The sequence below is a fragment of the Barbus barbus genome, assembly GCF_936440315.1.
Source record: "Barbus barbus genome assembly, chromosome: 13".
Taxonomy (NCBI): domain Eukaryota; kingdom Metazoa; phylum Chordata; class Actinopteri; order Cypriniformes; family Cyprinidae; genus Barbus; species Barbus barbus.
Window position 1 is genome coordinate 4,830,765 of NC_136741.1, and position 143,421 is coordinate 4,974,185.

General features: G+C 37.2%; 8 protein-coding genes across 13 annotated transcripts; 1 reads left to right on the plus strand and 7 right to left on the minus strand.

Moving 5' to 3' along the window:
• Positions 1 to 868: 868 nt before the first annotated feature.
• LOC306879276 (tubulin alpha-1A chain-like) lies at positions 869 to 2,975 on the minus strand. The gene is made up of 3 exons (XM_079432087.1): positions 2,780 to 2,975; positions 2,500 to 2,648; positions 869 to 2,379 (listed from the first exon to the last, which is right to left on the minus strand). Exons 1-3 carry the CDS (start codon positions 2,958 to 2,960, stop codon positions 1,399 to 1,401), a joined length of 1,311 nt encoding a protein of 436 aa, XP_079288213.1. The 5' UTR covers positions 2,961 to 2,975; the 3' UTR covers positions 869 to 1,398.
• Positions 2,976 to 4,392: 1,417 nt separating this feature from the next.
• On the minus strand, positions 4,393 to 29,660 carry LOC306878769 (myc box-dependent-interacting protein 1-like). Of its 2 annotated transcripts, XM_079431292.1 has the most exons (15): positions 29,296 to 29,660; positions 21,213 to 21,293; positions 21,025 to 21,079; positions 19,832 to 19,926; positions 18,318 to 18,413; positions 16,923 to 17,030; positions 15,434 to 15,519; positions 14,323 to 14,398; positions 14,155 to 14,210; positions 13,998 to 14,030; positions 13,404 to 13,467; positions 12,875 to 12,994; positions 10,340 to 10,405; positions 7,361 to 7,462; positions 4,393 to 7,273 (listed from the first exon to the last, which is right to left on the minus strand). In XM_079431292.1, the coding sequence occupies exons 1-15, from the start codon at positions 29,374 to 29,376 to the stop codon at positions 7,172 to 7,174; spliced, it is 1,221 nt and encodes a 406-aa protein (XP_079287418.1). In that variant the 5' UTR covers positions 29,377 to 29,660; the 3' UTR covers positions 4,393 to 7,171. The 2 variants fall into 2 exon arrangements, with proteins under 2 accessions (XP_079287418.1, XP_079287419.1); XM_079431293.1 differs by lacking the exon at positions 13,998 to 14,030 and having other exon boundaries at positions 29,296 to 29,637.
• Positions 29,661 to 36,271: 6,611 nt separating this feature from the next.
• LOC306879207 (indian hedgehog B protein-like) lies at positions 36,272 to 45,360 on the minus strand (the record flags this gene model as incomplete). Its single annotated transcript, XM_079431999.1, has 3 exons — positions 36,272 to 36,957; positions 39,006 to 39,267; positions 45,061 to 45,360. 3 exons carry the CDS (start codon positions 45,358 to 45,360, stop codon positions 36,272 to 36,274), a joined length of 1,248 nt encoding a protein of 415 aa, XP_079288125.1.
• A 4,836-nt stretch (positions 45,361 to 50,196) lies between these two features.
• On the minus strand, positions 50,197 to 58,441 carry LOC306879208 (non-homologous end-joining factor 1-like; the record flags this gene model as incomplete). The annotated part of the gene is made up of 3 exons (XM_079432000.1): positions 50,197 to 50,415; positions 58,135 to 58,193; positions 58,282 to 58,441. 3 exons carry the CDS (start codon positions 58,439 to 58,441, stop codon positions 50,197 to 50,199), a joined length of 438 nt encoding a protein of 145 aa, XP_079288126.1.
• A 5,002-nt stretch (positions 58,442 to 63,443) lies between these two features.
• On the minus strand, positions 63,444 to 69,038 carry LOC306879059 (ubiquitin-like-conjugating enzyme ATG3). The gene is made up of 12 exons (XM_079431746.1): positions 68,822 to 69,038; positions 67,947 to 67,988; positions 67,814 to 67,863; positions 67,272 to 67,342; positions 67,055 to 67,162; positions 66,897 to 66,937; positions 66,039 to 66,129; positions 65,917 to 65,951; positions 65,683 to 65,838; positions 65,424 to 65,551; positions 65,251 to 65,319; positions 63,444 to 64,403 (listed from the first exon to the last, which is right to left on the minus strand). Exons 1-12 carry the CDS (start codon positions 68,891 to 68,893, stop codon positions 64,322 to 64,324), a joined length of 945 nt encoding a protein of 314 aa, XP_079287872.1. The 5' UTR covers positions 68,894 to 69,038; the 3' UTR covers positions 63,444 to 64,321.
• Positions 69,039 to 70,073: 1,035 nt separating this feature from the next.
• Positions 70,074 to 77,060, plus strand: LOC306879656 (G-protein coupled receptor 161-like). 5 transcript variants are annotated; one of them, XM_079432798.1, is made up of 6 exons: positions 70,074 to 70,535; positions 71,837 to 72,282; positions 72,900 to 73,618; positions 75,065 to 75,172; positions 75,570 to 75,692; positions 75,868 to 77,060. In XM_079432798.1, exons 2-6 carry the CDS (start codon positions 71,924 to 71,926, stop codon positions 76,140 to 76,142), a joined length of 1,584 nt encoding a protein of 527 aa, XP_079288924.1. In that variant the 5' UTR covers positions 70,074 to 70,535; positions 71,837 to 71,923; the 3' UTR covers positions 76,143 to 77,060. The 5 variants fall into 5 exon arrangements, with proteins under 5 accessions (XP_079288924.1, XP_079288927.1, XP_079288925.1 ...); XM_079432799.1 differs by having other exon boundaries at positions 70,095 to 70,535; positions 71,735 to 72,282; XM_079432797.1 differs by having other exon boundaries at positions 70,098 to 70,535; positions 75,865 to 76,660.
• LOC306879654 (DDB1- and CUL4-associated factor 6-like) lies at positions 76,608 to 85,299 on the minus strand. The gene is made up of 19 exons (XM_079432795.1): positions 85,094 to 85,299; positions 84,894 to 84,955; positions 84,728 to 84,820; positions 84,459 to 84,641; positions 83,847 to 83,960; positions 83,613 to 83,748; positions 82,901 to 83,112; positions 81,681 to 81,774; positions 80,611 to 80,718; positions 80,422 to 80,517; positions 79,453 to 79,570; positions 79,279 to 79,376; positions 79,095 to 79,206; positions 78,878 to 78,919; positions 78,397 to 78,535; positions 78,051 to 78,207; positions 77,741 to 77,829; positions 77,475 to 77,580; positions 76,608 to 77,388 (listed from the first exon to the last, which is right to left on the minus strand). The coding sequence occupies exons 1-19, from the start codon at positions 85,182 to 85,184 to the stop codon at positions 77,336 to 77,338; spliced, it is 2,103 nt and encodes a 700-aa protein (XP_079288921.1). The 5' UTR covers positions 85,185 to 85,299; the 3' UTR covers positions 76,608 to 77,335.
• Positions 85,300 to 99,305: 14,006 nt separating this feature from the next.
• Positions 99,306 to 129,233, minus strand: LOC306878864 (heparan-sulfate 6-O-sulfotransferase 3-B-like; the record flags this gene model as incomplete). The annotated part of the gene is made up of 2 exons (XM_079431439.1): positions 99,306 to 100,044; positions 128,698 to 129,233. The coding sequence occupies 2 exons, from the start codon at positions 129,231 to 129,233 to the stop codon at positions 99,306 to 99,308; spliced, it is 1,275 nt and encodes a 424-aa protein (XP_079287565.1).
• Between the last annotated feature and the right edge of the window lie 14,188 nt (positions 129,234 to 143,421).

Below are 143,421 nucleotides of genomic sequence, written 5' to 3' on the forward strand. Positions count from 1 at the left end.
CATTTGGTTTTAGAGGAAAAGGGTCTATATTGCTTCTGCGTCAGACAGGGTGGGGGCAGATTTATTTAAAAAAGTTAAATAAAAAGAGCTGCATGTATTATGAGCTGTTAAACGCTTGCTTTGCATCCAGATAGATTATCTTCAATGTAAATTAGACCATTGTTTGTGGAATTTTACTTATCTGGAACTATTTGCAATCTCACCTCGCATTGAAAACACCTTCTTATGAAAGGATTAAGTGCTACAAATATTTAAAATAAATTAAAATCAAAAATTTATCTAGACAGAAAAAAAAAAAAAAAAAAAAAAAGTACCTTTTTACCAATTTCATAATTTTCTATACACTATAAGACCAGGAAGTCATGGCAATTATGTTTTTTACATAAACTTTTTTTGGATGTTATATGAAATACAACTTGAGTTTTAAGTCGGTTTAATGTAATTTACGTTGAAATCACTTGTACAACCAAGCTGATTATACTTAAAAATTTAAGGTAGCAGTTTTTATGTTGAAATTGGTGGATATTTTCACAGCTTAAAGTGTTTCTACTTTAGATTTACTGTTAAACCTATAGCCTTGAAAGACTGTTGTCTAGAAATGATCTTAAAGTGACATTTATTGTCATTTAATTCAACGACTGATATGTTTCAAATTTCAATTTGGTATAACGTGATTTTAAACTTCAAGTCTTTGCAAGGGCTTCTCAGGCATGCTGAAACAGACTTGACTGGCTCATGATCTAAAGGCATGCAAATTGTTATAGAATGTAAAACTTTTGTTGATTGCTTCCATGGCACCCTTTCAGTGTGTTCCCCATTTGCATTCTCTTAGTCTTCAGGCAGTCGAATTACATTACATTACACAAGCCGTCTTCAGGTGGCACAGAACCGCCCAATCTTTTATTCTTACCCCAGGGCACTTAAACCAAGAAAACAAAAGCTGTTAGCGTGGTAACATTTAAACCTTTTAGTCACTATAGTAATTGTTGTTAGCAACTGGTTATCTTATTTGCTGATGAACTGAGTTTTATGACAGCCAACTCAGTTAAATAAACAACTAAAAAGTCAATATGAAGTCTTTAAAAGATATCACCTTAACCTTCATGGTCTGTCACATGCACTTGGAGGTTGGACTTATGAGTCATATGGGTGATTTGCTCATATTCATATACACTGAACACAGACAAACAAAAACAGACTGACAACTATCCAATATGCAATATTCCAATATCAATAACCGATATCAGTAAAATACGAGGAAAAAGAAGCACATAAACTACATAGCAAATACAGCTTTTCAATGAGCATAGGGAGCATAAAACAATCTTTTGTTACAGTGAAAATACTGTTGTAAAAGCTATCGGTGTTGATTCTTGACAAGGTTGTGTAGGGATTCCTTTAATACTCCTCTCCTTCTTCCTCTCCCTCTTCTCCGACGCTGTCTGTTCCCACCTCTTCATAATCCTTCTCCAGGGCAGCCATGTCTTCTCTGGCCTCTGAGAACTCACCCTCTTCCATTCCTTCACCCACATACCAATGAACAAAAGCTCTCTTGGCGTACATCAGATCAAACTTGTGATCCAGACGAGCCCAGGCTTCAGCGATGGCTGTGGTGTTGCTCAGCATACATACAGCTCGCTGCACCTTAGCCAGGTCTCCTCCAGGAACCACGGTTGGGGGCTGGTAGTTGATGCCAACCTTGAATCCAGTGGGACACCAGTCCACAAACTGGATGGTACGTTTGGTCTTGATGGTGGCGATGGCAGAGTTGACGTCTTTGGGAACCACATCTCCACGGTACAGCAGACAGCAGGCCATGTACTTGCCGTGACGAGGGTCGCATTTCACCATTTGATTGGCTGGCTCGAAGCAAGCGTTAGTGATTTCTGCAACAGACAGCTGTTCATGGTAGGCTTTCTCTGCAGAGATCACTGGGGCATAGGTGGCCAGAGGGAAGTGGATACGTGGATACGGCACCAGGTTGGTTTGGAACTCGGTCAGATCTACATTCAGGGCTCCATCGAAACGCAGGGATGCTGTGATGGAGGAAACAATCTGCCCGATCAGCCTGTTGAGGTTTGTGTAGGTGGGGCGCTCGATGTCGAGGTTTCTACGGCAGATGTCGTAGATGGCCTCATTGTCCACCATGAAGGCACAGTCGGAGTGCTCGAGGGTGGTGTGGGTGGTAAGGATGGAGTTGTAGGGCTCCACCACTGCAGTGGACACTTGAGGAGCTGGATAAATGGCAAATTCCAGTTTTGACTTCTTTCCGTAGTCGACAGAGAGTCGTTCCATTAGGAGAGAGGTGAACCCAGAGCCGGTGCCACCACCAAAACTGTGGAAGATCAGGAAGCCCTGGAGCCCAGTGCACTGATCAGCCTGCAGGATTACATGAGTTATTCTACAATCACTGGCCAGGATTGTTCTACTTTAGCTCTGCTGTAGACCCTAATGCAACACCCAAGATAAAGCCAACTTTTGACCCCAAGATTTTCTTACCAGTTTGCGAGTCCTATCCAGCACCAGGTCAATGATCTCCTTGCCAATGGTGTAGTGCCCACGAGCGTAATTGTTGGCTGCATCTTCTTTACCAGTGATCAGTTGTTCAGGGTGGAACAGCTGGCGGTAGGTACCTGTGCGCACCTCATCTGGAAAATCAAATTGTGTCATATATTCACATCAGATTACTCTTGATTCGATGCATGCAAATTGAGGGGAAAAAACTAAGACACTTCTTCACTGTAGAATTGAATTATACAAAGAGAATCAGTTTCATTACCAATGACAGTGGGCTCCAGGTCAACAAAGACTGCTCTAGGAACATGTTTTCCAGCTCCAGTCTCACTGAAGAAGGTGTTAAAGGAATCATCGCCCCCTCCGATCGTTTTATCACTTGGCATCTGACCATCTGGCTGGATCCCATGCTCTAGGCAATACAGCTCCCAGCATGCATTGCCCATTTGCACACCTGCACACCTGCCTGGCCGACATGGACTGAGATGCACTCACGCTAGAGTGTAAATGAGAGGCATGTTTAAACCTACTAAAAATAAAAGTCTCTTGGGAAATGGGAGCTTTCTATTTTAATTTTCATAACACAAACCTAAAACCAAGACAATCAAAATTGAGACAAATTAATTGTTGACAAAAATATACATGAAGACTAAGACCATTCATTAAAAGTCAAGTACGTTTGTTCAGTATTATAAATAATGCATCAGACAAATAAATAATTTAAAACATCCTACCATTGTAGAAGTTTCCTCTGGCCGACGTCAAGAGTCCGGTTGAGAAATGTTGTGTATGTTCTCTGTGACGATATCGTCACTATATAAAGAGCAAGCTGATGCCACGGTAACATGGTTTGTTGTTGGCAACTTAAAGGGTTAAGTGTAATTATGTGAATGTCAATCATAAATGACCGTGGTGCACTGAACAAACAGGCCTAGTCACATCCCAGTGCTTCTTGTTTCCTGTAAAAACACACTCTAACAGGCCAACACTCACCCACAGACGTTAATATTTAACACTGCATTAGTGGATCACATCTTTGGTGTAGTTTATTGTATTACCAACGTAAGAGCCATCTAAAAACTTAAGAGGGGAAAGGAGTGTGAACTTAATCTTTGTTCCAACAGCATTGAACCTTTGTTGTGATCAAACCCTTAACTCTAAAGGCATGTTCACACCAAGAATGAAAACTGTAACGATAACTGATACCGTTTATTCTAAATGCTTAAAAGTTGAATGGATCTTCGTTGGTGATTCCAGCGATATTGAATGTCTGTGTTATTATACTTGTAGTGTGGACTCTATTCTCTTGGAATTAGAGCGATTTTTAAAGCATTGTGGTTATATTTAGTATTCTTGAAATGTGGCATGTAAATGGCCTGCACAGTGTTTGATACGGCATGTTGTTGTTTTTTTGCCCTATAGTCTTCTTCATGTGTTTTAGCATTTTGTGCATTTATCCAGTTACACTCAAAGTAAATAACAGCCAAATCTACTTCTCTAAAAGCTCTTTCTCTCTGTTTCTGTCTCTAGGTAAGTGGTACAAACTGTCCCCAACTCACCCGAAGCACTTGCAATGTCATATCTGTACACTAATTAAGTCTAAACTATTGTTAATTGGCTGGGTGGCCATGGAGCCCAGGAACAAACATTTCTCATCTGTTCCCAGACTGTTCCCATGACAATAAATGCACATGAAACATGTAATCGGATCAGACTGGGGTGGCTGGAGCTTTGTTTAAATTGTTAGTAGCTGTTATAACCTGTGAATTAATAAGGTTATTAAAGTGCTGTCATTATTTTGGTTGGTAATATCACATATATCCCATAACAAACATGGATTTATGATGTGAAATGAACAAGAGGACGCTATATAAGTTCAGTATAATTTTAATTTTAATATGCTTTTTGAAGGCTTCATGACAGGGTATTTTTCTTACAGAGAACTGCATGTTAAGACAGAACATCCTAAGCTATCAAAATGCTGCAGGACATTTTCCCTTTATGATGACATGTATATATAGTTCATGTGAAACATCTCAGTTTTAAATATCAGAACCTTCACCATTCAGGAGTCACTTTCAACATTCACGTGAATAGACTAGACCTCTTGCAGCTGTTTGCTCAAAGACCTGATGAATCCTTCAATATTCAAAAATTATTCAAATATAGAGCTTACCAGGTAAGAAAATTACAGCTCTGCTATGTAAACAGGTCAGGGAGAGATATTATATAAACTAGATTTACACGGTACACACTGACAATGCCAGAGTCGAAAATACATAAGAGTTCACAAAATAGCAGCTAATTTACTCTGCTTGGGAGATTCTACACTGTTTTGGTAAAAGCAGATTCCCTGTGTATTTGATAACAGATTAAGCATTAAAACAGGGGCCCGATTTTGTAGCATTTAAACCAATCCATTTTAACCAGGTGCTAAATGTACCGAATACTGAATATATGTCATTGCCATTTCTCAACAATGCAATTGATCCTGATTTAATTAACATAGAAACAGAGACTAACATAGAAAACTGAATTTTAAAAAGAGACGTTAGTGTACATATTACTATTGAAAAATGGCAGTGGTAATTCATCAAATGACAGAGAAGAGTGTTATAACCAGGCATATAACCATATGCAGGTGCAGATGAGCACAATTTTGGTACAGTTATACTGTACTATCTCAGTAAAGTATGCGAATAAATCTCACGCAGTTCATTCAGTATTTCCACCCTAAGATTGTTTCAGTGCATCACAGGCTACATTTTCCCAGATCAATATGAAAATCAAAAAATCTATATTTTCAACATGATTTTCTATTTTAAATATTAGTATAATCATGAAAATGAGATATGACCGGTCTTCTCCAGGTCTGTAAGAATAAAGCTTTTGTGCACCCGTCTAAAAGGAACTATAAAACATTCATGCAACCATGAAAAATGTTTCAATTGTTTAAAGATTTTAAAATACATTGCAAAATGTGTTTCAAGCAAACAGTTGTTCATACAGTACAACACAGTGGTTTGTCCCATTGTATAATTTTCATAATCTTTGGTGGCATATACCTGAAGACCTTTATAACAGAACAAAGAAAAACATAAATATTATGAAGTTTTTGATCATGTATTGAGATGAACCCCTCGCATGCAGTGCAGTGCTAGAAACCCTATCTAGGGAACAACATGTTAAACTATTGTAAGGGTTGAATGGGCTCTACATGTACAGGAGACTCTAGCGACGATAAAACCAGCAAAAGAGTCTGTTGTCCCTGATTTTAAAGTCAACATGAAATGGAGTTTGCACATTTACAGAATATACTGTATACTGGACTTCAGGACTTGATTGATTTGGGAAGAGATTTGTGACATCAGTAGGCTATGCAGGAAGCCAACCTTTTTGCCCACCAGATATTTGACCTTTAGTACAAATAGTGTATTCCATCTGTGAAGAGCATCTGTCACTGTATTACTTGTATACAAGATGCTATTTGTTTCTATTTATACTTGGTGGAAACAGTCTCTACACATTTTTTTTTTATTTTACAGTATGTGGGACATGCACTGAAGAATTGTGCACAGTAATTTCATGTTGACTTTAAGCAAAAGAGTAAAAGATTTCACTGAAATACATTGATATTCAGTTTAGAGCAAAAAAACTGATGCTTTATGTCTTCCCAAAATGGCCCAATGACAAATACCAATCAAATCGGCCCCAGCTCTATTAGGGATTTTTTAATTGTGTCCATGGCCACGTTCACACTGTAAAGCTTCAGGAGTGACAACCCATTCAAATATGGGACTGAATCTCCTAAATGATCAATTCATGTGTGCACTGAGCAGAACTGAAATCGAGACAGCTGACACCATGGTAATCATAACGTTCTGGAGTCTTGCGTGTTTGGTATCCGCTATTTTTAATACTACTGCAACCAAATACTCATTAAGTTCACCATTGTTTATTTTTGAAAGTCTGTTTCACAGAGCATGTTCTTGCAGTGTTGCCATGTCCACTTATCAGTGCATTTGGGCTTATGGTTTTGCTCATAAAGTGATCCAGTTTATGTAGGCAGGTGCAAGTTGCAATATTTTGTCTTATTTCCAATATAAATCATTTGGATTTATTTAGGTTTATTTTTTTGCTTGTTCTTGTTTGTGTTTTTTTCTAGCAAGACCTGGCATCATATGTAAGTCAAAGCTCGTATCTCCTTCCCTGTGACTTTCTTGCACTGTGCATAAAGCAGAGCAACACATTTAGTTTATCATTAACATAGTTTTTCTCTTCAGTTGTAAACAAACTGCAAAAAAGTTTTGTAAATGTGGTTGTCACTCCCATAAATTACTGAACTGTATGTACAGATCAGGATTCAGCTTTAAAGGATGAACTGACAAGCGAGTTTAGCTGCAGTGTGCATGTGGTCCATATTACTTCATGAAGTTATGTAAAGCATGCTGCTGCAAATATCATCTAATGCCTTTTACTGTTTATTCTTACTGCCAATTCTACATGTGGCCACAGTATATAGATTTGAGCTTTTTTTTTTTTTTTTTTTTGCTTGAGAAGCCCTTGTTTTTGAAGATGTTTTATAAAAAAATGTATCACAGTAAAGTGGTGAGAAAACGAAGTATAAGAACAGGTGATTCTGAGAGGGCTGTTCCGCTCACAGTTTCTGGGTGAAGTTTTCCGGGAAGACTCCTTTAACTAGGAGGTTTTTATTCTGAATCCAGTGTGACTCTTTTACGCCCATTAACCAGCCATCATCCTGCGCACACAAACAAAAAGACAATGAGTCATTGTCCGATTGTATGTGAGTGTGTATGCATGTATAAACATGGGTGCCATGACTGACCTGTTCATCTGGGTTGGCAAAGGGAAGCACAAGCACAATGTCACCAGCCTTCAGATCAAGTTCATCGCTGTCTGTTGCTCCGTAGTCGTGTATCACTTTCACCTACCAAAAATCATGTTAGAAAATTCTCTCTACCTCTCTCTCTCTCTCTCTCTCTCTATATATATATATACACATCAACAATCGCAATTAATCGAATCCAACATAAAAGTTTTTGTTTAGATAATATATATGTGTGTATACTGTGTATATTTATTATGTATATAAATACAAACATGTATATATTTAAGAAAAATATGGTATGTTTTTACAGTAAATATATATATAATATAAGATACAAGAATATGAATATATAAATGTATATACATGTAAATATACAGTATATAAGTATATACTGTATTTGTGTGTATTTATATATACATAATAAATATACACAGTGCATATACATATATTATGTAAACAAAAACATTTATTTTGGATGCGATTAATCGTTTGACAGCAGATAGATAGATAGATAGACAGACAGACAGACAGACAGACAGACAGACAGACAGACAGACAGACAGACAGACAGACAGACAGACAGACAGACAGACAGACAGACAGACAGACAGACAGACAGACAGACAGATAGATAGATAGATAGATAGATAGATAGATAGATAGATAGATAGATAGATAGATAGAGTGGGGAAATTTGTTTTTTGATCCCCTTCTGATTTTGTACGTTTGCCCACTGAGATAGATATGATCAGTCTATAATTTTAATGGTAGGTTTATTTGAACAGTGAGAGACAGAATAACAACAAAAAAAATCAGAAAAATGCATTTCAAAAAAGTTATAAATTGATGTGCATTTTAACAGAAGCAATCAATCCATCAGATTCCAAACTCTCCACCATGGTCAAGACCAAAGAGCTGTCCAAGGATGTCAGGGACAAGATTGTGGAACTACACAAGGCTGGAATGGGCTTCAAGACCATCACCAATCAGCTTGGTGAGAAGGTGACAACATTTGGTGCGATTATTTGCAAATGGAAGAAACACAAAATAACTGTCAATCTCCCTCAGACTGGGGCTCCATGCAAGATCTCAGCTCGTGGAGGAATCAGCCCAGAACTGCACGGGAGGATCTTGGAAATCATCTCAAGGCAGCTGTAACCATAATCACTAAGAAAACAATTGGTAACACACTACGCCGTGAAGGACTGAAATCCTGCAGCGCCCGCAAGGTCCCCCTGCTCAAGAAAGCACATGTACAGCCCGTCTGAAGTTTGCCAATGATTCAGAGGAGAACTGGGTGAAAGTGTTGTGGTCAGATGAGACCAAAATCCAGCTCTTTGGCATCAACTGAACTCGCCGTGTTTGGAGGAGGAGGAATGCTGCCTATGACCCCAAGAACACCATCCGCACCGTCAAACATGGAGGTGGAAACATTAAGCTTTGGGGGTGTTTTTCTGCTAAGGGGACAGGACAACTGCACCGCATCAAAGGGACCATGGACGGGGCCATGAACCGTCAGGGCCAGGGCATTAAAACTGGGTCGTGGAGGGGTATTCCAGCATGAAAATGACCCTAAACACACGGCCAAGGCAACAAAGGAGTGGCTCAAGAAGAAGCACATTAAGGTCCTGGAGTGGCCGAGCCAGTCTCCAGACCTTCATCCCATAGAAAATCTGTGGAGGGAGCTGAAGGTTTCAAGTTACCAAACGTCAGCCTCGAAACCTAAATGACTTGGAGAGGATCTGCAAAGAGGAGTGGGACAAAATCCCTCCAGAGATGTGTGCCAACCTGGAAGAAACATCTGACCTCTGTGATTGCCAACAAGGGTTTTTCCACCAAGAACTAAGTCATGTTTTGCGAAGGGGTCAAATACTTATTTCACTCATTAAAATGAAAATGAATTTCTAACTTTTTGAAATGCGTTTTTCTGGATTTTTATTTATTGATTTTTTTGTTATTCTCTCTCAATGTTAAAATAAACCTACCATTAAAATTATAGACTGATCATTTCTTTGTCAGTGGGCAAACGTACAAAATCAGCAGGGGATCAAATCATTTTTCCCCCCACTGTATATACATGTATACACACACCACCATTCAAAAATGTGCCAAGATTTATCAAGATTTTATAAAAAGAAATGAATACTGCTATTTAGAAAAGATGCTTTAAATTGATTTTTTTTTTAAGTGCCAGTAAAGACTTTTACATTGTTACAAGAAATCAATTTTCAATTTCAAATAAATGTAAAATAAACAAATTTCTAATCAAAGAATCCTGAAAAAATGCAACTTGTTTTCTAAAACATATTAAGCAGAACAGCTGTTTTCAACTGTAATAAGAAATGTTTATTGAGCACCAAATCAGAATTAGAATAATTTCTGAAGGATCACGTGACACTGAAGACTGGAGTAATGATGCCGAAAATTCAGCTTTGCCAACATAGGAATAAAATTATTAATATTCAAATATAGAAATCATTATTATAAATTGCGTGTGTGTGTGTGTGCGTGCATTAGTGCTGTCAAATCGATTAATCGCAAATAATTGGATCCAAAATAAAAGTTTGTTTTTACATAATATATGTGTATACTGTGTATATTTGTTATATGTACATATAACAACCCTTATATATGTTTATAAATACAATATACTGTATACAATTTTTATACAATATTTATATATGATTTATATTATACATAAATATAAATATATATTACATATATTTCTTAAATATATACATGTGTGTGTATTTATATATAGATATAAATATACACAGTACACACACATCTTATGTAAACACAAATTTCTATTTTGGATGTGATTAATTACAATTAATCAATTTGACATTATATATAAAGGTTGCGTTTATTTGATCAAAATACAGTAAAATACAGTGATATTGTATTATAATATAATACAATAAATACTACTTCCATTGTAAACCTATGGGATCTTGGGTTTTCAGTGCATCTCACCTTATAGAGAACAGGTGGAGGAAGCTCTGCATCTGATGAGCCATTAGTCACTGTTGGCGCCTCATTCTAAATACAAAGAATAAAGAGAAACACCTTAATTACACCTGAGCAACTCAACAGAATAAAGCAAACCTGCTATCTATAGAAATGCACACAAAAACGGGCATTTAACATGACCACAGTGGAAACCTGCCACATCCACAGAACAACATGATCTACTTCTGATCCATCCTAACTCTATGACATTACTCCACAATACAACCAAAATTAATCTTGTTCCTCTTACACTTTGAAGCTTCTCCCACTGACTTCGCCTCCCAAGCCTGAGCCGCACCACTGCCCCAGTTTGTATCTGCGTCTTGCTTTTGGCCTACCTGGGACTCTTCCTCGCCCCAGCGCTCCGCACCATCATCCTCCCAGTCTGGCTGCGCAGGCGCAGCTGTTTCACTGCCCCCAGCCTGACTGCGCAGACATGCTGTCCTGCTCATCCCAGCTGGGAGGTTCATACGGCTGTACGACAGGAGCGACCTCATCCTCCCACTGAGGAGCCTCGTATGGCTGCTGGCCGTAAGGCTGAGCAGCAACTTCTTCATCCGAGTCCCACTGCTGGGAGGGGTCTGCAGCAGGGGTCTGATCAGGCTGGGATGGGTAAGAAGGGTCGCCATTGTTTGTTGGATTTTGGGAGGTAAAATAGATGGTGGGGATAAGGCCAGGCAATATGGTAATATGGTAAAAGGCGCAAATAATTTGCAAGAAAAAGGGAATAAATGAAGGAAAATATGAAGGAGACGTGAATTACTGTTCATTCTAAACTCCCAAAATGGTTATTTTTATTTTTTATTAGTATTTTGAATGAGCTTTTATTTTTACATTTTCAATTTAAATTTTAGTTACATTTTTATTAATTTTGTTATGTCATTTTTATTTCAGTTTTAGTTTTTACTTAATTTCCAGTTTTACTGTTTCAACTTAAACTAAACAAAAATGAGAAATGTTTCCTTGCAACTAACTGAAATAAATGTAGGCTTTTCATCTAAATTTATATTTGATTTCAGCTTTATTTCTATTAATTTCTTTATTTCTATTCTATTGTAATAACTTTAGCTTTATTTTTAGTTAGGGTTAAGACCCTGACAAATACAATACATTATTTATTTAATTTAATTTTTTTTTTTACAGTATAAATATTAGTCCAAATATATTAGCTGAAAAGCGAGTGAAATCTGTTATTATATAATTCACCAGATAGCAAGATTCACACACACAAACCTAAATAGAGGTGCATGTAAACCCCTGAGCAAAGCAAACTGCGTAGTATTATTCTTGTCTATATTAAGATATAACTATTTTTTTTTGTTCTTGTTTCTGTAATGAGACGTCTGTTTGCTGTATTGGATACAGCTTAACGTTTGTTAATGGTCTGTTTGTTTGTGTGTGGTTTTCTAATTTCTCAATCCAAAGACTGTAGAAAAATTTCATCCAAAATCCCCATCAAATGGTTCTTTCTGGCTCTTTGAGTGCAACCCACTGCCATGATCAATCAGCCCACAAGAATCACAAAGATTATGTCAAGACTCAAGAGCGATCGGATCCATCACAAGAGTGCCAGCACAGTACAAGGTCTTTCCTCCCATGAATCCCATGAAGCCTCCTTTCATGAGGCAGCACAAAATGAAAGAGTGAGATAAATGAGGGTCATAATAAGAGTGCAAAGTACGTCTATCACCATGACAATAGTAAGATGAGAGCTCTCATAAACCCCCCTGAAAGGAGCTTATGCTCATTATAGTGTTCAGAGCTTTTTATTACAGCAAACATGAGAGAAAAGCATTCGTTATAGGTGAAGTGATCTAATAGGGGATACTGGAACACCATGTATAAGAGTAAGAAAAAAATAATATACAGTAATATTCACAATGAACAAGCCCATACAGAATAGGGTGCATTTTTGCTGAGATTTTAGGGAAAAATCGATGGAATTCTGTGCAGTGAATATAATCATGGTCAAATGTGTCAAACAGAGCTGAGAGTACTACAATACAATTAGTAGCTGACAGTTAACATGCATCACATGCGAGCAGTTAATGTGTTACATGCTAAACCAAAGTGGTATTTCAGTTCGCCAAAACTCAAAGGGGAAACATGCAGAAATTTCATTCCACTTCAAAACTCAAGAGGCCGAGCTGTTGCATGCATCTTAGATGGCATCATGTGCTGAATTCAGAACTGCATATACTAGCATACTACTCATTTACCATATATGTCTAAAGCAGAAATAGTAAGGGTAGTATGTGGTTCCAAATTCAGCAATGGTTTTGGTAATGCTGACAAACTCAAGAGCCAGTAATACTTCAGTTGAGAGTTGATAAAAGATGACAACAGTCAGGTTTAAAATGTGGCACTTTAGGGTGAAGAAGGAGGATGAATGTGCTAATTAAGGATGGAGATGATATATAAATGAAATGGAGATAAAGCCAGGAAGAGACTGGTGAGAGTGCTTAGATGAGCAGGGGAGGGAGTCATTTGACCTCTGACCTGTGGCTGGGTTGAATTGTTAATGTCAGGCACCACTGCATCTTCAAGCAGGTTAATGATGTTGTCCTGTTTCACCTCCTGAGATGAAGAGGGCCGTGACACCGGCGGTCCTTCTCTGGACTGCCACACCAACACACACATGCAAACACACACAAGCAGGAGGAAAATACATAACACACTGACAGTTAAAACACCAAATCAGAACCGCTTATGGTTAGTTTTTTTATCTACTACTAGAACAACACTGTTGTAAGGTTAATTATAAATACTGGTGTAACACTGCCCCTTAAAGAAAACTTTGATCATATCAAGGTAGTCACATGGTTATGTCCAGTTTTTTATGAGAAAACAAAATCAACATTCTCTCCTATCCATCACTTATTTAAAAATGTATTTAAACCCCATTGCAATGTCTGATGTATAAATGTAAAAAAAAGGCTTGGTTTTATTTATGCTTCTTTAGTTTCATTCATACTGTAAGACATAAAAACATATAGCGCACATAAAAACATCAGTTCTCTCACAGTACCTTTGCTGGTGATTTAGGGGCCTCTGACCCGGACTCTGAGAGGTTGTGATTGGCTGCTTCTTCACTGCATGAAAAACACACACTGGTAAATAAATACAGTACTACACTTGTCATGCGTGTCCTGGCTGAAACAGATCACTAGGTGGCAGCAGAGATCAGTGTTAATACTGCAGGCAGATTGGTTTAAATCACAACCATGCACAATTACTGCATTTCAAAGACATTCCAGACATGCAGTTATTTTTTTTGTCAGCATGTACACACAGCCCCAAGCTAGTGGTAATTTTCCACAGCAAACAAGTGTTAGTCAATTTTTAATATTTCAGCAGTAATATGCACCAATTGTTTTTTTTTTCAAATGGAGGAAAAACATGCACCTCTCAAGTGAAAACAAATGTTTCTCAGACATTTCTGAGGCCTGACAGCCAAAACATTGTTTTTTCTTCCATGAATTTCTGAAGTCATTAAAAAGATTTACACACCAAAACAAGATATTATATGAGATGAGAGAACATGGTGTAAATAATCTTGTTGAAGTGAATCTTTAATGCAATAAATGTTGCATAAACACACATAAAACACTGGAGCTGTTACCTCTTCCCAGTGCTTGCTGTCGTGACACCTTTTCTGTGGGTTATTTGGGTTGGTTTAATTTACAAGGAAAACAAGAACTCGCACATCTGTGTGCTAAACTACAGGAAACCAGAAGTGTCTACACAGACAGGAAATATCCCAGGATAAAAGCACTCACTTGGCTAGACGCTGCTCATCCAGTTTGGTCATAATATCACTCAGATTCTGGTTCAGCTGTGAGTGAGAGAGTGCAAAATAACTAACAACATATAACGTAACAACATATTCCTTAACTAACAACAATAATCTCATTTATTTCTTAATACGTCTCTTATTATTGCCTCACTTTGCCCATGTCCCTGTGAAAGTTTTTCTCCAGGCCGGCAACGCTCTGGAATGTGTTAACATAGATGCCAACACGACTGCAGAGAGAGAGAGAGAAAGCAACAAGTCAAAATCAGTTCATTTAAAGGAAAAAAAATGCTTTAGTTTACCAAAAAATGTATATTTTGTTATGTACTTGTCATGATGTTATTCAAATCATGCTGCTGTTTTTTTCTGTGGAACACAAAAGAAGAATATTTGCAGTTTTTCATATAAAGACAGTTCCTTATGATCTCTTAAGCTCAATAAACAATGTCTTAAACCATACAGGTCAACAGTTTAGGGTCAATAAGACACTATTTATTGAAAAAATAAGTTTTCTTTTAATTAGCAAGAATACATTAAATAAAAAAGTGACAGTAAAGACTTTAATAATGTAAATAATATATATATATATATATATATACACACACACACACAAATATATATATATACAGTATATATATATATATATATATATATATATATATATATCATAGAATCTTGAAAAAATATATATAACTGTTTTACATTTACATTTAGTCATTTAGCAGAAATTATAAGAAATTATTATTCATAATAATAAGAAAATAATACAATGATTTCTAAAGGATCATGTGACTCTGAAAACTGGAGTAATGATGCTGAAAATTCAGCTTAAAAATTTCATTTTAAAATATACTAAAAACGAAAACAGTTCATTCAAATTGTAAAAATATTTCACAATATTAAATTTTTTACTATTTTTAATCAAATAAAGTAGCTTTGTGTGAGGAACAGAAATGTAGGACAAAATGTAAGTCTTCCTCTCTGTTGTAGATATTGTATGGCTTTTATATTGCATTTTTGTCCTTTTTGCAGCTTGTCAGACGCGATCACTTCGAATTGTTATTATAAGGAAAAGAGATGTGTGAAAATGCTACAAAATGATCATTTTGTGTTCCACAGAAAATAAATTAGCAGCAGCAAATAAAGTTTAGAACAATGTGATGGTTATACATTTTTAGTGAACTATTCTTTTAAGAAGACAGAAAGAGGGGAAGGAATAAGAGAGATGAACAGAGATCATGGCAGGATGAATAGCTGGTTATTACCTGTCCCACAGGGTGGGAAGTTCCTCCTGGAGATCATAATTGATCTCCTCAAACACCTTCTGAGCTTTGCCCAACTCTTCCTCGGCCTAAACACACACAAACACATCAACACACACGGTCATTAGACTAAACACACTATAATTTATGAAAATGCATATACAAAGAATTACGCGTTCAAATGTATAACGCAAAACAATCAACTCTAGACTATTTCTCCAAACAATGAAAACAAATGGTTAGCAGGGGCTCCAAAAAAAGACCAAACAGCACCAAAAATACCATAAAAGCACTTCACATTGCTTGTGTGCTATAGCCAAAGTCCTTTAAATAATGGCACTGTTGTCTTTGCTAGAGTTAAACTACTGTTTAAAAGTTTAATAATTTTATTTAGCAAAGATTCATTAAATCGATTTAAAGTGAACGTAAAGACTGCAAAATAAATGCTATTGTTTTAAACTTTCTATTCATCAAAGAATCCTGAAACAAAAATCAGTTTCCACAAAACCAGAAAAACTGTTTTTAACACTAACAATAGAAAGAGATGTTTCTTGAGCAGCAAATAAGCATTAGAATGATTTCTGAAGGATCATGTGACACTGAAGACTGGAGTAATGATGCATCACAAGAATAAAATTAGATTAGATTAGATTCAACTTTATTGTCATTTATGCAGAGTACAAGTACAGAGCTAATGAAATGCAGTTAGCATCTAACCAGAAGTGCAAGAATATAGTGTTTTATATACATATAAGTGCAGAGTAAGTGAAGATATGATTTACAGAATATACAGTGGAATTGCTATATACAGTATTGAGCAGAGTATATACAGAATATAGAATAGGAATGCAATGTAGGGATTGTATGTACATTATGAACAGAGCAATGTAGATTATATAGATTACAGATTATATATACACATTATGAACAGCAGAAACGTGAGAACAGTCTGCTTCTACAAATGTAAACTATATTCAAACTATATTGACCCCAAACTTTTGGACAGTGTTGTTTTAAACAAACATACAAAAGCATGAAGTAAATACACCTGAGGAACACAGATGCTACATGAGGAAGCCACGCTGTGAGTGGGTGTGGACTGTGAGTAGGTGGGTGGAGTTATGCAGATTAAGGGAGGGTTTACAGGCTGAGTGACAGATGAGTCACCTGGCTTCTCGAGAGGTTAGTTTGAGCGATTTGATGTGCTGTGATTATTCCCTGAGCCCAGCCAGGAGCAGCCTTCTCCACCAGAGCCAGAGGCTAGTCGTGCAGCAAAGAGAGAGCAGCGACAAACACACTCAAGTGCTGATGTTAGCTCACACAAATCTCATCAAGCAAGATAACAGCTTGTGCAAACGCACACATACACTCACTCAAGCATTGAACTGACTGCGATACATGAATTATGCAGTGTAATAGCAATAGGTTGGTTAGTTAACAAGGTGTAAAGACAAAAAGCCAGACAGTACAGTATCAGTATAGCTTTCGGTACCTTGGCAATTTTGGCCTCGTCCTTTTTCTTGCTTTTCTGTATAGAGGCAAAATGATGTCTGGCACTGTCAAAATCCACCAGCTTCCTTTCGCGCTTAGCGATGCGGGTCTGCAGAGGGAGTCAGAGAGTCACAAGTTCACAGTAACTAACTACTGTAAATAGACAATGGCCTTAATTGGTTCCCAGGGTGTTATAAAGTTGTAAGTGTTGCTAGATGGTTCTTGCTATGTGATGCAACAAATTCTGGTGTCTAGATGTAGCCAGAATCCTACTTCAGTGTAAAGCCCTATTCGGTCAGTAATTGCTTCTCATAGGAACGTCTGTAAAAATACATTTGCATGGCACATTAATGATAAAAAGTCATGCATTCGTATGGCGATTATGCCATGATGCTATGAATGAGCTGCTCACATGGTCAGTCACATGATTGCCATCTATAAACAAAATGTCTGTTATTGCTTTGATTGCTCATATTTAATTTAACGACAGGAAAATAATATCTCTATTTAATTATTTAAATATCCTTTTCAAAAATAGGATAATCAATGCACTTTAGATTAAATGGCTTTCTGTCTTGCATTTTATCTTTCAAATTGATGTTATTTTAAAAATGTGGAAATGAGCAAAAATGAGTTAAAGCAAACTTTTATTTACATAAGGTAAACATTTGATCCAACTACTTGTTTGACTTTTAAAATAATTAGTTGTGCAAGCCCTAATTTATACACTGTAAAAAATTATGATCAGTAAGGCATGACAACTTTTATTTTTACATTAACTCAAAGTAAGTTGAGCAATTTTAGTTTTTATTTTAGCTTGATTTTTTAAGCCAGTTTAATATCATTTAAGTTGAAATGACTTGTACAACCAAGATGATTGCATTTAAGGATTTAAAGCAGCAACTGCGCTGAAGTTTAAATAGTTTTTTTTTTTTTTTTACAGTGTATACATTTATTGCATACCATAACAATGACCCATTTCAAAATTATACATGATTTTGTTCTTTTTTATTTCACTACTTAATGTAGTGGAACTGTGACGAAATAAAATCCTTTTCCAGCATTTCAGTAATAAAAGTGTCCATATTTGAAATGCGTGCACATCAACACGAAACACAACCATTACTGTACGGTGCTTGGCAGTGGTCAAAAGACATTTACAAAACCACTTTTCCATTGAACCCTTATTGTAAACTCAGAGATGTGGATTCACACAGCAATTAAATTACCACACAACCTTGGTGTTAGTCAAAAAACAGTAGGCCATTTAGCTGGGAATTTTTATGCGGTGGAAAAAAAAACAGACATTCTGAATTTGGACAGCAATAAAATCACTGACTAGTTCCTATAAATGTTGAAATGCTTACATGTACCACGTATTAAAGCAAAAACAAACCTTTAAGTCTGGAAATTGAGCCAAATATGTATCCGTGGAAATGAGGGCATTGTCCACAAGCTTCTGGTGGAAATCTTGCCACAGGAGGTCAGTGTCCTGTAAAACAAATGTCATCAGACACGTACAGCAAGACACATACTCTCACAATCTCTGTCACACACACACACACACACACACACGCACGCACGCACGCACACACACACACACACACCACACACATACTGACAAACCACTGATGACGATAGTCTAAATACTGTATATGTGTATAGAACTATTCTAAAATAGAGTTCACTGCAGTAGCACTACTCTAGCATCACCGGCACTAGCTATAGACTAGACCGTCATGTTTACCTCCAGATTATTATCATCTCCTTTACTCACAGAAGGATGGGTGAGTGGAAGAAATCAAAGAAATGTAGAAAACAGAATCAAGTCAACAGAGATCTAAACATAAGTGTGGACAGCATCGATCCTTCACTTGCATACAGTCGTAAAGGAATAGTTCACCCAATTTTTTAGTTTTCTGCTGAATTTACTCACCTTCAAGTCATCCAAGATGTTGATGAGTTTGTTTCTTTATCGAAACAGATTTGGAGAAATGTTCACCAATGGATCCTCTGCAGTGAATGGGTGCCGTCAGAATGAGAGTCTAGACAGCTGATAAAAACAATAATCCACACTTTTGTTGTTTTTATCAGCTGTTTGAACTCTCATTCTGAAGAAACTCATCTACATCTTAGACGGATAGAGGGTGACTACATTTTTAGAACATTTTGGGGATTTAGAATTAAAATATACACTTCTGTTTGGGGTCAGTAAGATTTTAAAAATGTTTTTGAAATCTCTTATGTTAACCGAGGCTGATTTATCTGATCAAAAATAACAGTAGTATTGTGAAATATTATTCGAATTTTAAATAACTGTTTTATATTTTAATACATTTAAAAATGTAATTTATTCTTGAGATGCAAAGCTGAATTTTTAGCATTAATCCAGTCTTCAGTGTCACATGATCCTTCAGAAATCATGCTGATTTGCTGCTAAATAATTATTTTATTTTTATCAGTGTTGGAAACAGTTTTGCTGCTTGATACGTTTGTGGAAACTGTGATAATTATTTTCTCTCCAAAAAATAAATAAATAAAATTACTGGCCCTGACATTTTGAATGGTAGTGTATATTCAAATGCTGGAAGATTTTGGTCTCTTAGCACATCTGAGATAAGTATGAGACTTGATTTAATTGTATCTAGGTTCCTGTGATCATTAACATTTTCCTCTGGTTTGGTATCTGGTTGGTGACATTACTGAGATCTGTTCTGAAACTCTACAAGCGACACATTTGAGGTCACTGTGGCCCTTTTGCAAACAGTATGTAAGAATCAAGAGACTTAAGGAGAAACAACTGACATATTAAAGAGATTTTACTTTCCTATGAGATTTTTCACACTGAAAACACTAATGTCACACAATCCAGACAAAGTGTTTTGCTCTGCCAGTGACATCCTTACACACCTCCGCGATGGAGTCCACCTCCTCTTTGCCAAACCACTCGGGGTCGTACAGTTCTGCCAGACAGTCATGCAGACGCTTCGAACACTCGTGCATGGCTGCGGAAACAAAAAACGGGTCAGCTAAGAGACGGTCATTGGCATAGTCACTCAACCCAAAACACATCTTTTCGAGAAGTGAGAACTGCTGTGGGCACAGGGGAGGAAGCTGAGGCATTAGGGCAGCACGCTAGAGTCTGCTTACTTTGCATTTCTTTAATGCACTACTACTCGCCAATGGTTAAAGTGGTAGTTCATCCATAAATGAAAATGCTGCCTTAAAGATTTGGAATATAGTGTACCGACTGCTTTTATGGTGCTTTTGGTCATTTTAGGAGCTTGACAGATCTAGTCCTCCCCCCAAAAAACTGCACTAACATTTTATCAAACTTACATGTTCCAAGGAAGAAAAAAAACATGGGGTGAGTAAATGATGACAGTGTTTCATTTTTAGGTGAACTATCACTTTAAGAGCAAACCAGTATGGCCAGACCTGAAAACACTTTCCACATGTTTACAACCTAGAAAGAATTTGTGACTCCTTTATCTCTGTTACACATGGAGGCAGGTACAGCTATAGAAGCAGGACTGAGTATGTTCAGTAACAATCATCTGTTTTGCATTTAGAGAAGCTTGTGTATTTTATCTGAGAGAAGGCTGCATTTAAATACAAAGGAGCATGGTAGAGTGATTGAACATTTGGTTCGACTTTTACCTTAGGACCATATTGAACTGATGCTTTTTTGTACTGTTTTTGGACTTGATTGTGTTTGCTTTTTCATTAAAATTGACTAGATTAGCTTCTCTAAATTATGTCCTATTGCACTACATGGGCGTTAAAAGCATAGCTCACCCCACCCCCACCAAAAAAAGAAAACTATGTAATCATTTACTCACCTTCAAGTCGTGTAAGAAAAATGGTATGACTTTTTTTCTTCTTTGGAACATAAAAAACATGTTTTGAATAATGTCAGCGTTTTTGTTCACACTATGAAAGTCAATGTTACCAAAATATATTATTTTGGGTTCCACAGTAGAATGAAAGTCATACAGGTTTGGAACAACATGAGGGTGAGAAAATGATAACTGAATGTTAATTAAACTCTCATTGATCTCTTTTATTAAAATATGTACACAGACAAACAATTAGAGTCTTACTTTTCACTGCCGTCATATATGCCTTCAAGTCTTTCTGCAATTTGGTGCCATCAGCCTGCAGATATAGATCAGAGAGAAGAAACCATCACTAGATATTTAAGAACTATGAAGAAGGTCAGAGGTCAAATGTCAAGGCAAGGAGTATATTAAGGAGGGGTCCGAGAGGGTGAAGGTTTAAGGCCTCTTACCAGCTGCTTGTTGAATTTGGCCACTTCCTCTTCAAATGCTGTGTCTTTTGTTTCATCCGCCTTTCCCAACTTCTGCAACACCTATCAGAGATCAACACAAAACAGCCAACGTCATACAAACACATAAGGTACACAACTTCTGCTTTACTGGTTTGCAGGCCAGTCTTTGTGTTTGTGAGGACCACAAATTATAAATGAAAGCGCTAAAAAATCCCATTCTACATAACTTGAATTAATGTAAAGAAACAGCAAATGACGAACTAAGTATAAAGGTGAGTAAAAAGTATAATGCATTTTGTGAAAAGACTGGTTCAGTTGCATCACGCCCCTCAAATCAACTAATTAATATTGAACTTATCACACTGTACCAGGTTAGAACTGTGTGAAAACCATAAACAGCCTACAGTCAATGTGTCCTAAACGGATGTGACATGACAAAGCGACAAGCAAAGGAAGTTATCTGTACCATGTTTATCTGAATTTCTGTCAAACTAATGAACTTGTTACAGTAATAATAATACATCAAATTATTATTATTATACATTGGTGTCAGGTTTAACCACATCATATAATTGTGATCAAATCATAGGCATGACATTATTGCTTTAATAACATCTTCAGCAGCATTTTAAACAAATGAAAAGTGCAGTCTTAAGAGTGTAGATGTGTATGTAAGAAACAGGGTCTTAGATCGCCGGCCACCACGAATGGTGCTTTCAGTATCGGTTCCATGTTCCTCTTCCCCATGAAGAACGCTGACATACAGTAACTGTTCATAAAAAATTAAACTTATTCAAGGAGGCTTACAATGAGTTCCTGAGAGTGTGTCAATGACTAAACTTTACTTTCTTGCCACACATACCACCAACCACCTGCCAAAGGTTCAAAGCACAATGTCCTTTTATTCCATAGGATGTTGACTTTCCATTAAACAAGACATAACTATTTCCTAGCAGATTTCCTTTAGTTCAGATCGCCCTACTTCCTGTCCAACATGTATGAGGTAGTGCTTGTATCCGGCTCTATTTATTCAGAGGTAATTTCCTTTTCCTTCTGCTCCCCCATATCAACTCCTAGCGGCATATTAAACATGCCATGCCCTTTGTGACCCAAAGAGATTGGTTTCCGTCAGCCTGATATTTACAACGGTATAGCACATCCTATGACGTCCATTTCATAATAAAGTCAAGAGATTCAAGATGAAAGGATGAAGTTTCTCACATTTTTCTATTTTGAAATGCTTTCTAAAAAGTGAAATATGCAAAGATGTAAGTCATCTGAATGCTAATATACTAAACAGTTTGGGATGGGACTGTTTGACTAATGGAAGATGGAGCTTTCACTCCTCTATCAGTTTCAATAAATTGCTACACATAACTTGGTGCATTCTGTTCATTTTTGTAACAATGTCAGATATAACTAAATAGAAAAATACAGTAAGTTCCAGAGAAGTTCCTGGTCTAGTAGAGCAAAGGAATTCAATAAAGCTGGAGGGGAAATCACAGTAACCTCTAATCTCCCACTGGCTTTCTCTTGGCCTATATGAATAAAGGCCGTGTCAGCTGTGCTCTTCTTGAAGAATGTATGAATGTGTATTACTGTGCAGGGAGTGTTTGAAAGCTGATCCTGAATGCACTGCAGCAGGACCCCTCCCTCATGCCCCCTGACATCTTAAAACACAGCGGCCTGGATCTGTGTCATGATGACCTGTGCAGTAGAGCAGATCTGGGATGAAGGCATTCTCTCTGACTCAGAGGTCTTCCAGGAACACTGGATATGACTGTACTCACTGAGCTAGTGGTCGAATGGCATGGATTTTTCAATAGCTGACGACATATCTAGAGAGCAGGTGGTTGGTGAACGGTTTGATAAAATAATACATAATTTATCAAATAAAAGATGGTTTATTTCACTCACTACATAAAATTAACTTTCAATTTTCTAAAATAGAGCAATTTCCACTAATATGACTGTCAGTAAATTTTGTTAATACTGAGTTTTGTTAATGAGTCAAGCAGACAAAAAAGATTATTCATTTAATCAGGCAAACATTTAATTTAAACATTTTTTATTGTTTTTTTTATACTCACCAAGGCCCTATTTATTTGATCAAAATACATTAAAACAGTAATATTGTAAGTAAAGTAATATTGTGAAATATTAATACAATTTACATTTACATGCTTTTATCTAAAGCGACTTACATTTGAGAACAATGGAAGCAATCAAAAAAAACAAAAGAGCAATGATATGCAAGTGCTATAACAAGTCTCAGTTAGCTTAACACAGTACATGCAGCAAGTTTTTTTATTATATAATAAATAAAAATAAAACAAATAGAATACAAAAATAATAGAGAGGCTAGTGTTATTTTATTTTTATTTTTTTAAGAAAACAAGCACTTAGTAAAAGTCTAAAAGGGGTAAGTTTTTTTTTTTTTAAGAATAGAATTAAAATAGAGATTGCTAGAGTTAGAGGGTCAAATAAAACTGGATGAGATGTGTTTTTAGCCGATTCTTGAAGATGGCTAAGGTCTCAGCTGCTTGGATTGAGTTGGGCAGGAGGGAACATTTAATGTAAAAGTCCGTGAAAGTTATTTTGTGCCTCTTTGGGATATTTTGTCATTTAAAATATTCAGTTTTAATATTAAATTCTATATTAATATTGTAAAATAGGCTCTAATTTATTCCTGTGATGCAAAGCTGTATTTTCAGCATCATTAATCCAGTCTTCAGTGTCACATGATCCTTCAGAAATCATTCCAATATGCTGATTTGATGCTCAAAAACATTTCTTATTATTACCAATGTTGAAAACAGTTTTTTAGCAAACCATTTTTTCCAGTATACTTTGATAAATACAATGTCATAAGAACAGAATTTATACACCACAACCACAAAACCAGTCCTAAGGGGCAATTTTTGAAATTGAGATTTATACAATAAATAAGCTTTCCATTGATGTATGGTTTTGTTATGATCGGACAATATTTGGCTGAGATACAGCTATTTGAAAATCTGGAATCTGATGCAAAAAATCTAAACATTGAGAAAATCGCCTTTAAATTTGATCGAATAAAGTTCTTAGCAATGCATATTACTAATCAAAAATTAAGTTTTGATATATTTACGGTAGTAAATTTACAAAATATCTTCATGGAACATGACCTTTACTTAATATCCTAATGATTTTTGGCATAAAAGAAAAATCTATAATTTTGACCCATACGATATTGTTGGCTATTGCTAGAAATATATCCCCATGTGACTTTACGACTGGTTTTGTGTTGTCCAGGGTCACAAATGTCTTTGATGCCACTCTTTTAATCAATTAAATGCAACCTTACTGAATAAAAATATTAATTTTGAACTTGCGATGAGTCGTTAGTGAATGATTTGAATCATGTTTTTTTTATCTGTTTTCTTTCCTAAATTAAAACACGGGTACTGATAATTATGGATGCTATGCAGCTAATTGTACAAAAAAATAAGCTCTGTTTATACGAGTTGTGTTGTGTGCAAATTCTCCCGAACGTAGCACTGATGGGAAGATTGCCTCATTCTGCCAACTTCGTTGTTGAATATCATGCAACTAAATGAACTAATTTGTTCTTTTGAGAGACGGAAAAATATTTATTTTTATTATCCAAATTCCTTGAGCACATCCACGTGCATTCTTTGATCATACTGCGCATTAGGAAATCATTATAATGCAGCCAAAGATAAATTATGAGAAACATAAAAGTCCAGAGTTTTTAATTCATTTGACATGCAACAGACGCACAATGAAAATTGTTGATTGATGACCCGAAGGACAAACGGTTTTAAAAGCACCACAAGTGATACATTATTTAGAAAGTTCTATTCCGAGAGCACTTAATACATTTATAACTGTAAACAAAGGCATTTCCTATGAAAAATACTAAAATATCCTGACTTTCTCAACTTTTGTTCAGTTATACTTCTGCTCTAGCTTCTGTACTCTTCTGATTTACTATCGAAACTAAGTATAGGAGTACTGCTAATTTTATCATCCTGTATGTTTCCTCATTTGGAAGCTGCCTTGCATAATGTGTCCTAAAAATTGCTTAAATTACAGTCTGATCATATGGCTTTAGAAGACTAATATAGTACACAAGTCATATGAACTGCATTTTGTCCTTTTTGGAATCTCTGGACACTATATACTTCAGTTGAATGCGAGCAGCAGGAACGTTGTCTCCTTTTGTGTTTCACAGACAAAAAATCATCCGGGTTTTGAATGACATGAGTAAATGATGACAAAGTTTTCATTTACAGGAGAACTATTTGTGAATCAGCATGTTTAATTCATACAGCTCTGATCAGACCAGCGCCAACCATTTGTCCGGCAGCTGAGAGATTCCTAAGTGTGTGTGAGCGAAACATTCGAGCAACTGAGAGGCAAGTTTATACTAATTGATACAGTTATCCATATTAATACCACCCTTATAATCTGACACCATACAAATGCATTCTCTCTTTCCTCTACAACAGCATAGACTTCAATTGATTTCTATAATGTAAAGGAAGAATTTTTAGCTTCAGAATTCCCAGAAAGGTTTTGTCAGACTGAGCTATATTTCTGGGACAAATCTGTCTAAAGTAAACACACACCCAGACTTCTCATAGGAGTGGCAAGTGGCTTAATTAGTGTGTCTGTGGGTGGAGCCTTAGCTAACAGGTTAAAGGAGCTTACAATGAGAGAGATTTTGCAGTAGCCTGTATGTGCTTGTGCGAATAAGCCAAATGTCACTTCATCTGTATTTTATAAAGGCCCCTGGACTTTACTTCTGGTCGATGTCTGCTGGTGTTCTGTTACAGCCCCAAAAATACCCCAGACCACAGCTGCTGGCATTCACACACACCACGGTTTGTTCGCACAAGGGGTTTCTGGGGATTAGCTCACAGCTACAGCCTGTCTGCTATTCATAGCCCAATCCACACACTGCTCTATAGCTCTATGAGGACGGACAGGTGTGTGGGTGAAGTGCGGAAGAGGGGTGTGGCTCATGCTTGAGCTTTTGATTGACAAGTCGCCTGTCCAATCAGAGCAGAGGTCAGGGTAAGGCTGAGGACACTTCCTTTGGGTTTCTAATCTGACAAAAGGAGGTGGCTGTAACTTTGCACCCATCTCTAGTCCTCCAGGGTCGTTATGTGACTGGACACTTCTGGAATGTTTGTACAAAAAAAAAAAAAATGGATGGGTGACTCAAGAATAACCTGCCTTGATGTTCCAAATTAGTGACAAACATCATCTAATGACAGACAGGTGGATGTGGGAGAAGCGAAGAGTGAGAAAAGATAAAGGAGAGTACAGAGATGTGGGCCATTTGCCACTAGAGGATCATGGTTAACTCTCCTCTACCTGGCTGAGTTTCAGGGGGAAAGAGGAGATCGCGACCTTACCTCAACGCAATCACGCTGATGGCCAGCATATCACTTAGAAGGAGTGTATACACACACACACACGAATACACACATGCAGATACTTTCAGAGTGACTCCAGCTTTTCACACTCTAAAAAGCCAGAGACAGCTGAGGACTTGAGCTACCATAAAGTACACTAAATGCAACTAAAGCAAGTGCTGACAAATAATATTTAGGCCCATTGTAAAGCCTGCAGCCAAAAGCAATCTGTCCAAAAACATATTAAATGGATCGTTCATGCAAAGATTAAAATTCTGTCATAATTAAAGCAACATAACAAACAGTAGTCACTATACTCCAAGTCATCTGAATCTAGATATTAGCTAACTCTTCATGGTGAACAGAGCAAAATTTAAGTTGTAATTCCCTGAAATTGTAAATCTCACTCACACTATCACATTCAAAGCTGGCATGTCAGAGACAAAGTAGCTAAACTGCCGGCAAAATCTATTCTGTGTTCTACCAAAGAAAGAAAGCCAGATAAAACACTGAAGACTGGATTAATGATGCTGTAGTGGAGTAATGAAATTGCATCACAGGAATAAATTACATTTTAAAAAATATTCACATACATTATTTTAAATTGTAATAACAATTCACATTATTACTGTTTTAACTATATTTTGACCAGAATTTGAGAATTCTATCAACAACATTAAAAAATGCTGGAAGTGTATAAGCCTACCTGCACAAAGTTTATTTTAAAGGGCCCCACTTTTTTGTTCCTTCATGACAACAAGGCATCATTTCATACTTTATTGATTGTTACAGATACTGTTTCTTAAATGCAGCACTTGATGATGATGTTGAGAATGATGAGAAACTTCCGAATTACACACAAAGCAACTGAAAATAGCCCCTACTACAGGAAGAGGAACACAGAAACAGACAATGATCCTAAATAACCTCTTAACTCTCCTTGTAAACATCTATATGATTACCAAGTAATGAGCCCGCTTGGTTTATAGGGACAGGAAACGATAAAACTATCTTTCCAAGAAATCTCCTATCCAAGATGTCTAAGTCTCTTATGAAATATGTGTAACAATATTTAGCATGAAACGACCTAAAACAAAAATGACATGTATTCTAAAAGACTAAATATGTATCAATTCTGATGTTTCTGTACTGATTCTAGTGCTGGTTCAGATTATTAACTCATTGAAACAGCGTGCAAGTGTCAGACCCCTAAAATAAACCTAGAGACTGGCTGAATTTATCAAGTAGTTCCTATAACCCTGGTCTTACATCCTAAAATTACTCAAATATAAAGCGTGTCACTTTTGCACAGTGTAAGACTCTGGTGTCCAGCTGTGCGCTCTGGGAGGCCAGCGGTCATTTGGAGCGTTTAGCATGGAAATGACACTTCCTGTGTACCTCCTGCTTTCAGCTGGGGGTTTGTTTTTGTTGATGCACCACTCATACCCTGAGACTTAAACTGTGCCACAACGTCGCCATTTCAAAACTGCTCCGTATGTTCCCGAGAGCCAGGGATTCATTTTGTAGTGGACATACGTTGTTTGTGAATACCTCTGATTGCAGTCCTAGTGCATCTTAGAGAAAACATTCTGGGCTTTTCTCTGATACAAAATGTTACAGGAGAGAGCGAGACTAGTTGGGGCATGAGGATGTTGTTGTAAGGGTTGAGTAATTATAAAGTGACACAAATGCTTGTTTTCTCTAGCAGTGGGTTTTATGAATCCAAACACCTTAAACAAGTGAACCCCCCCACACACACAAAAAAAAAATAATAATAATAATACACTGACACACATTCAGACAAGTGCCAACTATATAATGAGGGGAGATTATAGGCAACACTTTTTATAATAGTTCAGCGAGGAGCAAGTTTTCATATGTGTAATTTAAAAATTATTTATAATTTTGTCTGTTTTATTAATTGTTTCAGAATAATTTTACTGTTTACATATAGCGGAGCCTACAACACATTTTACAGAACAGACACTAAGTGAAGTTTTTTTTTTTTACTTTAAATTGCTTTTTTTTTTTTTTTATCAGTGTTAACAGAAGCTCCCTAATGTGACAACTTACCCCATATGATAACATGCCCATAATTTGTCAATTATATTGAACTGTATTTTTAATTATTTATTTTACTTGGGAAATGACAGTCGAAATGGCATTTATTATTTATTTATTTATTGTACCCGAGTCTTTAAGGTGTGCCTGACATTCAAAATAAATTGAATTTAACCTGCCAAATATTCAGTGGAGTACAAAAGTGAGACAAATAGGCCCCAGTCTCCTTATAGTATAATATAATATAATAAATGGTTGATTCTATGGCAAGGAGAACTCAAATATCAAAAGAGCTTTGGTCACTGCTCTTTAATGCCCTTCATCTCAAATGACCCCATCAATTTCAAACATAACTTTAACAGGAACTGCTCTTGGAATGAGAAATAAAACCATCTTTTCAACTCAGTGGAGCATGAAAAACACATGAGCGAGTGTTGTGTGGTGTTTCAGTGCTGTTCAGCTGTCTCTTCCTACAGTAAACTGATTATTTGATACTTAGAACAGCTGTTCAGCCGGAAGCAGTTGAATGCACAAACTAAATAACAACAAGAAAATACATAACTGTTGCATATACAAAGAGATGCAAGCACGCATACCTTCTCTTGTGCTCGGGTTATCCTCTTCTGTACATTACTGGCCAGTTTCCCGGCGTTGACTCCTTTCCCTACCTCTGCCATGTCTGAGCTTCAAGTTTCCAAAGTGAATAAATAAATAAATAAACCGTTATGAATGAAGTAAAGCGCAGAGAGACTGGCAGGAGACACAGAAGAACGGTAATGTATGGGGAAATACTCAACAGGAGATCGGTGGGTAAACCCTCTTAAAGAGACAGTGCGCGAGTGCTAAATGTGCACACGAAGAGTTATTATTACACTAAACTCCTTCAAAACTACGAGATCAAAAAGTTTAAACTAAAACTGTCAAACAATTTGCGGTCTAACGGGTTCCGTTATTCACCACTAGTGACAAGCAACTGAGAGAGAGAGAGAGAGAGAGAGAGAGAGAGAGAGAGAGAGAGAGAGAGAGAGAGAGAGAGAGAGAGAGAGAGAGAGAGATGGATTATGTTTCCACTTCTTATTATAGACGCTCTCTTAAAGCCACAGGTAAACACGATCGCTATATAAGCATCTTTTTCTTTTTTTTCTTATTGGATAGTTATATCAGGGGGTTTCAAACTGGGGTCCAGGCAGGGCTGGACTGGGACAAAAAATCGGCCCTGGCATTTTGGCCTAGACCGGCCCACTACATACGATCAAAATACTACCCATCTTTGCACGCTCTTGAATATGTATACCAGCTCCTATTCCATAAAAGCACTAAAGTCATATAATAATAGGTAGGAAACAGTGAGAGTTGACACATTAAAAACTTCTAAAAAGTGTAATTTAGTATAATAAAACTATAATCCACACTGATGAATCCTAAAACTATAGGCCTATATAGTTATGACATCCTGTGTGTGCCTGTGTGTTTGAGGGAGAAAGGGAAGAGACATGATAATCAGATGATCACTGTTTCCCATAGTATAGCATTAAATAAACTGTAAACTTACTTAGTCAGATCTGTTAACTTCTTGGATGAACCTTTAAAAGCATAAGAAGGCATCCTGTCTGTGTGTGTGTGTGTGTGTGTGTGTGTGTGTGTGTGTGTGTGTGTGTGTGTGTGCAGTGGTGTATAAAGTACCCGAAAGCCATACTCAAGTAAAAGTACAGGTATGTTACCAAAAAATGACTTTGGTAGAAGTTGAAGCCTTCGTTTTGAGTAAAAGTCTTAAAGTATATGATATTTATTGTACTTAAGTACGAAAAGTATTTTTAAAAATCTTAAACGTACTTAAGTATTGAAAGTAAAAGTACAAGTAAATGCAAAATGGAAAAGAAGCATATATATATATATATATATATATATATATATATATATATATATATATATATATATATATATATAAATATTCATACAGCTTTAGTAGCAAGAGTGTGTTCAGTTTGAACTCTTTCTTCCATTTTGTATTTTTGGGTAAGAATAAGAAGCACTTCATCCGGTACTTAGTGTCTTTCATTCCAACATAAGAAAACATTTCTGGAATCTGCATCTGAAATAGCATTAAGATGTATTTATTTACACAGTTTATGTATCTCAGAGGGGACATGGATGCATTTAAACTGCAGTAACAGATGCATAAATAGGCCTAATGTTGTGTTTTTAACATAAAACATCGAATACTGATATTTGAAATAATTTAAAACATGAAAAAAATAGCCAAAATGTGAAATTAAAACCGCTAGTAGGTGACAGCAATGACTTTGGTGACAGAAAGTGACCATTAATGAGTGAGTCATTGAGATTCAACCGATTCATTCAAACGACTGATTCATTCAGGAACAGAGCATTTGACTGTGTTAATGAGTGAATCACTGAATCATTTATTCAACTGATTCATTCAGGAACAGAGCATTTGACTGTGTTAATGAGTGAATCACTGAATCATTTATTCAACCGATTCATTCAAACGACTGATTCATTCAGGAACAGGGCATTTGACTGTGTTAATGAGTGAATCACTGAATCATTTATTCAACCAATTCATTCAAACGACTGATTCATTCAGGAACAGGGCATTTGACTGTGTTAATGAGTGAATTACTGAATCATTTATTCAACCAATTCATTCAAACGACTGATTCATTCAGGAACAGAGCATTTGACTGTGTTAATGAGTGAATCACTGAATCACTGAATCGACTTGCTCGGGGAAGTCGTGGCCTAATGGTTAGAGAGTCGGACTCGTAATCGAAAGGTTGTGGGTTCGAGTCCCCGGCCGGCAGGGATTGTAGGTGGGGGGAGTGAATGTACAGCGCTCTCTCCACCCTCAATACCACGACTGAGGTGCCCTTGAGCAAGGCACCGAACCCCCAACTGCTCCCCGGGCGCTGCAGCATGGCTGCCCACTGCTCCGGGTGTGTGTTCACGGTGTGTGTGTGTGTGTGTGTGTGTGTGTGTGCATTTGTTCACTACTCACTGCTGTGTGTGTGCACTTGGATGGGTTAAACGCAGAGCACCAATTTCGAGTATGGGTCACCATACTTGACAATACGTCACTTTACTTACTTTACTACTATCATTTATTCAACCGATTCATTCAAACGACTGATTCATTCAGGAACAGAGCAGTGAATCACTGAATCATTTATTCAACCGATTCATTCAAACGACTGATTCATTCAGGAACAGAGCATTTGACTGTGTTAATGAGTGAATCACTGAATCATTTATTCAACCGATTTGTTCAAAAAGCGGATTCATTCAATAAGTACACCGTCCATTGCTCAGAGACGCAAAACAGTGCTGTGATCTTTGTTTGGAATTATTTTCTTTGGCAAAATTGAGCAAAAACAAGCAATAAGTCTAAAATGTAAGTCACTTATTGCTTACTGGACTTGTATGAAATGATTATTAAATGTGTTCATGCTGATATCTGCAGAAAAACGGCACTCTTTGTGTGATATAGATATAGTCCAGGTGATATGTGCAAAATTTAGAAGTTAACTATATTATATAAATATAAAAAGCATACAGAAGCATTTTTGCCGTCTACAATTTAGAATGCCTGGAATTTTTTAATACATTAATAAATCAACGGTGCACTCTGTGTGTGATTTGATGATATAGACTACTTGATAATGTCAGATCACACATCATTACAACAACACTTACCCTATTATTGCAGAAGATATACTGTATGTCACACAACCCAGACTCCACTTTAGTGGAAAATGAATCATCCTCGTTTGTGCGCGCACTTGTTGCACGGTTTGCAGATGAGCAAAGCTGTTCTAAATTACAAACGTAAATGTAAATGGGAAATGTATCGGAGTAAAAGTAAAAGTTGGCTGAAATATAAAAACTCAAGTAGGCTACAGATCCTCCCAAAAAATACTTAAGTACTGTAACAAAGTATTATTACTTCGTTACAATACACCACTGTGTGTGCATGTGTGTGAGAGAGAGAGAGAGCCCAAAAGGGGAGTTGTTTAAAGATGTGATTGGGTCAGCCCAATGTCAATTAAGAAAATAACCAATGGGCTGCTGATTAAATGTCTCATGGGCCGGTCTGTCTAAACCGGCTTTTTTTGACAAAAACATTAAACAGCCGCAAAGACCACAGCGCTGTCAACTATTTAGGCAGAAAAACTATAGGCTGCTAAGAGTTGTATGGGCCGATCAGACAAATATGGTATGAGAAGATGTATAGGCCCGGCCCAAAAAGTACGTCGGCCCAGCGGGAAAATGCCCGGTCTGCCAGATGGCCAGTCCGCCCCTGGGTCCAGGGACCTCCTAGGAGTTGCAAGGAAGTGCTAGGGGTCCTTGAAGGGTTTAGAGAAAAATGGTGAGAAAAAAAGTAAAATAAATAAATAAAAATTTGATTAAACAAAATAAACTGATAAAAGAATACAAAAAGAAAGAAAAAATCTCAAAAATTAAAAGTGGATTTAAATAAGCAATATGTCTAACAGTACAGAACAACAGGCAGCAGTCAACAAAACGTAGTAATGTAAAAACTAAATATTTTATACATTTATTATATTGATTTTTTCACTGTATAGACATGTAAAATATACAGTTGCCTTTAAAATTTTAGGATGGGGAGCCCTTGTAACAGAATTATTATTTTTGGGGGTCCATGGCATCAGAATTCAACCCCCCTGAATTACACAACAGATTTACCATTTACCACAGGTGAAATTCAGTCATTTCTATAAAAAATCAATGCAACCAGAATTTTTTCGTTCCAAAAGTTGGTCACATCAGTGACGTGCTAATTGATATTTATGTTTATTTATTTAGCAGATGCTTTTAATATAACATAAGAAGTTCATGGTGAAAAGTCAATAGCATTAAAGGTGTCGCAATACAATTGTATAAAGCTTCCAAAATGTTATCCTTTTTAACCTAATGTTTTAGTCTCTTGAGAATTTGAAAGATGAGTCTAGTCTAAATGCCATGTTTGCATGGTCTCATTAGTAAGAGGAGAGTTTATCTATTCAGTGGGGTCATATCACATGTTTGGTGGGATTCCTGTTACATTAAACCCATCTGACTCTCTTGAACACTGTACTGACCGTTTTCTGCCAGCAGGGAACAATTACATAGACCAGTGGTTCTAAACCAGTTTTTATTACAACCAGAGGTAAAAATCAGCTTAGACAGGAGGGCCTTCCAATATTGCCTTTGACAAATGGGGGATGTGGAGGGCCATTGACACAAAACATCAAACAGATGACAAAAATAACGAGTGAAAGAAATTGTAATAGCCAGCACAGCAAAGAGCAAATATGAGACAAAATAAATAATTTGTATAAAGTTTAATTTCAAAAATAGATTTTAAATACTTTACCTGAATACCTTATAGTACCTTAATGATATTACAAAGCACTTTTTTTGAAATAAAATTTTTAAAATAGTTTAAGACTAATGACAATCTAATGAGGAAAGAGACTGGATTATGGGAATAGTGAACAAATATAAGGCACAGACAATGTTTGGTCTCTCACAATCTCTGTAAGAAGCAAGACAAGAGGTCAGTTTGTAATCTGTTCTTTTTACAGTTAAAGGTGATGTGTGGAATTTTTTCAATGTGAAATACTTTTTTAATTTTAGCTTATACAGCTATAAGTATGATGATTCTCCCGAAAAGAGTAAACACTGACACCGTTCCATTTGTTTGAGCATCTTGACAAATGCGACACAGCAACACAACCAATTGACGGTGATGATGCTGTTCCCCAGTTATTATCATTGTACGTGTGTAGAGCGCTGCAGTGATGACAGTTTTGTAGGACAACCTTAAAGTTCGCATCACGCTGGTTCCATCAACAAAAAGCCAATAGGATTTTTCCACTGACTTTTGGATTAATGAAGAAAATAAGCTCTGTGACCAACAAATGTTTATGATTCTTACACGTTTTTTTTTCATTATTGCTTTAAACAAACAAAACCATGAGTATTGCATGGTCAAGCATGGTGGCCAACTCTTTCAGTCGTTATATAAAACATTTTACCTGAAAGTTTGTAAGAGATTATAAACACATGGAGGAAAGTTGGCTTGTGAGTAGATGAGTTTTCTTGTTTTTGATGTGATGATGAGTAATATCCTCAACAACCTCTATAGTCCCATTTAGACACTTGTTAGCAACTGCCTTTTCAAGACAAGCAAAAGACAAGCATTACTGATATATTTTATGTCATAGAATATAATGTGAAAATATCTTGAGCTTGTGTTAAATACAGACCTAATTTCAGACATTTAACCAATAAACCATTTTACAAAACCCATTGACTTCTATAAGATGGAACTTTAAGTGTTAAAATACTAGCTTGTTTTCTGGTTTTGGCCTACAAAAACGTCATCCTTGCAGCACTTCATAGAAGTTTACGTTTTCAGCTTCCGAGAACCCTAGAAATTTGAAAAAGAGTCCATGGCATAAGTTTGGGGTTGGAATATCTGGGCATTAAAAAATACTTTTGCAATTTTTCTTGTTGTCACTTGTTGCACAGAAATTACACTCTTCACCTTTAGTCAATAAAAAGTCTGCTTTTGGTACATTTCACCTAACTTAACACTATCCCCTTAAAGGCATAGTTCACCCAAAAATAAAAATTCTGCCTTTAATTTCTCACCCTTATGTCATTCCAAACCTGTAAGACCTTCATTCATCTTTGCAACACAAATTAAGATATTTTTGATGAAATCCGAGAGCTTTCTGACTCTGCATAGACAGCAACGCAACTGACATGTTCAAGGCCCAGAAAGGTAGTGAGGACATTGTTAAAATAGTCCATTTGACATAAGTGGTTCAACCTTAATTTACTGAAGGTACGAGAAAACAAAAATAATGACTTTATTCAACAATTTCTTGTCTTTCGTGTCAGTCTTCGGCGCGTGTTCAGGAGAACACGACGTATTCACGACGCATGCTTGTGATGCTATTGATGTAGAACCCGGATGCGCTGCACCTTGTTTGCAAGCATAGGAAGATGCACGTTAAACATGAAACAGTCTTCATAAACATGTCCGAAGATTTGACAGAGAGGGTGACTTGCAATTTTTTGCACAGCCTTACTTATTCGAACCAGAATATACAGACGATGAACGTTCTACGTCAGAAAGCCGGCTCCTGCGTCAGCAGCACCATATGTATGCATTATTTTTGTTTTCTTTGTGCACAAAAAGTATTCTCGTAGCTTCATAACATTACGGTTGAACGACTGATGGACTACATATGGACTATTTTAACAATGTCCTCCTTACTACCTTTCTGGGCCTTAAATGTGGTAGTTGCATTGCTGTCCATGTAGGGTCAGAAAGCTCTCGGATTTCATCATAAATATCTTAATTTGTGTTCCAAAGATGAACGATGGTCTTACGGGTTTGGAATGACGTGGGTGAGTAATTAATGACAGAATCTTCATTTTTGGGTGATCTATACCTTTAAGTCATAAACCCTGAGCGTTCAATCATTTCCATGTCTGTCTTCCCACCACTCACTCAACTCTGAGTTAGTTTTCAATCAATCAGCTTTCGTGATCTTCTAAGGCCCAAGGGTGGAAGAGTTCTGAGTCTAGCAGTAGTGTTCCCACACTGAGTAGGACCTGAGAGTACCAGTGTAAGCCGTTCTTAAGGATCCGATCCGGTCCGGTCCAGCTGTACAACAGGCGTAGAGGTGCAAATGCCCAGTGAGCTAGCCGTGGTTCATTCACCGCAGCATAGCATGAGGTCATCACTCCATTCACCACCAAAGTCCCATGGGCAGTAAGAGGGGCGTAAGCCCCGCGGTCCTCCCGCACCTCCACTCGAGTGATCCGTGAAACACGCTTCCTGAGATCTCCTTCATCGACGATCAGCAAACACTGCCCTTGCTGGGCATCACTGGCAAATATCGTCCGGAGGGATCCAGGCATTGGCTGGCCCCCGCTGGAGCAGTTTCCAACCCAAAGAAACAGTAAATGACCTGCCGTTAAGGAGACGCTGGCCCCATCCTCAGTGCTGATCACATAAAAGTGCTTCTGGGTAATGGGGCTACGGTCCAGGAAGGTGAGGACTTTGCTGTAGACGAGCTCACCAGTCCCGTCACTTCCCATCGAGGCCAGAACAAAGTCTCCTGCTCGTAGGTCTCGGATTGGTCTATGAGTGCTGTCCTCCATCGTCACCAGAGCCCCTCCAGGAAAACAGCCGCCTGTCTTTGCTGCTACTGAGTGCTCTGAAAAAAAGTGTGAGGAAGGAATGGAAGAGAAGAATGGAAAGAAAGAAAGGAATAGAAATGTTTCATTAAGGAAATAAAGAATGGATTCAACGCCCATGCCCGTTTCTAATCTTCACTTCTGACTAGTTGATATGCCTTTGGCCTTCAACCCCTTGTTCATTGGTTGGTCCTATGGTGTTTCCCTCAGTGATTGGTTGAATTGGTAAATAGGATCATTGTGGCGTCCTCAAAGTGGGACTTTTACTTCTTCTTCATTGGGACGCTGGTGTAGGAGTGCCTCCTAGTGGACTGATTCTGACAGCAATCTCGCCTCTTTAGACTTACATTTTTGTACAAATTGCAATATATACATAACAATACACAATATATATAAGATAGATCCTAAAACTCTGTTTTTCCTTCTGATCACGTCAGGGATAGCTGACTTACATAACGATCTGGGCAGGAAGGACAGGAGAAAAAGGAATAAAGAGAAAGAAAACAGTGGGAAAAACAGAGAAACAGATCATGAATATTAGAGATTGTATTATGAAATTCAATGTATGTAAGGAACAAAATTGTAAATCACATCTCTATAAGAGATGGGCCAAAAAATCTGCAATCTGCAGACTTTTTTCCCCATTTCTCAGTTGTTTTTGGAGAAAAATCTGCAGAATGCATTTAAACATGGTAAAATGCTTTAAACGTACTTATAACTTAATTAATTACTGGCCAAAATATTTAATAAACGAGCATGCAGAAGTGGAAGTTTCTGAATGCCGAATGTTCCAATTCTGCCAAATCTGTGGCATTTTCTGAGAGTTCTGTGCGCACAGATTATATTTACATTTATGCAGACGATTGTTTGCGGGCCTGCTAATGGCTAATGCATTTCACAATATTATGTAGCAATAAAGTCTTAAAGGGTGAATGAGAATGACTTTAGTCTTAACCTTGTTGTTATATTGTTAGCTTACAGCAAAATTACATAATATATAGGAATATTAAATTGTCAAAGTGCTTCCCTGAATATTTCCTCCAGCTTGATTCATTCTTATTACTAGAAAAGATCAAATAGCATGTTGGCTATGGATGCTAAAGCTACATGAAGCCTATGTTGACTTTCATGGAAATAAGGATCAAGGTAAAGCATAGCTGGAAAAGTAAGAAAGGTAAAGTAAATGTTAGAAATGGTGAAAAAAGAAGTGTGCATTCATCAGACGGCCCAGTGCTGCAAGATTGTGCTGTTTTAATATAATCATGTGAAGCAAGGAAATTACATCTGATACCGAAGATGACTCCAACATGGCTCTCTACATTAGATAGCTCATTAATCCACAGTGTGTGTATCTCTTGCCCTTGTCTTCTCACATTACATGTCTGTGGGAAGCTTTGTTAGTTATGGTTAGATTTCAAAATAAAAAAATAAAATAAAATTGCATTTATTGATAAAGTAAAACAGTTTTAAAAAAATTTAAATAAAAAATAATATTGTGAAATGTTATTTCAGTTTAAATAACTCATTTAAATATTTTATTTTTTTAAATGTAATTTATTACTCTAGTCTTCAGTGTCACATGATCCTTCAGATATAACTCTAATATGCTGATTTTGTGCTAAAGAAACATTTATTTTTATTATCAATGCTCAATATTTTTGTTGAAACAGTGATGATCTTTTTAGGGTTCTTTCGGAATATTTTGTAACATCATAAATGTATTTACTGTAACTTTTGATCAATTTAATGCATTCTTGTTGAATAAAAAAAATCTTACTGACACCAAATTTTTGAACAGTAGTTTATGCCATGCCCACTTTTCTCAATTCAATGAATTCCCCCAAAATAAGTCCCATCCTACTGTTTTCTCATTGAATAGCCTGTTTCGCACAGAAATACATCTGATTGCAGAAATAAAATGAGATGCAAAAAGTGTAACTCAAAATGAACTTGCTAATATCCCACCATGTTTGTTTTCCTTTCCTTTCACCCCTTTTATTTGTAAGGACTAGTCTGTTTCTCGCTTGACCTCTTTTCCCCCTGCACAAGCACACACAGCTGCTCTCACCTGATTTGACACTGCAGTGTATGTGGCCTTTGGATTCGTAGTAGACCCAGTCGAACCCGGCCTCCACTGCCAGACGGGCCAGCATGGCATACTTGTTCCGGTCACGGTCCGAGGTAGTGATGTCAACCGCCCTGCCCTCATAATGCAGAGACTCTTCGGAGTGATGGCCATCTTCATCCCAGCCCTCCGTCACACGCAGACGCACGCCAGGCCACAGGTTCATCACTGAGATGGCCAGGGAGTTCAGCTTATCCTTACAGCGCTGCAAAAAATAATGCATGAGAAACACTTACTAGAATGCAGAAATGTGACATGTGTGGCAACAAAATCAGTCATAAGGGTAAATTTTTGAGATTTATACATCATCTGGCAAAATATACATCAAATATGTTATATACTTATACATTTATACACTTATACAGCAAAGCTGAATAAATAAGCTTTCCATTGATGTATGATGGGAAGCCGTGGCCTAATGGTTAGAGAGTCGGACTCGTAATCGAAAGGTTGCGGGTTCGAGTCCCCGGCCGGCAGGGATTGTAGGTGGGGGGAGTGAATGCACAGCGCTCTCTCCACCCTCAATACCACGACTGAGGTGCCCTTGAGCAAGGCACCGAACCCCCAACTGCTCCCCGGGCGCCGCAGCATGGCTGCCCACTGCTCCGGGTGTGTGTTCACGGTGTGTGTGTGTGTGTGCGTGCATTTGTTCACTACTCACTGCTGTGTGTGTGTGCACTTGGATGGGTTAAACGCAGAGCACCAATTTCGAGTATGGGTCACCATACTTGACAATACGTCACGACTTTAAAAAAAAAATAAAAAAATTATTTTTTAGGATAACGATATTTGGCTGAGATACAACTATTTGAAAATCTGAACTCTGAGGGTGCAAAAAAATCTAAATATTGAGAAAATCGCCTTTAAAGTTAATTTTTGGCATAAAAGAAAAATCGATCATTTTGATCCATACAATGTATTGTTGGCTATTGCTACAAATGCTACTTAAGACCGGTTTTGTTGTCCAGGATTACAAATGTGAAAAGTGAATAACAGGTACTAGGGTTATTATTGTTAACTTAAACTAAAACCATAAAAAAAAGCATTGTTAAAAACACAAAGATTATTGGACTATAGGCCTATTTAACGAGAAAATACTTCATGTAAAATCAAAATTGTAAATAAAACAAAGATTATTGGAGTACGTTTTACAAGACAATACTATTTCAGTCTTTCTACTTCAAAATTTCATGTTTAATTAATGTGTTACTTGCTGCTTCTTTGTAATTACTTATGAAATTTACTAGCCATTTCTATATATATATATATAAATAAATACAAACACATGCATGTATATATTTAAGAAAAATATATTGTTTATATGTTAAATATATAATATAAAATATCAATAATGTATGTAAATGTAAATATTTTCAAAATATATACTGTATGTGTGTGTATTTATATATACATAATAAATATACACAGTACACATACATATATTATGTAAACAAAAACTTTTATTTTGGATGCGATTAATCGTTTGACAGCACTAAAAAAACACACAACAAAATTAATACAACTTTAAATAAAATTAAAATTAAATAAAACATCAAAATCAAACTAATGAAAGCTAATAAAAAATATTAATAAAAACTATAATAGCACGTCGATGATTGACTAAAATAACATTGTCAGGTAGCTATAGCAGCAAGAGTCTCAGTATAAGTGTGTTTTATGATCTGTTGTTCTTCCAGGCTAATAATTAACATGCATTCAATGTGAACTAACAAGGAAATTAGTAATGTAAAGTATTACAGTAACCATGATTATAGTTTACATTGAAAGCAAGTTAATGACATGAGTACAAAGTGAGCTCATAGATCAGTCACAATGTCTCACAATGAAATATATAAATATGAACTTCTGGTGGTTTATGTAGCGTAAATGGCCAGTGTGACAGCACTTAAACCCAACTGAATACTGAACTCTGATACATAAGTTACCAATTAAACAAACAGAAGGAGGCTTTGCGTGCCTGAGTGAGAAAGAACACAAGGCCATTGTCTCGACTTTGTGAATTTCCTGCAAGAAATATGGATTTTAGTATGCTCATGTCAAAAAGCCTGTGGCAAGCAGTTGCTAGGTGAGTGACGCGGTGAGCAATGGCAAATATAATCCTGACAGCCATTTGTAGAACTGACGTATTTGTGGTTAGCACAAACACACTCAGCCCATGGGCTGATAAATCCCTGTCTCAACCAGAGGCCACGAGACATGCAAGGTCACTGGATAACCACCAACTAAGTGGTCACAAATTGCTTACTGAGTGACGGCAGAGATTCTTTGATGTTGCCATACTAAGTCCTCAGTACATAGTTGTGCCATCAAACCATCTATTTCTGTTCTCCGAATTGGAGACCCACCTTTCCACTCAATAGCTATAAAGCTCTGCGGACTATCTGTTTGAGTCTAAGCTCAGTTATTCTATGTCTATTAGGATCTATCTCTCAGAGCTGAGCTCGGTCTGTATGGATTCCATCAGTCCAGTCCAGAGGCTGGTATGGGAGAGGAAAGGAGATTTGAAAATACAGTGCCAGTGTGTTTGGTTTCTCTGTTGAGTCTCCAAGGTTCACTGAAACCAAAACATGTACAGCAAATGCTTAGACTACAGTCATAGCGTCAACAATGATAATGCACTCTCCCACACTCAAATATGCTTACGTGTATGCAAACCTATATGTATGCAAACCCTTGGCTTGCTTTTCTCCATGGAACCCAAAAAGAGGTGGTTGCTAATAAGTGGCTAAATGGGACTACAAAGGTTGTTGGGGATATTAAATGTTATCATGCAAAGCACGAACACTCATTTACTCACTAGTCCACTTTTACAGCCTCATTGTGTTCATATTCATGCTCTTGCTTACTTTTATAACTCAAACCTCCCAACTTGTAGATTTTAAATAAAGACTAAAAGAAGTGTTGGAAGCTTAATGGTGGTGCTGTTGAAGTCATGCGACTTTTGTGTGTAATTAAGGTTTTTGCTTCTGGAGATTGTGGTTAGGTTTCAAATTCATAATTTATAAAGGTTATCTTGACGAATAAATGTTGTATAGATTAAAGAGCATATATTATATTGGCTTTTTGTCAAGGGAACCAGGTTGAAGTTAGTATAAGTTCCAGCTTGGCCTACAAAAGTACGTCATCACTGCACAACTCTATAGATTTCATTTGCGTTCACGCATATTTAAACTTGCAGGAGAAGATTTGTTTCAAGTTTGAAATCAGATGCCAAATGCAGGTTCTAACATGCAAGTATTGAATATGCAGACAAGCAAATGAGATTTGAATTCTACGGCAAAGGCCAGAATTTCTAGTGAATGATTCCATTATGGAACAGAGCAGTGGGAACTTTTTCAAATAGATCTCCTTTGAAAATCCTACAGGTTTGGAACACCAGAATGACTGAAGTTTCATTTCTGGGTAAATTTTTCTTTAAAGAACAAAACCCTCACTGTCCCTTGTGAGATTCGGGGGACCGAATCCCATTTTAGATGCATCTTGCCCACTCCGCATCTAAGAGAGTGGAGCTAACTGACATTTTAAAAATGTCAAGTCTTCCCCATTCCAAAAGTTAAAACAACGAACTCCTGAACCTTGAAGAGAGCGAATCTTAAAAAGACCAAGATCGATAAACTCTTCGATCGATAGACTGCAGAACCGGTTTATGGTGACCTGCAGAAGGAAACGGTAGTTTATGGTTAACTAGAAATATGTGCATTTGGCATGATGTCAGAAATTAAATATGAATGGAAAAAAGGTGTTTTAGTTACAAGAATACAAATATAGATATTTATGAAGACGTTTTTCCGAGCACGTCTCCGGATTGGACGATAAGAATAGCGACTTGGCGAGCTGTAATAGATGCCTATTCACATAGCTGTGTGGATTTCAGCTTTTTTCGTTGTGGTTGCAAAAGTGAACTGGACTTCATAAATCAGCCCGTGAACTCTGTTAGTTTTGCTTTCAAAGCAGAGATCGACGGGTTTTCAGGAGGAGAGCCTTCACACTGACCGCGGGCTGCACAAACATTCACCCCGCGCACCGATGGCGTGGGGCCCTGAACACTCGCGCCTGTATGAGAGCGCCGGGGCCACTCGCCGCTGAATCAAAAATAAGGTGGAGAAAAATATGTGTGTAATTAAGGCTTAAATGCATGTGAAGCCGACTATTTTTACACACGTATGCCACAAAAACAAACAAACAAAAATAACACAGAATAAAAAGGAAAAACAGACCAGAGGTTGTCTCCAGCAGTCACCGCAGTTTGGCCCTCATAAATCGCGCGAAGGTCAGGTAAACGAGCGCGGCGCTCGCCGGAGAGGTGACAGGTAAAGACGGGGTGAGATCTACGAGCCCCTCCTCAGTTCCCACGTGGCTCTCCTGGATATTAACATGTGGGCATTCAGGGGAAAAGAGCTGATATAAATACTTTTAGGTGAGGGGGAGATTGGAGTCAAATAAATTCCACTCGGTACCACATCAACGTCGTAAAAAATATCTGACGGTTCGAAAAGGTGGTGTACGCCGTTAATCACGAGCGGTCGTGTTTAAGCATACGGGTAAACATTGAAACAGTCACACAGGTCATGCTCAATCTACAAGGGCCGTTTTAATGTGTTCTTTTCCAATCGCGCTTAAAACAGTGACGGCACTGTTTTAATTAAACGTTTCAGGTTTCCCTTCCCCTCCACTTTATTGACAGTCACCCCTTTTGCGTTCATTCATTCACATAAATTGAGCAAGAGCCCCGTGGGAGAAAGTTCAAATATGTGGTTATAAAATAACCTAACGACTACTGTGTCTTTAATTTGACGAAACCTGCCCCCATACACTTTGTTATGAAGACTGAAAGACCTGAAACCTTGAATGAACTCAAGGATTTTCACTTTTCAGTGAAAAAAAAACAAAAACAAAAAACTGTGGTCTCTATGCCCACATGCATCAGTCTCCACGACCATTTTTCATTTATAAGACAGAATTAAAAAAAGAGACTTGAACAAAGCGACTTGAGGGTTGTAGGTTTGAACCCCACATCAATTGAGCCATAAACTCAACATGCTACTGACACTAAACCACTTGTTATTCCAGGTGGTCTATCTCAAAGTTCATTTTGGATGAAAGTCTCAACTATACAATGAATGATAAATCTGCATATTTTCTTGACCATATTTTTAGAATTAGCTCAAGAACATTCCAAACCAAATCCCTGACATTTATTGATCTCCACTACAATTCTGACAGTATGACAATGCACCCTGATTTATTGGGCAAATACAAAGCACACTATGGTAAATTAAATAACAGCATTGGAAATATAGTAGTACTAACTGTCTATGTTGAAGATCTGGGTTGAAAACTTAGGGTTGCAGGTTCAAACCTCACTCATCCATGAACTATCACCACTCTGCCACTGATAAAGACCCTTCACCACATGTTGACCCAGATGTTATGATTGAAGTCAGTTTGGATTAAATTTTAAACAGACCTTCTTTACCATATTTTCTGAATTATCTCAAGGATGCCTACATTTACTGATGTCCACTACAATTGTTTGTAACCAAACAGTTTTGGTAACAATTGACTTCCACTGAATGGACAAAAAACATCTCTCAAGATATCTTTTTATGTTCACCAGATGAAGGAAAGCCACACTGGTTAGGAATGACATAGGCCGAGTAAAGAACTGGCACTTATGAGTGAACTAACCACATGTTACACTTTCAGAAAGGTACACAAAGGTAATACTAATATGTAAACTTTATGTAGCTACTAATATGTCCTTTTAAAGCACTATTAAATATTATTCAGGGGTAAATACAAAGATGTATTTTTTAGGTTTTGTACATTTGAGTACCGCTGTTGTAGGATACTCTTTTTTCTGAGAGTGTAATGCAAGTCCTTTTGGGTAGAAATCTCAACTAAAAAGAAAAAAATAAATTAACACTTAGCCGACCTAATTACTCTGATGAAACATTTCCGCGTGTGTCTGGCTCACCTGCGTCATCATGCGGTCCGCACCTGTGTTCTCCTCATCCTTGAAGATGATGTCTGGGTTGTAGTTGGGCGTGAGCTCTTTAAAGCGCTCGGAGTTGCGGGTTATCTTCCCCTCGTATCTCCCACTGGCTCCCAGCGTTTTTTCGGCAACGTTCGGACTGAACTGCTTATAGGCAAGAGGCGTGAGTTTCCTTGGAGTCCGTCTTTTGCCGTAACCTCTGCCCGGTCCACAGCTGTCGTACGCCGGCGAGAAAGCCAAGATGAAGCCGGTGAGGAGCGCCGCTGCTGTGTAGAGTCTCATGCCAACCGGTGCCAGCGGGCACTCCAAAAGATGGAGTGTCAAAAATGGTGAAGATGATGGTAAAGCGACCCTCCTCCCCCCAATCTCAGCTTCAGTCCCCGCGCAAGATCACCGGAGGGGGAGGAGGACCAATCTATTAGGACACCTGGCGCTCACCATCCTTTTACGCACGGAAAGACACCCCGGCAAACGTAGGGTTCCTCAGGCGGCGAGGCTGGTGCCAGCTCGTCGGTCCTCCTCTCAGGTCTGTAAAACTCGCTTTCTCTCAGTCCAAGCGGAGACAGGGGGAATAAATAGAGAAGTTCCGTTTATCTTGGCAAGCGCGGTTAGAGTCGCCTGCAGGCGGGTCCTGGTTGCGCAGAGCCGCGGTCAGAGTGCGCGTCCCGAAGCGGTTTCTGGCTCCAGGCTCAGCTGTTTGACTACTGCACTGTGGCGCGCGGCTCTCAGTTGAGATGGAAATGGAAGTGACCCGAGCTCAGATGCTACTGAAGCAGCCGCACCCTGCCAGTCCTGCCCTCTGTCTGTCTCTGCCCTCCTCTCCACCCCTCCGGGCAGACGCGCTTTATCAGCCCTGCCGCTCTCCCCTTGTACCGCACCCGGCGGCTGCCAAGACGCGAGACAAACAGAAGGCGCATTACAGGTCTGGACTCTCGGACCCTGATGTGTCCAGTCCTTTGAACCTCAGCAGCAATGCTCTAGTGCCTGTCAACGGTACGTCAGCACACGTGGAGTACTTAAACAAACACACACACACACACACACACACACACACACACACACACAGACAGCTATCACTTGGAGACAATGAGCCTTTAATATGACTAACTGACAACTTAAACTTTTATTTTTCAAAGATCTATAGGTTTTTATTTAAAATGTATTAATCCATTAAAATTGTATTAATTTGTTTAATGAATCATGCAATTACTATATTAGATTTTCAGTTTATTTAAATTTTTTATTCGTAATTGTATTCGTATTTATATCCAATTTTATTCATATAGCCTACTGATTTGGTTAAGATGGACCATGCAATAGTAATTTGATAATTTGTGACACTTTTTTAGTTAAAGAGGGACAGGTCATCAGCAATAGTGCTATAGTGCAGCACATATATATATATATATTTTTTTTTTAAATAAATTCTATAAACATAATGGATATATTTTTTAATCTTTAAATTATAAGAATCTTTAAATTAATTTTGTGCTATTTAAAAAATAGAATTTTAAAATAAAAATGTTGTATTATTATTGATGCTCATTATTAAACCACTAAACTTTTCATTAACGTTTGTTTTACTTTTGTATTACAGGTATTAACATTTTTATTAATAATGGCATTATTATATTAATTATTCAGCTTATTTAAAACTTTATTTATAAACCTTTACTGTTGAAAGTCAATTGACTGTTTTATTTTTTTTTTATGCATTTACTTTTTATTAACTGCATGTAAACTGGTATGATTAAGGCAGACTGAGAATAGGACAGTTTTGGTTGTAGATGGTGGAACACTTGACTAAGGTGGGACAGATCATCAGCAAAAGTGGGACAATGGTTTATAGTGTTTAGATAATACATTTGCTGTAAGTGAAACTACAAAAATCTATAACAATTTTCTGCAATTTATAAATTAAATTGTCTAATTAATTATATCCGTACTGAAAAAAACTATTAATTTCAGCTTGAGGTGGTCAAGGTGTTTGGAACTTGTAGATGGTTTGTTACTGGTGCAAAGTGGTCTTGATGAAGGTCTACCAGGTCATTTGTGGTCACACAAGCTTGTAGTCTTTCTGATCCATCATCTAAATCAGCTTTGACCAGCTGCTGACCATAAATGACCAGCTTGGTGTAACTAGAAGTCACGTAAAACCAATCACTACAATGTGGCTGTCAGGAAATAGCAAGGCTCTTGTACTGGATGACATGTTTCATTATATGTTAAAAGAGTGGTGATTTATGATCAAAATCCATCAGAAAAATTTTAAAAAGTCCCACTTTTCTGAATGACAAAGGAGATTGTGACAATTATAAACTGACTGTTAACTGCGTATTTACTGCATGTTAGTTAAAGGACAATCAACCTTTAAACTTACTTGTCCCACCTCACATGATGTCCCACTATTTCTGAATCCTTTTTTTTTTCTTCAGTAAAAATTGGATTCAGTAGTAGTGTTCAACAATGTGTTCCAGATTGAGTGCAGTGATTGGTGGTCAGGTTTAGTTTCACTGACAGCCACTGGAGACGAGTCATGAAGTGCCGTCCCTCCCAGGAACTCTAATGTCTTTAAAATAACACTAATGGCTTCTCCACTGAAGACGAATCACCAGTTAAATGCCAGAACTATTACCAAATGATACTGGTAGGAAAATTATGACAGTTCTGTGTCTCCTTCAGTGGCGCAGACATTTTTTCTGGTCCGCTGTGACCGCACTGTTGACAGCTTGAAGACGTTACTGGTATTGCTGAATACATTTTAATTAGAGACTGTTTTGGCCAGGCATCAGAAAATAATCTGTGGACAGCAAAAATACTACAGTAAAAAAGGGATTACCCAGATCCTTCTATCAGTCTACAACTAGATTTAAAGCATTGTGCATTTCATTTTTAATTCAGTAGGTTTTAGAGTAGTTTCACAGAGTCAGACTGTTGACTACTGGCATGCCGTCTGGTCCACTTTAAAGCTTACTCTAGCCTGAATTAGATGAGGAGGCATCTGGCCAACAAGTAAAGCAATTAACCACAATTCACTTTTTATGTTATGTTTACAGATGGATAAATCAACAAGACTAGGATAATAGAATGACGTGAAATAATGTGGTAGCTTATTCTAACAAAGGCAAAGCCAAAACCAAAGAAATTAGTGGAATATGTGTGTTGGGTTTGTGGTCAGAATTTCCGTCCATTCAAGTCTGATGATTTTACGGAACATGAACCGGAATATGAAGCGGAACATACATTTGTGCTCAAGCATATCACATTTACTAAACTCTGGATATCTAATGTCACAAACCTTACAAACTTTGTCAAATTCAGAGACCTTCTTGTCTTGCCTTCTTTCTTAGAAGCACTAGTTGTAGCAGTCCGTACCCTGTAAAACACATTGTTATCCTCCCAAAAGACTAATAAAAACCTGTGCATCTTGACTTCTAAAAAGTACACGCACAGATTTGAATTTGCAACTCATCTTATGCATACTCTGAGCATCTGTACTTTTTTCACATGCTGCCAGTTGGGGTGCATGATGAACCCTACCAATGAGAATATGTATTAATAAATGCAATATTTTATTCATTACTTTTAAAACATTAAGATGGGACTAAAATACAACAATAAAATGTCCATAATCACTTAAAAATCAAACCTAAAAAGAATAAAAATGTTTATAAAGCTTTCAGAAAATAAAAGGGTCCATCTGTGCATTATTCTGTTTCAGAAGCATGAACCGTCACCGAAAAAGCCCCACTGCTTTCTTCTTCTTTGGCCGCGAGGTGGAATGTTCCTCAGAACCAGCAGCAGCAGTTGATGGTAATGGGACAGCCTGAAAGAATCATTCAGAATTGGTTTTTGATCATTTAAACTTTAATCTATAGCATTTCTGTTAATTGTCACAGAAAATGATTTTTACTCATAGCTCGATTTATATCTGCAAGTCTAAAGGCAAGCATACAAAGGTTGCCCCGAGACTTCCATTGTAGGTGAATTTTTGTACATGTTTTGTTTGAGCGTAATTTATATTCAACCCAGAATATTACTTTAATCATATCAAGGTGAGTAACATTTTGTAGCCTGTTTAAATGCATGTTTAAGAAGTCTTTTTGTTGAACTTCCAAAAACAAACATAGAGGTCAAACTCTACCAGCCTAAAGGCCCGTTCACATCAAGGACAATAACTATAAAGATAACGATAAAGATATAGTTCTAAAAATCAACATTAAAGAATAGCAGAGTCCACAACACAACTATAACGATAAAGGCACAGAGAAACAATATTGTTTGAATCACTTTCAGAGCGATTTTTTCCTGCTGATAAACGATACAAACATCCAATCAGAATCCGTCCTGCTATAAGGAGCTGGAGAATTTAAAGCGGCGGACGTGCCTGCGCTTAGAATAAACAGATGATATCGTTCACTGGTGTGGACGCTAATATCGTTCTCTTTATAGTTATCGTCTTTGGTGTGAACCAAGGCCTTAAGGCTCAGCAATGATGGGTTCATGGGATTTGAAAAATTCAGTTGAAAAGATCAGCTAAAACATTGGGTTCATGGCACGACAGTCCTCTGAAAGAATGAATCAAATATTTGTTAAATTCAAATAAAAAATAAAAAGCAAACCTGTTTACTGTCAGCCACCTGACGTCTTCCTGATGAAGCTTTGACATCATTCTGTTCTTGAGAAGCCAGTGAAGAACACAGAGCACAGCAGACAAGACAAACAATGCTCAAAAATGACAAATGTCATCATTTACTCACAATCAAATTGACAAAAAGGCACCATAAAAGCGTTTCCATACAAATTCCGAAGCTATACAATAGCTTTGTGTGCATTGTCATAATTTAAGCAGAATTTAACCACCAAAAATCTGCCATTTATATGCATGTGTTGACATGTGGTGCCTTTATATGCCCATAATGTTTGGTTATGAGACACAGCAACAGCCAATGATGTTTGATACGACCAATGTCAAACCAGGTACATGTATACAGGTGCCATACAGTATAAAAACACCCGTTCCCTTGCTCATTCTATGGAAAAGAGCAGCCAGGACATTCTGCAAAACATTTGCTTTTGAGTTCCCCAGACATACAGGTTTGGAATGATTCCTTTAACTCATGTACTAAGCTCGATGTCAGTGAGGCAGTAACCTGTGGGGACATCAGTGATGTGTTGGTGATGTTCAAAGATGTGGTTGTCTTCTGCTACAGGGCTGCTGTCAGGAAAGTGTTTGCGTTTCTGACCCGTTTTCCCCGAGCTCACGGCCATGTACAGTGCCTGCAACTCGGAGTCAAAACCCAAACTGTCCAGCGTCACACCCATCTGTGGAACAATCTAGTAGACAGAAAAGAGAAAATGACCACACCATAAAGAAAGAGGAGACATTTAATTACTTATTAGTCTCCATAGAGGAACTGTCTTGGACTATTACTTTTCTGAGTACTATTCATTTCGTCAGCAGGAAAAAATTTTACATTTACAGTTTTGGGTATATATGTATGGGTATTGGGTATGTGATGGCAAATATGAATTTTCAGCATCATTACTCCAGTTTTCAGTGTAACATGATCCTTCAGAAATCATTCTAATATGCCGATTTGCTGCTGAGTTATTGATATTTGTTATTTTTATTATCAGTGAAGAAATCAGTTTTTGCTGCTTAATATTTTTGTGGAAACTGTGAAAATGCAATCTATTAAACTTGTCAAATACATAATACAGGGATTTATTTTTATTTAACTTCAAGTATATTTTTATTTCATTTTTTTTTTTATTAATAATATTCATAAAAATGTATATCAAAATGAGCTACATAAGATGAAGATTCCAGTCCTATCAATTCCTTGATAGAATCTTTACTCTATGTAAGAGTGGCCACCATGTTAACATCACAAGACCAGTCAAACACTAATCACTTTATCTCCATAAACCCCTAATATCTGACACTTTAAGCTGCAGAATAAATGAATCATAGTTATGCCTGAGAACAGGCTGTTTCTACAGTGCCACTGGTAACCAGAAACATTTGCATTGCATGATGCAATTTAGAATATGGGAGTGAAATGTTCTTAATGGTAATAAAAAAATGCAACAAAAAGAAGTCTTAATGGCAAAGGTTGGGTGACAGCAAGTTCAACAGGGTAATGGTAAAGATGACTGCATTCACACATTTCCCAAACACATTCTCTTTCACAACAGAGCGGACAAATTCTCAAAATTAACTTGCCAAATATTGACCTGGTGAGATTGGTGACCACTGGATGAATGAAGGGCCCCTAAATATACGTGTAGACATTGGGGGTTTACATTGATTTATTTTTATTATTTGTTTGTTGAAATATCATAAAAATAAATGAATGCTTTGAGTTCCTCTTTGGGGACAGAGAGGGCAATGTGAGGAGAGAAGCCACAGTTCATGAGTGTGCACTTCCTGTCTCCCCTCAAATCATTTTACCATTCCCGATCCTTTCATTTTTTTCCATCTTCTTGTCATATCATTTGAGCAATTAAGTTGTTCTCCTGAAAATGTGTGAGACGTAAAACTGAAATTGATTATATGTGCGCAGTACAATCCCACCAGTACCAGGTCAGATGATCTACACAGATACCACCCATCATCATCGGAGTGCGTCACAGAGGGAAGTGTCAGGAAAAGCGGTTCATGTGTTAGTGCATCATGTTGATACACCCATTCATAGCAGGTAAACAGCATTGGCTGGTTTTTAGTGGTTTGTGGAAGAACTCTAAACCAATGGACTCTAATGGAAGATTCCAGAGAGCGTCCTGATTCTTGTTCTGTGTTTGTTGGTGAAGGGCAAGCATATGCTTCTGAGTATGCACTAAGATATTGAGACATACTACCAAAATTGTGACCAATTCATTAACTTTCAATCTCAAAATTACTTATCCTGTAGATTCATACATTTAATACATTTTGTGGCAGTATCTATTAATATTACTGCATATCAAATATGTGTATATACATTTTATAATATATATGTGTATATATTATATATAATGTATATATACAAATACAGTGTGTGTGTGTGTGTGTGTGTGTATATATATATATATATATAAATTTGGTTGGTACACCCTACAAAGCTAGTGACCAAAGGCAAAACAGTGACATTTTATTTTGAATTTGACATCATAGCAGAATAATTCTTTGTGAAAATTCAATACAATTATTAATACTGTGAAATATTCTTTTTCACTATTTCTTAATTTCAAATAACTGTTTTCTATTTTAATATATTTTAAATTACATAAAAAAATAAATAAAAAAAAAATGTATTCCTATGATGGAAAAAAAAAAGTTTCAGAAGTTTTTTGTGTTTTTTTTCAGTGTTTTTTGTACTTTCTGAATGTCTCTGGTGTTTTGGATCAATTTAATGCATCCTTGTTGAATAAAGGTATTATTTCTTTAAAAAAAAAAAAAAAAAATCTTATTGTTCAAAGAAATTGGGTGATAAAAACAGACTTAATTTTCTGCAAAGTTGCTATCTACACAGATAAAAAAAAAATTGTTTTTGTTTTATTTAGTGGCAAAATATGACCCAGACCCATGTTTAACAGGTTTCATATGATTCAGACTTAGATTCTTATTGCAAATGAAAGTTAGCATAAAAAACAAAACAAAACAAAAAACACTGCCAGCCCCAAAACCACTAACAATAAATATGAATAAACTGCATGTTTTCTTTTATTACCTGAATTGAAACCAAGTACACACACACACACACACACACACACACACACACAAGCTGCAACAGTCTTACACACACAATCTATAGGGAAACAAATAAAGGCAGGTGAAGTCTTAAATGGGCGTCATGGATTAAACTCCAAGAGCAGCTTCATTTTACAGTCCTCTATAAATCTGTCCTCACTCTCATTCAGGCAAACTCCTTCCAAAAAATATCTATTACCTCTTCCTCTCAGTTCAGCCTCTGTCTCACACTCCCTAGATTTCTTATTAGTGGTGCGTACTAAGACAAACATCACATTATTATCATACTTAGGGTTAGGGATTTAAACAAACCTTAGAACAAATTATGTGGCCTGTTGAGGAGATCTGTTTACTTTTCTACTTAACTGGACAATTTTTCCAGCAATAAAACAGGTAAAACCTCCCATAGATGTACAATGAAGGAGGGACTGAGCCATATTTTTGTCTTGGACAAAACTTCTGCACAAGCAAACACCACTATTGCTTTAGAAAGGAAAAAATGTAGTTGTTATCTCATTTTGCTATCTATTTTTACATTTTCTACAATGTTTCCATTCCATCTATTACATTTACGAGAGGGACTGGTGTTTGACGGGATGTTACTCTTGTTCTGGCTGGCAGGGCAGCTCTTCTCAGGGGTTCAAAGTAGGCAGAGTAAACCGCAGCCCAGCTACAGCTAACTAATTACAGATCAGAGCTCACCCTGTGGAAAACTGGACCAGAGCTACGGAGGGAGAGAGAGACAGAAGGAATAACAGAAAGAGAGACATCTGACCTCCAGAAGCGGTCCTGAATGGGTTTCATGGTTATCAGATTGGGGTGATTATAAAGGCCAGGAGCCAAGAGCTTCAGTTACAGGAAGACGTCTTGAGCTTTAGCTGGAATTAAGGCATGGACACCTGACAGATCCTGGTGTCTAACAATAAAACACACACTCACACAGGGGTGTAGCAGTTACGGGACATGCTTTCCCCTACTTTACCCCCTGATATGCTTGTTTGCTGCTTAATATTTTTTGTGGAAACTGCAAACCTTTTTTCAGTATTCTTTGATTAATAGAGAGTTCAAACAAACAGCATTTATTTGAAATCTTTGGTAACATTATAAATGTCTTTAATGTCACTTTTGGTTAATTTAATGCATCCTTACTGAATAAAAGAATGGAAATCTTACTGACACCAAACCTTTGAATGGTAGTGTAAATGGGTAAAAAGATAGATACTAAACCCCTCCCACATTTTTTTTTTAAATTCTTTTGCCTTCTAAGATCACCAAAAGTGATCTAACATACTTTGATATTAATAAGTGTTTTGAGAAGACAATGAAAAAGTTATTCTGTTTAGGGCAACAGCACACATCTTTGTCACAAAAAGCCTAAATTCCTCATTCTTGTGTTATTTATCCTGCAGGTTCACTCAGGACGGGGGATGTTGCTCATGTGACAAGAAGGAAAATCCAGGAGAAGAGAGTATGAAGAGACACAAATAAACCCCCTTATAAGTACTGGTGCATTGTAAAAACTTATTTTTATTTGAAAATTATTTTGTAAATAAAACAATGATTGTTTTATAGAGTATGTTTTACAAGAAAATACAATTTTACTTGATGGAAGATAAAATCAAACAATAAAAAAGGTCAGCAAAGACTAGAGGTCAGCTCTTTTGACTCGGCAAGGGTGCATTAAATGTATTAATAGTGACAGTAAATACATTTATAAAATTAGATTTTTATTTCAAATAAATGCTGTTCAATCCTGAAAAAAATACCACCACAGTTTCAACAAAAATATTAAGCAGCAGAAGTGTTTTCAACAATAAAAAAAACCCAAAAATGTTTCTTGAGCACAAAATCATCATATTTGAATGATTTCTGTAGGATCGTGTGACATTGGATACTGGAGTAATGGTGCTGAAAACTCAGCTTTGCATCACAGGAATGATTTTCATTTTAATATATATATAAATATAGAAGACAGTTATTTTAAAATGCAGTAATATTTCACAATATTACAGTTTTTACTGTAGTTTTGATCAAATAAATGCAGCCTTGGTGAACATAAGAATCTCTTGAACTAAATTTGCCCATTCTTTATAGTAATAACTCGGACTAAAAGCATGTTAAGAAGGACATCTAAATGTATATATGTCTCAGATAGAGGATGGTTTGGGGTGTTTTTGCTGGTCTTTCGGTGTGGAGATGGCAAGGGTCACGCCGTCAGTGCCAAACCCAAACTGGTTTCTCAACTCACCCGGTCAAATTTTCTCTTTTTATGCCTCAAACCTAAAAAAAACCAACAGTTTGCGTCACTGAAACACATTCACACATAAATACATTCAACCCCAAAAGACCTGTAAAGGGGATACGGACCCTAAATCAAGTCTTTGTGTTAATCAAGCTAAGTACACACACAAAGTAAACGTTCACACTCTCCTCTCCCATCAGCATGCGTCACCAGTCTGGGGAAGACATTCTCTTTCTGAGTCTTTCAAACTCAACTTTACGAACTCATGGGAACATGTCTTCTCTTAAGTTTTGACCGGTTAAAGACAGCACTTCAAACAGGTCTATCCATCTATCCATCAAACACACACTCTCATCCAGGCTTCTGCCGATCAGGAATCTCAAGAACGGCCTCTATTTTTCCAGAGACTTGCTATGTTTGTTTGGCATTTCAGTGAGGCATTTTTCCAAACACACCTTCATTTTAATTCTGACTTGGGTCTTAAACGATTCTTCAGAGTGGAGTGGAATTTCCCATTGTATTGCGAGACAGCGGCAGTCAAATGACTTTGATATGTCCAAAAAAATCAAATAACGTGCAAGTTCACATTTCAATAGACACAACAAGTATTGTTAAAAATCTGGAGGCTTTTCCAAACCATGCACTAGGAGGTAGCAAATGTGTTCAGTTTTATCCATTTCTGCAAATAATGGTAAATAAATAAATCATTTAAATAATTAATTTCTCTGAGACAGAGAAAGCATATATGACTCTGAAAATCAAATTATTGCCACTTCACCAAAATCCAATTCAAAGTCTATTTCACTGAAGTGATTTAATTCATTAGGACAGTTCTGCCGTTTATCACCATTTTTAACTTCTATATAGTGTAAATACAGTATATTTGCTATTATATACTACACTGGTCTGATATATTGTGATATTATTGTGATATTACATTTTTGCATTTAGCAGACACTTTTATCCAAAGCAACTTACATTGCATTCAAGTTACAGTTTTTACATTTTTTTTTATCAGCTCTTGCTTTCCCTGGGAATCGAACCCATGACCTTGGCGTTGCTAGCGCCGTGCTCTACTATTTGAGCTTGTACAAATACATGTAAATATTTTCAAAATAAATACTGTATGTGTGTGTATTAACATAATAAATAAACAGTACACATACATATGTAAACAAATTTTTTGGATGCGATTAATTGTTTGACAGCACTAATATATATACACACACACACACACACACACAGACACATAATGAATGTTATTGTTATCAGCTGTGAAAGCTATGGAGTAATAGCTTGACCCATTGGTGTCACCATGGGTTGGAATTCCACCAGTTTAAGGGGCGACTAGTAAGTCAGTGTTTGGTACAGTGGGCGAGTGGGTGAGCAGACTCATATCCTTTTCTCACACCACCAAGTCAAGCCACACATATCTGACTGCACATTCACCAGGCCAGTGAGAAATACCAGTGGATTCACACATACACACTGACAGAGATCAAACACAGACCTATCAAAGGACTCACCTCACGCAGAAAACACGGCTGCCAGTGCTGAAATTAAAGCTCCTGGCTGAATCCAATAAATAACTCGCAGCCACAAGAACATTACTCATCAAGAGAACAAAAAGTGGCCCATAAACACACAGCTCTGGTCTAAATTATGACTGCGGCTTTGGCTCCTCCCACTGTGGTCAGTGTGTTTGTAATGACCGTAAGGCAGAGCGGTCAGAACCGTGATTGACTGGCATTCTTGCTTAGGGATGGTGCTATGACCAAATGTATGAGTAATTATATATGACACTATGTCATGATATAGCTATAGTTTTACTGAATATTCAGTGAAAAAAGGCTTAAAAGTAAATAAATATATGGTGACTATCAGCTAATAAATTAAATACATTACAGCTGAAGTCACCTGATGGACATAATCAACAGATCAGATTATTCCAAAGAAGTGAATCATACGTCGGACATTAGTGTCAAATATTAATTCAATATTATTTTTACAAATATTAATCAATACTATCAAGTGGATAGTCCAGGATGAGCCACATTCAAAGACACTGTAAAATAGTCAGTCAAAAGACCACACGTTAGTTGAATTTTATCCATTAAGTCCAACACTGTTCACACTGAAAATTTGATGTAATGGAAACATGAAAGTAAACATTTAAATATATCAACAAAGTTTTGGAATGTTGAAAAAAAAAAAAAAACGTATTTAGTACTTAAATACTTTTTTATATCTTGAATTCATTTTTATTTTTGTATTTTCTGTTTTATTTTTTTTAATGTCTATATAGTTTTTATTATTTTTATTACTTCAGTTTTAGTTATTTGAGTACAACAAATTAATTTAAAATGGAAGTAATTCTCTTATACCTAATATATAATATTACATGAGCATATGAGAGTCAAATTAGATGACTGGGACTCATCACTCTTTTAACAGCTCATCTATTGCCACAATTATAAAAAAAATAAAAAATGCAAATAACTTAATTTATATTGATTTATTTTTCGTTTTATTTCAGTTAACATTTATCACAATGTCACTCAAGTTGTTAAACTGATAATACATTTTGTAATTTAAAAAAATAATAATTTAATTAGAAAAACATACAATTCTTCACAATTTTTCAAAAGTGGACCCCACTGTACATCTACTATGGTATAAATGCTTTAGTTTTACCACCATATTGCCCAGTCTTAATCCCACTCATCACTAAAAAAGCAGGAAATTCTAAAACACACACCTATGACGGGAAAAGAAATAAAACATGATCCAGTCAATAGACAGTTCAGTGTGAGGCAACGCTACAACTGAGCTGTCACTGCAAACACTCTTTGAGTTCCACAAACCACAGCCTAATTATACACTGTGTGCATGCATGTGTGTGGTGACCCTCAGCTTTGAGTCAAACAGAGATCCAGTCTCTCTTCCTGTCTAGCTTTCACAGTTCTCTCTCCCGTAACAAACCCTAGAAGCATCACAGCGGCCTGGCTTCAGTACATACATGGAGCTTGTTTACATTGAGTAAATTTATCAGGAGATTGAATGTAAAAATGTTTCGCATCTGTGTGAAAAAATTCTCCCTGTACCTGTGCACCTCAAACGGCTCCGTCTGTAGTCTGGCTGTGAGGGCAGAGTTTTAGATGAGTGTCAGTGAGCTAAAAACAGACATAAGAGAGTATGCTAGCAAAACTGCAGATGCGACTGTTACCTCTACTTAGGACAGGTCCGTTCTCCTGATAGTCCTGTATCTCTGCATCCTTCCGAGCCAAAAGAGCAGCTAGATCCTCCACTTGCCGCTGTATGACTCTACTCACTGCCAGCAGAGGGCACACCAGATGCCTGTACACCTGATTCACAAGCAGAAACATACTGTATATTTGATTCAGAGATTTGTAAGGCCCCTAGATCATCAACATAATACAAATCTACTACATGCCTTCTGCCCTTTGGTTGTTAGTTTGTACTTTTTTGTAGCAAAAATAATTTTAAAATGTCCACCTTCAAGCTGTCTTTTTGATGAAAACTATTTAATGATTTTCATAACGTAAATGAAGAATTATAAATTGTTAGTAATATTTTTAGATGAACACTTACTGGACCGAATCAACTTGAGTTAACTGATTATCTACACATTTTTTTTTTTTTTATTGTGTTATTAATATTTTTAAATCTTGTTTTGAGTATCAAAAATGATCCATCAAGCTTTTGAGGAATGTTTATTATATTTCTCATCATTGCACTAAATGTTTTGACCTCACAATAAAACCTACAGAGCGTTGATAAAACTATGCATTTAAATATCATCATACAAAAACATTTTTGGGAGATATAGAGTGAAAACTGATCTTTTATATGCATTTTAAGTTTCTATCTATCTATCTATCTATCTATCTATCTATCTATCTATCTATCTATTAAGCGTCCCCAACTAAGCAAGCCAAAAAGCGACCCCAAACTCCATCAGTAAGAGAAATGGAGAAAAAAAAAAACTTGGGCGAAACCAGGCTCAGTCAGGGGGCCAGGGGCCCGTTTCAGAAAAGAGGTTAAGTGAAAACTCTGAGTATGTTAACCCTGAAATCAGGGAAACTCTGGGTTTTCCGTTTCAAAATGGGAGGTTTGTCAAACCCGAGAAAGTAGAGTAAGTCAAGCCCGTTTCTGAAAGAGAGGTAACTTATACTCAGAGTCAGTTACCGTAGTAACTTACTCTGTGAACCTAACCTGGTCAGGAGCAGGCTTTCTTCGGTAAACCCAGAGTTTATTTCAGTCTCTTTATAGCGAAGTTTAAATACCTTATTCATTCATTCACGCTGCAAAATAGATTTTCTTACTGAGTATTTTTGTCTTATTTCAAGTACAAATATAAAAAAATTCTTAATATGCATTATATATGAAAAATTGTCTATATTTAGTCTTGTTTCCTGGGGGATTTTCCTTTTAAGTGCATTTTACATAAAACAAGTAAAATTGAACGCCATAGGTAAGAAAAATAATCTTAATGCAAACGGAAACAAGAATATTTTTAATTTCTTACCCCATTGGAAGATCATTTGCAAAATAAGAAAAATGCACTTTAAAACATCGGAGATGCAGAGCACGTTATAAGTCCGCTGTATGCAGATTCTAAGGAAAGTGTGCATCCCTCTCGCACTCATTCTGATCATTTTTTCCTGGGCACAAATCCGTCAGTGGTGTAAAAATCGGTTTAAATGGGGCTAATTTGATTAATGACTGGAAGTAACCCAATAATCCGAATTTCCTTCAGGATTTCCAGTGTGGAACTGAGTACTTTATGGAATGGAAGGATGCCAGATGGAGGGGTAGTACAAGCCGTAACCACCACCACAGCTGTTAAATAAACTAATTATTCACAATTTTTTGGTCATCTTTATTTCCTAATACAAAAGCAAAAGTTATTTTTTTTACTTTTGGATTTTAGAAACCTTCCCATACTTGACCATCTCCTCTTCATCTGTCAGTGGTGCTGGTGCAGGTTCTTCCCCCTTTTTGGGAGTCAGTAGGTAATTTTATTACTCTAATTAATAAATGTAACAGGTTGGATTAGAGAATATTTAATTATGTGAAAAGACTGTTAGACTATGTGGAAAAAGCTGCAGCGCATTGAAATAGACATTTAATGATATTTAATAATGTCAAATGTTTGTGAAGTCATTTAGCCCACACCCATGAACCTTTCATGTTTAAAGCTTTACCTGGATTGAATTGTGTTTTTATACTTCATTTTTAGCTGCTGCCACGTTCGTTTCTTTTTTCTGTCTTTTTCCTTTTTTTTTTTTTTTTTTGTGGCCATGGGATACCATTAAAATGAATATCAGTTCAATAATTTACAGTTTTCACCTCTGATATTATAAAAGTTATTAAGTTATTGGCAGTTATTAAGAATTAAAGTTACGCATTGACGGAAGTACACGTGCTGACATCTTTTTGGTGGGAGCTGTTGCCATGGTGTATCGTAATTTCGACGCTCTGCTGATCATGACTTTTTATAGTCGTGGTGCACGCGCTAAACTCGGGATAGGATAGACTCAGGATTTGTTTTATTTTATTTCATTTTATTTATGTTTTGCACTAGGGATAGGATAGGCTTATATGTGTGTATGTATGTATATACATATATATATATTATTTTATTTTGCACTAGGGATAGGATAGGCTTATATGTGTGTATGTATGTATATATATATATATATATATATATATATTATTTTATTTTGCACTAGGGATAGGATAGGCTTAATATTTTTCATTTTAATTTAAATTAATTTAAATTTATTATTTTATTTTAATTATTTGCACTCGGGATAGCACTTTTTTTTCTACACTAGGGATAGGATTAGAATTGTATTTATTTATTTTTTAAATAGGCTTAGGATTTTTTTTTCTCTATATTTTTTGTTCTTCGCTAGGGTGGTATTTCCTTTTTTTCTGCACTATGGGAGAAAGCAACCTTCAGTGGCCAGTTGCCAACAATATAGCCATTCATTAATAATACAGCTATAACGGCATCATTAATCGAGGAATATGAAACAAATCCATAACTCATGCTCCGGCATAATAATCTTTGCAGTGTAAAATTATATTAAATGCAGACTTATTTAAAATGTTATTTTGAGACATCTAAAAAAAACTTTACACCGCAATAAACTGACACAGGTACAAAACATAAACTTTTATCTTTACAAACTCCACCTTTTGCTTGTTTTCTTCGTTTGTTGGGCTGCCTCCGGGTGGTTTCACATGAGATCTGAGAGTTAAATATTTTCATTGGTCCCTGGCTATGCTGTAGTTAGTTGCAGTATTGTGATTGTGTCCTGTTTCTGTAGAAAGTTTATTAGTGTCAAAATTTAATTAATTTATTCTAAATCTCCAGAATGTGATCGAGCCAATGAGAGTAGTTATGGGCGGAGCGACGCCGTAGCCCCGCCCACTTTGCAGGTTGCAGCCAGAGCCTTTATTTTCTTTCCAAATTCCACTGCAACTGCAGACCGCAATAAGCATAGGTAATAAGTCGTTCTGTGTTAGACTGTAACTGTAACTGAACAAAAATAAATTAAAAACAAATAATTTGAAAAACGATTTTGGAGAAAACATAACCATTAGTCATCAAATCAAAATAAGCCCTACATCAGACAGGGCCTGATGAGATCATTTCAGCAGTGTCCTCTCTCTCTCTCTATATATATACATATACAGTGCCCTCCAAAAGTATTGGAACAGTAAGGCTAATTTATTTTTGCTGTAGACTGAACACATTTGGGTTTGACATCAAAAGATGAATATGAGATGAGAGATTAACATTTCAGCTTTTCTTTACAGGTATTTTCATCTGGATCTGATACACAACTTAGAAGATAGCACCTTTTGTTTGAACCCACCCATTTTTCATGTTATCAAAAGTATTGGAACAGATAGAATTAACATAGATTAAAGTGAAAAAGACTTAATATTTAGTTGCAAATCCTTTGCTTTCAATAACTGCATCAAGCCTGTGACCCATTGACATCACCAAACTTTTCTTCTTTTGTGATGCTTTTCCAGGCTTTCACCGCAGCCTCTTTCAGTTTTGGGGGGTTACTTCCTTCAGTCTCTTCTTTAGCAGGTAAAATGCATACTCTACAGGGTTTAAGTGTGGAGATGGACTTGGCCAGTCTAAAACCTTCCACTTCTTGCCTCTGATGAACTCCTTTGTTGTTTTGGCACTATGTTTTGGGTCATTATCTTGCTGCATGATGAAGGATCTCCCAATCGGTTTGGTTGCATCTTTCTGTAAATTGTCAAACAATATTTCTGTAGACTTCTGAGTTAATTTTGCTGCTGCCATCATGTGTTACATCATTAATGAAGATTAATGAGCCTGTCCCAGAAGAAGCGATGAAAGCCGAAGCCATTACGTTACTTGTGTAATATATACTATTATGTACACCTGTGTACACTGTGTTTCAGATGAGCTTGTATGTTTGGGATCATGAGTAGATCCTTTCTTTCTCCAAACTTTAGCCTTTCCATCACTTTGGTCCATAAAACCTTGTCCCAGAATGTTTGAGGCTCGTCTCCTGTTCTTTTTGCTAATGAGTGGTTTGCATCTTCTGGTGTAGCCTCTGTACTTTTGTTCATGAAGTTTTCTGCGAACAGTAGATTGTGATACCTTCACTCCTGCCCTCTGGAGGTTGTTGCTGATGTCACTAACAGTTGTTTTAGGGTCTTTCTTTACAGCTGTCACAATTTTTCTGTCATCAACTGCAGATGTTTTCCCTGATGTGGAGGTGTGTTACTTAGTACATCAGTGGTTTCTTTCTTCCTCAGGAGATTCCAGATGGTTGTACTTGCTATTGCCAGTGTTTGATCGATTTCTCAGCTTCACAATTGCTCATTTTTCACCCATAGACACCTCTCTGGTTTTCATGTTGGCTACACGTCTAGCTAACTATAAATGCTGTCTGCACAGATCTGACACTGAGTGCAGATATTCAGTGTTATTTATTGTTTGAATAATCAATTAATAGGACACACCAGGGCAACAAAACACACCTGTCAGTCACATGTTCCAATACTTTTGGTAACATGAAAAATGGGTGGGTTCAAACAAAAGGTGCTATCTTCTAAGTTGTGTATCAGATCCAGATGAAAATACCTGTAAATAAAAGCTGAAATGTTAATCTCTCTTCTCATATTGAGCTTTTGATGTCAAACCCAAATGTTTTCAGTCTACAGCAAAAATAAAGGAATTAGCCTTACTGTCCCAATACTTTTGGAGGGCACTGTACATATATTACTTTTACATTGTTATTTAGCAGATGCTTTTATCCAAAGCGAGTCACACGTAATATAATTTTTTCGTTTATTTTTATTTTTAAGGCAATTCTGCCCTTAAAGCTGTTTTATAAAGTAAGTAAAGTCAAGTAATGTTACAGTAATATGAATTTCTCCAGCCCGAGAGTAGCGAATACAAATATAGTAAATCTGCTTAAAAAGTGAGTTTTATTAACTGAGAGCCAAAAAATTAAGAGCATAACGAGTTTTCAATTTTGCATTAAAATGTAGAATGCATACAACTACCTTAGAAGACTACACAGACTTATATTCATGATATAAAGTTGTATGTTTATCTATGGACCATCATGACAGAAGCACAAAATAAGCTTTTTCAACAGGTTGAAATCCTTTCCAGTTTCTCTTCCTCTTTTATACTCAATTCGTTAAAATCCACACATACAATAATTGTGGTATGTATCACTTCTACAGATGCTGACTTTTGGATTGTGAATATGTTTTACCACAAAAACAGTCTGGATTCGCAGAACAATGCGTTAAGACAAGCTGGCATATAAGTCGACAAGTCCAACACCAGACAAAGCTCAGCTCACACCAAAAGATTCTGATCATACAAATAACACTCACATATTTTGACTGCCATTTATTATTTGCCATTAAAACAAGAGAATGGCTTGTTATATGTCGCATAGGTTTTTTTTTTTTTTTTTTGAGAAGTAAATATAAAATAAAACACTTTTTGTTTCAGGACAGCATTAAGAGATAAAGCTGAAGAATAGTTGGGAAAACTGGATTTAAATGTGTGGCGAACCATCAGACTCAGCAGATCCCCTCCAAAGCATTTCACAGAACATTCCCAGCATCTTTCCAGGACAGTGTCTCTTTTGAGTTTTATATTGTCGCTGCTTCCTCAACGCAGTAACAATACTTGTTGTCATCGTTGTGGGCACAACGGTGAGTTACATGGTGAAATGCCTTGTGTAATCGTATTCTATTGTAGGAATGACAGCTTGCACAAATTTCAGGAAAATCAGAAGATACCTGGAGTTATTAAAGTTAAGGGAAACTGTATTAATAAATAATAATAATAATATACTCATGAGCCAACATAAACATTTGTTCATTACAACATAAACATCAAGAATAAATCTACAAGATGCGTGTAGTTTAAGCATACTACTAGGCATACTTTGTTTTGACTAGAAGTGTACACTAACATTTAAAAGTATTCATTAATACTTTTATTCAGCAAGAACATATTAAAATGACCAAAGGTGACGGTAAAGACAATGTTACAAAAGTTCTCTTTTTCATATAAATGCTGTTCTTTTGAACTATTCCACAGCAGAACGGTTTTCAACATTGTTTTCATGAGCAGCAAATCAGCATATTACAATTATTTCTGAAGGATCATGTGACACTAAAGACTGGAGCAGTGATGCTGAAAAATCAGCTTTGCATCACAGAAATTTAAAATTACATTTTAATAAGTGCTGTCAAACGACTAATCGCATACAAAAAAGTTTTTATAAATAAAAGAATATAAATATAGACATGCATATACTGTATGAGTGTGTATAAATGTACACAGAACACACATTATGGAAACAAAAACTTATTTTGAATGCGATTAATCACGATCAGCACTAATTTGAATATATATTCAATTAGAAAACAGTTCATTTAAATTGTGCAAATATTTCACAATATTACTGTTAGTCCTGTATTTTTGATCAAATAAAGGCAGCATGAGTGATTTATTGGGTGATTAGTGATTTCTTGAAATTAAACTTTAAAAAAATCTTACCGACCCTAGACTTGAACAATAGTGTATGTGCTTATGCACATAATATTGTATTACAACCTATTTTTTTTAAAGAAAGGATACATGTGGACCCCAAGTTCTCCTCCTCCTTCCGCCACTGTCTCGATAATCTTTTTCATCACCTCTGCATGTCTGATAAATAAAATCAAGAGAGCAGCTTTTTAGTTCTCTGAATGTAAATAAGAGCTGGATGTAAATGTAAATGAGAGGTAGATGCATGTAAAGTGTGTATTTACCTGCATGGATGCACAGAGCACATAGCAGGTGGGGGCAGGTTGGGATGATTCTCAATGGTGACTGTTTTTTTAACATGATCCTGGCTGATGTCTTCATACATCTGCTCCACCGTTAAAGGCTGTCTGTCCTGAAAAATAAGCACATCATGCAGGGTTTCAACAAAATGTGTTTTATTTAAGTGAAGGGAGTACTGCAGGAAATAGGTTTACATGTTAACACATGTTGCCATCACGTCAAACCATAATAAAGCAAAGTCACCTCATCATATCCAAACAGCCATAGTCTTGGTGTCTGGTAATATTTATCATATGTGATGTAAAGATCATAAGTTCTTGTCTGTAGAATGGCATCTTCCCCTCCAGCCTCTGGCTTGGTTTTACTTAAATCAGCCATTTTACTTGTGTCAAGAGTTGCCTAAACAAGGAACTTGAATTAATAATTTGCAAAAGCAAATCTTGATGTTGAAAACTCATGTTGAGGAGAATTTCTTACTTCATCTGTCTCCAAAAGTCCACTTTCTTCATATTCTGAAATATAAATATATAAAGTGTACCAGTTATGGCTGTTATTACCGACTGATAATGTGTCAGGAAAACTAAAACATTCAGAGCTACCTTCCATGTCTGCTGCCTCTCCTTCTTCATCATCATCATCTTCATCACCATTTCCACATGCACCAGTCTGCATGTTCATATTCATATTGTCCTTCACATGCAAAACAATATAGATTTACAAAAACACAATATGAATAATAGTTTGCCCAAAAATGAACATTTACTCATCCTCAGGGCATCCAACATGAGGAGAAATTTAGCATTACATCACTTGCTCACCTCTGCAGTGAATGGGTGCCGTCAGAATTAGAGTCCAAACAGCTGATAAAAACACTGTAGTAATCCACACCACTCCATCAATTAATGTCTTGTTTAGTAAAAACCTGCATGTTTGTAATTCATAATAACAGTTCATCCAGTGAAAAGCCTATCCCTTGTTATTCTCTATTTGTTTAGAGCTGTTTTCACTTGTAAAGAGTGCTTGATCTGTGCATATTTCTCTTCAGATTAAGACAGGACAACTTTTTCATTGGAGAAAGCAATATTATGGATAGAGCATTCATATTTTAGCCAGAAGCAACAGTTAAAAACATCTTAATGATGGAACTGTTCCTTTCAGACAGTTTTTTTTTTTGCTTTACAAGACATTAATTGATGGACTAGAGTTGCGTGGATCATTGTGATGTTTTTATCTGCTGGACTCTCATTCTGACGGCACCCATCCATTGCACAGGATCCACTGGTGAGCAAGTGATGTAATGCTCAATTTCTCCAAATCTGTTGAAGAAACACACATATCTACATCTTGTATAGCCTTAACCCAAGGCTAAGGGCAAGTAAATTTCAGAAACAACTTTAAACCAATTCATTCATCATGCGATTCATCATTCTTGAAGTAGTGAACACAAGGCTGCCTACCCTTTTATCCAAAGAGATTTCCCGAACTGCTTCTGTCACCCCTGTAACACCCATTAACACAAAAAGAGTCGATGAGAAGGTCTGTCAGAAACTTAAGCATGACAAAAACATGCTTTTAACAGCCACATGATACTGTTTGTTCAGATTCGGTTTCATACCGGAGTTATGATAGGTATCCACCCATCCCCCGTCTCCATCATCCTCTTCTATAATGGCCTCCAGCTCGTCAGAGTACTCCATCTGTTTACAGCGCTTGTAACATGGAACTGAGCCATATTGTGACATTTACAAAACAGCAGTAGCACATTCATCACAGCTTCACACAACACATTACAATTGATTTATACTTTGGGAATGTACTTTCACTTCCTTTACCATTTCGGGTTAATAGGAACTGCTTGTCTTTGGGCAGATAAGGCTTCAACTTTGCTTCTTCTCCAGATGCCCTAAAAGTGAAGAAAATATATTCTCAACACTGTAAAAAGCCACAAGAGAGTATGTGCATAAAAAGCAAGCTACAGAATATTACTCGTATGAAGTTTTACTCAAAAATAACAGATTTTTATGAAAAATCAAGGTCTAGAAATTACACTTTTAAAGTTCCCTCATATATCAAGGTTTTCCAAGTGACACAAATTGAGGGAACATATTATTTGATAAATATAATGTCTGTTTACCTTGAGTTTTGTGTGTTTTAGCTTAATTTAATTACTTTAAATAAATTAAGCCTGACAAATCTGACAAAACCTCCCTTTGGCAACATCTTTTTTTTGTGAAAGGATTGTGAATATGCAAAATGCTTTCTTTTTGGGATAGGTTATATTAACAATAGAGAAGTCAATAAAAATGTCCTCATTAAATAGCACAATGGTTGTTTTTGTGTGTGTGTGTGTGTGTGTGTGTGTGTGTTCTCTTGCCATTGCCATGTGGGGCAGTGATGAACCAGATGATCTCCGGCTGCAACAAACTGCACAGAACACAAAATCATTGCGTGTAAATCCTACTAAATTGAGTATTTCACACCGTAACAAAATCAAAATGCACACTCACCTCCTCTGGAGTTATAACCCCAGTTTCTTTAAACTTAGATTCCTGGAAAAGGGAGATACATCAAAATGATTTCTATTTTCTAACAGGGTTGTACAATGTAGATGGCCTGACCGTGTGAGACAGCTTTGCCATCTCAAATGCCAGTTGGCAAACTACCCCTTCCCTATTTGCTCATTTAAACCTGTCACCAAAGTAAAGTTGTCTAGTTGGTTAACATAGATATGGGCCACAAATTAATAATATGTTGCACTGTACAGAATGTCATTGTTTCCAGTATTCCAGTAGTGGTCATAGTTACAGTAAACTGTAGCAATACATTCATATTTAATTTACATTTATCCATTCTGTAGATGCTTTTATTCAAAGCTACTTACACTGCATTCACACTATACATTTGATCAGTTCATGCATTCATGAATATATTATGTCTATGTAATGAAATGCAACATCATTCATAAAAAAATCAAATACATTTTAGTTCTTATATTAAAAAATGTTTACTGTAAATGAGAGTCTATAGAGTAATTCTGCTGTTTACCGTGTAGTTACACCTTTGAGTGATGTGGCATCTTCTGTATCACTCCACGAAGAAAACATGACATTTTTATGGCCTTAACTAAATCACATTCCATGCAATTTCCCCTAAAATATATATCAGTCAAATATATATGGCGTCTATTGAACTTTGGGTTACCTGACAGGTTGCATGTTTTCTATTGTTGTGACATGCACGCCTGCTGACATCCATATAGCATAGGTTCAATCATTTCTGCTTACAGGTCAATGCTCGTATTTTACACATTCATTAAACCCCTTGTTTTATGCAGCAGCTATAGGATACAGCCTCCAAATCATGCTAACACCCATCGCCTTACCTTCAAAACTGGCGTTAAAAACTCCGCCACTCCCAAAGCAGTGCCTTTCACCGAGTTTATGACGTTCTGCATGCTGGAAGAACAGATGAATTCACGCAGAGATTCAAATGAATTATACTTGACTAACACCACATGCAGAGTCTGTTCAAAGAACGTCTAATCGAGCTACGCCACGTGACCTAAATCACCTGACAAACACTTCCGCATCTCAAATATCGCGATATCACGTGACGCCCAGCAAAATGTGATTAAACTTCAGTTTATTTCATTTGATTTTTTTTATAGAGAGCTTTGAGAAGCGATTTGGACTAACAAACTTTGAGAAGAAAAACAACATAAACAGTGTAGATCAACAGGACTGATCGAAAATGTCATTAAATAATTGTGTAATTACACAAAGAAAAAAATAAAATGTGTTCTTCGACCATTTCATAATGCGAATAAATAATCCTCTCTGAATATTTAAAAATAATGATTTGATAATGATGAAATATAATGATTTGTTTACACACGAGAGGACAATTACCCCAAAATGAGCTAAAAAATGGATCCAGTAACCTACAAGCGTGTTTATTTATTGTTAATGGCTTAATTATTTGCTTCGAATACTTGTCTCTGAGATATGCGACGTGGAAAGTCTTTTTTTTATTTTATTGTTACTTAAACATACAAAAACACCAATTAACAACAGTCAGAAAATTCTTAATACACTTAAAAAAAAAGTCCAAATAGCAGCATAACAAAAAATACAGATAAACAAAATAAACATAAAAGGAAAAAACAAAGAAAGAAAAAACAAATTAATACAGAAAAATAAATACTACAGTAATATAATACAATACAAGGGGACGACGTGGAAAGTCATATGCCATGATTGCTCGTGCTTACAGACATAAACAGAGAGGGCGGAGCTTTATTCAGCTTGGAGGTCGGTAATTGGTCAAAGCGTAGTCATGTGACTTGTGTGATGTCACCTGCGGGAATCTTTAATCGTCTTTGGTGTAGTGATGGGAAGTTCGGATCATTTTACTGACTCGGACCTTTGAGTCTCGTTCAGCAAAATGAACGATTCTTTTTTTGAGTCATTTCGTTAATTTTAACAAAATATAATTAAAATGTTACGAACGACTCAAACCCATAGACTGTAAAAACAAACAAACCGAAGACTCGAAACTAATTCAGTGCAGAACCGGCGCGACTGAACGAATCACTCCCCGAGACGACTCGTTCTCTCGAGTCACTTTAAAGATTCGAATCGTTCAAGAACATCTTTGGTGGTCTGAACGTGAATTCCACAAAAACAGAAGAAGAGAAATAATAGAGTATTGCAAATCAAAGTTTAAACTCTTTTTATGTCTGCAGTATCTAAACCCACTTCACCGTCTGGTTATAATGACCTGTATTTTATGAACACAGTTTGTTAAAAGTAAACTACAACGTGCAACTTTACGCGTAACACAAAACCATTTGAAAGTAGGTTTCGGAGATGCATATGATTTTAAACTTTCTGAAATGCAATAGAGTTTTTTTTTCTTGTGTAGGTCTAGATAGAGCCTCCAGACCACACACAGACTCGCATACAGGCCAAAGTACAGGGAGATTTGAGCCGCCATGGCGGAGGTACGTTAGTTTCTGAGACTCATCAGCGACAAACTGAGAATAAATCACCATACCGACACTTTACACGAGATTAAATATCATCTACAGCAGCGAGGTGAGTTGGTCAGAATTTGTCCTTATGTTACCTAATATCTGTCCGAAGAAACCTTTTTTGTGTGTGTGTGTGCTAACATTGTGTTTGGTGTTTGTTAAATCAGAATAGTTAAGATATTTGATCATTCTCAATACTAAAACACTAACTATACTTAAGTTTGGGGCTTAATACATCAATAATAAGGTAAAGAGGAGTGTCATATCAAAATAAACAACATTTCAAGTTTTGAAAGGGTTGCATATAATGCACTTCAATTTAATGGAGAGATGTTTAGTTTTAATAACTTGTTTGTATGTATAGCGTTGTAACAATTCATTTTTGCGTTGGTAACCTCTTTATTACACTTTTGTTATCTGATCCGGAAGTTATTTTGTACCTTGCATTACAGTTTACAGTTTATGACTGTAAGTCATTCTGCTCATATGCTATTGAAGTTAGAAAAGTGTATTCCAATATTGCATTTAACTTTAGAGACGGTCCCTAAATATGCCAATATCTTCATACTTATACTTTATGCCAGTTTGATTTGTTGATTATATTTGTAAAATTAAAGAACAGTCAACTGAACAATGAATAGATATGTTTGTTCCAAACCTGGATGAATTTGATTTCTGCAATATTTTGCAGAATGAAAAAAATGGGAATTAGAGCAGCTGTTGACAAAAAAATAAATAAATAAAATTCAGAAAAGAAATCCATAACTCAAAATAACTCTATATGCCATGTTTTATGAACAAAGCTTCATCATATGGCTTCAGAAGATTTGGGGTTAAGGCTGCAACTATTATTATAATAACTGATTAATCTGCCAATTATGTGTCAATTAATTTAAAAATAAAACTTATTTTCAGTACTTTTGCCCAATATTGTCCCCCAAACAATGTATAGCCTGTGTAAATATATTGAATGTATCTATATGAACTGTGCTATTATGAGCAAAAAAAGTGTTAAAATATAAGCATTACATTACTATTACTATAAAATGACAACAGTGAAATACCGGCATGTAGGAAATGCTCTATACAAATAAAATTGGGTCCATGTACACCTCATCATTCAGAACAAATCCAAATGCAGTTTGATAATTACTTGAATCATACAAGTCTCTTTGAAATATAAGTCAAAGGTTATAACCCCACCCCCTGTAACTTATATTCTTATCATAAGTAACCTTTTATGGTGTTTTTGAATTTTTTCAGATTGACTGCTTCAGTCCCCATTCGGTTTTATGAATGCACAGGAATTTTTGAATGAACATATACTTCAACAATCATAGCCAACTCCATTTTTAACTTTCTTAGACATCTTTGTGAGATGATCAAGCAATGGATCTCCAGCCTCTGCAAACATATCCTTGGTCTGCATTTGGATGACATAGCGTGTTTACCATGAACACCAGCAGCAATGAAAGCTTACTGGGGAACACCACAGACGTGAGAGACAGCAGCGCCTGGGTCGTGGAGTCTGTCGTCATATTAGCCATTGCCTTGCTTGTCTGTCTGGGCAATCTGCTTGTTGTGTTGACCCTTTATCGGAAGCCCTACCTCTTAACACCAAGCAATAAGTTTGTCTTCAGCCTCACACTTTCCAACCTCCTTTTGTCGATACTGGTGCTGCCATTTGTCGTTGCCAGCTCTCTTAATAGAGAATGGCTGTTTGGTGTTGTATGGTGCAACTTCACGGCACTGTTATATCTGCTCATCAGCTCTGCCAGCATGCTCACGCTGGGAGCCATTGCCATCGACAGGTAAGGAGTGAATGCATTTGTACCATGCAAAAATAATCTTTGGCCAACAGCTCTCACTGTTCTATATTAAACCATTTTTCTAATCAGGAGTCTAGACGTTAAACTCCGCATGCTGTAGCTGAAGCACAAATAAATGGCTGCTTTGTTGAATTAAATACATGAGATTTTAATCAGTATTTCCAAATAAATATTTAAATATATTTTTTAAGGTAATTTATTATTATTATAATTTTTTTTTTTTTTTTTCAAATAATATTTATGAATTTTATTCATAAATATCAAGTTTTTGGGCAGTCGCACAACATGATATTGCCGAACATTCTCTTGTCATAAAAAGCTATCTGTTATTCTAAGAAATTATCAACCTTTTATAAATTGAATTTTATACATATTATATTTGGAAATATGCATGGCATAAAATTGCATGGCAAAAATTAATTCATTAATAGTAAAAAAAGGTTCTGTAGATACAACCGCTGTCAGGTTTGATATCATTGACACTGTTCACAACACACTCAAAATCGGTTTGATTTTATTGGCACAATTGTTCCTTTTAGGTCAGAGTTAGAACATATTGATATCTAAAACTATGCTAACCATGTTTTGTGTTCTGTCAGGTATTATGCTGTGCTGTTCCCAATGGTCTACCCTATCAAGATCACAGGCAATCGTGCAGCGGTGGCCATAGTCTACCTGTGGCTGCACTCTCTGGTGGGCTCCCTGCCTCCTTTGTTTGGCTGGTCCACATTTGAGTTTGACCATCTCAAGAAGACCTGCACCGTGGCCTGGTATCGTGACATCAGCTACACTGCATTCTGGGTTGCATGGTGCTGCCTGATTCCACTGTTTGCCATGCTGGTGTGCTACGGCCTCATCTTCCGCGTGGCACGGCACAAAGCTCGCAAGGTGCACTGTGGTACGTTTGTGGTAGTTCAGGAGCCCCCGTCCTCCAATAAGAACGGACGAAAGAACTCCACCGCCTCGGTTTCTTCCGTCGGGAGCCGAAGAGGTTTGATCTACGCTGGAAGCCAGTGTAAAGCCCTGGTCACCATTTTGGTAGTGGTTGGCACCTTCTTGTTGACGTGGGGGCCGTATGTGGTAGTGATCTGCACTGAGGCGATATGTGGGCAAGGAAGTGTGTCACCGGGACTGGAGACGATGGTGACCTGGCTGTCGTTCGTCAGTGCTGCCTGTCATCCTCTCATATATGGGCTGTGGAATAAAACTGTAAGGAAGGAGCTGCTTGGCATGTGCTGTGCTGACCGCCACTACCGGGAATCATTCATTAGTCGCCACAGGAAGGCCCGCCGCTTTAGCATCTCCAACCGAATCACAGGTGAAATGTTTTACCCCAATTGTTTGTTTGGGGAGTTTGCACATAATTTCATGGTTATGTGTGGTTAAGTGTGTATGTATATATATATATATATATATATATCCAAATAAAAGTTTTAAGTCAAGAAGTCTGTCATCTCCAAGATGCTTCAAGAGACCTACCTACAAAGCTACCTGAAAAACTAAGCACAAGTGCACCTAGGGTAAAAGCTGCTTTAAACGCAAAGGATGGTTACACTAAATGCTGATTTAATTTAATTAATAGAAGTTAATTCATTAATAAAATCTATGACATTATTTTTGACATCATCCTCATTTTACAGCATTTTTACACAAGGGCCTAAAACTTTTAACAGGACTGTAGCTTTGTAGGTAGGCCTTTTGAAGCATTTTGAAGATGTTGCCACAGATCTTCTGGATTTAGTCTGTCTCAGTTTTTTCATGTTTGAATATATATATATATATACATATGGGTAGTTGAAGTATCGATGTGTCCTATGGTGTGATGGAAAAATGTAAAAAAAATATATATAAATTGAAGATAAACCTCTCTCATGCTATTTGTAACTCTAAGAATGAAGATATTTTTTTACTTTTAGTCATTTAGCAGATGCTTTTATCCAAAGCGACTTACAAATAAGAAAAAGTAACTAAAACTAAAAGTCAAAACTCTGTAAATACTATATACACACATTTAAGAAAATAAAGAAATTAAATAAAATTGACAAATGCATACAGCAACATTTCAATACTAAACATTAAAATGAAAAAAAAAGCTAAAAACTATTCAAAAATATTAAAACAATAAAAGGTATGAGTATAATAATGCTTCTAACATAACACTAAGCCAAACACCAAAAAACAACTACATGTGTATATACAGCCACACACAGATACATATACATACATATAAAAATAAATTCAATATATATATTATTTCATATCCATATAGTATGAAGTACTCAAATTAAATAAAACTGAATAAACAACCTATACAGACATCAACACTGAGCCAAGCACACGTTTTAAAACAACTTACTTACACATAGCAAGAAATGGTTATAAAAACTGAAACAAGTTGTAGGAAAGAGGAAAAATAAAAAGCGATACTTATATTATAGTTACTGGATCGCTACATTAGTTCCTCAGTAAGGGGGTAAAATCATTGTTTTTGAAGTAACTAAACTTACAGCTTCATTGTTTGTAGATAAGAGACTCACAGACGCAGTAAATTCACGAACTGTCATCTCTCTCTCGGTCAAATGAACACTTATTAATTCAAATAAATATCATTTGTTCAGTTTTGGTTAATGAAAACTGATTTTTACAAAAAAAAAATATTGTTTAATTTATATTAACTTGCATAGATGAATTGTTCACTTTAAGACTAGCAATGTGCGCTAATAAAGTAAATGGTTTCGATTTTGATTTCATCTTTGTGTTGCAGATCTTGGCATGTCTCCACACCTGACGGCCATGTTGGCTGGTGGAGGCCAGCGTTTAGGTGCTGGCAGCAGCACAGGAGACACTGGCTTCAGTTTTTCCCAGGACTCAGGTGTGTGTAGATAAAACTGTATATTTACATAACTTTAAAATTTTGAGGTTGGTCATTTTTTTATGTATTTAAATTTTTTATGTATTTATGTAACTTATGCTCACCAGAACTGATTCAAATATGATTTCTGTTTACTTTTAAATGTATTTTATTCATGTGATGCAAAACTGTATCTACAGCAGCCATTATTCCAGTTCCCAGTGTCACAAGGTTCTTCAGAAATCATTCTAATATGCTGATCTGCTGCTCAACATTTCTTATAAATATCTATATTGTGCTGCTTACTAACCCCAAACCTTTGAATGGTGGTATATATGCATATATATATTTAAGGGTATCTTAAAAAACAATGAATCTATTACCTAAAGTGTATTGTTTTGTAATGGTCACCCTGCAGGTACAGATATCATGTTGCTGGATAACAGTTCTGAAGGAGCAGAAAGCTCACACTACAGTGCTTTAGTCAGCAAGCGCAGAAGTTCAGTGATGTTTGAGGACCAGGTGGAACAGCAGTCTAAAGGTATACCTCTGTAAATAAGTAGTTTTAAGAACAGAATTTCACTAAACTCTATAGCATCCGAACTTTCAAATTCACTTTGCATAAAATGGGTTGCAAATGGTTTTTTGGAATATTCCTGATTGATAAATCTGTAGTCATTTCTTATTTCCAAATTCTGTACATTATTTTCCAGCAGATGAGGATCAGTCTCAGTGCCTGGTGAAGGCGGAGATACACCAGATGATTGACAGCTTTGCATCCAGTATGGCGAAATCCATCGAGAGCGATGCCAAAATTCTGCTGTTCGGTACAGAGTCTCTGACTGACAGCGTTTCATCGTGTCGACCCGCACAGAGGAGCTCACGCTACCCGGATGGACAGAGGGTCCGTCTGCAGAGCATCGATGAGGGAATCGCTAACGATGACAAGGTTGAAGACGACGAGGATGAAATCGAGGAAATATGTGCATAAAAAAAATCTCCACATGGCCTGATTTTGGTCTGTAATGTTTTCAATGAAGCACATATTCTGATTGTGTATATATGACTACATGTATAGCATACATACAGCGAAGATTCTGTGATATTCATCCTAAACTCCTAGAAAAGCTCCCATTTTTAGCTCTTGAAATTGTTCTTAAAATACTCCAGTTATGCAGGTGGAAATTATTTTATGATATTTTTTGTATTGCATTTCAAGGTGTAAACATTCTTTTTTTTTCACATTTAAATTATTCTTTTACAAAACATTTATTATTCTGTCTTTTATATAATTACTGTCTTTCTGAAAAATAAACAGCACTTGTATTTTTAAGTCTGTTTCTCACAGTGGTCAGTATGTGAAGGTGTTTAATGATTCGAGTCTGCTGAACATCTGTAAGGATCTCAGCCAACACTGAGAAGAAGAATGTGCAAACTGAGAAGGACAATTTCCTCTGTCTTCAGTTAGAACCAGTATTTTTAATCTTGTTTTACAAGGAAATATCTCTGAAAAATTTTACAAAATTATTTGAAAGCAAAATGGTGTAAATTGGGACTGAGAATATATTTTGAGATTAGTTTTACTTTTATAACCCTTTTAGCTAATTGTTTTTCGATTTATGCATAAATTAACTAAATTTACTGGAATTTATGACTAACAGCAAAAAGCAATTTGTCAAGTCTTATCTTATACAGTTTGTATTTGGATATTCTTACAGGATTTTTTTCTTTTATATAACTTTGTTTATATGCTCGCTATGCAAAAATAAGCAAAACACCCAATAAAAATTTGTCACCAAACTGACCTTTTATCTCACAATTTTGATATTTTTCTTGCAATTTTGCATTTATATCGCACAATTCAGTTTTTTTGTTTCCACCACAGAATTAACAATAAAAAGATAATTGCAACTTTTTATCAGACAATTCAGATTTTTTTTCTATTATAAACTCTATAAACTTTATATAAACTCTAAACTAAATTTAAAAAGTCTGAATTGAAAGATATAGACTTGCATTTCTGATAAAATAAAGTCTGAACTCTGCAAGTTTATATCTATCAATTCTGAGTTTAAAAAGAAAAAATATCTGAAAAGTGAGATATAAACCCGCAGCTGCAAGAAAAAACAATTTAACAACTTTTTTTTTTTTATCTTGTGGAGAAAACAATCTTCATAAACACCTTCATTCATCATTCTCCTGTCCAGAGCCTTCTGATCTATCTCCTTCAAAACGATCTGCAAACAGCACAAAAAAGATCTGCGCATTATGCTGTGATCATGCGTACAGCATAATCTGAGGATGATAAAGGGTTTAAACAGACCTGTTCTGATGTGACTGAGAGACGCCAGCATTCTCAGCATGAAGGACACTGGGACTGTGATGGTGTTTCTGGTCTCTTCAAGCATCCGCTCATTGCGCAGAATTACCTGCAGAGGGAGACAGACAACTTACTCCGAGCAAATCGCGGCCCACTACACCAAATAGTTGTCCATGATTGAATTTAGATAATTTATGATCTTTGACTGCATGCGTAAACATACTCAGAGAAGAATAGAGTAATAAATGAACAAACTAGACTTCACCTACCTCTTCTGCCAACACTCTGTTAAATGATGGAGACTCCTCCATGGGTGACCAGATTTTAATATCATAATCAATTCCAGAGGAGGCAAGTACTATGACAGACGAATCTATAATTATGAACTGAATTTGCGATCACACAACATGCATTATAATGTGCTAAAGCACAAGATATGTAAAATACTATTTCACTGAAAAATGGAGAGGCATTAGAATTACAACCTTCTTCAATCCATTGCAACATGCCTGCTTGGCAAGATATAATGGATTCCCAGTTTCAGTTTCATATTAGGTCAGAAACACTGGGTGAACTCACATGGCTCGTATGGATGAGGCTGCAGACAGTTGATGACATGATTGTCAGCTTCCATCAGCATCACATGCTCTCCTGTATGTCTGTCCCATACGAAGATATGGCCACAGTCTGATCCGCTCAGCACAAAGTTAGTACCCCAAAAACACGCCTCTTTGGTCTTAAGAAATACAGAAAATCAGATTGCAATCCAGAACATCTGAGATGCTTTAAAACTGAAAATTTGGATGGAACAAAACACTGCCTGGTGGAGTTACTTGATCACCAAAAATATTTAAGAGACGTAAATACAATGTGATAAAATATGAGAATATTACATGAAAAATATGAAAATGAAATTGTTCTTCACCGTTGTCCTTGAGTTACGGTGGCCTTCATAGGTCATTTTTGCAACAGGTCTCCTGATATTGAGTGCCTCTGCCTCTGCCATCTCTTTTCGTTCTTTCCTTCGGCGGAAAATCTCCTGGATCCGAACAGCTGCAGTTCGCCTATCAGAAAGATGAAGAAGACTATATTCAGACCAATCTATTATATACTGTTGTTATATATAGAGGCTATATATTGCAAAAGATTTTGCATCCATAAACAAACTGTGCTTTACTATCACAGGGGGGGAAAAAAATCACATTTTAAAATATATTCAAATAGACAGTTATTTTGAATGTAATAATATTCCACAATATTAAAGTTTTGCTGTATTTTATAATTTTGTGTGTGCATATATATATATATATATAATATGCTGTATTTTTAATTATGTCTAATAATATTCTTTGTATAATAATATTCTAATAATATAGAACTTTTGAACGGTAGTGTATATATTTCACCTCAGAACCCGTTCACCGATCACTGATCCCCTGAAATTTAATCTGAAAGCAGCAGACCAAAAAATGTAAACGTTAGAGGTAAATTACAATTACATTCTGTAATCAATTTGATAATGACAGGCTTACTGTACAAAATAAAACCTGACAGGATGAACACAAGACTGAAGGAGTTTATTTTGCAGGAATGACCGTCTAAAAGAGTATTAATAAGATGAACCTCTGTGTGAGTGGAGGATTGTTGTTTGTTGAGGACGTGTGGTCGGTCTCCTCACTGTTGTCATCCTGGTCTGATGTTGGCTCTCCAGATGTGCTGTTTTCTGTGTCTTCAGCTGTTGACACACAAGTTCACTAACTTGACTGTAAACTTAACATTCACTCTTTGCATTTACAAGAGGCCTAACCTGGATCAGCCTGTCCTGAGCTTGGTTCTGCAGAGCTGCCTTCCTGGCCACTGGTACCTTTGCTACTGGGATGTCCACCGCTTGGCCCAGCATCAGTCCTGTCAGAGATGAGTCGTACAGACACAATGAAAGACCACCAGTCAAAACACAAAAGCAGATGCAGTGAATACTAACCAATGACTGGTGAAGTCCAGTGTGATGGTGCTGGTGGAGGTGCCTTCAGGACTGTAGTGCAGACTAAGAACAGGCTCTGCAGAAGCACTGCTGACAGACTCTGAGGAAACACCTCCGTCTGGAATCATGGGTGAAATCAAGTTGAATCATTTAGATTATTTATACATTTATTCCATGCATTTTGTAATTTTACTGTATGCAATTGTTTTTCATACACAAATGTATATGCCTCTAAATTATGAACATGATAAAAAAATTAGTATACACAATCTTCTACATGCCTTCTGTTGTCTGATTGATAGTTAGCAATTAAAAGGTCTTTTAGTATAATTGTATAAGACTGTCCACCTTCAGGTTTTGGTTCAGGTCTTGTCTTTTTGCTGTGAAATTTACAGATTTTTATAAAGTAAACATAAGAATAACTTTAATATTGTTAATATTTAAGTCAAGTCAAGTCACTATTATTTGTATAGCACAATGCAAATTGTGTCAAAGCAGCTTTACATCGGCTTGATATCAAGCTGGGTGGCTTTATATGAGCTTTACAGTATTTAGACGGGGAAATAGTGTGTCGAAATAGTGTCATTCTCCTCTGGCCAGACAAAATCAGCAGTTTAAATCTAGGCTAAAGCAGAGTCAGATTCTGCAAAGGACTCATCTGGTCCCTGTGGTCTTGTCCCGATGGCCGTCTAGGCTTTACTAGACTGAAGCAATTTACTTGATTATCCAAACTGTATTTATTTATTTACTTGCTTACTTGAAAACTACTGAACGTTGATCAACTGAAACTGCTGATATTTATATAAAATTTAAAAAAAAAATTCTAAAAAGGTTCAATAACATGTTCCATTTCAAAATGTCAGGATTTACAGGGTTAAGAATGTGAGTGCCACTATAGTTATTATTTATAAGTAGTAGTTCACACAAGCATATCTGTAAATATACTACTCTAAAAGGATCACATTGTACCTTGTGAAGTAAATGACCAGGGATCTGCGGTGTCTTGTGTGTGGGTCAATGTCTCCGCACTAGGCTCTGCTTGTGCTCGTTCAAGAGCGGTACTTCCTGACAAACAATAGTATGTTTGACCTAAGATTTTTTATACTATACTTTATAACAGTGCGAATTCAAGGTAGATGAAAGCAGCTTGAGTCTCACTTCTTGTGCGTGAGTGGGGTTGATCTCTGTTATTCTGGGCTTCCTCGTACCACCTGGACAACATGTCTGACATTCTCTGCATCAGCGATGTGCTGGAGCTGGACTCTCCTGAGCAAGACACAGAGACATTACACATCACAGAGTTATTTAGTTTGGACTGAAAACAACAACCAAAAAACCTACATGTTCATGAATAAGCATCTGTGTAGAATAAAGGCCCGTTCACACCAAGGACAATACTTTTAAAGTTTTAGTAATCATTCTAATTCTATGAAAATCAGGAAGTCCACACCACAGAGGAACAATATCCTTAGAATCACTTTCATTGTTTTTTCAAACAATTAATTTTTCAAAGTTCTGTCATAATTTACTCACCCTCATGTTTTTTTTTCTACTTGTATGACTTTCTTTCTTCTGTGCAACGCAATAAAGTACGTTTTTAAACAATATCCCGCTCACTCAGTATAATGAAAAAGAATGAGAACAGGTGCTGTCAAGCTTAAAATAAAATAAAAACAGCCTGAAAGGTTCAAAGAAGTGGTTAATACAACTCACGCACAATATTCCATAACTTCTGAACTCAGCTCACATACTCAAAATCATCCATTCATGAAAGATCCAGTTTATGTTCTGAATCATTTGTTTTTAAACTGAAATAATTTAGTTCTAGAATTCAGTTAATTTACTTAAATGATCTGATCGCAGTGGTTACCAGCTCACTGGAGCGGATGACTAACACTGAAATAATTCAGTTTGTTGCATAATAATTCAGAACACTTGGAATATAACACACAATTCATTCAAACCCTCTTTATGATATTTATATGGTGCATATACTTTATTCAAGCATGCATCCATTAATTTTAAGTGCATAGTGAGTAGAACAACTAGTAATCATTCAAACTTTCTTTTTTGTGTCCCACAGATGAAAGCATGTCATACCTGTATAGGTAAGTTAATATGACAGAGTTTCATTTTTGCATCAACTGTTATCTTATTTTTTCTACAGTTTTCCGTGTTTAGTTTTGAGGGTGTTCCAAACATCTGACATGAGCTGATGTGCCTCTTACCATCTCGCTCCCTCTCGCTCTCTGGGCGTGCGAGAGGTCCTGTGTCTGACCAATCACCTCTCATTCTCAGACGCTTCACAGGGGGGCGCAGCAGCTGAAGGTGATGTCAACAGTCAGTCAGCACACAGCAACTGCAACACTGACAATGACCCTCTAGGTGTCTTTACACAGCCAAGGTAAGGCTGCTCTGTGCCAGCTCAAAATTCAGTGTAAAGACATCATGCCAAATAAAAGTCAGATTAAATTATGCCTTCTCTGACCTCACTGGCATTCTACCACCTCAGCCGCTAGTAGTATACAGTTGTATTTACTATGTAAATGCATTCATGCCAACTTTGAGCAGAATTAAACAGTCAGTGTAAAGCAGTGGTTCTCAAACTTTTATTGTCACCCCCCCTCCCTCCTTAAACCTTTTAAAAAATCTGAGGTTTCTATAGAAGCTAGTTTCCGCCACGGAATTAAAAAAGTTAATCTCTTTTTTTTTTTTTTTTTTTTACAATTCTGACTTTCCTCAAACTTTCTCACAACTGCAAATGATAAAATCTTGTAATTACAATCTTGCAATTCTGAAATTTTCTCAGAAATCTGAATTTACAGAACACAATTCAGATTTTTTACTTTGAATTCTGGGTTTACATCTGATATTTATTTTTTGTTTCCACCACGGAATTTTTTTTTAAAAAGTAACTGACTTTTTTTTTTTAATTCTGACTAATTTTCGCAATGTGAGTTTATGTCAAAATTTAAAATTTTCTCTTCAGAATTTTGCAACAATAGCGAATTTACAGAAAGTCAGATGTTTTAATTTTTTTATTCTGTGTTGGAAATAAGCTTCCATTGGTCTCTACTACCCGGTAAAGTGAAAGAATAATGAAATGCACTAACAAGTACTGCACTTCTGGTTTATTTCTGTCTACAGTAGTTTGTCATGTAACTTCTAATGCTGTTTTGGGAAAGGCATGCAAGCTCTGCCCAGCCTCGCACAGCTGAGAACACGCTAGGCATTCTGGGAAAACATAAGGATAAGCCCCTGGTACAGTGTGTTCCTTAGACAGATTCCCTGTTATCATATGTGTTAAGTGATATGGTGCTTAAGTTGATTTCAAAACTGTTTGACTTGAGCAATTAAATCACAGAACTTATGCAACGCCAGCAAATAAACCAGAAAAGCCTCATTTAAACTACATACAAACATTTTTTTAACTCTTTCTCAGACTTACCCCCTCTCCCTTGTTGTTTGGAAATTCCTGTAATTTAGTCGCCTTGTCATCTTTAGGGTCAAACAGGTAGATGCAATCTGAAGAGAAGCTGGCGAGAACTTCACGGCCATCAGAGCTGTAACACAGTGAGGTCACACGGCAGGACTGTCCAGCCAGGTGAGGAGGCACAAAACGAACACAGATACCCGTAGTTCCACTGCTTGAGCGGCATCCTGGGGAAGAGAATATTATCATAAATAAAGATCTGTATGATTTATAAAATATTATGAATAAATCCAAAATCAAGCATTTAAACAAATAAATAGTTAAGGACATGCCAATCTGCTATTCCTATGGTCAGATGTGCTTTTCATGCATAAAAATATTCTTATGCTGCTATTAAAACATAGAGAAGAGACTGTAAAGACTAAATAAATGGCTTTACAAACTATTTAACGTTTATAATGTAATGCATTTACAAGTGAAATAGGAAACCACTTGATTTTATCCAATAATAACTGGTTAGTTTGTGAAAATGGGGACTGAAGGAAAAGGGGTTGGGAAGAAAAGAGGCTTGGTGAGGCATGGCAAGTAATATTTTGGGTGTATATATTTGATTAAAGATTGCAAAGACATCTTTTTCTTTGGAATAACATGCACTGATAAATCAGACACATCAGAACTACTAACATGACTTATAGTGATTTAACATTGACTTTAAACGCTTGAATACCTGTAGATATGGTTCCTAGCATTCTCCTGTCATATATGCGGACTGAACTATCCGAGCAGCCCAGGGCGAGGTAATATGGCACAGTGGGTGAAACAGCCATAGAACTGACTGCCCTGCAACAGTTAACCAAAATATCCTAGTAGTAACAAAAAACAACAGCATAAATAAAATCAAATGTGTCTGAGCACAGCATGACATTGTTTACTATATTTACACAAAGAAATTGTTCCGTACATCTTTACAGCTGCTTTTGTCACAGCCGTTTTTTAATCTGACATCAAACCATCGAACTGTTCCATCTTCTCCACATGAGAGAAAAGAGTTTGGGTCACTGGGTATTGTAAGAACCTGTAAATAATAATAATAATAATAATAATATAAAATGCAGAAGGGGGTAAAAGTAAAAAAAATAAAATAAAATAATATAAATAAATAAATTACTATTTCATGCTGCTTTCTAAAGACTAGTGAAATCATGAGATTTATCACAAATTAATATTCACAGTAGTTCTGTTTCTCTTCAAGTTGTATGTTATATTAAATATATCTAAAAGTACTCTCATTGTGAGAAGAAAAAAAACTTACTAGAAAGTACAAATTTTCTAAATATTTCTAATAATACTTTCTAATTTACACATTTATTCAATCTTTTTCCTGAGTAAATAAGGCTTTATATATATGATCATGTGTTGCTGACTTTATATTTTTGTAAGGGACACCCTCACAAGCAGATCATCATATCTGGGGGTCCATGCCATCAAAAAAGTTTAAAAAACACTAGTTCTAAACTGGTGGGGCATGTTCCTATTAGAGATAAACACAAAGTCAATCATGATGCCCTCGTACCTGATAGGTTGTCCCGTGGTGGCAGGTATATTTGTACTGGATGAGGTCAGGGCTGCGGGTGATGTTGGTGTAATGAATATTTCCATCTCCTGCTGCAGACACAATCCAGTGATCGCTGGATTGGGGCATAAACTTGGCACTGTAGATGCTGGCACCATGATTGGATGGGACCGTTACAAGCACCTACAGACTCACAGGACAGAACAGACCATGAGGTCTCATGTGATTTCGTGACATGAGGGGCTGAATAAAAAGAATAAGCAACTCACCTTCCTGCTGTAAGGATCTGTGATGATTAAATTGCAATCATCTGATCCAGATAAAATATATTCACCTGTGTCATTCCAACATATAGTATTCACCTAAGGAAAGAAAATATAAACACATGATTATTTGTTTATGTACATATACTTTAAGATTACAAGTATTACTCACACAGCCATTATGAACATCAAGTGAGGCTTCAAGCTTCAGTCTCTGGACAAACTCTAGTCTGTCTAAGAAAAAAAGTGTTAACACATAAGAAAAAGTAATAAAGTAGTTTTAGTCGTATTTATTTATTTATGTAGATCCTGATATAAAAAGTAATATACAGTAAGAATTGTATTATCGAAATAATAAAGTAGTTATTTTACCTAAATAATTTGTTCGTATAAAGTTGGTTCTTTCATCCACACCGATAGAGCGATTCCTTATGTCCCAAATAAGTTTATTCTTTCTCAACATAGTCAAACAGTTTGTCTGTTATACAGCCTTCTACTTTGTTTACTCTTTTAAAACCCAGACAGCTGCATAACAGCAAAACAGCGACCTTTAGGAGTGTTCGGTTCGTTAACGAATCGGTTCTTTTGAACGAGTCGTTCAGTCCACTCTTTTTGTTTACTGAAGTTTCTCACTTCAGTGACTGCTTTCCTGTTGCTTCACATACGGACTGTAAAAGACACTTTGCCACCATCTACTGGTGTGACGATCTAATCTGCAGACTGGCTAGTCTAGTGAATGAATCTTTTGAGTGAACTGTTTCAAAAGATTCGAGTCACTGGGAAGAATCATAATTCCCACAGGTCAGTTTTAAACATTCTTATGCAGTGATTGTTATGGATTATGCTTATGACTACTTATCATTGGCAGAATTGTAGAAGCGCTTCTGCTGGACCTGCTCCAGCCAACTAAAGTGTTCCCATTAAAACCAAGCAGACATCAACAGCCAACATCATTGTTTAAAGGGCTCTTTAGAGAATTTTGTAGAAAAGAAACATTGTCCATTATGTTTATTGTGATGGCAGGATGGATCAGACTCATTGAGGGAATCAGGATGGTGGAGTCAGTGAAGAAACCATAATTAGCCACAGATAAAGTCTGATCTTACTGTGTTCATTCTTTCATGGATCGCCTCAGGGATCAAGACACACTTCATTCTCATTCTGAGGCTTCTGAGCCCCTTAACTGAAATTCAAGGTACCTTAACATTGGTTAAGATGACAAGACATGCAGAAACACACATAAAACCTTTCTTTGCAAAGGTGCAGTTTGTAGTGAAGGAGCTTCATTTGGAAGAAACGCTTCAGTAACCACATCACACACAGGACACAAACGATGACTTCGAGATTTCTGTGACTTTGAGGCTCCTTTTGAACAGCTTTTCTCTGTCTATGTGTGTGGCGAGTGACCAGAGGACGATGAGAAGAGAAGATGTGGAGCTTCTTCTGCTGTTAGAAATGAGAAATGTTCTGTCTGTCCTTCTCAATCCATATGTCATGTCCATTCTCCATATGAGTCTTACCTTCAAGTAGAGACACGACACAATAACATTTTATAAGAGATCAGTCTTGTCAGTACAAACTGAGGGGAGATGAACAGTTTTATTGCATTGATCTTCACTTAAGAGAGAAACAATGTTTGTACTTGTGTTTCTAACTCTCTGAAGAATTAGTCTTATTTTTATATTTTTCTGCTGGAGGCATCATGACGCATTAGTTTGATATGAAGAGCAAAAAATGATATATGAATAAAGAAAATTGCTTGTGGATTCCTGAGACTTTAAAGCCATCAACATCATGTCTAAAACGGGTAATTAATACCACAACAAACATAATAAGTGCATTAGTGGTCCTGAGTGGTGTCTTTAGATGGGGTTTGATTAATATATAATAAATCAAGTCAATCAAATCAGATCAGATTGGAGTAATCTTGAATGAATTGTTTCTGAGAAGCCCATAAACTCAAAAGGGAGAATCTTGTACTGCAATATGTTGGAGTATTACAGTGCCACTTTCTTATCGTATATTATTAAAAACAACTAGAAATGATCAAGGTTCACATACAGAAAACAATTTAAGCTCTTGGTCTTCAGGAATATCTGAACATTTTTGTAACTCGCAGTGTTTCCTCAGTAATTGAACATTTGCAGTCTTTGATGTACGGTTGTCTGCTGAAGTTAGTGAGCCGAGGCATAACAAGCTTTTCCATTCTCAAAGATACACTCCAGGACGCTCTGCCTCATGAATGTGTGCCTGTGCTCAGTGGAAAGGTTTCTCTTTGAAGAATTCCCTCAGGAAAGGAAAACCCCAATGTGTTTCTCACCGATAATGCTTTATAGGGATTCATTCTCACCTTCTGTCAGCTCACCTTGTCTGCTGTGGCCTTTGTAATCTTCTAAAACTCCTGTAAACTCAAAATTGTTGAGGCTGTTAGTTGAGTCTTCAGAGACAGCTACTTTTTGTCCTAACAACACAGGTCTGTTGTTTTGAGCTGTCCACAGTACTGAAAGACTGCCAGGTTAACAGCTAGAAAATGTACAAATTATAAGCTGAAATTAATATTGTCAATATTTTTCAAAAAGATAAGTATCCAAGATTAATGGATGATCGCACAAGTATTGGCTCGTTACTCCGGGACAAACTGCCTCATTGAGCAGCTGTCTGAAAAAATTTCTTTTTTTTGTTTTGTTTTGTTTTTTCACAGAACGTGGAACAGACACAAGAGAACTGACATTGATACAAGAAAAATATTTTATTGCGCATTTCCGTATTCTGTGAATTTGATGTATTTTAAAAAATATATATATACAGAATAAGAACGCTATTGTGTAAATAGATGTCCTATCATTTACTTTTTATTTTGTATCACCCCTGACCTTTGCATGTTTTTCATTCTTCTATTGTGGTACATGTTTACTTTATTAATTTTCTTATTCCGTTATGACCGCCATAACATTTTCTTGGTAAGAAGCATCATCCAGTGGTATTTTTAGATAGTGTTCATTTTTCTGGTTTTAAAGATGAAAACTTCCACCTGTTCATGATTCTGAGTTGACATTTCTCATTTGAATGATCTTCCCTTATTCCTTTATATGATAAAAAATAATTAACATATAGGCATTTTCATATATTCCCACTTTCTGATTCAGCAAGTTCCAACATTAAATTTGTAATGTCTCTTTAGTCACTTAAAAGAATTATAATTTTTTTTTTTTTAAATATGCAATTAACAGAATAAGAACGCTATTGTGTAAGTGTTTTTTTGAGGTGCTTTTGAATTGACTTTTCGCTTTTCTTGATCTCATTTTGTGTAGAAAGCCATGTGAATTTGGTGAATAAATGATCAGAAAATAGTATCTTAAATGGAATATGTAATCAATGCACATGAGACCCAATTTGATTCTGAACCCATTTCCAGCTAACACTTCTGATTCCACCCCAACATAAAAAACTCACTCACCCATTAAATATGTCAAAACATGATATCCACAAAAGTAATGACCATTACATCCAAATAACAAAGAACCGAGCATAGACTACAAGAAGTCTATAAAAGTCTGTCACATCAGTCATTTATTGGTTTCCTGCTCAACATATTCCCCGCAGAGCGTTTAGGTTTGCACACTGGGAGACTGGCAGGTATTGGTTACATGCAGTCATTTTGAGGTAGTAAGTGAGGCAGGCACGCTGATGAATTGAGATTTTAATTTGGACAGACAAGCCAGTACAGTCAGTGTGAACAGCTTGAGGCAAACAGAAGATGGCACCACTGGATCAGCAGAGCTAGTCAAACCAGCGACACCGCGGCCCTGCGGGAGTCATTAAGATGAGAGCACGAGTCGTTTATTTAAACACCACAGATCCACGAACATTGTGCAAGTCAATATTTTGAAGGCCTATCTCATTAGATTTGTCTTCATGGCTTTCTAATGAACTCAGCGGGGATTTAATAGAAGGAACTTGCCTTGGCTTATTTAGGAAATGATTGATTAAATCCTTTCCCAAATAAGCCACGGCAAGGTCCTTACACCACTCTTGTATTTTTGGTAAATGCAAAACTGTTTTATGCCTTGTCAATCAATGTCAGGAAAAGTTTCCCACTTTTTTGCTACATTCATCCAACTTTTCTGACGTTTACCATCTTCTGACTCACAGAAAATCGCCCAGGCTTCCCACATGGTGCCACGGAAAGCAGAGAGGGAGCAAATTAGGTGGCTATTTCAGTCTTCTGGAACTGGAAAGGTGATATCGTCTGCATCCATCTTTCTGAGCAGGTGAAAAATTAATTAGGGATACATGTCTGGTGTTGCTGGAAGCAAATGGAACAATGCATAAGTCATCAGGATAGATTGCTGCCTGTCAACAGCACAAAAAGTCACAGTGTGAGGCTCATTAATGGCATTTATAGATTTGCCGGGGGAAAATGCCAACGTGTGTGAGGATGACAGTCTGGACATGCTGTTCCCACACACTGTCTCAAACTGACTGGTGTTTTTCTGTTCCTCACACACGGTGGAGTGTATTTATCGCTGTCCCTCATGCACCTCCTCTGCCAAAAACGACACGATACCAGGGTTGTTATCGCATCTGAAAATTGTCAACACAAATAAATATGGTAGCCTACATGTACATTTTTGGTGTATTACTCAAATGACTCTATTATATATTTCTATATAAAAAATATTTATTTTATAATAAACATTAATATACATCCACCTATATATTCTCTAAAACCTAAATGCATTTTTATATATTTGTATATATGAATATTCATATAATAATAAATATAAATGTATTAGTATATAATATATATTTATAGGCCTATTTATATTGCATGTATTTATTTTAAATTTTTTACGATATTTTAATGAAGTAAATACACTGGAAATACACAATTTTGGCTCAGAAATTGCTAGTCACTTGCACAATTAATGGTTATGGCAAGTAGCCAGTGTTATTTTAGTGTCAATGAGATACTATTATAATTTGTATTAATATTTTTGAATCAGTTTTTATTTTTATAATTTTCATTTTAATTTTAGTTTTGGTTTTGCCATTTTTAGTAGTGATTATATGTGTCTGTATGTTTTTTATTCATGTTTTATATCAGTTTTCATTATTTTAGTACACCAGGTTACTAAATTAAAATGAGAATTGTTGCCAAATAGCTTAAATAAAATATATTTAAAATATATATTTTTTATATTTTATTTAATTTCAGTTAACATTAAGCCAACCTATTTTATTTCAAGTTATTTTATTTCAAGTAACTATAACCTTTTAAGTAACATATTAAACATGAAAAGGCTGAAAATAGACTAAAGAAAGACTGAAATAATATTTTCTTGTAAAACATATTTCATTAATCGACAGTAATCATTTTATGTACAACTTTTTTAACAGTAAGAAACAGCCAGATGGTCACTAATCAGGTTTGTAACTAGTAAAAAAGTTAGTAAATGACAGTTTGGGCAGTTTGGCAAATGTACAAGTACAATGTGTGTTTTGTTGTTGTTGTTGTTGTTGTTGTTTTGGAGTTTTATATAAATCTCCTAACACAAAACGGATGTTTCTGAGTAAGAATGGGTCACTGCAGCATTACTGAAAAATCCCAGAGAGCCTGGACCTATCGCTCTCTCCATAGAGAACAGGGCTGTGAGTAATGGCTGTAGAGAGCTGCGGTCGCCACAGGAGATGAGCCACATCCTGCTGTCCATATTCATGAGCACATCCTCTTCTTTACTGCACTTCTGTTGAAGTTCCTCTAGAAGGGCATTTGTAACCTCTTTAATGTCCCACTCTAACATTCTAGCATGTCTTTAAAGTGGTTGAAGTGGTTTCGTGACACTCAATAACTGATTCTCCAGTGTCATCAAAATATAGCACAAGGACTATTTTTATGATACTGTTACGGTTATGTTTTGGTCTTTTTAGACTTTAACAGCTTCTGGTAATTTCATGTTTTCGTTGTTTTATGAAGAGCAGCGTGAACATTCTTCAAAATATCTCCATTAAACGTTCACAAAAGAAATTCTGAGAGTAAAAGTCAAAATTATCTGTCCCTGTTCCTTTAAGCTTGCAGGCAATCATGAGTTACATATTTAAAGATGCAGTTATTAAAGTACATTACTGTTCAAAAGTTTCAGGTCACTAAAAAGAAGTTCAAACTTTTATTCAGCAAGAAAGCATTAGTTTGATCAAAAGTGACAGACGTTTATAATGTTACAAAAGATTTACATTTCAAATAAATGCTGTTCTTTTGAACTTACTAATCCAGCGAAAAAATGCATAATGGTTTGCAGAGCACAATTGTTTCAACATTGATAATAATAACAAATGTTCTTGAGCTGCAAATCAGCATACTAAAATAATTTCTGAAGGATCATGTGACACTGAAGACTGAAGAAGAAATTACATTTTAAAATATATTCAAATAGAAAACAGCTATTTAAATTGGAATTATATTTCACTACATTATTATTATTTTTTTTTCTGTATTTTCAATCAAATAAAAGCAGCCTTGATGAGCATAGAACAGCAGAGACTCTTTTTAAAAAAAACGTTTAAAAAAATCACACCAACCTAACTTTTGAACAACATATGGATTATTATGGCTGAAAGTATAGACACCCCCTTTGAATGTACAGCTTTACCTATTCCAGTATTTCCAGTGGAAACAAATCTTAAAGCTATGCCATGCATATATTTACATACAGTAAAGATATCACACACTGCTGTTGAATTGACAGAGCTGTTGGATTTCCTCATTCAAAATTTCATTTTACTTTCATCAGCCTTAATTTTGTTTCAGAGCTTGCTTCTGCGGTCTATTTTGGGAGCCCATTTCTCGAGGTTTCAGGAGATTAGAGCTGTGAGGATGAAAGCTCACAACAGCTCAACAGCTCGTCTGTGCATGACCACATACAACTCACCAGAGACCACACATTTCTGCATGCCCAGACCCTCTGCCCATCCACACACACACACACACACAGTTTCTGTTGTCTGGAATTTTTAAAGAGAAACCGCATCAAAAATCAGACAAGACAGCAACTAAAAATATCACTGTAATGACAATGTGAAGAAATGAAACATGGCTACTAGATTCAATAATTCATTTACATGGTCCTATGGTGTGACAAATGAATATTTAAAAGTACAAATATTCCATGTGGTCTCTAAATGAAAGGGGAAAGGGAAAGGGAAAGGAAAAGGGAAGTGGTGTGTGGCCAAGTATGGTGACCTATACTAGGAATTTGTGCTCTGCATTTAAACCATCCAAGTGTATACACAGTAGTAAACATACACCCGGAGCAGTTTTGAATACAAAAGCATGAAAACTACATGCATAATTAATTACATAAACAAATTACCAAAAAGCCGTTTAAAATAGTTTAGATTGAAGCAACACCGCAAAACATGGCACACTATCATCTATCTATGTATCTATATAGTTCCCTTCCAGGAACTCGAGCTGCGTCGAAAACGCTAGGGGAACGCCTTCAGCGACGTTCAGGGCTGTAGAGGTCGTCTCTGGGTGCTGATCCACCATCTGATCTGGATACGGACTGGATCTGGTGACTGCAGTGACCATCTGGGCTGGATACGAACCGGATCGGGTGGCTACGGTGACTGGGGATATGTCCCCGGGGCTTACTCAGGTGTCCAGCCTCCGCCGACGATCAGGGCCATCATCTCCCGGCGCCGATCCACCATCTGATCTAGACACGGACTGAGAAACAGAATAGAAACAGACAAATAGTAGTGTAGATGCCATTCTGCTTATGACATAACGAGTACATCATGTGTTATGGGGAGGGCCCGGTGTTGGGAGCTCCTTGTCGCCGCGTAATGCTAGCGACGGACGCATCCCTCACCGGTTGGGAAGCGGTCATGAGTGGCCACCCTGCCCGCGGTCTGTGGAGTGGTCACCATCTCACATGACACATCAATTGTCTGGAAATGCTGGCCGTGTTTCGAGCACTCAAAAACTTTCTCCCAGACCTAAGAGATCACCATGTGTTGGTGCACACCGATAACACAGCGGTGGTCTCTTACATCAACCACCAGGGAGGTCTGCGTTCGCGCCCCTTGTATAAGCTGGCGCACCAGATCCTTGTGTGGTCCCAGGGCAGACTTCGCTCGCTGAGAGCCATCTACATCCTTGGGTATCTCAATATGGGAGCAGACATCCTGTCGAGGCAGGGGCCGAGGCCCGGGGAATGGATGCTTCACCCCGAGGTGGTGAAGCAGATATGGAGAGTGTTTGGCCAGGCACAGGTGGACCTCTTTGTGACTCAGGAGACAGCGCAATGTCCCCTCTGGTTCTCTCTAGTTCCTCCAGCTCCTCTGGGACTGGATGCTATGGTACAGACTTGGCCGAGGCTTCGTCTGTACACCTTCCCCCCGATCGCTCTGCTCCCGGGAGTTCTGGCGAGAGTGACCGGGACGAGGTCAGTCTACTACTGGTAGCTCCGTTCTGGCTGGGCCGAGTATGGTTCTCGGACCTGATTTCTCCCCTCGATGGCTCTCCATGGAAGATTCCTGTCAGGAGAGATCTCCTCTCACAGGCGGGGGGGTGGGGGGCGGGGCACTATCATCCACCCTCGCCCGGAGCTGTGGAAGTTGTGGGTGTGGCCTCTGAGGGGGCGCAGCTCATAGCTTCCGGTCTCTCAACCGAGGTTGCTGAGACCATCCTCCAGTCCAGAGCTCCCTCTACGAGGAAACTCTATGCCCTGAAGTGGAAACTTTTCACTTCGTGGTGCGGAGACCGCCACCTTGACCCAGTTAACTGCTCGATTGGTACAGTGCTGGAGTTCCTGCAGGCCCATTTCTCCGCAGGGGTAACCCACTCCACCCTGAAGGTTTACATGGCAGCTTTATCGGCCTACCACGCCCTTCTCTGTGGCCAAACAGTGGGTAAGCACCCCCTAGTTACACGTTTCCTCCGCGGTGCGCTGAGGCTGAGGCCTCCAGTACGATCCCGTGTCCCTACGTGGGACCTGGCTGTGGTTTTAGAAGCTCTCTGTAAGCCTCCATTCGAGCCTATTGAAGAGATTTCGGATCGCCTGCTTACTATTAAGACTACCTTCCTTTTGGCGATATCTTCTCTTAAGAGAGTTGGGGATTTACAGGCCCTGTCAGTGGCCCCTTCATATCTCGACTTTGCGCCTGGTCTGGCCAAAGCGTTCCTCTACCCTCGAGCGGGTTATGTCCCTAAGGTCCCCTCTTCTATACCACGGCCTGTCGTGCTGCAGGCCTTCAGTCCTCCTCCCTTTGGGGAGCCCGACCAGCGGAAGCGTAATTGCATACGTCCACAGAGCTGCCCTGTGGAGAAAGACGGACCAACTGCTGGTGTGCTTCGGTCCTCCCAAGCGGGGTCTGCCTGCTTCTAAACAGACCCTTAGTCGGTCAATCGTGGCTGCTATCTCTGTCGCTTACGAGTCCTCTGGTTTCCCCTCGCCTCTGGGGGTCAAGGCTCACTCCAATCGAAGTACGGCGGCATCCAAGGCCCTCCTGGCAGGTGTTTCTATGCAGGACATCTGCAACGCTGCGGGATGGTCCACGCCCCTCACCTTCGTAAGATTTTATGTCCTAGACATGCAGGCCACCCCAGGCTCTTCAGTTCTCTTGCCCTCGTCGTGCTCCTGAGGGATACACACAGGGCAGGGACTTGGAAGTCTGGTGGCTTGGGCATCTCGTTCCCCTAGCGTTTTTGACGCAGCTAGAGTTCCTGGAAGGGAACATCTCAGGTTACGTATGTAACCCTGGTTCCCTGAAGGGAATGAGACGCTGCGTCTCGAGGCCATACTTCCGGCATCCCTGCGAGCGGTTGCTCCATCGCATGTGCTTTTATGCTTCCCGGTCGGTGATGTCACCCGCCTATGACGTCTCACCCTTCCATTGGACAGATTACGCTGAAGGCGTTCCCCTAGCGTCTCGTTCCCTTCAGGAAACCAGGGTTACATACGTAACCTGAGACGATCACTGGCTGTCAAGTATATTTAATGTAATAATAATTACGTACACACACAAACACATTTATTCATCAAGCATTGCATTTTAACTGTATGGGAAAGAGACCCTTTGACATTTGATAAAATGCCATTTTTGGAACGAAATGAACAGTCACTAATTATTTTCAGATGTATAATAATTCTTTATTTGACTCAATAAGTACACTTGGAAAACAAATCAATTTACACCTGTAGTTGTGACCATGCAAAAGTCATTCTCATTCTATTCATTTCATTTTTAATATCTCACAATCTTTACAAATTGAGAAAAACAAGCAAACATAAAAAGATTCAAGTAGAAAAAATGGTCTAGTTAAGTCCTTTTGGACGCGTGTCCACTATATGTACACGTCCCTTAGTTTAATATTTTCCAAAACAGAAGAACAGAGAATTACTGTTTGGTACTGCAAAAATGAGATAAACCATAGTTTTCAGTCGAGTAACATTCAGCTGTTGCTCCTCCTAGGTTGGTCTGAAGGCTATTATAGTGGTATTTAGTCTAATCAGTAATCATTAATGATCTTTTGGTCTTGAGAGGAAAGATATCTTCCACATGAAGACTATCAACTGCTTTAAACAGCCGTATTGTGATGTGCAGAATTGATAATAAAGCTGCAGGGGGAAACAAGTTTTCAATTTCATCAGAATGGATTTAAACATTACAATTGCTGGTAGAGAGTTTTTTATGATGGTCTTAAATGAGCCTGGGTTTACTGACCAGCAGACACAAAAGGAGGAGGAGGAGGAGACCTGTTAGAGAGGATGAAGATGAATGAAAACAGACTGAGGCTATGTTCAGAATAGAATACTAGCTTACTACTTGAATCCTGCGCAGTACAATAGTCAGTGACACAGTACACATTATGCACGATAAATGTTTCTGTAGTATGCTACATTGCTGTCACGTGACAGTTATTACATTTATTATAAGACGCAACAAGTGAATTTGAAGGTGCAATGTGTAAAATTGACAGCTAATTCAAAATATTGGAGAGTCTCCTCCTCAGACTTGACGTTCACGCGGGTTGCCAGATTGAGGACACGCAACAAGAGCGCAATTGATCATGGAAGGAGACAAGCCTTATACTGTAAGCAGCACTCATCAGTTTGAGCTTTAATATGCCTCTGGTCGTAGAGCTTTTTAGATGGATGCAGTACGTTGTGTTTTCTGCCAACCGGCAACCTGGGGTGTCAAATGCTATCAGGTAAATCAGCAGTGGGTGGAATCACACAGACCAAAACAAAAACAGAAATTCCGACATGGAATACACATTTTAAAGTAGAATAATTGGCTGTAGCATTGCTTTTCGTTGAAATAAGTGAACTTAGTTTCTTATATATCTGTAAACATGGTAGTTTTTGGTTTTAGTACAGTCAAAAATTATATACAGCACTTTTAAGCATCCCAACATTATAACGTTCAGTATGGAAATGGATATTAATTTTGAGATTTGTTAATTACTACACTTAATAGTGCTAAGGAGCCATTTTCACATTTCTGTCAGGACCACTATCATCAAATGGCGCTTTTCCACTGCGTGGTAGACTCGGCTCAGTACGGCACGGCACGGTTCGGATTGTGTTTCCACTGCAGTTTAGTACTGCTTTAGAGTGGGAGGGATTATTCACGTGTCATTATATTTGTGACGCCTCTATACTGCTGTGACTCCTGAAAAACTTTTTCATTCCGGGTCCGCTCCATCAAGCTCTCGCTGGATCCGCTCCTCGGCTATCAACGAGAGGAACGTCTGTACTTTCTCAGCAGACAACGAAACATTAAAAACGTTAAAAAAGGTGTGCTCATTCAAAACAGTTGCGTTTGATCCTTCGCTAGCTGTGGTGATATAAATCTAGCGGGTCTGTTTTTTGTTTTTGTTTTTATTATGAAAATTATGTCAATCAATAAAAAAAACAGTTACAATACAAAAAATAATAATAATAATAAAAAGAAAATTAAATAAATACAATTTATAATAACAAAACAGATAAATTACTATACAGGGGTATAAAATTAAACAAAACACATTGCATTCAAAGGAAAAGATTTAACAGCTTACAAATTTCAACAGTTTTAAAAGCCTTCTTATTACATGAGTTAGAAATAGTCTCAAAGTAATGCTGTATTTCAGTAAGCAATACATAAAACAGTGGCAAAACCCCCCAAAAGTGAACCGTACCGTGCCGAATCATGCAGTGAAAAAGCGTCAAAAGATGACTGACAATTAGCATACAGTTTGGATTGGCGGCATGGTTCTGTTCTGGGCAAGAACTCAGCCTAGCATGGAAAAGAGCAGGGAGAGCAGCAATAACCTGCCAGGGTAAACAGAACAGAACCAACATAAATGTACTGCAGATATCATAAGTGTTCAATCATTTAATTTAACATTTTAGAAATTAGTCTGATTCAAATGAGAATCAGAAGGCCGAATCCTGATGAAAGGAGGAGTTGGGGATGGAGGTGGGTAATTAGCTACATAGAAACATTAAAGCTGGTGATAATACTGAAAGACCTTATATATGGGTGATGTGATAGGTGTCGCATCCCTATAGGTAGACGTGGATCAGCTGATGTGAGCTTGACTAACATGACCTACCAGAACTAATGCTACGCTTCATTTCTATGGTTCTGATCATCATAGATTTGTAAACTTCTATAGTGGTGAATGGAAACTACAACAAATTCACAAATACAACAAACCAATCCACGATGGTATTTCTATGGCTATCCAAAAGAAGGAAAAAATATCTAAAGATTATGTTGGTCAGAAGAGAGAAAAAATATAAACTTTAATGTCATTCCTTCAGCACTTACACAGCAGTGGTAACCTGTTTTCTAAAATTGAATGGTAATCTGAATGTAAAAACCCAGGAAATTAAATGTGACCCAGGACCACAAAACCAGTCATAAGTAGCACGGGTATATTTGTAGCAATAGCCAACAACACATTATATGGTTCAAAATGATAGATTTTTCTTATATGGCAAAAAACATTAGGATATTAAGTAAAGATCATGTTCCATGAAGATATTTTGTAAATTTCCTACTGTAAATATATAAAAATATAATTTTTGCTTAGTAATATGCATAGCTAAACACTTCAATTGGACAATTTTAAAGGCAATTTTCTCAATATTTTGATTTTTTTTTGCACCATCTGATTCCAGATTTTCAAATAGTTGCATCTCAGCCAAATATTGTCCTATCATAACAAACCATACTTTGATTTATTCAGCTTTCAGACGATGCATAAATCTTAATTTAGAAAAATGACTGGTTTTGTGGTCCTGGGTCACAAATGTCAAAAATCCTTAATATCGGCTAACTGTAACAGTACCGATATATTGTGCATATCAGTCAATCTTATCTTGATTCTGTTTCATTGATCAATCTGGGAAAGGAATGTCAGGTTGCGCACATTGCACTGTCGGATAACCTCATTCCTTGCAGTGGTTCTCAACTGGTGGGTTGCAATCCAAGTTTTTGTTTTTTTAGAGTGGTGGAAACAAAGCTAAATACAAATACTAACCCTATAAAGCCTACTGTATCATATTTGATATGCAAAAAGGCATTACTTGAAAGGCGTACTTGATTATCCATACATATTTAGAACAATCATGTTAAACCTGTTGCATAAACTTTCTCATCTCAATGAATTTTTCTATTTCATCTTTGCAGGGTTAAATTTAAATATAATATATAATGATGCATGGTTAGGATAGCAAAATAAATTGTCTAATACAGTTTAAATTCAGAGTGACAAACAAGCACATGTCATTGCAAAGTGAAAAGTATGCAGAGATGATGCTCACTCAATGCAGGTGAAGCACATAGTGCTTTTAGCCTATTCACACAATGTGTTTTTGTGCTCCATCTGTGCTATTTTTTTCATGTAAACATGTCTCAGATGGACATATTTGGCCGTTGCACCACATTTGTCAAGTAAAAAAACCCTCACCTTCTACATTTGTTTTGCTTCATCTAACTGGATCTTCCATTTCAGCGTGTCATGTTTATAATTTTGCACACTCTTAAAAATAAAGATTCCAAAAGGAGGCTTTCGTAGCGATGCAATAGAAGAAACATTTTTGGTTCCTCAAAGAACCTTTCACTTAACCTTTTCTTAAAAGAACCATTTTTTCTTAGTGTGAATAAAATTGAGAAAATCCACATAACCTTTTCCACTATAAAGAAACTTTTCTGGAACAGATAGTTTCCATGAATGTTAAAGGTTCTTCATGGAACCACAGATGCCAATAAAGAACCTTTATTTCTTCACTGACATCCAAAAATCCATAAAGAACTTTATCATCCATAGAACCTTTCCATTCTATGAAAGGTTCTTTATAGTGGAAACAGTACTTTAGATTATTAAAATGTTCTTCAAACTAAGAAAGAAATCGTTCTTTTAAGAACTGTTCACTTGGGGAACCCAAAATGGTTCAGTGGAAAACCTCCTTTTGGAAAACCTGTTTTAAAGTGTATGTATGCACAGTATGCATACTATATACTACCAAGACAGTAAGAGTAGCATGTTAGTATGTTATTCTGAACATAGCCAGAGAGCACAGCATCACCACCTCACCACCTGACTGCTGTAGTCCTCCGTCACCCCAGTTAACTCTGTATTTTCCTGCTCTACGTCTTTTCGTTCATCATCCTCCTGTGGTTGAATCTGTGATGTTTTCTGTTCCTTCATTCTCCTGCGTTGCTGTCGTTTCCTCTCTCTCTCCTCCTGCCGTTCCTGATGGTGGCAGTACTGCACGCGCCGTGAGAAAAGCTCCCGCGCATATTCATACAACTGCATGTCTAGTGCGTTCAACTCCTCTATGCGCCTCCGGGTGGTCGTCCCAACCGTGACCCCGGCAGCCCGTGTCCCGTTAATCTGAGTGAAGGCGGTGATGAAGTGCAAGCCAAACGTCCTCTCAAAAAGGAACTGTGTTTTGCGCTGGAACTCAGTTAGGCCGAAGAACGCCATGCGAAGCAGGTTGCGTTTGGCGCTGCTGAGGAGCAGCTCGGCGCGCCGTTCTTCGCTCATGGAGGACAGGTTGTAGCAGCCCACCAGGCTGAGATCGGCCAGCATGCGAGTCTGCCGGTTGTTGGCCAGGTTCGAGGGACAGGCCATGAACTCCTCCAGAGACACGCCGGTCCAGTCTTCGCTGCTGTAGCAGGCCGGCAGCTCGTCTGGAGTGGGAGGACGGCCGTCGCACATGTGCAGTGCTGTCTTCCACGTGGCGCCGCGCTGCACATGCTTCCACTCGCTCAGGTAACGTGACACAGGGTCCCGCAACAGCGTGATGTAGTAGAAGTTCCTATGAAGAAAACACAGAAGGTGAGGAATCTAGAATAATAAAAAAGCTAAGAAATTGTCCTCCAGCATTGCTTTTTACTTAAAGAACAACAAAAAAGTTCCAGTCACCTTTCTGTAATTACATGAAAAAGAGATGATATTCTATAGAATTCATATTCTGCAAACCTGTTTCATATTTTCATATACTACTGTTCAAGTTTTGAGGTCAGAAGATTATTATTTTATTTTTTTTAAAACAAATAAATTAATGCTTTTATTCAGCAAGGATGCATTAAATTGATCAAAAGAAGACATTTATAATTTTACAAAAGATTAATAAATGCCATTCATTTGAACTTTCTATTCATATAAATAATAAAATAAAATACGTTTATGACATTTTATGACAGTGAGGGAAAAAATGATTTGATCCCCTGCTGATTTTGTACGTTTACCCACTGACAAAGAAATGATCAGTCTATATTTTTAATGGTAGGTTTATTTGAACAGTGATAGAGAATAACAAAAAAAAAAAAAACAGAAAAACGCATTTCAAAAAAGTTATAAACTGATTTGCATTTTAATGAGTGAAATAAGTATTTGACCCCTTCGCAAAACATGACACATCTCTGAAGGGATTTTTTCCCACTCCTCTTTGCAGATCCTCTCCAAGTCATTAAGGTTTCGAGGCTAACGTTTGGCAACTCGAACCTTCAGCTCCCTTCACAGATTTTCTATGAGATGAAGGTCTGGAGACTGGCTCGGTCACTCCAGAACCTTAATGTGCTTCTTCTTGAACCACTCCTTTGTTGCCTTGGCCGTGTGTTTAGGGTAATTTTCATGCTGGAATACCCATCCATGACCCATTTTTAATGCCCTGGCTGGCTTCAATGCCTTGGCCCTGATGGTACACGGCCCCGTCCATCGTCCCTTTGATGTGGTGCAGATGTCCTGTCCCCTTAGCAGAGAAACTCCCCCAAAGCTTAATGTTTCCACCTCTATGTTTGACGGTGGGGATGGTGTTCTTTTTCATAGGCAGCATTCCTCCTCCTCCAAACACGGCGAGTTGAGTTGATGATCTCATCTGACCACAATACTTTCATCCAGTTCTCCTCTGAAACTTCAGACGGGCTGTACATGTGCTTTCTTGAGCAGGGGGACCTTGTGGGCACTACAGGATTTCAGTCCTTCACGGAGTAGTGTGTTACTAATTGTTATCTTGGTGACTATGGTCCCAGCTGCCTTGAGATCATTGACAAGATCCTCCCGTGCAGTTCTGGGCTGATTCCTCACCGTTCTCATGATCAGTGAAACTCCACGAGCTGAGATCTTGCATGGAGCCCCAGTCTGAGGGAGATTGACAGTTATTTTGTGTTTTTTCATTTGCAAATAATCACACCAACTGTTGTCACCTTCTCACCAAGCTGATTGGTGATGGTCTTGAAGCCCATTCCAGCCTTGTGTGGGTCTACAATCTTGTCCCTGACATCCTTGGACAGTTCTTTGGTCTCGGCCATGGTGGAGAGTTTGGAATCTGATGGACTGATTGCTTCTGTTACTCCCTTTAAGAGAGTGCTCCTAATGTCAGCTCCTTACCTGTATAAAAGACACCTGGGAGCCAGAAATCTTTCAGATTGATAGGGGATTAAATACTTATTTCACTCATTAAAATGAAAATCAATTTATAACTTTTTTGAAATGCGTTTTTTGCTTTTTTGTTGTTATTCTGTCTCTCACTGTTCAAATAAACCTACCATTAAAATTATAGACTGATCATTTCTATCTCAGTGGGCAAACGTACAAAATCAGCAGGGGATCAAATAATTTTTTTTCTTACTGTATTAAGCAGCACAGCTGTTTTCAACATTGATAATTATAACTCAACATTTATAATTATAATTTTTTGATTTTCTGAAGGAAAAGGCCTGATGCTGAAATTTCCTTTTTCTAATCACAGGAATGAATTACATTTTAAAATATATTAAAATAGAAAACAGTTATTTTATATTGTAATACTATTTTATATTATTTACTATTTCACAATATAACAGAACTTTTCTTGTAAAACACACTCATTGAACTCATACTCACAAACACATGAAAATAATTTTTACAAAAAACTGTTTCTAATATTTAGATTGACACTGTATCTTTTTCTACTCACCAGAACTGTTAGATGTAAAATAAACCTGAAGAGAAATATAAAATTACGACTGTAAATAGAGAAATAAAAATGTATAAATCTCATAATTTTTGTACGGTGTTTAGAAAATAGAGCAAACAATAATTGACAAATTCTGTACATTTTAACATTTTATTTTATTATTGAACATTTCCACAGACCCCAAGCACTCAATTTTGAAAACCCTGGTTAACTTGTTTTATGACGCTTAAACATCACTGGCTTTTTTGTAGGATGAATAGGAAAAACAACAGGGACAAAGACAGAAGACCAAGACATGACCCATAGGTCCCCATGTGCACAACAGTGTAGCAAATCTGTGCCAAAGCTCCGACAATGTGCATTTTACTGAAAAGCACTGATTATAAATAGTATTTTTGGCAGTGTTCCTCATTAAAATTACCATGCAGGATTTCCTGAGCATTTCTTGTTAATTACGCCAGTATAATTTAGTGGTAGACGACAGCTAATGATTCAGATGCAGTTGAGGACAGAGGAACATTCGCTCATAGTTCATTACGAACACCTGATCTAACCACATTACATTCACACAGTCTGAATGCAGCAGAGAAACGATACAGGTGATAGAAATTCTGCCATTAATACTTCACAGCCTTAAAGAGATAACAAGTTTCCAAATGACATTCATCAGAAAATGAGAAAAACAACCCCAATAAAACATCAAATTTTCTCGCTCGGCAATGAAATCGCTCAGAATAGCGTGCTCATGCTGGAGCGAACGTGTGGAGAGATGCGGTCTGCTCATTGTCACCGAGTTCCTCATCATTTGTCTCATTTCCTCTTGCTGGGATTGTTACCTCCTGCGCGAGGAGCACATTATTTCCAATCAGTTCAATAAGAGCTGAGCGTATCTCTACTGACACATGGACACAAGTCATCCACGAGATTATGAACTCAGAAAAACAACATTAATTTACATCCTATAAGCAAATATGTTATTATGTGCGAAAAAAACATGATGTGCAAAAACAAATGCCGAAAATACAGTGTCTTGGGTATGAATTTCATGTTTTTTTTTGCAGGGAGCTGTTAAAATTTCTGGGTAAAGAGATACGTTGGGATGTGATGTCATGCCTGCAAATTCGTCTAAGATCTATCGAGTGATCCGCCACATCACGGTCAAATTACGGCCCAGAATGTCATACTGGCTGTGGCATTATAATGCAGTGAAATCAATAACGCTCCACTACGGTAATCCATCTGCTCTTCAGCACTGACCTATTGGAGAAGCACTGTCAAATGCTAACCGGCTCAATACAGTCAAGCCGAGCAGGATATGATATGATAATGAAGGTCAGATCGCTGATCACAGGCTGCACAGAGGTCAGTCTGTTACTGCTTAACACCTCCACGAAGCATTCAAAGTGTTTTATAAGTACTCAAAAAAAAAGAACTTAATTAAACTGAGGAAAAGAAAGTCAATTAGGACTTTTCAACTCAACCAAAATAACTTTTTTAAATGGATTTGGGTTAGTCTTTCAGAAGATTAAATTCATTTAGTTATGCCTACTAGAAGTCACACTTTAATGCTGTATTAAAAATTTGGAAAGTTTGGAAAATAGATTTCACAAAAATATTACAATTCAGATAATTGTTAACTATAAAAGTGTTAATTATTATTTATATATGCATTATATATATAATATAATATATAATCTATACTGTGTGTATAGATATAGATATGTATGTGTGTGTGTGTGTGTGTGTGTGAGTGTGTGTGTGTGTGTGTATACATGTCATGGTGCTACTGCGAGGATGCAAGGAGTGCAGAGACGTAGGAGTTGCAGGAAAACATCTCGGGTTACGACTGTAACCCTTGTTCCCCTAGAAAGGGTAGCACGTCTGAAACATGAATTAAACTATTCCAATCCTGATTGGTGTTGCGTCATGACGTAACATGTGACGGCATACTCAGAAGATACAAAGGGAAGCCGGCACACAACAGAGTCAGCTTTTGCGATGAAGCAAACCGCTCCCAGGCATGGAGAGGTGTGGCAAAGAGACGCAGTGTCTCTTTCCCTTTCTTGGGTAACAAGGGTTACAGTCGTAACCTGAGACGTTCCCCCTCGAGGGAACTCACACTGCATCGGTAATGACACTTTGGGGAACGTATACCCACTATACCACCCCGTTACATGCCTGTCCTAGTGTGAAGCTGAACCAGGCACAAATTAGGACGAGAGCACTCGTGCACCCGGCGTGGAGGGAAGGTCCAGGCTATAAAACCTGATGAAAGTATGCGGGGTGGACTACCCAGCCGCATCGCAGATCTCCTGCAACGAGGCTCCTGAAAGGAGGGCCCTAGAGGATGCCATGCCTCTAGTAGAGTGGGCCCTCAAGGCCACAGGTGAAGGCAAACCGCGCACCTGATAGGCCAAGGTAATAGTCTGAATAATCCAATTAATAATTGTCTGCTTGGAAGCAGGAAGTCCCTTCTTGGGTGATCCAAAGCACACCAACAACTGTTCCGACCTCCTCCAATGAGAAGACTTCTGAATAAAGATATTCAAAGCTCTGACAGGGCAGAGAAGATGAAGCCTCTCTTCTTCCGCCGACACATGAGGCGGAGGATGAAAGGCCTGAAGAACCACCGGCCGTGCCACATTAGATGGCACCTTGGGCACATAGCTGGGCCTAGGGTGTAAAATGGCCTTACCTCCTCCAGGGGCAAACTACAGGCAGGTTGGTGAGATAGCCAAGGCCTGGAGATCCCCCACTCTCTTGAGCGAAGTAATCGCTAGGAGGAAGACCATCTTAAAGGTCAGGTTCTTTGCCGTAGCCGACTTGATAGGTTCGAAGGGAAACACACGACCAGCTGGTGCCTCCCCAGAGGCCCAACATCTAAAGGCACGTGGAAAGCCGCAATGGCAGCCACGTACACCTTTAGTGTGGACGGGGTAAGCCAAGCAGAGAAACGATCTTGGAGGAACTCCAGCACTGAAGCCACCGGGCAGTTAACTGGGTCCAACCCACGTTCTCTACACCACGTAGAAAACACATTCCACTTTAGGCCGTACAATCTCCTTGTGGAGGGAGCCCTAGAACTGAGTATGGTCTCGATCACTCCAAACGACATGCCAGCCTCTAGGTACTGCGCCCCCTCAGGGGCCAGACCCACAGTTTCCACAGCTCTGGCCGAGGGTGGAAAATTATGCCCCCTGCCTGAGACCCCTCCTCAGAGGGATCTGCAACGGCTGGCCTGCCAAGAGTGACATGATGTCTGAGAACTATACCCGGGTCGGCCAGAACGGGGCTACCAGCAATAGACTGACCCCCTCTTTCTGGACCGTCTCCAGAACTCCCGGGAGCAGAGCGATCGGGGGAAAAGCGTACAAGCGTAGCCTCGGCCACGTCTGTACCATGGCGTCCAACCCCAGCGGGGCTGGATGCCTGAGAGAAAACCACAGTGGACAGTGGGTCATCTCTAGAGACGCGAACAAATCCACTTCCACTGGGCCGAACCTCTCCATTCCCCGGGCCTCAAACCCTGCCTCGACAGGATGTCTGCTCTCCGATTCTGGTCCTGGTCTGGTTCTGATTTAGAGCGGCGAGGTAGGTACTGCTTAAATGCTGCAGACTGCTTTTTCGGCTCCTGAAACCTGTCGACGACCATATTGACTGTGTCGCTGAACAGGCCAGAAGACGATATCGGGGCATCTAGGAGAAAGGCCCTGTCCTTCTCCTTTATCACTGATAAGCCGCCGATGGCACGGGCCGTCTCCTTGGTAACACAGAGAGACAAATCTGCAACTCAACGCAGCGCCGCTAAATCACCCAGAGTTGGTCCCTCGCCCTCGTCTAAATCCTTTAAAAAATCAGCCTGGTATGCCTGCATCAGTGCCATTGTATGCAGGCATGCACCAGCCTGACCAGCAGCCATATAAGCCCTGCCCACCAATGATGATGTAACCCGACAAGGTTTGGTGGGCAGTACCGGGGCTTTAAGGGACGACGCAACGTCAGGGGAGAGGTAGCTGGCTAAAGGCTCTTCCACCCGAGGCATAGTCCCATAACCGTACTCACACGCTCCCAAAATGTTACTATAATCTAACACAGGAGGATTAGACAGTCGAGTGGAGTCCGGTTTATTCCATGACTCACACAACTCATTGTGTAAGTCAGGAAAAAATGGTAAACCGCGGCGTTGTGGCCGAGACCTGTGCTGCAGGAAGCGCTCATCCAATTTACTTTTCACTTGCACTTCCTGTTTTTCTTGTGGTCAGTTAATATTAAGTTTGGCCACAGCACGAGACAGCACATCAACGAGCTCCTCAAATGCAGGTGAATGCAGTGGCGAGCTCTCTGCAATTCCGCCCACCTCGGTGCGGAGCATGTCTAATTCCTCGGAATCAGACACCTCAAACATCGGGTACTGTCAGACGAGGACTGAGAATGTGCTGCAGCAGTCTCGAGCCCTCCTGACAGATCCATCTGCGAGCCCTACGATCTAAGCCGCCTCATTAAACACAGCAAGGCGGGAGCGCAGCACTCTGATCGGCAGAGCTTCACTGTCCGCACAGGCAGCTCCCTCGAGAGATGCCCGGGCGTGCTGCACTCCCAAACAATGAACACACAGCTGATGTGTGTCCCCACCCATTGAAAACCTCGGGCAGGGATGCACACACCGCTTGAACTGTCCACTCGCCATGACAATATACTGCTTGTGACAAACAACACCAAATAAGACACACAATGACACAGAGCGTTTGCTTCATCGCAAAAGCTGACTCTGTTGTGTGCCATCCCTTTGTATCTTCCGAGTATGCCGTCACATGTTACGTCATGAAGCAACACCAATCAGGATTGGAATAGTTTCATTCATGCTTCAGACACGCAACGCTGAGGGGGTTCCCCAAAGTGTCGTTACCGACGCAGTGTGAGTTCCCTCAAGGGGGAACAGTCTATAATAAACAAACCAAGGGGTAACACAAGGCAGGCAGGAGACACGTGTAGTACCATCAGTTGACGTATAACACAACGGACAACTGAACTAAAAGAGGGTAATTAACGGGACACACCTGAACCAAATGACTAATATATATATATATGTATATATATATATATATATATATACATACATATCAAGCACCATTTACAGTACAAGCGAAAACAGTTCTAAACAAATATGTTGGTGGATTTTGATGTGAGAGGACAACAGGGGATGCACTTCTTCACTGGTAGAACCATAATAGTGAATTATGAACTTGTATTTTGGCCAGAAGTGACAGTTTAAAGTTAAAATATTTTTAATGATAGATTTGTTTCTTACAAACATGCAGCTTTTCACTTCACAAGATGTTAGCTGATGGACTGGAGTGGTGTGGAGTACTTGTGGATTATTGAGATGTTTTGTACTCTCATTCTGATGGCACCCATTCGCTGCAGAGGATCCATTGGTGAGCAAGTGATGTAATGCTAAACTATTCCACATCTGTTCAGATGAAAAAAACAAATCATCTACACCTTGGATACCCTGAAGCTGAGTTCTTTAAAATCTCTACATTTCTATCCTTCCAAGATAATAGAAAAAATAGAAATGCAGAAATAATTGTAATTAAGTAGAGTAAAAACAATTAAACTGCATTGGCAGGTCATGTGCTGGTTTGCATCTGGATCTGTAACATTTAACATCCAATGACTTACAAAGACAGTTACCTTCAATGAACAGACTGCAGTCACACTCACTGGTTTATACTCTACACAATCACTAACAAAGAGCAATATCTAGCGAAGAGAGAGCTGAACGACTCAAATCCAGTGTCCCATAAGCAGATCAGTGCTTAATATGTCAAGAGCAACACAAAATATGCTGCACCACAGCTCAAACCCTGAGAGAGTTTAAAGCAGAGCACATCTAGAAAATTGTATATATTTAAAACTGAAATTTCCATCCATGACTTTTAAATTTAATTTCCATTTATTTTCCAGGCCTTGAAGTTTTCCATGACTGCGGGAACCCAGTAAAAGCATAACTGAGCGAGAAAGACAGATTTCCAATCTATTAAGACAGAGTAAAAGCTTCCTCCCTGACTCCACGGTGGTGTGCTAATTAATCTCCTGAAATTGTTTTTTAAGCACACCATTTAATTAGTCAGCTCAAAGTCTATTAGTGTTGCTCAGAGGAAGGCAGTCTCTTCTCATTACAGATATACAATCAATGACAGTAATACTTTCTCTTCGGCTGGCAGTCTAGCAGATTATGGGAATGAATCACTATAATGAACTACATGAATTCATTGGACTTCCACTGATAAACTTACACTTTTTTAAAGTAAACACACACATATATATATATATATATATATATATAGTCACACATTTAGCTGTGAATATTCTTAGGGTTGCTTTAATTTAAGTCAGTTTCTGTATACAATTCATTGAACACACTACAGTATATGGGGTAGTTTGCCACAATGGGAACTGTCCATTAAACTGCCTTTTATAGGATGTTCAATCAGAAAAATTATTATGAAACAATAAATTCATGCAAAAAATGCACCACTGTTCAAAACGTTGGAGTCAGTAATTTTTTTTATATATTTTTTTAATAAATTAATATTTATATTTAACAAGGACATATTAAATTGATCAAAAGAGACATTAAAGATATTTATAAAAGATTATATTTTAAATAAACGCTGTTCTTTTAAATGTACTATTCATCAAATAATAGGCTACTGAAAAAGGAGCACAAATGTGTATACATATATATATAATGAATTATATTTTAAGGATAATTAGACCTAGGAAAGACAGGAAAACAATAAGTTAATAAATAATTAATCTTTTTAAAATAAATCTTTTTCTTGTGGAAAATATTTTTAGATTTTTGTGGATGAGGTATAGCTCCTTTACAGCAAATCATATTTAGTCCAAATACTGTATATTCAAAAAAAGTCCATTAGTTGCTGTGGGCCTAAGTGAGTGGTCTAGCGCAGATGCTAATTTAGTTAGTGAGAAAAATGTCTGTATGTGGTGGCTGACAGCGAGGATAGCACATTAAACCACTTACTTAAATGACCAGAGCAGTGAGGGATAATGTGTTCTCTGCCTCCTGGACAGCTGAAATACCTACTAATATCAACCAAATTTAATTACTGAGGAGGCGGTGTGCTAGAATGCCAGCTCATGCTGATGTTAACTGATAATGCTAACTGAAATGACTTTCAACATCATGGGACAGATTTTCTAAACAGGGCAAATTAGTGGAGTGGAAAGTTCTGTGGCTGATGCGACTGACAATGCGCAAACTAACAAACACAGAAGTAGCCAGTGCATTTCTATAAAGATCAACACAGTCTACCAAAAACAGTGCAAATTAGCATTGGATCACAAAGAAGCAGAGCCGATGATAATCAGGTGAGTACAATCTACTAACAACAAAGATGCAAATGGGTTAGGACATGCATTTTTGGGGAGTTAAATAATAGCAGTAAACTGACTACCCCTGCATTAGTAAATTACTTTGCACGATTCATGTAAATATTCTCCTCCCGTAAATTTTGTTTCTGAAGGGGAAACTCCTACAAATGCATATGCAATAAGATAACTGTGCATACCTTTTCTGTAAGTGTTTTTTAATGCCAAAAGAGAGTTTGTGCTGAAGCAGTAAAACTGGCTTGATCAGTAAACACAAGCTTTTCTGACATCTAATAGCAAATAACCCATTGGATAATTTATTGCAAGACAAGTGGGTAAGTGCAAGGAAATAGTCCCAACTATCAGTGCTATTTTAATATAATTTAAATACCATTATACCATTATAGAATTTCTTATTATTTTTAATTAGCTTTTATTTTTAAATTTTAAATAAGTTAATTATAAAAATAATAATTTAATAATTGTTACATAATTCTGTTACATACTTTTGTCCTTTTTTATAAGTTTTTTAGCTTTCATTTAATTAGTTTTTTTTTTTATTATTATTTAGTACTTCAATATATTATATAATTTTATTTCAGTTATATTTCTAATTTGAATTTAAGGGTTTTTTATTTTATTTTAGCTTTATTTCAATTAACGTTAAAAATAACAACACTATATAGGGTACACTGATTCAACTCGTCAGTTCAAGACTGAGTCTTTTTAAACAATTCATGTAAAAAAACTGGAATTCGTATTAAAAAAAGCGTATAACAGAAGAAAAAACTACAACACTATTTCACAATCACAATGGTATTGTAGAATAATCAGAGCTGAAAACCTGCAGGAAACATAGCAGAATATCTTTGCGTAGTGTTTTCCTTGTACAGCATCAATGAACCATTAATGGAAACAAAGACACTAAAGAAACAGGTTGCACTTTTTTAAAAATTAGAATTGTTCTGAATAAGGACTGGTTTTTGGGTCCAAATAGGCTACAGAAATATAAACTGAAACCTTTAATAAATATTTCATACGGTTCTAATCTTCACCGTCCCCTGCTGATGTCATCGCACAGGGACAGCTGTCATTCTGTAGATAAATTTATCTTGAGAACACAGTTACCTAACGCAGAACACAAGACGTCCCTGCTATCTCTGGCATTTGCAAATGTGTGATATCTGTGTTTCAGAATGATTCATACGACAGATAATATATCAGAATAACCACAGGCCATATTAATATTTCTGAGGGGATATGTTACAGGTCAGAAAATGTCATTTAAAGTTCCTCTGTGTGGTTTATTGATCAATCAGTCATATTTCATAAGTGTTCTGCTTGAACTCTAGTAAGATGAACCAGAAAGAGAATTACTTTTATACATCTTCATTAAAGGTTACAAAGAGTTTTTTATATATATATTTTGAATGACATATATTATGCTTGATAAGACAAAGACATGGATATTTAAATATTACACTGGAGCTAAATAATAGATTTAGATTTCAAGTTGATTTAAAATCACAGTTGTGCACCACTGTGAACTAAATTGAGAGTGACTTCAATTCAACGACTGAATTTGAAATAAAGGAAAGGAAGCAAAATATAAAACACAGTGAAATTCAAAGATGTTTATGTCACTGAAGTTTAGCCACAAAAGCAAAGTTAGTCAAGAGATAGATAGTGGATGGATGGACAGACAGGCGGATGTACGGATGGATGGATGGATGGATGGACAGATGGATGGATGGATGGATGGATGGATAGCATCTTGTAAGGCTGATCAAAGAACCGCACTAACAAACTCTAAGATATGTTAAACCATTTCCTTTTGAGGAACTATTTATCACAAATGGTCGGTTGACCTAATCAGGCTTTCACTTGAGTCAGATGTATGCTCTACGTTATCGATCAGGGCGAGTGTCGACTAAACTCAATGCTTTGTCTCCTTGCATCAGGAGGGGAGCCCCACAGAAAATCGATATGAGCCAAAACAATTTGATTTCATTAATGTTAAGGCCACCAGCGTAATTAAAGAGCAGGTTTCATATGCTTATGCTAGCATGTTTTCAACATTACCATCTAAAACAACGAGTATCCCTGAGAAAAGCAGCCACATTTAAGACTGCGATCACAGTTCATTTGAGGATCTGCTCTGGTGCTTCATGCTCTACTGGCAGTGTGTAAACGTGATTGACACAACGTGAGGTCGTATTTATTTTTTAACAAGCGAAAATTTTGGACTCTGCAATTTAGATTTTTGTTCAGATCTGATTTTTTTGTATAGCTGTTCACATTTTTGACCAATATCAGATTTCCAGTGTGAACAGATCATGGTTCTCAAATGAACCGTATGCGCAAAAGAACAATATGAACAGGGTTGCCAGGTTTTCACAACAAAATCCACCCAATTGCTTTTCAAAACAAGTCCAAAAATGGAGAATGGGGGGTAAATATCACGTCAGTGGGGTCGTTTCAACCCACATAGTTGAAAAACAACCTGCAGCAACACTGAAAAAGTAGCCCAATTCCACGGGAAAACAGTGGACATGGCAACGCAGCATGTTGTCATATATGGAAGTAAACACAGAGGACATAAAGTAAGCGATTTTGCGTTTATTTATAGTGTGATCTGCCGCAATAGCCAGCAAAATTATGTGCAGACAATATGAAAAATAAAGACAAGGATGTGACAGAAGAGAGCAGAGTTTTGAAACTTTATGATGAATAACTGTCTTGATAACTTTGGGTATGTAAAATCTTTGAAGTGACTTCCATGAGTGCATAATCATGATGTAAAAGTCACATTTATTCCGACAAATTGGAATTGCAAAGATCAGATTCCATGAGGTTTGTGTTATTCACACTGCCATGAGAAAAACTGATCTGAGTCACATGTGAGCAAAAGAACCAAATTTTGGCCACATTTGCCTGCAGTGTGAACATAGCCAAAGTGAAATACTATGAGGTGAACTCTCAGAGCAGCTCTGGAGATGAAGTTCACGTGAAGTGTCCTCATATAGAGAGATGGTAGATGCTGAAAATATGACAAGCTATTATTTGTTATTATTTATCTATATGAAGCCATACAAAAGCTTTTGAGAACAGAACAGACTAATTTAATTCATTGATCTCAGAAAGGCTTGCCATCTACTGTACATTCAGTGACGCCCAAAACTTTTCAATGAATTGGTTGAATCTGGATGGTTCACTAATGGGACTAATGAATCAGAAAGAAAGTCCAACAGGTTTGGACTAATATGAAGGTGAGTAATGCAGGTGAGTAATATGAAGGTGAGTAATCTTTAAGTAAACTACTCCTTGTTGGCTCTCCACGCCAGGCTCAGGAATACTTCTAACTGTGCTGTTTTCAGAATTTTCTCAACCGCAGCATATTCGGAAAGTGCACATTCCTTTCAATAGCATTTTCACTTAATAAAAGCAGATGGCAGATTTTGCAGTCATGAGGCATGTGGCGGCTCCAGTCATATCATCAATTGCAGAGGCTGTGGCAGGAACAGCTTGCCATTTCCATACAGACAGCGAAGCATGAACGCCCCATAGGCCGTTTCTGTCTGGATGTGCTGAGTCATCGGCCGCTCGCCGCAGTTATCGCCACTGCTCCAGGCTCTTACACAAATGAGATTGGGTATAGATGGGGATATAAAAGGATAAAAATCAAAGCTATAGAGAACTCTGTCATCCCGGATTCACTTAATTCTCTGTGAAATCAATGAGGAAAGTTTAATGACATCTAGTGGTGATTATGCATTACAACATTTCACGGTTAAAGCAGATTGGTTTGAACTAAAACAAGTATTTCAAAATCTAGTTGATGGTGATGTTACCACATGACCGTTTTAAGTCGCTGGGGTATATTTGTAGCAATAGCCAAAAATACATTGTATGGGTCAACATAATTGATTTTTCAATAATTATGTCAATAAGGTTTTGTGATCCAGGGTCACATATGTGTGTATGATAACATGCAATTAACAATTAAAAATAAAATGCATTATTAAAAACCACACTTCCAGCAAGCAGCTTTGTAAATATCATTACATTTTAATTCTACTTTAAATTGAAAAATTTAAATGTAAAATTAATACAATTATGCAACCTGTTTGTCAGCTCAATTTAGATTCAGGAATTCCAAAGCCATTCTCTGTTCAGAATAATGCACAACCTCGTCAGCTGCAAGAAGTTATCTTTCCAAACTATAAGAATGTATGTTTTTGTTGCCATTAATTAATATGAATGTTTGTCAGAGTGTATTCACCATGTCACAACTGGTCTCTCTGTGTCATCATCCTGTTAATAACTGGTTCTCCTGTAATTATGGTTGTCTGCTGCATCCTTTGACAAAACCATCATATATCAAATGCATTTCCATTATAAAAACCCAAGATCAGTTTCCACTGCACAGCTAATCATTTTCATTTTCCACAAAACTGCATGGAGGACAAAACAGTGATTGTTAATGTAGCACTGTAAATCAAACTTGATGTCAGCCTGTCTTCTGTTCACCTACAGGAGTTGCAAAGCAGCCTATTAGAGTCATGCTGGCTTGATATACTTTAGAGGCACACTGTAAACATTACATTTTACCATATCAGTTTACAGCATCTGATACAATTTTGGACATTTTGAGTTTTTAATGAAAATTCTGTCATTATTTACTCACCCTCATGTCAAAGTTGATGGTGTTTTGTGGAGCTTGACAGACATTGCTATTAACTTTCATGTAGGAAAAAGATCTGGATGAACATTCTTTCAAATGTCTTCTGTTGTGTTTCAAGAAATATAACAGCAAAAGTGTTCAGAACTACATGTGGGTGAATAAATCATGATAGAAATGTCTTTTTTAGCTGAAAAATCTCTTTATGTATCTAAATGTTAGCAACTGACTGTGATATTCAAGCCGCAGAAAACACTCCAAACTATTTATTTGTTAATTTCTAATAAATGCTTAACTGCAGTCTTAACCAATTATTATTTTGTTTATAGTACATTTTTTCAGAGTACAAAAAGCCTGCAAATAGAAGTGACACAGACAGACACTAACATGCCATTTTTCTCTGACTTTCTTACTAGTTGCTTCTTCAGTCGCAGTTTAAAACTAATCTGAAACAGGCCAAAAGTCAATAAAACTGCCAGGGATCAGGGTTAAACAAAATTGAGTCTGTAGCCCCAACAACACAATGACGTAAGGCAGAGGTGGAGAAATCTACTGCCAAAGCAACAACAACAGATTTGTCATTTGCTGTGAGTTCACCGACTACTTGAACTGCTCCTGAAAACTGAATATTTCCACATTCGCACAGATCTGATAGTTCTGAAAACCTGAAGGAGGGATGGCATGAGAATTCATAATATGGAAATTCTGCAGGAAACTGTCATTAGTTTCCCTACGACTTATTACTCACATATTAGCAGTATCTGTCAACTGACATTCAAAATAAATAATATAATAAAACCAGTTATTATAAACCACAAAACAGTTATTTAAATAACACTTTATAGATTCCTGTTTGTTTGTTTTTAACTGTATTTCTGATTAAATAAATGCAGTCATGGTGAGCATTAGAAATGTCTTTGAATAAAGTTTAAAAATCTTACCAACCCCACCCTTTTTGAATGGTAGTGTGAATAATAAAAATCTACATTTGGCTTATACTGAGATTAAAATATAATTAAATATCACATATTATATTTCTGACAGAAATTTATCTCGGTCTACATCCCTGTGCTATGCGACCTAATGCTAGTTAAACAATTGTTAGCCATGTTTTCATTGATCCACAACCCAGAAGCATTTTAGTCATACAGCACTGACAAAAACAGGCACATCATCCAGTGTATGATGACTACACCTTCAGTTCTGAAATGGGAAAAAAATATAATTTCTTTAAATTTCAGTAGTATACTTTAGAATTGAAAAAAACAAAAAACAAAACAATTTACAGAATCTTTCAGGAGCAAACAGCATCGTTTACTTAGAATGACCCAATAACACTGTGATGTGGCCCATTATCTTTCTTGTTTACAGTGCATATGCATGCTTTATATATTTAGCTGCAGTTTTATGATTGGCTGTTTGGCTATTTGTATTAAAGCAATAGTTCACCATAAATGAGAATTTGCTGAAAATGTACTCACTCTCAGGCTATCCAAGATGTAGATGAGTTTGTTCTCAACAGATTTAGAAAAAATTAGCATTACATTACATCATTACATTTAGCATTGGATCTTCTGCAGTGAATGGGTGCCGTCAGAATGAGAGTCCAAACAGCTGATAAAACATCACAATACTCCACAGTAATCCACACCACTCCAGTCCATCAATTGACATCCTGTGAAATGAAAAGCTGTGTGTTTGTAAGAAACAAATGCACCATTAAGACGTTTTATGTTCAAACAGTCCTTTATCCATAATATTGCTTTCTCCAATTAAAAAGTTGTCTGGTCCGAATCAGAAGAGAAATATACACTGATTTACAAGGAAAAAACATTTCTAAACAAATATGTGGGTGGATTTTAAAGTATGACAGGGGATGGACTTTTTCAATTTTCAAGCATTATTATGGATTATGGAGTCGGTTTAAAATTAAAATGCCTTAATGATGGATTGATGGACTGGAGTGGAGTGGTGTGGATTGCTTGTGGATTATTGTGATGTTTTTATCAGCTGTTTGGACTCTCATTCTGACGGCACCCATTCACTGCAGAGGATCTATTTGGTGAGCAAGAGATGTAATGCTCAGTTTCTCCAAATCTGTTCCGATGAAGAAAGAAAATCATCTACATCTCTTTAACCTGAGGGAAACTCATCTACATATTAGATTTTTTGGTGAACTACTCCTTTAACAAGCAGCTCAGTCTCATAAAGTGGCCCCTGAGTTAATATGGTACAATTGTGTTCGCTACAGAAGCAGGGATAATTGCTGCCATTCCTCCTACTATATGTGTCAAACATATTTTGATAATGAGCAGTTGATAAGGGAACATAAGAAACTGCAGAAGAAAAATGTGCCTACGCACATGCTAAAATAAAAGGACAAAAGAGAAGATAAGGGTAGCACTCGTTCACTCATTTAGCTCATTTGTGCAACAAAAGGCTTTGATGGAAGGAGGTTTGCTTTGATCTGTTATCATTACATGTGAGCCGCAGACAAGACATACCGCTGTGATCCCCCGCGTGCATGGGAGAAAAAGCGTGTCTTCATTGCTAACGTGTGCTCCTGTGTGTTTGTGAAATATCTGGATATGTCAGCATTTTAACCACAGAGGTACTCATTTTCTCTCATGGGTCCTTAACAGCTAACAGGTTTCCTGCAAGAGAATAAGCAACGAATAAAAATATTTTTTCAAAGAAACTTGAGAATAGTATGGAAGCCTGTTTCCACCATGAATAAAAAAATAAATAAGGTAATTGCGACTTTTTTTATCTCACAATTCTGACTGACTTTCTTACAATAGCGTGTTTACATCTCACAATTCAGAATTTTTTCTCGCACTAGCGAGTTTATATCTCACAATTCCAAGAATCTAATCTCGTAATTGTTAGTTACAAAGTCCAATTCTGTGGAAAAAAATACTATTTTCTTACAATTGTGAATTTATACTGTACGTATATCACAATTTTTACTTTTGTCTTGCAATTACGAGTTTACAGCTTACAATTCTGAAATTTTTCTCAGAAATGCATGATATAAACTTGCAGCTGCAAGTTATAAAGATAGAAATTGCGTTACATAATCACGCAATTCTGACATTTTTCTCGCAATTGTCAGTTTATAGCTCACACTTCTGACAATCTCATAATTGCAAGTTATAAAGTCCAATTCTGAGGAGAAAAAGACTATTTTCTGCAATTGTGAGGTTATACTGTATATCACAGTTCTAAATTTTTTCTCACAATTGCAGGTTTACATCTCGCAATTCTGACTTTTTTTTAGCACAATTGCGAATTTACATCTTACATTACAACTTCTTTCTCAGAATTGCGTTATATAAACTCACAATTCTTACTTTTTTCTCACAATTGCAAGTTTATATCAATTCTTTTTTTTCTCAGAATTTAATATATAATCTTGTAATTGCGAGTTGTAAAAGACAGACTATTTTCTTACAATTGTCAGTTTATATATCACAATTAGAGGTCGACCGATTGATTGGCTGACCGATTAATCGGGCCGATTTTTGGCATTTTTCAGTTAATCGGCATCGACCGATTGTGCTGCAAATTAGGCCGATTTATAGGCAGGCGCATCTGCGGGCAGCCAAGCGTTGCTGTGGAACGCAGTACTGGAGAAACTCTCTCTCTCTGAGGCTGCATGTGAGATGGAGCAGCTCATACTCTGCAGCCGCGGCTTGTTCACACACAGCTTCAGCTAATGATGGTAGGGGAAAACAGACCGTTTCGAAAGCATAATTACGTTTTACCCTACTAGAATTGATGCCGGAAAGTTATCATATTCATAAGTGCAAGCATGTGAAAGTTGCACGTTAACTTTCTTCATGAAATGTGTCTGTGGGTCCGACATATGTGACCCTGGACCACAAAACCACTCAAAACTGTAAATTTTTCGAAATTGAGATTTCTACATAATTTGAAAGCTGAATAAATAAGCTTTCCATTGATGTATGGTTTGTTAGGATGGTGTAATATTTGGCTGATATACAACTATTTGAATATCTGAAATCTGAGGGTGCAAAAAAATCTAAATACTGAGAAAATAGCTTTTAAAGTTGTCCAAATGAAGTTCTTAGCAATGCATATTACTAATCATAAATTAAGTTTTTATATATTTACGGTAAGAAATTCACTAAATATCTTCATGGAACATGATCTTTACTTAATATCCTAAAGATTTTTTGCATAAAAGAAAAATGGATCATTTTGACCCATACAATGTATTTTTGGCTATTGCTACAAATATACCCCAGCGACTTAAGACTGGTTTTGTGGTCCAGGGTCATATATAGCCTCCACAGTGTCATCACTCGTGGCCAGTGCACTCTTAAGCAGTTAAAACTCTTTTAATTTTGTAATCACTGTGGCCATTTGACTTATAGCAGTATTTCCCATACATTGATTTATTTGTGGCGGCTCGTCACAATATCAAAACTGACCACAAATAGATTTTCCAAAAGGCTTAGGCTTATACTTAGTTGAATAAACTGAGCACTGCACATTGCAAAATTAAAATGCAGCACAGGTGTTTTTACATGAATGTATCTTTACTTGTATGTTAAAGAACCGACCATCTTCAGAAAAGCTTTGATGTCATTTTCATTGAATCTTTCCTGTAATGTGTGATAAAGTAGCGTTTGTGAGCGCTGCGCTGCGCTTATTTGATTACAACCAGGGAAACCGCTATACTTCTCCCGCTTCAACAGCACCTCCTGCTGGCAGAGAATGAATTTGCATTTGCAAGTCTGTGGTGACACTAGAAACACTGGTGTCTGTCAGCAAACATAAACAAAAAGCATGCTTCAGAACTAAGGTGATAAAGTTTTGAGCCATGTATTATTACTATGAATTAGGCTGCTACTGCTACTACTATATTGTGCCCTGATGAAGGAAGGAAAAAAAAATCGGCCAAAACAAATCGGCACCATATATTGGCCATCAGCTGCCCTGATTTCTAAATATCGGCATCGACATTGGCCAGAGAAAAACTCATATTAGTCAACCTCTAATCACAATTCTAACTTTTTCTTGCAATTTCTAGGTTTACATCTCGCAATTCTGACTTCTTTCTCAGAATTGCGTTATATAACCTTGCAATTTCAAGTTATAAAGTCAGAATTGTGAGATATAAACTCACAGTTCTAACTTTTGTCTAGCAATTGCGAATTTACTTTTTCTCAGTTTTGAGATATAATCTCATAATTGCGAGTTTAAATATAAGTCCAATTCTGAGAAAAAAAAGACTATTTTCTTACAAATTGTGAGTGAAAATAAAACCGGTATTATGAGTCTCATATCAGTCTCATTTTCATATCTGTCTTTATAACTTGCAATTACGAGTTTATATCTTGCAATTGCAAGAAAAAAAGTCAGGATTGTGAGATAAAAGGTTTTATTTTCATTGAGTGGTGGAAACAAGCTTCCACTGTGCAAAGCCCAAGCACAATGAGTAAATGTCTGATTCATCCCCTCGATGCTAGTGTTAGATCAGTCCTATATATTGTGCAAATCACTGCTGAAGTTTACACTTGTCTTTAGTGAAGTAAATAACTCTCTGGATGAATTATTCTGGCTCAGGTATTGTCGTGAGACTCTGAGCTGACTCTGAAGTGCTTGTCATGCTGTGACAGATGAAATGCTCATGCTCAGTGCCACCAGGGCCCCAAAGTAAACAGTCTGTGCTCGAATTTAAATTTCCACTCAGACGTTTGACACTTCACGCTTTCATGACCTTGTTTGGTTTAATAATGTCTTGCTTATTTATTAACTTTTGAAACGGTTATGACTGCAGGACTTCGGCATTCGCTCACGAGGGAGCTGTCACAATCAAAACACAAGTGCCCACACAAGAGCGCTCAAATGTGAAATTATTCAGGTACAAATATATGAAAGCAAGGTACAACGATTAAAGGGATCAATCTTTCAACTGTCTGGTTAGTTTGAACAACAAAACTACATTAACTTTTAAGTGGACATATCAAAATTTCTTTAAATTAATTAATTCATATTTATTACTTCCCCTGAGTATTTATTTATTTATTTATTTACAGTATATCCAGCATTCAAAAGTTTGGGTCAGTAATATTTAATGTTTTCTCTTTATTCTCACCAAGGTTGCATTTATTTGCTCAAAAATAAAGTAAAATCATTAATATTGTGAAATATTATTACAATTTAAAAGAACTGTTTTTAATTTGAATATATTTTAAAATGTAATTTATTGCTGGGATGCAAAGCTAAATTTTCAGCATCATTACTCCAGTGTCACATGATCCTTCAGAAATCATTCTAATATGCTGATTTGCTGCATTATGATGATTTACAGTATATAATGATTTCATCATATAATTCTTCATATAATAATATATATATATATATATATATATATATATATATTTATTTATTTATTTTTTTAATTTAGAGAATGGAAGACATTTTAAGTACATAGACAAAGGAAATTATATGATCTCTTTAACAAGCCGGTGAGTGAATTTTGCATCAACTTAACCATCCTTAGTGTTTTTATTTAGACAGAAACACTACGCTGATCCACATGTACAACAACGGCAGCAAACTACAAAACATGTATTTTCACACAATCAGGTTCTCTCTGTCTCCTCCCTCACACTCTCCGTATGTCTCCCGTCCACCTACACAAATAGAAAACCATGTCTTTCTGTCTCTGATAAAGAGGTCTGCAAAGGAAGTGATTTCTCATGGCTGATGCCAACTGGTTGGCACTGGATTCCCGACTGACACTCAACTATAAAAGCTGCACAAAGATACTGACACTCTCATGCTGCCCAATTTGATCTGTGATACTATTAGAAAAACAAGCCTGAGCCAAAGCCTCACTCAGAGATTCCTGCTCCATCTGGAACTGACGCGAGGAACTATACGGCAAATCATAACCTTCATAACCACATAATCAGCAGTACCTGTGTATTGTGCGCTTTATTTGATAATATATCATAGAGATTCACTGATATTGTTGATTCACTAATATTAAAACAATTTTGGCCTAAACCATGACTCAATAATATTTTTTATGTAATGGCCAAAAACCAATATATAGCTTATATTAAAATCTTATATAAAAAATAATAAAATCAATTGATTTAAATGCTACAAATGCTAAATTTTATTTTGAAATTTGTTAAAGATTATATTTAACAGTGTTATTAAATTTTTTAAGAAGAATTTTAATTGAGTGTTTAGATAATCCATATATATAAAACGGGACAAATTATGCATAATTGTATATCCACTATTAGAGAACATATATCAATAATCCAATTATATCTTTTAAATATCTAATATCGTCCAATAAAAAATATGATATATATTGCTCATACCTAATATGATAAGGAAGTGATAATATAAAATATTTAAATAAATTTAAAATAAATACTTTTCTTTGTCAAATTGGAAGAATATCTAAAAAGCTGAATGCACACAGATTCAGAGTAAAAACAAAATGGGAAAAAAAATCTTAATCAGTATTGTTTGTCATTAAAAAACATAAATTTACTTTTGAAGCAAAATTACATATTAGTCATTGTAATAAATTATCATTTTATTTTTATTTCTCTTACCACATTTGCAAATATTTTCTTGTTTTAAGCATAAATCTGAATATGCTGTCATTTTAATATTAAAAACTAGAAAACAGTATTTGTCAATTTACTCGTGGAGCAAAATAACATAATATTACGATTTAGTGAATTAAAGTATTATTTTTCTTACCACACTCACAAAACTAGCATAACCTTACTTCTATGGAAGCAGAATAATGACAATAGTTTTTGAAACATAAAGCATGCTGAATTCCACAAATCGAAAAAAAAAAAAGATGCATTGCAATTAACAGTGCTTGCATTTTAATGCCTTGTATTTCCAGGACTTGCATTTTTAGGTCCTGAAATTTAACATTATTGAAATATATACATATTATTGAAATATATCATGAAATATCTCAATTCTCAAATATGTGTAAGTAAATGCATTTTGCACCTTTATAGATTGTTATTTGGTCTATAATGAGCGATAGGCAAAGTAGCCTAATACTGTAATCTATTATTACATAATTATTATTTGATTGTGTATTTCAATTATGATATAATTGAATACAGGCCACTACTTTAAGCAAAACTAGCCAGCTGTGTATGTAAAAGAATGTGAGAGAGACTATAGGCTCAGAGACTAGCTAGTGCACACATATCAGTTTCACTGCAGTCCGTACAGTGTGCCTCACTGCTGATCCCAGACCAGAGCGTAGTCTATTCTTGGAAGACGCTGGAAACCCCAGGGGATGCAAGACTGGAAATGGAGTAAAAGGAGAATTTAACAAAGGCAGCGACAGTGTGTGTGTGTGTGCGAACTATGCAGTGTGTTCATGCATAAATCTGCTCCTGACTTTGCATAAGGACTCTGAAACTAGATAGCATTTAAGAGCTCCAGCACCAAACCCCAAAGGCTCTTGGACCAGATTCAACACACCTCTGGCATCAAGCGCTGTGTGCTGCACTCTCTGCATATCTCTCTGCATCGGCTCTTAAGTTGATTGGTGGCCACATCACAGTGTGTCTCAAAGTTTATAATATATGATCCGTCCTGAAGTGTTTAAAGGTACGCTGTGCCACCGAGCCAGCCTTATTTTATTGCCACATGTGATAGAGGCACAATCATTCAGACTGGTCTGATGATATTTGTGTCCGGTCATTAAAATAAAATAGATCATAAATTCTCAGCTCTGTTTTCGCATAATGAAAAGACTCTTTTTCCCTTGACATTTTGTGAATGATTATGAGTATAGCTGAATCAAAGTGAGATCTCTGCACTGTGTGAATTATTCTTGCTAGACAGCGATGTTTGTGCAATATGGTTCATAGCTCTACATTCTTACTGTACATAAACAACTAATGTTTTCCCTGTTTATATGCCACGGTTCAAAAGTTGGGGTAACATTTTTGTTCATTTTAAAGAAATTAATACTTTTATTCAATAAATAGTTTATTCAAAGAATTATCAAAGAATTCTGAAAAAAAGTCACCATTTCCATATAACTATTAAGCACTTTTCAACATTGATAAGAATAAGAAATGTTTCTTGAGCAGCAAATCAGCATATTAGAATGATTTCTGAAAGATCGTGTGACACTGAAGACTGGAGTAATGATGCTGAAAATTGGGCTTAGCATCATAAGAATAAATTACATTTGAAAATATATTAAAATAGAAAACAGTATTTTAAATTGTAATAATATATCACAATATTATAGTTTTTCCTCAGAATTGCAAACTCAGAATTGTGAGAAATAAGCTTAGAATTGTAAATAATTCAGAATTGTAAGAATTCAGAAAAAAACTTGAAGCTCTGAATTGTGAATTATAAAAACAATTGCAAGACAATAAATACTTTTTGTCTCTGAACTCTGAGTCTGTATCTTAAATCTCAGTTTTTTGCTTACGCCAGTAAATATTTATTTTAAAAAAAGGTTATTGTAATTTTTATTACAATTATGAATTTTTTCTCTGAATTGTGAGCTAAAAAGTCATAATAACCTTTTCTATTTATTTATTTTTATCCCATGGTGGAAACATCTTCATGTATATCTCATAAGAAATGCTGAGAGAAGCATCTGAGACTAAGTTTGATATTTAAAGGAAACACAACTCAGAACTGATTGCACAATAACATAGTCACACTTGCACAATAACATTTTCTGCTGGATAAAACTGGAAAAAAAAAATTAAGGATTACACACTGATGTGGTTGCATACTGAAAAGGAAAACCGTTCTCGAGTGCTGGTGCCAGTGATGGGTATCATCAGCCTGATTTTCATTAAAAAAACTCCATGCTCTGAATTCTCAAGGAGCGAAAGGGCACAACATAAAAAACACATTAAGAATAAACCCACGGGAGCTAATGGCAGCGATCCCCAGAGCAGCGGGAGGAGACACAACTGGTATTAAGACCGAGACTTTTGCATAAATCTGGATGGTAATCTCTCACTCAGATGATGAGATTGCCGCTCTCAATTGCACTAATCTTCCTGGAGGAATCCAAAAATTATAAGCATCTCAAGAATACCTTGCTGGAAGCAACTGATGCCTCTCAGATTAGTGTCAGGGGCTTAAACACAAGTTTGATATGTAGAATGGGATTTATCTACACAAATGGATGGAAAGGGGTGGAGAGAGAGAGAGATGGTGGCATACATTTACTTAAAATAAACAGGCCAACCCTGTATTTCTGCTTCTTATAACTTAAAGGGATAGTTCACCCAAAAATTACAATTCTGTCATAATAAACTCACCATCATGTTGTTCCAAATCTGACCTCCTTTGTTCTGTGTAATACAAAAGAAGATATTTTAAGAATGTTTAAACAGCCTTTACCCATAAAATGAAATTCAACGGGGTCCAAAACAACAATGAACATCACTGACGTTCATTATATGGCCATCTTCTTTTGTGGTCCACAAGAAAGAATGTCTATACTAGAGCAGCAAAATTAATCAAACTAAAACTGGAAATGTGATATGGTTTATTGTGATTATCAAATTGCAAAGGCTGTGATTTTATTAATACGCTACGTGTTTCAGAGTGAAGCCCGTCACTGTGCTCATTTACACGCGAGCAGCTCATTATCTGCCAGTGTTTGCAGCGTCTCAGAGCAGCTCCACACAAACTCCATCTATGCATCTTTGAATTTGGGTCACTTTAACATGCATCAAAATAAGCGTTTGATGGTTCTGCATTTGCGAATGAAAAAATTAAAGCCATAAATTAAGCCATAAATAAGTATTGTGATTTTACAATTGTAATGTAAAATAAAATTTGTATTATATATATTTTTTATATTATTTCTTATTTTACTGTTTACATTTTAAATTATGTTTTACTGTGTAAATTTTTTATTTATTATTTATAATAATTAGAATTATTATTACTATTATTATCATCGTTATTATTATTATTATTAATATTATTATCACTTATTTTATAGCCATATTGATCGTATTGATATTCACAGCTGATAATCACAAAAATGTGTCCAAATTGCGCAGCAACAAACAAGAATTGCGAACATGGAATTTTTTCAAATCACATTTTAAATCACAATTTTTATCAGAAAACAATAAATATGTATATATTGGAAGTCAATGGGAAACTGTTTGGTTACCAACATTCTTCAAAGTATCTTTTGTGTTCCACAGAAGAAAGAAAGCTTTCTTTATTGCATTCTGGTCAAAGCTCTCATTGTGGTTTTCCCACTGCTTCCTTATGGATATTCAGGGAGTCATAAATAAATAATAAATATTAAAAAAAATTGACAATGCAGCTAGCCTTCTAAATACCTTAGAAGCAGCTAGATTAATGAGAGACACCAACAGAACACACTTGTATTGTGAGAATGCCAAGCAGTCTATATAAAGGATTGTTATTCTATCGCTGCACATAGAACATGCTGCACTCCTTCATGCATTGCTAATGTAATGCCTGTAGTGCTCCATTTCCAAACATGCCTGATGCCTTATGCTGCCTTATGCATACACACACAAGTACTCATCTCTCTCACACACACACACACACACTCATCACAGGTTATCTTTTCTCCAATGCACACATGAACACGTTTTCCACAGTCCTGCATCTTTACTTACAACACAATATCTCAAATGCCAAAGCAATAATAATGATTATAGGGGACGTGCACTGCAGAAGCACTTGTCTTCACAAAGTACCCAATAAAAGCTACTAATGTGTCTTAAGTTGGATCTCAGAGCTATCTCTCTTGGTCTATCACATCTTGTTTTTCCTTTATCTGCTTGAATGCTGGAGTGCCTGCTTGACGAGGCATCGCGAACGAACGGAGGATTTAGAAGATGAGAGATTCGGCGTGTGTGTACTATGCGGGGAGGGGATTAATATCCTGAACCGTGGCAGCAGATGGGATTTTTTTTCCACTATTGTCTGCCATAGACCTCTCAACGTAACACGATCATGTAAATGAAACCACATCCATTGTTGCATGCGGAAAAGTGAGAAGCTGTGGTGCAATACATACAGTGCTTCACTGCGTTCTGCACCGTGCGTTGCAACATTTATGCATGCATGTTTCTTTACACTCTTGAAATAAAGTTTCCAAAAGGTCTAAATTGCCATGGAATAACTATTTTGGGTTCCAAAAAAAATAAAAATCCTTTCTCTACTATAAAGAACCTATTATGCAATGGAAAGGTTCCATGGATGTACTTCATGGAACCACACACTCTTAAAAATAAGTTTCAAAAGGTTTTTTTTTTTGCAGTGATGGCATAAAATAACAATTTTTCCACTTTAAAGAACCTTTTGTGCACTGGAAAAGTTCCATGGATGTTAAAGGTTCTTCATGGAACCTCAGATGGCAATTAAAAAAGAATTATTGGAGTGTGTAATACCAACCTTATTTTTGTAGCAGCAGTTTTTGCATCACACTTGGACTGTTTGTCAAACTAATGAATAGTGAGACGTTCAATCAGCTCAAACCTAACAAAAAGCTGTTTTCTGTTGTCTCAGCAATTTCAACACATCTGATGCATACAGCTGATAATGCAGTAGTTTGTCTATTCTTGCCCATAATAACATTATAATGATAGAGTGTACAAGCCCTGTGCAGTGGATCAACACCTCTGACTCAGTCAGCTGAGAGTATCGATTTATGTTTTGTGGTAAAGAGGAGGATCATAAACATGCTTGAAGAAGCTCTGCAAGGCCGGCTGATATGAGGAGGGTAATGAGAAGGAATATTCATGTGGCTGCAAACACATGTTACAAGAGGTGTGTGTTTTATAGCACAAATAGGCCTGGTAAGATAAAGGTTTACTGGCCCTTGCCATCAAAATGAATCCGTCTCTCTGTAATAAGCCTTAAACAGACAGTTAACCCAAATTCATCAAACCTGTCTGACTTTCTTGCTTTTGTGGAACACAAAAGAAGATGTTTCAAAGAATATCAGGGTCTAAATGATATTGGACCACTGACTTGCATCGTGTGTCAAAATATCTTCTTTAATAAAGCAAATGGCAATAGAATTTTCATTTTTGGGTGGACTGTGTCTTTAAATCTTATTTGGAATAAAGTCATACAGTAGACATTTCATTCCTTTTTAGCTTAGTTTGACATAAGCAATTGTGCAAAATATTTACAGCTGTCTAAAGCTGTCTAACACTCAGTCACACACATATTCAAAACTGCATGACTCAGAATGGCCCTCAGCAGGGAGCTGATATTCACAGATGTGGATCATTTTTAGACACACACACAGTGAATCCAAACTCATGACACTAGCAAAAATATTGCAAAGCACAGACAAAAAATAAAGATGTATCATTTGTTGCCAACACATATAGCTTCCACGCTATGCTGATGCATATATAATAAATAGTAACAACTTAAAATTTTCCATAGGCTTTACAGATCAGCTACAGCAACTCACAAAACTTCCTATTTTCATGTCTACATGCCTTTCTATGCATATTAAAGTGTTGTAACACTGGGAGACTTGTAACATTATCAGCTGAACCAAGCAGAAATGAGCTCCAAAAATGGGTTTTTGCAGTGATGCCTTAGAACAGGGGTAGGTAACGTCGGTCCTGGAGTGCCACTGTCCTGTAGAGCTCCAACCCTAATCAAACACACCTGAAAGAGCTAATCAAGGTCTTCAGAATTACTAGGGCTACAGACAGGTGAGGTTTTTTTCAGGGTTGGAGCTAAACTCTGCAGGATATCGGCACTCCAGGACCGACGTTGCCTACCCCTGCCTTAGAAGAACCATTCTGGGTTCCCCAAAGAAGCTTTCAGTGAACAGTTCTTAAAAGAAGCATCATTGTTCTTAATGTGAGTAACATTTGATTACTCTAAAGAATCTTTTTCCTCTATAAAGAGCCTTTTGTCAAGTGGAAAGGTTCCATGGATGTTAAAGGTTCTTCATGGAACCATGGATGCCAATAAAGAACCTTTATTTGTAAGAGTGTATGACGTGAAATCACCATCATGAATGACCACCACTCTTCTGAAGTGAAAAAAGATCTAGGTCAGCTGAATAATAATTTTAAACTAGCAAATGCCAACCTACCACAATACAGTAAATCCATTAACAAAATTTGAAACATTTTTGTTTTTTATGTTTAGGAATATAAGTAGTAGGCTAGGTTTTCAAACTACTTTAACAAACAAGTAAATGTTTTATCAAAGTTTGAAACGCATGAAGCAAAAAGGAGTTACAGATGTTGAAACCAGTGTTGCACCTCACACGTTCTCCCCTATGATGTTTTACATTATATATTTGTTCTACATGTATTATTTAGTATTTAAAGTCTCACCAAATGAACTTTGGATCACTTTCATTAGGAGCCACACACACTTACCGCCTGTTCAATGGCGCGTCTTTCTTTTGCTTTTTATTCATCACAGCAGGGACGCAGTTCGTGAGCTCGGTCCAGTCCGCGTGCAAACCGCAACTCCATCCCGTGGAGAAGCGCGAGAAGAGCCACGACTCCGCTTTATCGGGCCGGTGACACGTGCATTTCTTCTGTCCGGAGCGGCAGTCGCACGGTCGCTCCAGGTGGATGTTGCGCACCAGGTGCCTCCCGAACGTCGTTCCCCCGGTCTTCTGGATGTGGAGGAACACGATCACGTCGTTCCCCTTGATGTCGAAATCCACGTGGCGATAGAGGTCCTCGCGCGTGAAGTTGAATTTAGACGGGAATCTGAACGGAGCGTCCTCGTCCGGATCCGGAGACTCTCTCTTGACGTCCGCTGGATATTTGGAGAACGGAAAACTCTCTCCGTTCCCAAACCGACAAGACGTGCTCCCCGCTGGACAGATGTACTGATAGCCGATCATGACAAATAAAACGGTCAAAACAGGAACTAAAAGGAGTTTGTTGGATTTATCATCCATTGCAAAGACAATGAACCGGATGATCACTCCATTGGTGATGCTGTAGCCGCTGATAGAGTCCTCCAGGTGCTTTCCGCGGATGATGCTCGCAGACGAACGCGCCTTCAGTTAGATCATAGTTGCATAAAGGTCGATTGGACCGTCAAATCGTAGACAAAGGAAAAAACAAGCCTTGCGTTTCCACATTGTACTAAACTTGGAAATGACGCTTTACAAGCAGCTTCATAAACTGTCAGATAAAACGGTGCACGTCTCTGAACATCCATTTGCAGTGCAGATCATCTCAGTGTTTAATGTAAATTTTTGCTTTCCTCGACCGATAGATTGTAACGTGAGATCCGGACCCATTGTAAACCACATCCAGAGATCCGCTCCGTAGCGCCGGGCTTCAGCGCTGGTTGCACCGCTTTGTGATGCAGGTCTCCGAGATGAGCTTCAAGAAGTTGAGTTCCTGTTGCAACTTGCTCATCGTGTGAGGAGAGAGAGAGAGAGAGAGAGAGAGAGAGAGAGAGAGAGAGAGAGAGAGAGAGAGAGAGAGAGAGAGAGAGATGCCTCTAGCAGTCATTGGCGATGAGAGCTTGCTATTATGATGGGTCTGTCTTGCTGGGGGAAGGGTGGCCCTTAGGACTTCTTATAGGCTATCAAAGAAACTTTGACATAATCTTCACATAGTTGTCTGTTATCTGTTATCTTTATAGCCCTAAACTGTATAAAGATCCAATATAGAGTTGGTACTACAACAAAAAACATGGACAGTACAATTTTGTGCATTAATGTATTCTGACACTGAATTGACTTGACTTGTGCAAACCAATTGCAAACTCTTATCACTTTTAAACACATTTTGTTAAAATCATAAACATATAGGAAATAATGAGACAGATTCATCTCGATGGGCATCTAGAATTAGACAAATGTAAAAATGAGTATGAGTAAAGTGGGGCACTTTGATCCCCATTATATCCATATAATAAATATCCAAATCATTACTAAATGTAGCTTTTGGAAGTGACGTTTCACTTTTGGGGTCCTAAAACAATGACGTCACAACCACCACTGGAATCACCTGGAAAACACTGGTGAGGAAAATGACAAAAATCTGAGGTAAAGCCTGTTAATGTACTAATAAAGTCAAATGTAATTTAATGTTAAAGAACAAGAAAAGGATGACTTAGAAAACAAGTAAGATATTTTAAATCAGAGAAGTGGGAAGCTACAATAGAATATCTGAAAAAGTTTCATTTTAATGATATTTTAGGTAGAATTACCTACCTATTTTAAGTTGACTTAATGAGTATATATTTTAACCTTTATGTAAGCATATGTTGGCCAAAAATACTCAAACTATAGTAGCTACAAGCCTTGACTTGCTTGTTAAAGGACAAAAAAAAGTGTTCCAATTTGTGTCCTACTTTACCAGCATTGCCTGAAAAAAAATCCAGAGTATGGTCAGAAGAGGGGTTTTAATGTTCTTCTTTCAAGTATTTGGGAATTCTTAAACTTTGCTTTCCATATAATGTCAGGTTATATGGCATTTTGCATTTTAATTGGAAGTGCAAGGAAATGTAAAATTTCCATTTCTTTTATAATTGGTTCTAGTAAACCCATTAGAGTACTCCCTGGTCTCTCTTACCCCAAATAACCGCTCAGTCAGAGCTGTGGTTCAGAGGGTAGTGCGCTGCTCCTGACACATGAAGCACTGTTGAGGCTTTTGGGAATCTGATGTGGAGCCGGGGCTGGGTCATGTCCCAGTTCTGTTCACCCTCTCTCTGTACTCTTCTGTTGCTTCTCAATTGACCTACTAAATAAAGGCAAAAGGCTGATGAACAAAGTAAAAAAAAAAAAAAACACTCATATCAATATTACAAACAACATTTCTATTCAATAGGAGTTGAATACCTAAAAGTGAAGAGACCAAGATATGTGCAAATGGAAACTTGGAAACTCATAATACTTGATATCAATAATGCAAGATGCAGCCTCTTTTAATTCACTGTTGTCATCACAAAATATGACCATAATTTGAATACAATATATAATTATTCTGGAGAGAATTATGGGTTTTCTACTTCAAAATGTTATGTTTAATGCAATGTGTTACTTGCTGTGTCTTTGTAATTGTATGTGAAAATTACTAGCAGTTTATGAATGAAAATAGTTTTTTTTGTCATTTTATGCCATAGCAAATGTTGCACTTTTGGCCTTGATTTGCCTGTTGATGCAATCATCCATTCATCCACAACATATCTATTTTTGAAAATGATTTACAATGAAGAGATCTGTATAAAATTTAGATTTTATTTTCTAGCCGTCAACCTGGCAGTGTTTCAGCACCACGGACAGTTCTAAACAATGGACCTATTTGCAGATGCCGTCCCATGGCATTAAATCTGTATCATTATATTGTGCTTTTCAAGGCAATCTATAATTGAATCAAGTATTAGATAATCATTTGAAAGTTTTACCTGTCAGAGATAAGACAACAAACCAATAATACAACCATTTGGCTTTTGTTGAACTTGCTGTAATTGACTGTCTGTATTTATCTCCAGCACTCTTGTTGTGTAGAGACTGTGGGGGTGGAAAAAACATCTCGTTCCTCAAACCATTTAAATGGAGGTATATAGGATTTTTCCCAAAACAGATCACTAAAAATCTAATAACATCATAATAGCTCCACCTCAAAATCATCCCGCTCCTTTTCATAATAAAATAACCAGCACTGCTAAAATACAATCTCTTTGGTAAGGTTGGTCGAACATTTAGAAGCAATGAGAGTCGAAAAGATTCCAGTTGCGATTTCTTCAGTTCTTTTAGTTTGTGAAGAATAGGAGGGTATCCCGATAGTTATATTCAATTATACTTTCATTCATCTTGTGTAATAGACAAGCACAGACAATTTCTCCCAGGATAATTAGAGACGCTTCCAGCTTTCATAAGTTTAAGATTATTAGAGAGTGCATGGCTATGTCTGTGTAGATTCAAGGAAGTGGCTATCTTTGAAACAGTAAACATCTCATGAACACAGAGCTGGTAATTTATCTTTCTGTTGAGTGCATTTACATACATTAGTCATCAAGCACCACAGGAGCCTTGACAACAAGATGGGGACAATTCTTCTTCTTTTTTTCTTTGAAGACACGACAGCCTGGTGTCTATTAATGGTTAGCTGCCTTAAGTGTCAGTGTTGTCTTCTTATGTTGCAAAATACAGCATTTTCAAATGGTAAACGCAGACCTGATTCAGCGTGGATGCATGAACAGGGTTTCTTCCACTTTTATGAAAGTTAATTCAAGTCTTTTTAAAAGTTCTTTTTTTAACCCCTAGTAACAAGTTCTTATGAATAAATTAAAGGGAACGCAATACGTCCATATGTTCTCTAAATGTAAATGTTTAGGGAGCACACAATGAATTGTATTAGCAACATGAAAATGGTGGAAATTAAACATTTGCATATGTGTGTTGCTGTGAGATTGAATATGCGTGACTCAGTACGATTTGATATCATAATAAAGCAAGAAGCCTCAACACTGACAACATAAAAGCTCCTGTGCTCACAGTACGCTCTCCACCGAAGCAGCACCCTGCAAATGTGTAGGCCTGTGGTTTTGAAAGAAATCCATACAGGACTTTGATTAATGCAGCAGCTATGAGCTTTAGTCCTGCATTCCCCCAGCTGAGAGAAGTAATCAGTGTTCTTGTTCTGCCTGCACAGAGACACAAAGAAAGAGAGACTACAGAGGGAAGGGGGCGTTAGCAGATGCCCAGTATACATAATCGTGATGTTTCCCTTGTTTGTTTGATTATGTGGTTTGATAATGCTGACTATTAAGCTTCCCAGGGGGCTCAGAGAAAGTGATTGAAAACAGGAGGTTGCTCAGAGGGGGGTTTCTGCTCCACTGTTGCTTACTTGTTCACCCTCAAAAAATGACAATGCTTTGAAATATGTATTCACCCACATCATTGCAAACTAGAGACGTGCAAAAGTGGATTTCCAAAAAATAAAATGTAAAAATGTAGATAAATAGGTCAGTTTGTGGAAAGCTAGTCAGCCATTCTAATCGCTATTGCAAATGCTGTAATTTTTTTTTTTTTTTTTTTTTTTTAAATGCTGAGTTTTTTATTTTAAATGGACTATTTATACTGACCATTATGAACAGTGTTGGTATAATTAGCTAAAACTAAAATGAAAACTATTAAAAACATTTATGTTAATACAATAAAATAAATGTTAAATTAAATTAAATAATTAAAAAATAATTAAACTCTTTATTTAGATTTTCAATTGCCATGGGACCATTTCTCATTTTCTTTTTGTTTCATTTTCTAACCTTACTGAAACTGAAAATAACTAAAGTGAAACAATAATATATTAATAATAATAATAATAACTGGTAAAAACAAAAATTAAAATGCAAAATATAAAAATATAAACAAATTCAAAATATAAATGCAATAACATTATATTGTATAAATGGTACTAAAATTATTACATTATACAAATGGTAAAACAACACTGCTGTTCAACTTCAAAAGGACAAAAAAAAAACACCAAAAATAATCTTAAATGTATATGACTCTATTGAACATTATTTCACGTCTTCTGTAGATAAATGATGTTAGCAAGATATTATTTCGGAATTTTTTAAACATTAAAAATGTCCATTTTTAAAATGTATTAAGAAGGTTTCTTCTTGGTTATGTGAACATTAAAGGAACATTCCATTCTATAATTTTGAAAATGTTATGAGAATGTTACATTTGAATGTTCTCTCAACTTTTAAAACACCCATGTTTTTATATTTAAAGAATGTTTTTTTCTAGTTATCCAAACATTAGAACAACATACCATTTTATAATTTTGAAACCATTGAAAACAATAGTTCTGAATGTTTTTTAAACTGTAAAACATCCATTTTTTTATATTAAGGATATTTCTTCTTGGTAATGTCAATGTTAGAGGATCGCTTTATTCTATAATTTTGAAAACATTATAAGAACATTCCTTAAACATTATTTTAGGAATGTTTTGTCCTGACATTTACATAACCTTTAGAAAACATTATGGGAATGTTCCCTGTAAGCTGGGATGATGGTGAGTAAATAAATGACACAGTTTTAATTTTTGGGTGAACTGTTCTTTTAAGAGGTACTAGAGATTTTGAGAGAATCCAAAAACGCAACAGATATTCCACTGTATGTGGGTCATTTTTTTGGATCTCTGGGCTTCTCTCCCATTTTCTGACAGCTTCAGAAGGATCACACACTGTTGCTGAGGAGGAGTGATGGAGCGCTGCCGCCGGTTATACTGTCACAGGCTGTTTGCCCGCTCTGGTAATGTGCCATGATGTTCTCCGCTCTGCTGTGATTTTTATGGTGCTGTCAGCCAAGTGCAATGAGGAATGGTTCACCAAAGATCACTGAGTCAGCGTCTCTCACCATTGCAGATTTCATGAGTTCGCACTAACATATAATATGATTGAGCAATTAGTAAGCATATTTGGCGTACTGTCCGGAAGGAGAGCGCCGAGCTCGGGATAGAGCCCCCCCCAAATTAGGAATGCACCTGATGTGCTTGTTAAGGTGATTAGCTGACGAGCTCCACCTGGGCCAGACTGATTATCTGATCGTGCTCCTCCCGAACCTTGTTAATAAAACATCATATTCAGTGCTGAGAGGGCGGGATTGAGATTCTGCAAAAAATTCAAATGGATCTACAGTGATGTTTTACAGAGCTTGGAGGTGGACTGCATGAATACCTGCTAATTCCTTCTGGAAACAATCCTCTGCAGCAATCATAATTTAATGTATCATTCATGTCTGTAACACAAACAGTGCAACGGTTTCAAAGCTGAGTATGAGCAATAGAAGTTACAGTAATTTTTCACATGGATCACTGGAATACTTGATTTTGATACAATACCATTCAAAAGTTTTTGATAGATGTTCACCAAGGCTGCATTTTTTTAAATTAATTTTTATAACTTAATTTTTTAAAAGTTTTAGTTTAACTATATTAAATTACTATTACATTATTACAATTTAAAATAACTGTTTTCTATTTTAGTATATTTTAAAATATTCCTGTGATGCAAAGTCTTCAGGAACCAATCTTCAGTGTCACACGATCCTTCAGAAATCATTCTAATATGCTGGTTGTTTACTTCAGAAACATTTCTTATTATCAGTGTTGAAAACATATGTGCTGCTTAAAGGTGGGGTAAGCGATTTCTGGAAGCCAATGTTGATATTTGAAATCCCCAAAACAAAAGGGTCTCACTGCTGACACCCCTTACTGCTGATTGGCCACAAGTTTGTTTTGGTACTCGGCCCTGACTCGGTTTTCTAAAGTGTTTTTGGAAAATTACATACCCCACCTTTAAAAATTATTTGAAATAGAAATTTTCTTTAACAATATATTGTCACCTGTAATCAATTGAATGCATCCTTAATGCGACCCCAAACTTTTTAATGGTATAATATTTTCTAAAATTAACCCTTTCCATGCTGTAGTGAACCATATTGTGTTCTTTATTGTGAGCTTTAAAATAATGTACAGGTAAAATGATCAAATCAATATTTCATGTCTCCGTCATCTTAAAATGTCTCACTCAATGTCTCGACTATATAAATACACTGTATAAAAACAATAAATACACACTGCTGTTAGAAAGAAGTTCCTACGTCTCCGCGTTTCCCTGCTCCAGAGTGTGTAGTGTGACAGAAGACCGGACCATTACCAGAGATGAGGCTGAGGTCAGTTCCCCGTAAGATTTTGCCCTGGGAATGTCAGCCAACTGCCGCCCGCTGCTCTCCCTCACCAGCCGCCGTTCGTGGCCCACGTAAGCCCGCCGGCAGAGAGTATGGCAAGCCCGCCGGTTCCTGCCCTGGAGCTCATCGACATGGCGATATCCGCTGAGTTTTCAGCTCCGGTCTTCTCTCCAGTGCCTGCTCCTCGACAGCGCCCTCATGTGCGTGCTCCTCAACTGTGCCCTCCTGTGCCTGCTCCTCGAAAGCGCCCTCCTTCGTCTCCGCTGGTCCTGTCCAGCCCTCCAGCATCTCCTACGTCTCCGCTGGTCCCGTCCAGTACCCGTGCTTCCAGAGCGCCCCCAAGTGGTCATGCTGGTCCCGTCCTGCCCCCTAGTGTCCGTGCTGCCCGAGCGCCCCCTAGTGTCCGCGCTGCCAGAGCGCCCTCCTATGTCTCCGCTGGTCCCGTCCAGCTCTGCGCTGAGCGCCCCCAAGAGTTCGCACCTCCAGAGCGCCCCCAAGATTCTGTGCCACCCGAGCGCCCCCAAGAGTCTGCACGTCCCGAGCGCCCCCAAGAGTCCACTCCAGTGTGCCAGCTGGATCGAGCGCCTACTTCCCCTAAAGATTTTTTGGGGGGGTTAGGGCTCCTGCCGACGAGACCGAGGCGGTCTCGGAGTGCAGACCCGCCATGGCCTCCCGAGTCCCCTGACCCGCCATGGCTCCTGGAACGGGCGCCGCCCTGGATGGTGTATGGCTCGTGGACGTGCCTTCCGGAGGGGGGCGTAATGTCAGACTTTGTCTCTCTGTGTCTCGTGTTTCCCCTCCTCTCGTGCCCATATTTGGTCTTCCTGTTCCATGTGTTTATCAGTTCATTAGTTCCAGGTATGTTGTTAATTATCTAGTTTAGTCTGTCCTTTATAAGCCCTGTGTTTCCCTGCCTCTGTGTCCGGTCTGAACGTCATTGGATTGTCATTTCATGTGTATCTGCATCTCTAGCGAGTCCTAAGTTTGTTATTAAAAGTCTATGTTAGAAAGAAGTTCCTACGTCTCCGCGTTTCCCTGCTCCAGAGTGTGTAGTGTGACAACTGCACACAATTTGAACAACACGGTTGTTTGAAACTGGATCAAGGTCTCCTGCAGAAGCATTTTGCTGTGACAGAAACAGCTCTAATATGATGACTGTTGTGTGTGAGTTTGACAAAGAGCAGTGCTGACTTCAGGTCTGTGCTGCAAATCCAACAAACTAACCTGCTGCTGTATAAGGCTGATTTTATATTTATTTATTTTTCAAATTGAATAGAATTCTAAAGCGTGGACTAGAATTTTAGGGTCTTCTAAAATTGTTTTCAGGGAAAATAACCACAGATCCAAAAATGAACTCCCCATAAAATACAGTAAAATGTATGGAAGCCTGTTTCTGCCACAGAATTAAAAATTGTGACTTTGTATCCCACAATTCTGAGAAAAAAGTCAGAATTGCAAGATATAAACAGAATTGATATACTAGCAATTCTGAGAAAAAAAACCAAACTGACTTTTTTCACAATTCTGAGTTTTCATCAGTTTACATCTCGAAAAAAAAAATTTCTGCCACAGAATGAAAAATAAAAAAGGCAATTGGGACTTTTTATCTCACAATTCTGTCTTTTTTTTCTCACAGCTGGGTGGTTATATCTTACAATTCAGACTTTTTTTCACAGAATTACAAGGTAACATCTTGAAATTCTGACTTTTTTCAACAAATAGTTAAAAAGTAAAGAAAAACAAAAAAAGGTAATTGCGACTTTTTATTTCACAGTTTAGGCTTCTTTCCTCACAGTTTCCTTACAATTCAGACTTCTCTTCTCAGAATTGCGAGTTAATTAAAAAAAATTCATGAATATTTTGTTTTTCTACAAAATAAGAAATAAGTCCAAATTGTAAAATAAAAAATAAAAAAAGCAATTACAGGCTTCCATTAAAAACAGAACTCACATTCTACGTATACGTCTGAAAATTAGTTTGAATTAAATCCTGAGATCTACAGGCTAATTCTGAGCAGGAATTTGGCACGAGGTCCCTGTCGCATGGGTTTGTCCCTGGCTTTGCTCTGTTCTCTCTCAGCCTTCTGTGCCACCCTCCAGCCTAACAGAACTTAGCTTTCCGCCACCGCTGGCCTGGTTGCGTGCCAGCTCCATCCCATCTTGAGGGCTTGGCATGGCATTAAAGCTCCCTCACCCAGCATGATGAACTGCGGTGGCACTGAGCCGGATCTCAGTCGGGCAAGAGTTCAGTGTCCGCCCTACTGGGCGGGCTGGCCTGAACATAATCAACAGTGGCGTTACTAGGATGCTATCCTGCAGTGGCCATTTGGATATGAGACACAAATTTCAAGTATATTTTTTTCTAAGAAAAAAAGGATTTTGGCATGTTTAATATATGAAACACAACTGCTGCAATACAATAAGAGTTCACACAACTGCGTCTATACCAGTAATAAACACCTTAATTTTAATAAAAATTACAGCATAGTTTAACCCTGTAAAGCTGATCATGTAAAATATGTGAATATAAAATATAATCTTTTTTAAATGGAACAGTTTATTGAAACGGAAATTATGAAAAACATGCAATTTGGTGCAATTGTTGATATTTGTATGGTCATGTCACGATCTGCGCTGGGAGGAACGAGAGAGAGACGAGGAATATAAACAATAGTCTTTAATCCAGGAAACACAGGGGTTAATCCACAAACGGCTTGGAACACACAAACATAATGAGTAGACCCGACAATTTTAAATGGTACAAATATTACAGTTTTTTCTGTATTATTGATCATATAAATGCAGCCTAGATGAGCATAAAAATGACTTATTTAAAAAAAAAAAAAAGACTTGCTCATCCAAAAATTCAATTTTACTGAATTTTGCTCCAACCCAGCAATGTGCAGTAGTTCTGTATCTAGTCTATCCATCATCATTATGGTCTTCACTATGACACACATTTTTGTAAGGTATCTGCAGTTTTGCAGCCACATCTTGCTTTAAGCTCGGCTGCACACTGCATCATTATCATGGCTTTGGACTGAACAGGAAGCCACACACCATGAGCTCCAACCCTGAGAGGATCAAGTTTTTAACAAATGACATGCCTTACACATGCTTGTGCTATATTTGATGTTGTAAGATTGCTGGAGTACAGAGCATAAGTGTCGTAAGTGCACTCTCTATCCTCTTGAGTCTATCTTAATAACACTGATGGCATTTTTGCCCTCCTCTTGGATCTAAAGCAGACGGGTTGTTATGGGATTGCCTGCAAAAGATTTTTAGGCTTTTGGGAACCCTGCAAACAAGCCTGCGGTGGCCCTTTACAGGCCCACTTAGGGCTAGCCTAAGGGCTCCCAAGCGGGCCGCAAGCGCACTATCAATCCTTTCCAGCTACTATAACTTAAGTCTTTTGGAAAAACAGTTATTATACATCTGAAATGGATGCAGTCACCACATAACTAATGACTGCATTGTCAAAAATGTACAGTAGTCAAAGAGATTTCAAATAAATGTATTAAATACAAAATAGAAAACATTCAATTCAGGTTAATACAGCTACATATAGCCAAAAATGTAAATACACAAAAGAACCAAAAAACTAAAGAAAGCAAACAAAGCCATGTAAGATTGTAGGATTTCGTCATGTGAAAGTCGATGTGTGCGAAAGTCGTATCTGTAGTGCATAAATGTCCAAACACTGTCCATAGCTGAAGTTAGCCGATAGCAAATGAATAATCCAGCCTCTTGTAATGAAAACACGCCACAGCTCTCAAACACCAGTCTCTTCCTAACCAGGAACAGTCAAAAATAGTCAATAGAAATATAGAAATATATATTTCTGTCTACTGTCATATTTCCTCAGAGATTCACGACAAATTCCTTCAGAAATTCACTTTAGGTCCACAAATGCAAATTTTATCCCTCCTAAATTTATTTGATGCCTTTCAGAATGATTTCGCTCCAGCTGAATAAGTCCTCCAGTAAGTATTTGTTATGTATAAAAAAAAATCTGTCAGCCCATTTATGTCACAGAAACTCCTTTGCGGCTTGCATCACCACTAAAGTATCATTAAAAAACTCAGTCTAGCAGCATGTCAAGGCTGTATCATCACGCCTAAATTTGTGCGCCGTTGAATAAAAAGTAGACTGTCAAAATTCTGCTATGAGTCATTATTTTGTCTCATGAATGTTTATATGGGGAATTTTGAATTTACAGGAGTTTTAGAAGATTACAAAGGCCACAGCAGACAAGGTGAGCTGCCAGAAGGTGAGAATGAATCCCTATAAATCATTATCGGTGAGAAACACATTGGGGTTTTCCTTTCCTGAGGGAATTCTTCAAAGACAAATCTTTTCACTGAGCACAGGCACACATTCATGAGGCAGAGCTTTTTGGAGTGTATCTTTGAGAATGGAAAAGCTTGTTATGTCAGCCTTGCCTCACTAACTTCAGCAGACAACCGTACATCAAAGACTGCAAATGCTCAGTTACTGAGGAAACACTGCGAGTTACAATTTACAACCACTAAATGTTTAAATTTCCCTGAAGGTTCTTTATGTGAACCATAGATATCTCTACAACACGTAAGTGTGGATCAGAGGTGTAAAGAGTACCTGAAAACCATACTTGAGTAAAAGTACAGATACCTTACAGTGAAAATTACTCCACTACAAGTTACAAGTCACCAATTCCAAAACTTGAGTAAAAGTATTAGAGTAGATGCAAATGCTAACAATTATTGGATGAAGATGTCAATGCATCACTTTTTATTGATTTTAAACTGCATTCCAGCAACATAGGTATTAGTGCTTTTCCACCTTCAGGCCAAACAGTTACCTTTGTTAGCTCAGTGCTGCTGTGAAACAATTCTGGCTCTTTGACCAAAAAGCCAAAAACTTACTTCTGGCTGCACTGAAACTTGCTCCTGTTTTTGCATGTCAGGAATACTGATAGTCTGTAAATGGTGATTTGCTATTTCTGTATGTTCTGCCCACCAGTAGGTGGCGACAAATGGTCTTTATGAGTCACTAAATCATTCTCTCCAGTGATTCGTTCAAATTGGCTGTGTGTGAAATTAAACATATAACCTTAATAGGGCACTATTTGAGAGGACAGCCATTTGTAGTGGTGTCCGAAACCATACTGGACATTATCAAGTGCACTCATTCAACCATAATGCACCACAATAACGAGAGTACAATGGCTAGAGAATACCCATAATGCACTGTGAGGGTTGTGATGAATGAATTCCATTTTCCAAAACACTTGTCCAATGTAGGTATAGCGTAATATCAGACAGGTATACATTTCTTTATAATTTAATCTTAAATAGTTTAATTAAGGTCTATAAATACTAGTTTCCATGACAGAGTTCAAGATAAATATTTTCATTACCCTTGGAGCAGGCAGTTTGCTAAGTTTTCTAATGATTATTAAACATCAAGCACAAACTATGCAAAAGTGGTAATCCTTCGGGCACACGCTGTTTCTGAATTTGCTCATTCTTTTTAATTTACTCCTAACTGGACTATATTAGTGGTCTAATGTAGGGTGAAATGAATGAGGAGATAACAAATTCAAGAACAAAAAAAGAAGTGACCATCTTTATGAGTGAGTCATTTGAATCATTCACTCAACAGATTCATTCAGAAGATTGACTATAGATGACTGGGCCTGTCCGAATACCCACACTTGCTGTCTTTGCACTTGACCACTTGTCTACTTACATACTACTTTATTGTGCTTTAAGGGCACTGAGCTTTGCCATTTTTCTGACTTGGAATATTTTTGTGTACTCACTTCCTTTCCTGTCACATGCACATGCTCTCAACTGGCCAAGACTGCAATTGTGTGTATGAGTAAGTCGTTGAATAATTCACCCAACCGATTGGCTCAAAAGCATTAATTCATTCATGAATGAATCACCACCAATGTGTGTGTGTGTTTTTTGTTTTGTTTTGTTTCAGAGATGTGCATGGGTAATTCTGCCAATATCTTCATTCATTTTCATTGGTTGAACAAAAAGAGTAGCTTGCAATACTGGGTCTTAAATATAAGTTATTTAATAGTAATTTCTTGTTAAATGAAGTGGTACTGCCCCTCATTTCAGAGCAGTCAGAGATCATGGCTCTCACTCAAGTAAGTGCCGGAGGGCATTTGAACCTGAGTTGCTTTTATCTTAATTCATAAGGGGAAAATCCATCTGAACAGATAAGGCAGATGAACAGATAGTTGTCTTGAATGAGACTTGGCGAAACGAGGGAATAACTGACTTAATTTATTATGCCAATCAAACCCCATCTAAAGACACCACTCAGGACCACTAATGCACTTATTATGTTTGTTGTGGCATTAATTACCCGTTTTAGACATTATGTTGATGGCTTTAAAGTCTCAGGAATCCACAAGCAATTTTCTTTATTCATATATCATTTTTTGCTGTTCATATCAAACTGATGCGTCATGATGCCTCCAGCAGAAAAATATAAAAATAAGACAAATTCTTCAGAGAGTTAGAAACACAAATAAAAACATTGTTTCTCTCTTAAGTGAAGATCAATGCAATAAAACTGTTCATCTCCCCTCAGTTTGTACTGACAAGACTGATCTCTTATAAAATTGTGTCGTGTCTCTTCTTGAAGGTAAGACTCATATGGAGAATGGACATGACATATGGATTGAGAAGGACAGACAGAACATTTCTCATTTCTAACAGCAGAAGAAGCTCCACATCTTCTCTTCTCATCGTCCTCTGGTCACTCGCCACACACATAGACAGAGAAAAGCTGCTCAAAAAGAGCCTCAAAGTCACAGAAATCTCGAAGTCATCGTTTGTGTCCTGTGTGTGAGGACGTGTAAGCGAGTGTCAGTACCGATATGATCTTCACTGATCTGGATAATATTTCTCTCATCAGTGCTGTGAGGCAGAGCAGATCATTCAGTGTCTGTCTGCACATCTTGTTTTATTTAATATACTCCGACGTGTTGTGGAACATGTGTTGCTTACGTTCATCTTAATGAAATATCGACTGCTGTCACATGGATATTAAAAACTTCATCTGAATCATGACTCACTCTGAGATATGAAGGATGAAAGTTTATTTACACAGCACATTTAAAAACATCTTGTGTGTGTGTGTGTGTGTGTGTGTGTGTGTGTGTGTAGCTGTCAGAGCACTCAGGTTAACTGTGATGTTGTAACTGAAGCGTTTCTTTCCTCCAAATGAAGCTCCTATACAAACTGCTCTTTTTCAAAGAAACTATTTCATATATGTGTGTGTATTTATGTTTCTGTGTGTCTTCTTGTCATCTTAACCAATGCTGAAGTACCTTGAATTTCAGTTAAGGGTCTCAGAAGCCTCAGAATAGAATGAGAATGAAGTGTGTCTTGATCCCTGAGACGATCCATGAAAGA

Bases quoted from the DNA above. Each gene is read 5' to 3' on its own strand.
- LOC306879276 (XM_079432087.1), bottom strand. From the start codon at position 2,960: ATGGGCAATGCATGCTGGGAGCTGTATTGCCTAGAGCATGGGATCCAG. The intron at 2,649-2,779 runs GTAATGAAACTG...TTGATTTTCCAG, and splicing joins CCTGGAGCCCACTGTCATTG to ATGAGGTGCGCACAGGTACC. The intron at 2,380-2,499 runs GTAAGAAAATCT...GTAATCCTGCAG, and splicing joins TGGATAGGACTCGCAAACTG to GCTGATCAGTGCACTGGGCT.
- LOC306878769 (XM_079431292.1), bottom strand. From the start codon at position 29,376: ATGGCAGAGGTAGGGAAAGGAGTCAACGCCGGGAAACTGGCCAGTAAT. The intron at 21,294-29,295 runs GTATGCGTGCTT...GATCTCTGATAG, and splicing joins TAACCCGAGCACAAGAGAAG to GTGTTGCAGAAGTTGGGAAA. The intron at 14,399-15,433 runs GTAATAACCAGC...CTCTCTCTGCAG, and splicing joins CTTCCCACCCTGTGGGACAG to TCGTGTTGGCATCTATGTTA.
- LOC306879059 (XM_079431746.1), bottom strand. From the start codon at position 68,893: ATGCAGAACGTCATAAACTCGGTGAAAGGCACTGCTTTGGGAGTGGCG. The intron at 67,989-68,821 runs GTAAGGCGATGG...TCCCTTTTCCAG, and splicing joins TTTTAACGCCAGTTTTGAAG to GAATCTAAGTTTAAAGAAAC. The intron at 65,320-65,423 runs GTAAATACACAC...TTTATTTATCAG, and splicing joins TGCTCTGTGCATCCATGCAG to ACATGCAGAGGTGATGAAAA.
- LOC306879656 (XM_079432797.1), top strand. From the start codon at position 71,924: ATGAACACCAGCAGCAATGAAAGCTTACTGGGGAACACCACAGACGTG. The intron at 75,173-75,569 runs GTGTGTGTAGAT...GTCACCCTGCAG, and splicing joins CAGTTTTTCCCAGGACTCAG to GTACAGATATCATGTTGCTG. The intron at 75,693-75,864 runs GTATACCTCTGT...ATTATTTTCCAG, and splicing joins GGTGGAACAGCAGTCTAAAG to CAGATGAGGATCAGTCTCAG.
- LOC306879654 (XM_079432795.1), bottom strand. From the start codon at position 85,184: ATGTTGAGAAAGAATAAACTTATTTGGGACATAAGGAATCGCTCTATC. The intron at 83,113-83,612 runs GTATTCAAGCGT...TCTCTTCCCCAG, and splicing joins GCTAGGAACCATATCTACAG to GATGCCGCTCAAGCAGTGGA. The intron at 79,377-79,452 runs GTTAGTATTCAC...CATCTCTGACAG, and splicing joins CTGGACTTCACCAGTCATTG to GACTGATGCTGGGCCAAGCG.